Here is a 144179-nt window from a genome sequence, read left to right on the forward strand (position 1 = left end):
GGGTGTGGGAGCCATCATAATGACTGAGGGTCTGTGGGGTTTGTCATACTGAGTAGTGGGTGGGCTCTGGGGAGCTATGAGGGCAATCATACTAAGTGGAACACTGTGGGAGCCATTTTACTGGGTGGTGGACTGTCGGGGCTATCATATTGAATGTGGGACTGTCGAGGCCATCATAATGAGTGAAAGGATGTGGGGGCCGTCATAATGAGAGGGGAGGTGGTGGTGGGCCATTATGCTGAGTGGAGGAGCTGTGGGGGCTATCATACTAAGTGAGGGACTGTGGGAGCCATGATACGCAGTGGGGGACTGAAGGGGCCATCATACTGAGGAGACTGTGGGAGCTATCATACTAAGTGAGGGGGGACTGTCAGGACCGCCATATTGAATGGGAGACATCATACTGAGTGGTGGGCATCAAATTGAATGTGGGACAATGGAGGCCATCATAATGAGAGTAGGGATGTGGAGGCCATGATAATGAGTGTGGGGTTGTGGGGGCCATCATACTGAGTGGAGGACTGTGATGGCCATCATACTGAGTGAGTGGTTCTGGGAGTCATCATACTGAGTGGTGGGGGGGGTTGTTATATTTTGCTGGAGGCACTATGTAGTCATACTGTCCGTGTGGATGGACTGTGGGGTGAAATTGTATGTGTGGGGGTTCACTGTTGGGATATCATACTCTGTCTGTATAGATGATGGCATTTTTGGGAGCATCATACTCTATAATGGCCATGAAAGAGGTATCGTGGGTGACAACACTAAGGGGCTTCATTAAGGGCATAATTACTGTGTACATGCCACAATACATGGCACCCCACCTACTCTGCCGAATATTTTTTTTTGACGGAGAAGCAGTGGGCCCAATAAGAATTTTTGTTATGGGGAACCCGTGATTTGATTTGTGACAACAACCAATGTGGCAGCTGTAATGCCAACTGTATTTGTTGCTTCTGAGCCAGCATGTAAGCAGGTCTGTTTTTATGAATGACACTTTTCCCAAAAACTCCTCCCAACAAAAGGAGGGCATTGACAGACAGACAGAGATATGGCAGGCTTGAGCACAAAATGGTTTACTCAAAGTGAGACAGGTCAGTTAAACGGTTACAGCCTCAGTGCACAAATTGGATGGTTTCATGGTGGATAATGGCACAGAGCTTGGTTGTTACATTTCAATGCTTAGACACTAAAAGGTCACTTAAATAACAATACAGTGGTACTGAGCTTGTTGGCTATGGTAAACCACAGGAACAGTCTATTTTAGGAAATACAGCAGGCAGTTGCCACCAACAACGGATACATCCCAACAGCATGGGGATCAGGGCAGTAAGATGATATATTTTGCAGTTTATCACACTCAGATAAGCCCACTTTCTCTCTCTTGGACACGGACAGTGTCACTCTCTTGGGAATATTTTGTTGAAACACAAAACTGTGCCTTTCACTGTCTCAGGCCACACTAGAACCGCTTATGGTGACTGCAAGGTGGGCAGGCAGGTGTCGTCAACAGACAGAGATCAGTTATGAAGTTCTTATTTTCAATTGCCAAAAAAGACACAATTGTGGTCAGGGAGTTTCTTTGTCATCATGAACCGATCCCTAACCATTCACAACATCCATTTCAATAATAGCACTTTCTCCAGCAAGCTCAATGTACTCCGCAGTCCAGCTGGAGATATAGCCATTGTTACTGATCTGAAACCACTCCATCTAATCGCAGGGTCTCTGCCACTCAAATCAGGTTCAACTTCAACTTTATGACCTATTATTATGACAGGTCTCTCTAGATTCTAGAGAGTATCTAACCTGACAACACACCCAGCATGTGTGAAAATGGAAACCTTCCAGTTCTCAACCTCTGAAATATAGAGCAGATAAACTGTATCTGGCTAATATGTGTGAAATCTTGTTGGGACTAGAAGGAATTTTCAAAGAAGTCTCCATTTGGGTAACTTGCTAGCACCCCTGCTGGTAGCCATATGGAGCCTCCTCCAGTTTTCAGCAGGGATCTCACTTGTCATATTAGATTCCCACTGAGACATAAGTGGAAGTTTGGTGGAAAGAGAAGTACCATACCAACAGACGTAAATATAGTATAGGACGCATAGAGCTAACTACAATTTGGGAGCCTGCTCTGTAAATTTACTAAAAAAAACTAAACACCTATTTTTTTCTGAGTAATTCAAACAGAGGAGGCTTATAGGTAATGTTGCAGTACGCCATAGTCATTAACTTACCATCCAAAAAAAAATCCTTTTAGCACCAGGAATTTCTGAAATCACTACATAAAATGTTGCGAATGTAACTCAAAATGTACAGTAAGATTGAGAATGTAATTCATTGCTTTGAAACAACAATGATAGTGATCTATGGAGGACTAATCTAAATCTCACACTTCTCCAAAGGATCAGACTATAATAGGTAACGGAAGATACATCAGATAGTGGGTTATCTACAAGAGGTCCACAGAAGTGTAGCCCAGGACATGATAGAACAGGTTTCGTTCCATTGTTGCCCACTAAGGTGTCTGAGATCCCGCAGCAACATTAGCTAACTGTTTGAGCCCAACAGCCCTATGTTATTTCAAAATATTAGGTACTGAAAACCCTATAGTAGATTTATGAATGTACATAGTCGAGCAGGATATTCTCATCCAAATTGCGGGACTCAGTTGTCCTTTTTGGGAACCCGAATGGGGAGAGTGTGGGTGGAATAAAAATAATATTCTCAGTAGTGTGACCATTTTCATACAATGGATGCGACCCATCTGAGAGACACAAGGAAAATCCCATATTTTCAGATCCACTCCTAAGTGAAGTAAAGAGCGAGGGGGAATGGAGTTTATAATGAGCCATTAGGGAGGGAGCCAACTTGATCCCCAGATAATTTATAGTCAATCCAAATTTTATATTTAGAAGTTTGTTGTTATAGAACATGATTTCAGTTCATTTTATATTGACCTGAAGATCAGATAGCTGTACGAAATACACAAACTTTTAATGTGAAAGCAAGTAAAATGGTTTCCAGTTGTCTGTTGTACGGGCTAGAACCAAACGACGTAGTGGACTCTCCCATTATTAGTTCTGCATGGTTATAAATCCAACCTAAAATAAAATTGCAGCATACAAACCGAATGACTGTAGGTCACATTAGGCACCATGAGACTGGACACTAAATAATGGAGCATATCTTGACTGCAGTGGCAATGGTGCATATAAAATATTAGATACAAATTTTAAGTTATTTTTAACTTTTTAGAGTATTTTCATTCAGTCTATTGAGCCACTAGTAGGAAGGAATATGACAAGGACAAAACAGGTAATCTTACTGCATCAATCTCAGGAAGTGTCTGTTTACCACATACAAAACTTCTAACGGCAGGTAACGGCCACTACTATGTTATCTCCATACACAAGGAGCTGGTTATAGAAAGTAAAGCAGCTGCATGTGGAGTTTCCTTCCTTGCACAGTTTCCTAGAAGCAGCAGGTAAGCCATGTGTCACCGCTGCCGACATGTATTTCTCATTTTGTGGGCTGCTTCCTGCCCAGGCAAGGGCTTGTAGGTATATTTTAGAAGCTGTATTGAGTAGCCTAAAATAATATTATAATGATAGTGCAAAAATTGGCAACTCAGCTTTTCAAATATTTCCAGTGCCTTCAAAAGTTTCACTCCTATTAGAACTGACTTTCTGAAAAGCAACAGCTAATCTAGACCATTGTTGGTGGCAGTGGTGGTGAATCAACAGAAGGAGTGTTTCCTATAATAATAATAGTTTTATTTATATAGCGCCAACATATTCCACACCGCTTTACTTACATTATCATGGCTATCCCCATTGGGGCTCACAATCTACATTCCCTATCAGTATGTCTTTGGAGTGTGGGAGGAAACCGGAAGAAACCCACACAAACACAGGGAGAAGATACAAAATCCTTGCAGATGTTGTCCTTGGTGGGATTTGAACCCAGGAGCCCAGCGCTGCAAGGATGCAGTGCTAACCACCGAGCTGCCCTATGACTTTGCTGGGAATGCAGCTTTTTTCCCCATAGTGAACATGTCCACCCACCCACCACTAAAGGTCTACTTAAATGGTCACATGATTTTTAAGGCCCATATAGATCCTTTACCATGGTTGAATGTTGAGGGCCCTACATAATGTGTCCTTGATCTGAAGTAAAGTAAATAATTGTAATACATGGCCCAAAAGCAAAAAACATATGGTTTGACGTATTCAGCATTACTGCAGCAAAGCACCATCTACAATTACAATGGAAACATAGCTGTCACAGAGCGCTGATAGTTGATTGATGGTGCTCAAGCAACAAGATGAATCCAAGCAACAGTGAAGAATGCAGGTACTAACCAGAAAGTAAAATCCATTGTCTTTTTTCTGGGTAGAAAATTTAAAACAGCAATATCATTGTAGTTAAAAGACACTAGAAATGAGCAGATCGCTAAGCACAACCCTGGTCCACTGACCATGTCAGTGTTCTCTTTCCATGGACAGGAGCTGCACGAATTCTCTGAACTTCTGGGTTCCTCGGCTCTTGATTTGCCGGCCTGGCTTGACATCATCTGTGCGGCGCATGGCGCACGGTGACATTGCACATGTCTGGCTAATCACAAGCCTAGGCTAAGAGAATTGGAGCAACTCATGGTGCACGGCCATAGAATACTGACCTGGATCATAGACTGGAGCTGTGTGAAGCAATCTGCTCATAAAAGACACAAATGAATTTTTGGTAGTAGGATTGTAAGTTATCCTTTATCAATGTTGAAAGCCTACATACACACATCCCACAGACTGCGGCTGTACAGGCAATGGAGACGGGTGCTCACTGGAACTGATGAAGGTATGGCAAATATTGAGTTTGTTTGTGAGGCTTTAGATTTCATTCTCACCTATATTGCATTCTGGTTTGGTTACTATGGGTCCTTCAAAACTCCAATATCTCGATGGATACACTACTAGCTTGCACTTTTGCTAATCTTTATTTAGCTGTTTTTAAAGAAATTTCTGCCTGCTCTACTTCTAACCATTTCACACAGTATGTAAGAACTTACGGTACTTTGTTACGGGGATGACAAGTTTATAGTGTGGACGGGCACACAAAATCAATTTGAAGCATTTGTGAATTATTTAACCCCTTTACGACCTTTGACGTACATGTGTGTCAAAGATTGTATCCCTGACTTTGATGCGGGCTCACATGCCAAGCCCGCATATTTAATCAGCCATCAAGTGCCTTTAACAGCCATGGATTGAGCGGAGCTCTGGCTATTAACCTGTGAAATGACAGTGGCACTTAACGTGCGCCGGCAGGGGGCGCATCATTCCCTGCACCAATTAGCGCTCTCGTGACATGATCGCAGGGCGCTGATGGGTTGCCATGACAGCTGGAGTTTGCTGATGATTATGATCCTCCTGTGAAAGTCAGTGTTTGGCTTGCATTCATAGAAGATTGTGATTATCTCTATGCATAGCAGTGCTGATGCAATGTATAGCACATACAATCAAACGATCACAGCTTCATTTCTGCTATTAAATACAGTACAAAGTTTAAAAAAATGTAAAATATGAAAAAAAAACAAAACACAAGTTTAAATCACCCCCATTAAAAATTAAACAATTTAAAAAAACAAACAATAATGCACACATTTGGTATCACTGCGTTCGTAAAAGTTCAATGTGTCAAAATATACAATAAATTAATCCAATCGGTAAACAGCGTAACAAGAAAAAAACCAAAACATCAAAATTACCGTTTTTTGGCAGCCGCAACATTGCAATAAAATGCAATAAGAGGCCGAACAAAACATTGTATCTACCCCAAAATGGTATCAATAAAAATGACAGCTGAGGTGCTAAAAATAAGCCCTTACACAGCATCATATCCTGAAAATTGAAAGCGTTATGGGTTTTGGAAAATGGCAACACGTGCAAATTTTTTTTTTTTTTTTCTTCCAAATTTGTGAATTTGTTTTCACCACTTAAATAACAAAACTATATATGTTTGGTATCTGTGTAATTGTATTGACCTGGAGAATCGTATTGCAAGGTCAGTTTTACTGTTTAGTGAACATGGTAAATAAAAAAACCCACAAAACATTTGTGAAATTGCACTTTTTTTGCAATTTCAACTCACTTGGAATTTTTTCCCTGCATCACATGATAAAATGAATGGTGTCATTCAAAAGTACAACTCGTCCCACAAAAAACAAGCCCTCATATGGCTATGTGGAATGAAAAAACAATAAAGTTATGGCTCTTGGAAAAAGGGGAGGAAAAAACAAAATTGAAAAAACTACAAAAAATTGCCCGGTTTTGAAGGGATTAGAGGCTACCAACGACAAGAACATGGGTTTCAAATTTTGCTATGGCAATACTACATTTGATTTTTTGGTTGTCTTGGTTCATGTCGATGGCCAGGTTTTTCGAGACCAGTAATAATTTAGTCTATGGTAATCAATCAGAAACCTTAAAATCTATGTTTCTATATAGAGGTTACTTGGAAAATATAATAAATATGGCTTTGTTGCTAAATGTACACAGGAGGATGTAATGCAAGACACAGACATCAGCATAAAATTACAGAAAAAAAAATCACAAGCACATTTTTTCCTTTAAAATTAGTATCCAGATCTGAAAGAGATGGCAAAACGAACCCCTTTAATTACAAATAGACAATCACAATTTAAAAGATCTTTTGGCAAAAAATAAATTGACTGAATTGACCAATTGACTTAAAAAGTGTATACCCCAGTGTAACTTTTTGCGATTGACATTTAATAACTCCAGTTATACAAATGGAGTCACACATAAATTAAGACAATTCATTTAATGTGGAACACGCTTTGCCATTTACACAATTTTTTGCTTTTGTAGTTTTTACTATATTGGGAAAACCCTCATGTCTTTTGAATGTTTTACACCATCAGTCCATCAGTACAGGCATAGATGCTAAATCTTTTATAAGACACATGCAGGAGACCCATGTCAGGACTTGAGCATGTTCCACCACCACCACCACCACCACCACCACTACAAAGAGATGATACAAGCTCTTCAAAAAGAAGTCAGGTGGATACTAAAAACCAATTAATGTGTCCTATTTAATGACAAAATTATTTAAGCAGATTTTTATACCATCCTGCTATACTGTGTTTATTTTATTGCTGATTCCTTTTTTTATGTATTTCGTTACATATAAAATTGGGTATCGTTTTGGATTATATTAAAGCAGCATTCTCATGTTATGAAATTGGTATAGTTAGTTAGACAGCATTAATATAAGCAAGTTTGCAATTGACTTACTTTTTCTATCTGCTGTTGTTCTCCTGCTGTGAGAGCTTTTATCTTATGTGGTGTACAGCTTGATGTCAAGGAGATTGACCACCAAAGCCTGGCTCAGAGAGGGCAGTAGCTATATTCCAAGCTGAGACGTTAACTCTTGAGATACCAGCTCCAGCCCATTAATTTCTAAACAATAGTTAGCTTCTTACATATTCTCCCTCTCAGCTCCTGATCAAGCTGCTGTTATCAGTCCCACTAAATCCCCTTGACCCCACCATTGCCAGCTTCCAGAGAAGTTCTACTATTCACTGCTCTAAGTTTCTTGCACCATGCGCTTGGTCAAAGGCCCCTGTTATCTCTCTATGAAAATAGTGATAACATTGTAAACTTCAGAACATGTACTGACAGACCCTTAATGTGTCATAGTAGTATAAGCTCAGCAGTAGGATGAAGTTACTGAACCAGAACTCTCACTCGAGGCGGATTGCATTATATACTAGATGCACATCCTCTACCAATATCAAGAAATGGACTTTCAAAAGGTAGAACAAATATGAAGTAAAGACATACATACTCATTATTAACCTACTGTAAGCCATAATGTCACATCCAGTACCATAAAGTGACCCAAGCATGATAAGAAAAATATAAAACTCTACTTTCAACCAAATCTCAAAAACTATGGTCCAATATATGAGAGATATCAGGGCTATGAAATTTAGCATATTTTGTGAGTACCGTATATTTTTGAAACATTAGCAAATTTCCATAACTTTAGATTGTCTATTCTTAAGATGTCATCAATATCAGATAAGTAGGGGTCTGATATCCGGCACCTCCACCTATCAGCTGCTAGCAATTTACGGTGACAGGCAGATGTAATAGTTGAATAGAGGTGGGGCCTGGCACTGTTGGCTTGATAAATGGCTTCTGGGACACTTTGGAGAAACGACCGTACCACTGATTCGAGAGCCAAATCAATGTAACGCTGAGCTGTTAGTGTACCTGGAATGAATACTAGTGGAGTCCTGGCTACCATACATTATGCCACCCCACACCATAATCCCAGAATGGTGTGACGTTCCTTAGTGAAGGCCTTTTCATTGCATTGCTCAAGTAGTCTCTAGACTAATCTCTGGCTATCATTGTGTCCAAGACAAAAACAGCACTCATTTCTGAAGAGGATAGACCTCCATTGCGATCTTGCTCTGGACCACTATTTCTTTTAGAGCAGTGGTGTGAGGTCAGTGAAAAACCTGTAGCAGGATCTCTGACATTTGCCCAATGTTGTGCAAATGCCATCTGATGGTTTGTGTAGACAATGTTTGACCCCTTAGGATCGGTATGTGATGTCCAATTTCACGTGCAGTACAGAATAGATCAATCATGGAACCAGTAATACAGCTATTTCCCAAAAATGTCCGAGGAGCATTTTTTTACAACAAAACAATGCCATGCCACATGGTGTGCGTGCTACTGTGCGCAACTTGCATGGTCTAAACAAGCTACCATGGCCTGAGACATCTCTGGTCTCGTCTCCCATTGAGGAATCATTGTTTGGCAATTACAAAGGGAGCTGCCAGCAGAGGATCTAGATGGTTTGTCTGCCTAAATGCATTCAGCGTGGCAGAACATTCCACAACCATTAATAACCTCAGTGATAAGATTCGGTACATATAAGTGCACGTATTTCTGCGTGTTGCGCTCATACTCTATACTGAATAAATTGAGATGTCTTGAATTTTTATTTTTTCATCATTTCCATATTACAAACAGGTCTATAAATCCTGTAATTAACACAATTTCATGACTTTTCGCTTTGGAGCTGCATTTTTAGTATTGAGCAGTGCATTATTTCAGTATTGGGCCTCATTCATTGTATATGTTGTATCATATGCTTGGAAAACAAAACCAGGAAAATGTGCAAATGTCTCCATTACACTTTCTCCCAGTTTATGATCCACTCCTGGTTCTAGCTACAAATATGGATGGAAAAATACACAAATGTGAGTTTCATTGACTGGTAACCTTTAATGCTATAGCAAATCATTATTGCCCTGAAATTCAGGTGTTACTGGGGTGACAAGGAGCCCCCTTTCTCTATAAACTGGCTTCTAGGGAACATTAGGAATTGCTCTGATCTTGGCGATTTTATGAAACCAAGACGGTGTACTGCTGCTGACGTTGTGTGAACAGTGAGCAAAGCATTGACGCCGCTGCCATAAATTTATAGCAACTGAAGGGAGTGACACAATGGAGTCTCAAAACATTCACAAGTGGTCTTCCCTGCCCCCTAGTGTCAAAGTAGCAGATGACATCTAACTTCCTTCAGCCCGTTTTTTTGTTCAGTTTAAAACAAAAACTAGGGTAAAGTCATATAAATTGTCACTAAGCTGTTTAGATTTTGAGTCTTAAGACATGTTCTACTCATTTTTTGAACACTATCAAAGCTTGATGAAAGATTCAAGCTAAAAATCTTAAATAAAAATTTGGGAAATTTGTTTCACCAAACAATGGAAACCAAAATCAGCCAATGAAGGTTGGATTCCTAATCACCCCCAAAATCAAAGTAAACAATTGAAATCACAAATTGCTACAATTTGCCCAATTTCATCACTGCAATTCACAATGTGACTTAGTGGTGTGTATGGCCCCACATGCCTGTATGTATTCTTGACAGTATCCGGGATAATCCTGATGAAAGAACAGATGGTGTCCTGAGGGATCTCCTTCCACCTCAGATCAGAGAATCAGTGAGCTCCGGGACAATCTGCAGCACTGCTTAGCGGCAGATGCACCGATATGAGGTCCTAGACCACAGTCAATGGTGTCAACCTACGAGGTTGGGTATTTTCCTGGTCCGGAGAGAACCCAGGGCACACTGCACTAGAGTAAGGTCGGCCAATGGCAGAGGATTTTACCCCAATACATAACAGTCGGTACCATTGACCATCACAGAGGTTTGTGCAACCCTTGGCGGCCATATCTTCCCAGACATCACCGACCCACCACCAAACCTGTCCGGCTGGATGGAGTTAGAGATGTCACATCATCTCCAGACTAACACATCTGTCACACTGCTCCGTGTGAACCTGCTCTAATCTGAAGAGGATTAGGCACAAACGGTGGACATCAGCACTCCGCATCTGACAGCTCGGTAGGACATATGTATACCAGAAGCTCACTAAGTCAGTCATTTTATGTGGCTCTGGTTCTTCTCCTCCTCCTCACATAAAGAAGCAAATACCAGCCCTGCTGATGACACTGTACAGCTCTCCCCCATGCTTTTTCAGACTGTTCTGGTAGACGTGTGCCATTCTAGGGTAACTGGACTACCTGCGCAACCCGACTGGGCGGCAGGACCAACATCATGCTACCAATAGTGACAAGGACACCAGCAAAAATTAGATACTCTCCTTATCTATGTTGACTGATTAACAGTCTGTGGCTACCACCTACATAACCATTCCCCTTTTTTGGGGTGTCTTGATGTGACCTCTCCAGTGCACCTTTTTTAACTTTATTTGCAAAGCAGGTGAAAGAGACAAAGTCTTTAACCCCTTCACTACCTGGCGATTTACCGTTTATTTACTCCTCCCCTTCTTCCAGGAGCCATAACTTTTTTTTTCTGCCCACGAGGGTTTGTCTTCTTCCGGGACAAGTTGTACTTTTGAATGATTCTATTCATTTTACCACATAGTGTACTGGAAAACATATCAAGTGCGTTGAAAATACACAAAAAAAAAAAAAAAAAAAAAAAGTGCAATTCCACAATTGGATTCACTATATGGTAAAACTGACCCAGCAATAAGATTCTCCAGGTCAATATGAGTACGCAGATACCAAACATGTATAGTTTTTGAATTAGGTGGATAAAAAAAAAAAAAAAAGTTTACTGCTATTTTCCCAAGAGCCATAAGGTTTCCATTTTTTTGGGGGGGATCTGGGACTGGGTGAGGTCTTTTTTTTTTTTCAACCTGAGCTGATAATTTTTATTGATAACATTTGGGGGGTAGCAATGATCTTTTGATCGCCTCTTATTGCAATGTTGTGGCGGCCAAAAAAACCCATAATTCTGACATTGATTTCTTGTTACGCCATCTTCCGATCGGATTAATATATTTTGATTAATCACACATTTAATGTAGCGATATCGAGTGCATCTTTAATTGCTTTATTTTTAATGAGGCAAGAGAGTACCGTAATGACAGGAATGGGGGGGGGGGGCGCAACCCTTCTGTTGACCCGTGGCAGACATGACAACCCATCGGCGCCCCGCAAATTGCATGACAGGGATGCCGATGTGCGGGATTTGTTATGCGCTTCTGGCCGGTGAATGTTAAATCCCGCTGTCAGTGATTGACAGCAAGACTTAACTGGTTAACAGCCGCGGGCTTTTAGAAGCACTTGATAGCTGATTAAATTAGTCATCAAGTGCAGGGCTTAGATGTGGGCTTGGCCTGCGAGCCCACATCAGAGGCAGGGATGGTAAACCTGGGCTCAGATGGCCGTATTTCACGGTACAGATACGGACTGCAATGCCTTAACTGACCTATAATGTTCGGGGCAGGAGACCTGCGGACAGTTCCCTCAATTTGAGCAGGGTATATATTTGCAGAGACCGAGTGTCAGTAAAGTGAAAACCCTGTTACTAGTTGGCACTGGGAAATAAACCAATTAAGACGTCTGTTTTTCACAGATAAAACACGTATTCATAGTATAAGGTGCTATTCACACGCCAATGTTTGTGAATGTCATTGATGAAATACTGACCAAGACATTGAACGGTCTGTGCAATAAAGATCAGACAGCTAAATGAGGCCTAAAGATATAACTAGTCTTTATACTTAACACAGTGACCCTCTGTACCAAACTTTGCCCTTCCCAGTAGGCCTCCCTGATCGTAGCGCATCGCACCCTTCCTTAATTCTACTCCATTGTTATAGTTTGTGAAAAAAAAAAAAAAATTAGGACATTAGTTCCCAGTTGGTGGCTCAGTTTTGTTAATTTTCACATCAAATAATTCAGAACAGAGTCACATTGATTATTTTTATTGACTCCAGCATAGCTATGATGCATCGATGTTCGGCAGTGGCTGTACAAAAGGATTTGGATGATACAGAATTGTTGCTTTAAGGCACTAGAGAGTCCATAAGTGCTGAGAAAACCGCAGTGTGTAAAACAGAACGGTCATAATCATATAGTAAGCAAGAGACTATAAAAATATAGATCTGCAGTGCAGCCGGGAAAATTATCTGTATTTATAAAATCCTTCTCCAGTTTTCTTTCCCAATTTCTTCTCGGCAACCAGCTTATTGAGCAATTCACTGGGGGCAAAAAGGGGGTTTTCAGGTTCCATCTGGTACCAACCTGTGTTGTGGTGAAGAAAAATAAAACCACAGCATATTAATTCAAAATACAAATTTTCTGAAAATGCAGTATATGGAATTATTTTGCTTTTATGCCACCATCTTCCCTAGATGAAATAATTCAGAGAGCTTTATAATTGAAAGGAGTTGTCCAATCTTGTAATGTTAATGAGCCCAATCAAGTACATGAAGCAAACAGCTGAATTCATGATAGAGACCAAAGATTTACATTAAAGCACCCAATTATCAACTTTGCTTCTGTTAAACAGGGCAGAATACTACGTAACAAAGCCATTAGGATTCAAGAATACTCTGGATGGCTGCTGAACTAATACAATCAACCTGCAAAGTAAAAAACAAAGAAACAAAAACCCACACAAAAGAACTGAATACATGGAAGAGTCCCCCAAATATTAGAATATTTTGTAAATTAAAATGACTGGCCCTACCATCAATGATGTATTTACTAGTGTCAAGACCAACGTAATCCAGAAGTTCAAAAGGACCCAATGGGTAACCGGCCCCCAATTTCATTGCAAAATCGATATCTTCTTTAGATGCATGACCTAAAAACAAGAAAACATTTGGTTGGACTTAAAGTAATCAGGAGGGAGAAGCTCCTCCACCATCACATCTACATAGTCCATCAATAACTGCTGCCATCTCCTCTCAGTAATGTAACAATCTGTCCTTGCCGACTACACAATTAACTAGAGAACTGAGAATTATGGAAACAAATGAACAGTTCAGGAAGAGAAAGAAGCACGCTGACAGCCGAGCACAGCAGGAGCCGCACTGCAACTACAGCGTGCACGCTATTAGGGAGAATGAATGGTCACTGCTCCCCACGCACGCAGTGGGGAGAAGGAGTGGGTGCCAAGCATACCAGGATGAGGGGAGGGGGCCCATACATATTAGGATGGGGATGACAGCCACGAATAACAGGAAGGAGGGGGTCATATATTATATTACACACACACCAGGATGGGGTGGGGGGGGGGGGGGGAACATTACCCCTATACAGGGTCAGCAGTAGACCCCTCCCCATTAACAGGGCATCATGACCACATTTTTTTTTTTGCCTCTCCCCTTTCAATTTTCCTCCTCTAAAACCTAGGTACGTATTATAGTCCAAAAAACACAGTATTTCTCCACTGACCGCTGTATGGCGGCTTGTTTTTTTTTGTGGCACAAGATGGTTTTTTCAGCGATACCATTTGTATTTATATTTGTGTTTTATTACACTTTGTTGGTATGATGAAAAAGCATAGTTTTGCCACATTTATTAATTTTTTTTTTTTTTTAGACTATTTAGTGCTGATGCATCACAAATATTTAAACAGGTTGCAATGTAACAAAATAGGTAAACAGCCAAGGGGGAGAATACTTTTGCAAGCCACTGTATAATATATGTGCACTGCAGCCACCATGTGTGAGATCAGCCTGAAATTTGATAGCAAAGGCATGACCATAATCTTCACTAGAGAAGATGCCAATTAGTCTTCGATTCTGCCCTTACTCATCAACAAGTCCACTTTAAGGGGATGTCCACCGCTTTAAAATGAATCTGTCAGCAGGCTATTGACAAGTAATCTAAGGACTGCATAATGTAGCAGCTGAGACAGATTTCAGGGATGTGTAACTTATTAGGCTGTGTGCCATTTCCATACAATGAAGGATTATCACTGCCTGGACAGCAATGCACCTAAACCCTGGTCCAACCATGCACCCTCCACTGATAAGCAGCTCTCTGGCAAGAGACAATGTTCATAGAGCTGTGGTGTGGGCAGGGACAGCTTTCTGAGCTGTTACATCTAAACACAATTGTGGCACCCAGTAAACTAAGTGATACACCATTGGAATTTGGGTCTGTTGCTCTACATCATGCTGCTCTCAGATGAGGTAGCAAACACCTGTTGACAGATTCCCTTTAAGAGATTAAGGCTCACAAGGAGTTTGATGCTGCGTATTGTCGCTGTATCAAAAACCAGAGTCTTACAGTTCCATCACAGTAAATGGGATTCATATAAATCTCGGGTCCAGAAACACACACGTGTCCCCTGTTGGTCACCCCACACCCCCTGCCGGAAGAGGAAGCCATAAGTCCAATCAGAATCTGTGGGAGAACACAGTACGGAGTGGCGGCAGGGGCCCAGTAGATCTAGTTGATTTCTCCCCTCCCCCTCTTGTTTTTTGCACCACCCTGAGCCCATTAATACTCTTTCAAGTAGTGGTGAATCACTAGAGTGTCCTCAAGTTGCGCTTTGGATGTTGATAACCATTTGGATAGGTCTTTGGTCTGTTTCACCATTAATATGAGACGTACCGAGTCCAATTACATTTACTCTGTTCCTCAGCTGGATTAGGTGAACAATATCTCCCCAGGATGAAGAAACCCTTAATATCACAATGCAAAATTATGGGAAATTCTCCAGAAATATCAACTTTTCTATTCCATGAGACAATACTGTTCTCCTGCATTATTTTTCAGATATCTGGATGTAGACAGATTGCAGCCCAGTGACCTACCTCTTTCATAAAGACGCACAGATTCCATTAGATATGGTACCAGAAGGCGATTAACAATAAACCCAGGGGTGTCCTGAGAAAGAAGCAAGAATATTAAATCCCACAATGTCTGTCCGCCATCTCATCCTTCTCTGCCAGATTTCTAAAACTCAACATGGATAAAACAAGAGTTCATCATCTTTCCACCCTCTCATTCATATCCCCCATCTGACTTACCCATCAACGTCAATGGCTGTCCACTCTCCCCAGTCCCACAAGCTCGCTGCCTTGGGGTAACTCTGGACTCTGATCTTTCCTTCAAACCACATATCCAAGCCCTTTCCACTTCCTGCCGACTCCAACTCAAGAATATCTCCCGGATCCGTGCATTCCTCAGCAAAGACTCTGCAAAAACACTAGTGCATGCCCTCATCATCTCCCGCCTCGACTACTGCAACCTTCTGCTCTGTGGCCTCCCTTCCAACACTCTTGCACCCCAACAATCTATCCTAAACTCTGCTGCCCAACTAATCCACCTGTCCCCCGCTATTCCCCAGCCTCTCCTCTGTCAATCAGTTCACTGGCTCCCCACTGCCCAGAGACTCCAGTTCAAAACCCTAACCATGGCATACAAAGCCATCCACAACCTGTCTCCTCCATACATCTGTGACCTAGTCTCCCGGTACTTACTTGCATGCAACCTCCGATCCGCACAAGATCTCCTTCTCTACTCCCCTCTTATCTCCTCTTCCCACAATCGCATACAAGATTTCTCCCGTGCATCCCCCCTACCCCAGACTCTCGCCTACCATGGAAGCCTTCAAAAGAAACCTGAAGACCTACCTCTTCCGACAAGCCTACAACCTGCAGTAACCACCGCTCCACCACATTACTGCATGACCTCCTCTACCCCCACCTACTGCATCCTCACCCATCCCTTGTAGACTGAGCCCTCGCGGGCAGGGTCCTCACTCCTCCTGTACCAGTCGCTGACTCGTTTTGTTAAGACTATGTAAATGTTTTTGCTATGTATACCCCTATCACATGTAAAGCGCCATGGAATAAATGGCATAATAATAATAATAATAATAATAATAATAATATGTACCGTATTTTTTGGACCATAAGACACTTTTTTCCCCCCCAAATTTGGGAGGAAAATGGGGGGTGCGTCTTATGGTCCGAAAGTAACTTACCAGTGGTGGTGGAGTGGGATTGGCGGCGGCAGAGGTATCTGCCTGGGAGCCGGGGCCTCGCCTGGTACCAGGGCCGGTCTCTTGCTGTGAGCGGCTTCCGGTGCGCGCAGTCATCTTTCTGAAGCTGATCTACAGGAAAATGGCCACCGGAGCCAGCGCATGCGCTCTGCTACGCTGGCGGCCATTTTCCTGTATATCTCAGCTTCAGAGAGATGGCCGCGCGCACCGGAAGCCGCTCTGCCACACTACGCACAGCAAGACACCAGCCACCACTCACCCAGGTCCCCAGCCTCGGCCATCAGCACCAGGCGCCCAGCCCCAGGCACGGCTTCCTGAAGGACCTTGCCTCCCGTGTCCCCCGCTACACGGCCCTTCCAGGTAAGATACCTATTCAGACTATAAGATGGACCCCCATCTTGTCAAAAAAATATTTTTCCTATTTTCCACCCCAAAATTTGGGGTGCGTCTTATGGTCCGGTGCGTCTTCTAGTCCGAATATAATGACAGATTACCACAATCTGCAATAAATACCTGGAAAGAAAAAAAAAAAAAAAAAAAAAAAAAAAAAAAAAACCACACACACCTTATATGATAATCAGTATAATTTACCTGACATGACACCGGAGTCTTTCCAAGTGCTTTACTGAAGTCCATGAGGGAGTCAAAAGTAGTTTGGCTGGTCATTGGTGTCTTAATAACCTGCAAGAGAGGGCAAGAAGGAGAAGATGAAATGCCCTAGTAGAAACTTGTGGTGGAAGTCAGATTTTTTTTTAACATTTTAGTGGGCAACACTAGATTTATATTAAAAAAAAAAAAAAAAAAATCCCTTGCCTTCACAATGAAAGCTCACAGTGTACACCACCACTTTTATATTGTACCCAATACATTTAGAGCAAAGTTCTCACCTCCACCAGCTTCATCAGTGGTACTGGATTAAAGAAATGCAGCCCCCCGAACCGGTCCTGCCTAGATGTGGAGTTGGCCATGTCAGTGATTGGCAATGAAGACGTGTTGCTGGCAAATATGGTGTGTCTGCAAGAAATGGAGAGAGGTTAGGATATGTCAGACATAGTATTCATCCACCAGACACCGCTTATGTGCAGTATGACGGGTGATTGTAATTATAGACCACCCAACAAAATACAGTGTCCGTAAGAAAACAGGGATTGCAACTATAGGGAGTCCATTTTTTTTATTTTTTTTTTCACAGAACTCAATGGCCGCTAAAGAGACATTTTAATGCGGCATTATGGCCACAATTCAAGAATTTCCCATTGGATCTATGGGGTCTGACATAGCAGCTGAAAGAGGTGCCAAAATGCTGCCAGATTACAGCAGTCTGGAAATAATGAAAATAGACCGGACTACTATATCCAAAGCATCTACAAGGAATTGTGGTTATATTAGTGAAGAGCAACTATGGGAAATGTATTCCCTACATGCCATCAGTAACATGCAGGAGCAATTTAGGGCATATGCCATCTAAGTCAAGCAATCAATTCCTGTAGGTACGACTACATATAATAGGCAACATTAGAAATATGACAGCTGCCTAAAACTAAAAGGGAGGAAATGTAGAAGCAGCTTTCCTGTAAGGTAACTTACTGTACTGTGCAGGGCAAACGCTTAGGGTGCTTTCACATTGCATTGTGTCCCCCGTTGGGGCATACGTCCTAAATTCCCCACAAAATGGGGTCTGGATACATGCTCTGACGGAGGCCATAGACTGCAATGGTGACGGCAGAGTGAACGTGCGCTCTGCCATGCACTTTTCTCAGGAGTGCACGCCAACAGGAGGCGGACACTCCCGAAAAAAAAATACATACTGGAGAGGTCTATCTATATCTATATATCTCAGATGACAAAATAAAGACTGATGGGGTATGCTTCCTTACACCGCATCCGAAATCAGACTGTCTGCTTCCTGACCCAGAGCATTACGCTGCATAGAGGACCAGCGGCAGCAGGACATTACATTGACTCCTATGGATTTGAGTGGATCCACGTAATGCAATATTCGCGCCAGCAGACGCCTGTGGTATGCCGCTTCACTAGTGACCAACATAAGAATTGATGAAAGAGGAGCAACATCCTAATACATGGAGGAAAAGTAGTGTCATGTACTGTATTCGTGCTTTAGAGATACTATGTACCTGGTGTAAAAGGAATAATGGCAGAAAAGGATTAAATGACCATTTATTAAAATGTGCCCTACTCTGGAGCAAATTTGTCCAGCCTCTTGAATAATTCATTTTTCACTTCCAAGTTCTCAATTATGGCTTCCACCACCAGATCAGTGCTGTGCACCACGGCCGCCGCGTCTGTGCTGGTGCTGAAGTTCGAGAGGGTTTTCGTGATGAACTGTGAAGCAGCCTGAAAAGAAGAAGAGGTAAGGGGCGGGAAATATAAAGTTACACAAGCAAAGAACTGAATGTACGTAAGAGTGGATCTTCATTATGTACCAAACTCACTAGTTAGAGTGGGGCCTGTGCCAACCAAGTGCTGCCGAACACTGTACAGAATATTAGTCACCACTGTAGAGGGAGAGAACTTTATGGTCCATGGATGACTATGCTGTATACATGCTCTACTATAGATGGTTGACATAGCTAGATATCTATCTCCCTCTCTCTCTCTATTAACCCCTTCCTGCAAATAGAAGTAAATGTCCAGATTGCAAGTAGTTTACCATAATCCACCATACTTACATTCCAGGCGTAGTGGCCATGCCATCAGTAACAGCAACCGGCTGTAAGACACAGCCGAGATCCTGCTACGTGTGCTGGGACCGCTGGGACCACAGCTAGCTCTGATCGCAGCACTTTAACCCCCTAAGATGTTACGGTCAGGAGTGGCAATGATACATGTGAGCAGTTTGATAGAAGTAGATTGCTTCTTATGTCAGCGCACTTCTACCACCACAACAAAGTCATAGGGTGGCGAAGGTTGCTATAGCAACAAGGAGGCCCAACAATGGGGTCCATGTGTCATACATCAGATCCTATCAGATGTAGGGGTATGAGCCCACCTCTGTACTGTAAGGTAATGTACTGCACTACATTAATGCGGTGAAAGGATCACGTTTCAAGTTCTTTTGTGGGACAAGCTAATATAAACACCGCAAAAACGCCACATTTTGTGCGTAATACCATGAAACAATCATTTATCCCACAGTGAGTGCTGTATTCATTTACTTGCCTCATAAGTGAAAAACGAATATGCACTCCAAAAATCTGACTGCTAATAGCCAAGTCACAAAAAAAAAAACAAATGTTAATTTGTGCTTTACAGACTTTTCAGTACTATTACATAAAAAGCTTGAAGTGTTCGCCCTATAACCCCAAGGATTCCACCAATATTATCTTTTGAACTGTTATCAAAGTATGATAGAAATGATGTAGACAGGCGTTAGAACAGATTTGTATGGAGGTCCTGATGACCACCCTCTGTGCACAGTTTGCCTTGTCACCTTTATGTTACATCGCAGAATCCCCTCCTAGCAGACTTATCACAGAAATTTCAGCTGTCCTTTGATGTGGTCTGTGGTCATAAATTAGCCGAGAGAAGATCCGTTTTGGACTCAGACATTTTTACCACTCAGTGAAAGTCAAAAACCAATGGAGAATTGCATTTATTTTTCACCATTTCACTGCACTTAGAAGTTTTTACCTACATAATATGATAAAATGGATGGAGTCATGCAAAGATACAACTCATCAGGTAAGAAAATAAAAATGAAGGTCTTGGACTTTTAACCTGATGCTGTAAGAACAGGGCAGCAGAAATTCCTTAGGAATATGCGCTGTTCAATGAGATTTTTCTTGGAGCCTAAAGTCCATTTCTAGAGCCCTCATACTGCAGACGATAAATTAAGGTAGAATAAAATAGCAGCACGTCACCTCAGGCTTGTCCGCAAACATCTTCTTGGTGACTCTTTTCAAGCTGTCTTCAATACTTTTGGCAGATTTTCTCAAGATGTCATCAGTCTGGTCCACTAACACAACCGTGTGTCCGGTTGCTGCAGCCACCTGAAGCGGAAAAAAAAAAAAAGAGCCTCCAAGTATGAGCAAGTTTATCCTTACATATTGAGGGGCACAGTATTTATTGACTGTCTAATCACACACAATATTGTTAATTCAAAGCAAAAAAACGAATTGCATAAAAATATTTGAAAGTTTGTTTGACACTAAAACCAGTATGGATATATTATCTTATGCGTTTAGTTTGAAAATCCCATTGACGACCAACATTTCTAGTGGATTATCAGTGTCACCTCCCATCTTCTACCACCTTAAGTGGCATCCCCCCCCCCCCCAATGGAAATTCAGGGAGGACAAGGTTGACCTCAATTACACAATCAGTGGTGACTTTACACCAGAGTTGAAGTCTAGAAACAAAACAAGCAGGTAATCTACAGTATTGTCAAGGTCAGCACAGACCAAACTAAACATTAACCTGATCGTCAGATGAAGCCGCATCTGTGTGGAGCATGATAGGGCCTGCGCCTCACCTCCAGTACACTAGTCCTACTTATCTATATCTTGTATGAATCTGATAAGATGCAGGTCACCCACAGCACTGACGGAGAGTCATCATGAGTGGAATATACACTCTAACCTAAGTGAGAACCTATAGGCTGTGTGCCCACGATGCGTTTAAGCGTTTCCGCAGCGGCAAAAAACACTGCAGAAACGCATGGTAGAAGGTCTGCCATGTCCCCCAATGATAATCCACATGTGCTGTGTACATGCTGCGGAGATGATGGTACATCAAGAGAATGCCAAGAGTGTGCAAAGCAGTCATCAAAGCAAAAGGTGGCTACTTTGAAGAACCTAGAATGTAAGACATATTTTCAGTTGTTTCACACTTTTTTGTTAAGTATATAATTCAACATGTATTAATTCATAGTTTTGATGCCTTCAGTGTGAATGTACAATTTTCATAGTCATGAAAATACAGAAAAATCTTTAAATGAGAAGGTGTGTCCAAACTTTTGGTCAGTACTGTACGTACAGGGAACTTCTAAGTTAATCTCTCCCCAACATGTGAAGTACATGTATGGCAGGTTTCCTTTAAATGGAAAACACTGCCCCCCCCCCCATCCTGGTCATTGTCTCCTGCCGTTTCCAGCACTGCTCCAGTCCTCTCCCACCTTCATGTGACCGCACCTCTGACTTCACGGCTGACAGGGCACAATTAGTCACTTTAACACAAGTGTACGACAGCCATGTTCCGAGTAAGACTTACATTTAGAAAGTGACCTCCGGTCCACACAAGGGATGCTGGGTGAGCCGGCAGGTGACAAATGCAGTCACTTGATGGAAGAGCTGCGCAGGAAGTGGCAGAAGACAGCAACTGCTAAGTATCTGAATTCATTCACACAATTAGGATTGGTAACAGGGGTAAAGATAGATATCTATATATAAAAAAAAAAAAAAAAAAAAAAACCTGCGTGGTTCTTTAATGAGTACTGCAGTCTCAGGGTTCAACCCCTTTTTAACAAGTTTCTTCACCATTTAGTAGAGCATCACCAACTGTTACGACCTGCTGCAAATGTGATGCATAACCAGCCACCAGCTTCTGTGTCTTCCTGCGGAATCTTACCACTTTCCTCAGTAGTGATTTCCAGTTTACCAATATTCTTGGTTTTGCCTTCTACAAATATTTTCTCTGGAGTTCAAGTCAAGAAACTAATGGGCTCTTCAGGACTTTCTGACACCAGACCTTGGTGGACATTAACTTATGCTTGGGATAATTGTCCTGTTAAGGGAGGTCCACTGACACCCAAGCTTCAGCTTCATCATAGAAGATGATATTTTCTCCCAAGATTTCTTGATACTTAAATGAATCCATCTTACCATCCACATGCTGCAGATTTCCAGTGACAGCTGAAGCAAAGCAGCCCCAGAGCATCAACAAGACACCACCATGCTTCACTGTAGGCAGGGTGTTCTCTCACTATATTCATGATTGTACCTCCTTCAGACACCGGCTAGAAAAGTTCCAGTTACACCACTCCACAGAAGCCCAAAATTTTTGTGACTTATTAATGCATCTTGCGGTTCAGGCATGGAAATTTCAGCATTTAGTATTAAATCATCAACATCACTAGGACCATTATCCCCTTGGGCTGCTCAGATGAACTCCTCTCCCCGAACAGCCCCTCCTCCACAAATTTGAGCATGGGAAGGGGGGGGGGGGGTTGGAATGAAGAAATACACTCACATACGGATCAACTGTTATTTATTTATTTTTTTTTTTTTATTACTTTATTTTTTTAAACAGACATACTGCCATTATTAACCTAGGAATTGCATTTCACCATATACATTTTAAAAGGTTGTTGACGTATAGAAACAAAATGCCAGATGCTTAAGAGAAAAAAAGAAACCCACAAACCACAAGGACGAAGATATTCTGAGTTTCCTGGATAAAACTCAGACGATTTTGTATATGCTGACGTAAACTTAGGCTTATTCTGCAAGCGGAGACCTTGCTGCCACCAGGTTTTGATGAAGATCTTCTGACCCTTTGCCTCCTCAAACCCAGTGCTGGGGGGAGGATACCCTTCCATAGCAAGAAGAGGAAACCATTTCCTGTAAAGAGGTTGGTTGCCACTTTGCTGATGTCTGTTCATATCTCAACGGTGGGGATGCAGCACCCTTAAGTTCATGAACGCGGCGAGAACACAGCAGCTCCATCATTTTTATAGTGGCAGCGGCTGATACTGCAGATCCTCCTCCTATTCGCTATAGTTTGGATAGAGCTGCTGTGTCATGGCAGCATCTAAGAACCTTCAGCGGGCACAGGTAACAGATCGGCAGGGGTGCCAGGTGACACATCCCCACCAATGAGAAACTGATGGCCTACACTAAAATATATATTAGTGGCAAGATCTTTAAAGGGGGTGTCCGGTCAAAAGTGACAAGTCTGTAGACTTATGAATTCCCCCAGGGCACGCACTGAGTGCTGCGTGGATTCGCCGGTTTCAGACCCGGGACCGAAGGGTATGTACGTGTTATACATACCCCCGGCCAGTGGGTGCAGCCTCGCTCTCCATACACTTGTATTGAGCGAGGCCGTGACTCTAGTCAGACGCAACCACGTCAGTAGACGGGGCGCAGCCTTAGCGCAATACAAGTGTATGGAGCAAGGCTGCACCCACTGGCCGGGGGTATGCATAACTCATACATACACCGCCTGCACTGGGGGGGGGGATTCACAAGTCTGCAGTCACACAGAGTGATAACAGACTTATCGGTTTGGACCGGACAACCCCTTTAACTCTGAACTTACAAACTCCACATCTCTAGGAATATTCAATGCCTTTACCTCACAGCAAAGTCATCTTCGCCATACTATTAACATGCAATCAGGCATCACAGCGATCAGCCCCAGCCAGTCCAGGTATTAGATGTGTTTTATCTCAAGCACACCTGATAATACTGGAGCCTTCCCATGCCAACCTGCAGCGACCTGCCCGTAACACCCTGCGTACAAGGAGCACCTTACATCGCCAGTCACATGGCAGCAGGGCACAGTGTACTGCATGACTCACCTGCGCGATCCCGGCTCCCATCAGGCCTCCTCCGATCACGGTTACGTGCTTGATATTCAGCTTCTTGGCGGCGGCGCAGGAGGACATACATCTCGCTATGAGCTGCCGGCTGGCGGAAGCCATGTCTGCTCGGACTGCTGGGGGCTGAAGGACAGGCAGGATAATGACAGCCAGTGACGTCACCACAGGGCGCCGGGAGCAGAGGATATAGCAGAGAACCGTCATGTGACCAAACGGGGCGGGGCCAAGCACAGCTCTGACTAGACGTGAACTCGGAGCGACAGCTGTGGTGGGAAGTAATGAAGGGCTGAGACAGAACTAGCTAAGCAGTCTGTAAGGATGAAGAGAGGGCAGAGGGAGCAGTCTATAAGGATGAAGAGAGGGCAGAGGGAGCAGTCTGTAAGGATGAAGAGAGGGCAGAGGGAGCAGTCTATAAGGATGAAGAGAGGGCAGAGGGAGCAGTCTATAAGGATGAAGAGAGGGCAGAGGGAGCAGTCTGTAAGGATGAAGAGAGGGCAGAGGGAGCAGTCTGTAAGGATGAAGAGAGGGCAGAGGGAGCAGTCTATAAGGATGAAGAGAGGGCAGAGGGAGCAGTCTATAAGGATGAAGAGAGGGCAGAGGGAGCAGTCTGTAAGGATGAAGAGAGGGCAGATGGAGCAGTCTGTAAGGATGAGAGGGCAGAGGGAGCAGTCTGTGAGGATGAAGAGAGGGCAGAGGGAGCAGTCTGTAAGGATGAAGAGAGGGTAGAGGGAGCAGTCTGTAAGGATGAAGAGAGGGCAGAGGGAGCAGTCTGTAAGGATGAAGAGAGGGCAGAGGGAGCAGTCTGTAAGGATGAAGAGAGGGCAGAGGGAGCAGTCTGTCAGGATGAAAATGTAGCAGAGGGAGCAGTCTAAGGATGAAGAGAAGGCAGAGGGAGCAGTCTGTAAGGCTGAAGAGAGGGCAGAGAGAGCAGTCTATAAGGATGAAGAGAGAGCAGTCTGTAAGGATGAAGAGAGAGCAGTCTGTAAGGATGAAGAGAGAGCTGGGGGAGCAGTCTGTAAGGATGAAGAGGGAGCAGTCTGTAAGGATGAAGAGAGAGCAGTCTGTAAGGATGAAGAGAGGGCAGAGAGAGCAGTCTGTAAGGATGAAGAGAGAGCAGTCTGTAAGGATGAAGAGGGAGCAGTCTGTAAGGATGAAGAGAGAGCAGTCTGTAAGGATGAAGAGAGAGCAGGGGGAGCAGTCTGTAAGGATGAAGAGAGGGCAGAGAGACCCTTCTGTAAGGATGAAGAGGGGGCAGAGGGAGCAGTCTGTAAGGATGAAGAGAGGGCAGAGGGAGCAGTCTATAAGGATGAAGAGAGGGCAGAGGGAGCAGTCTGTAAGGATGAAGAGAGGGCAGAGGGAGCAGTCTGTAAGGATGAAGAGAGGGCAGAGGGAGCAGTCTATAAGGATGAAGAGAGGGCAGAGGGAGCAGTCTGTAAGGATGAAGAGAGGGCAGAGGGAGCAGTCTATAAGGATGAAGAGGGAGCAGTCTATAAGGATGAAGAGAGGGCAGAGGGAGCAGTCTATAAGGATGAAGAGAGGGCAGAGGGAGCAGTCTGTAAGGATGAAGAGGGGAGAGAGGGAGCAGTCTGTAAGGATGAAGAGAGGGCAGAGGGAGCAGTCTGTAAGGATGAAGAGAGGGCAGAGGGAGCAGTCTGTAAGGATGAAGAGAGGGCAGAGGGAGCAGTCTGTAAGGATGAAGAGAGGGCAGAGGGAGCAGTCTGTAAGGATGAAGAGAGGGCAGAGAGAGCAGTCTGTAAGGATGAAGAGGGAGCAGTCTGTAAGGATCAAGAGAGGGCAGAGGGAGCAGTCTGTCAGGATAAAAATGTAGCAGAGGGAGCAGTCTAAGGATGAAGAGAAGGCAGAGGGAGCAGTCTGTAAGGCTGAAGAGAGGGCAGAGAGAGCAGTCTATAAGGATGAAGAGAGAGCAGTCTGTAAGGATGAAGAGAGAGCAGTCTGTAAGGATGAAGAGAGAGCAGTCTGTAAGGATGAAGAGAGAGCTGGGGGAGCAGTCTGTAAGGATGAAGAGGGAGCAGTCTGTAAGGATGAAGAGAGGGCAGAGAGCAGTCTGTAAGGATGAAGAGGGAGCAGTCTGTAAGGATGAAGAGAGAGCAGTCTGTAAGGATGAAGAGAGAGCAGGGGGAGCAGTCTGTAAGGATGAAGAGAGGGCAGAGAGACCCTTCTGTAAGGATGAAGAGGGAGCAGTCTGTAAGGATGAAGAGAGGGCAGAGACAGCAGTCTAAGGATGAAGAGACAGCAGTCTGTAAGGATGAAGAGAGAGCAGTCTGTAAGGATGAAGAGAGGGCAGAGAGAGCAGTCTGTAAGGATGAAGAGAGAGCAGTCTGTAAGGATGAAGAGAGGGCAGAGGGAGCAGTTTGTAAGGATGAAGAGAGGGCAGCGGGAGCAGTCTATAAGGATGAAGATGTGGCAGAGGGAGCAGTTTAAGGATGAAGAGAGGGTAGCGGGATCAGTCTGTAAGGATGAAGAGGGGAGAGAGGGAGCAGTCTGTAAGGATGAAGAGGGGAGAGAGGGATCAGTCTGTAAGGATGAAGAGGGGAGAGAGGGAGCAGTCTATAAGGATGAAGAGAGGGTAGAGGGATCAGTCTGTAAGGATGAAGAGAGGGCAGAGGGAGCAGTCAATAAGGATAAAGAGAGGGCAGAGGGAGCAGTCTATAAGGATGAAGAGAGGGTAGAGGGATCAGTCTGTAAGGATGAAGAGGGGAGAGGGGGAGCAGTCTGTAAGGATGAAGAGGGGAGAGAGGTAGCAGTCTGTAAGTATGAAGAGGGAGCAGTCTGTAAGAATGAAGAGAGGACAGAGGGAGCAGTCTCTAAGGATGAAGAGAGAGCAGAGGGAGCAGTCTGTAAGGATGAAGAGAGGGTAGAGGGAGCAGTCTGTAAGGATGAAGAGGGGAGAGAGGCAGCAGTCTGTAAGGATGAAGGGAGCAGTCTGTAAGGATGAAGAGGGAGCAGTCAAAGGATGAAGAGAGAGCAGAGGGAGCAGTCTGTAAGGATGAAGAGGGAGCAGTCTGTAAGGATGAAGAGAGGGCAGAGGGAGCAGTCTATAAGGATGAAGAGAGGGCAGAGGGAGCAGTCTGTAAGGATGAAGAGAGGGCAGAGGGAGCAGTCTATAAGGATGAAGAGAGGGCAGAGGGAGCAGTCTGTAAGGATGAAGAGAGGGCAGAGGGAGCAGTCTATAAGGATGAAGAGGGAGCAGTCTATAAGGATGAAGAGAGGGCAGAGGGAGCAGTCTATAAGGATGAAGAGAGGGCAGAGGGAGCAGTCTGTAAGGATGAAGAGGGGAGAGAGGGAGCAGTCTGTAAGGATGAAGAGAGGGCAGAGGGAGCAGTCTGTAAGGATGAAGAGAGGGCAGAGGGAGCAGTCTGTAAGGATGAAGAGAGGGCAGAGGGAGCAGTCTGTAAGGATGAAGAGAGGGCAGAGGGAGCAGTCTGTAAGGATGAAGAGAGGGCAGAGGGAGCAGTCTGTAAGGATGAAGAGAGGGCAGAGAGAGCAGTCTGTAAGGATGAAGAGGGAGCAGTCTGTAAGGATCAAGAGAGGGCAGAGGGAGCAGTCTGTCAGGATAAAAATGTAGCAGAGGGAGCAGTCTAAGGATGAAGAGAAGGCAGAGGGAGCAGTCTGTAAGGCTGAAGAGAGGGCAGAGAGAGCAGTCTATAAGGATGAAGAGAGAGCAGTCTGTAAGGATGAAGAGAGAGCAGTCTGTAAGGATGAAGAGAGAGCTGGGGGAGCAGTCTGTAAGGATGAAGAGGGAGCAGTCTGTAAGGATGAAGAGAGAGCAGTCTGTAAGGATGAAGAGAGGGCAGAGAGCAGTCTGTAAGGATGAAGAGGGAGCAGTCTGTAAGGATGAAGAGAGAGCAGTCTGTAAGGATGAAGAGAGAGCAGGGGGAGCAGTCTGTAAGGATGAAGAGAGGGCAGAGAGACCCTTCTGTAAGGATGAAGAGGGGGCAGAGGGAGCAGTCTGTAAGGATGAAGAGAGTGCAGAGACAGCAGTCTAAGGATGAAGAGACAGCAGTCTGTAAGGATGAAGAGAGAGCAGTCTGTAAGGATGAAGAGAGGGCAGAGAGAGCAGTCTGTGAGGATGAAGAGAGAGCAGTCTGTAAGGATGAAGAGAGGGCAGAGGGAGCAGTTTGTAAGGATGAAGAGAGTGCAGCGGGAGCAGTCTATAAGGATGAAGATGTGGCAGAGGGAGCAGTTTAAGGATGAAGAGGGGAGAGAGGGATCAGTCTGTAAGGATGAAGAGGGGAGAGAGGGAGCAGTCTATAAGGATGAAGAGAGGGTAGAGGGATCAGTCTGTAAGGATGAAGAGAGGGCAGAGGGAGCAGTCTATAAGGATGAAGAGAGGGTAGAGGGATCAGTCTGTAAGGATGAAGAGGGGAGAGGGGGAGCAGTCTGTAAGGATGAAGAGGGAGCAGTCTGTAAGAATGAAGAGAGGACAGAGGGAGCAGTCTCTTAAGGATGAAGAGAGAGCAGAGGGAGCAGTCTCTAAGGATGAAGAGAGGGTAGAGGGATCAGTCTGTAAGGATAAAGAGAGGGCAGAGGGAGCAGTCTATAAGGATGAAGAGAGGGTAGAGGGATCAGTCTAAGGATGAAGAGGGGAGAGGGGGAGCAGTCTGTAAGGATGAAGAGGGAGCAGTCTGTAAGAATGAAGAGAGGACAGAGGGAGCAGTCTCTAAGGATGAAGAGAGAGCAGAGGGAGCAGTCTGTAAGGATGAAGAGAGGGTAGAGGGAGCAGTCTGTAAGGATGAAGAGGGGAGAGAGGCAGCAGTCTGTAAGGATGAAGGGAGCAGTCTGTAAGGATGAAGAGGGAGCAGTCAAAGGATGAAGAGAGAGCAGAGGGAGCAGTCTGTAAGGATGAAGAGGGAGCAGTCTGTAAGGATGAAGAGAGGGCAGAGGGAGCAGTCTATAAGGATCAAGAGAGGGCAGAGGGAGCAGTCTAAGGATCAAGAGAGGGCAGAGGGAGCAGTCTAAGGATCAAGAGAGGGCTGAGGGAGCAGTCTATAAGGATGAAGAGAGGGCAGAGGGAGCAGTCTGTAAGGATGAAGAGAAGGCAAAAGGAGCAGTCTAAGGATGAAGAGGGAGCAGTCTGTAATGATGAAGAGAGGGCAGAGAGCAGTCTGTAAGGATGAAGAGGGAGCAGTCTGTAAGGATGAAGAGAGAGCAGTCTAATGAAGAGAGAGCAGTCTAAGAATGAAGAGGGGAGAGAGGGAGCAGTCTGTAACGATGAAGAGGGAGCAGTCTGTAAGGATGAAGAGGGGGCAGAGGGAGCAGTCTAAGGATGAAGAGGGAGCAGTCTGTACGGATGAAGAGAGGGCAGAGGGAGCAGTCTGTAAGTATGAAGAGGGAGCAGTCTGTAAGGATGAAGAGAGGGCAGAGGGAGCAGTCTGTAAGGATGAAGAGAGGGCAGAGCGAGCAGTCTGTAAGGATGAAGAGAGGGCAGAGTGAGCAGTCTGTAAGGATGAAGAGAGGGCAGAGGGAGCAGTCTGTAAGGATGAAGAGAGGGCAGAGGGAGCAGTCTGTAAGGATGAAGAGAGGGCGGAGGGAGCAGTCTGTAAGGATGAAGAGAGGGCAGAGGGATCAGTCTGTAAGGATGAAGAGAGGGCAGAGGGAGCAGTCTAAGGATGAAGAGAGGGCAAAAGGAGCAGTCTGTAAGGATGAAGAGAGGGCAGAGGGAGCAGTCTGCAAGGATAAAGAGAGGGCGGAGGGAGCAGTCTGTAAGGATGAAGAGAGGGCAGAGGGAGCAGTTTGTAAGGATGACGAGAGGGCAGATTGAGCAGTCTGTCAGTATGAAGATGTGGCAGAGGGAGCTGTCTAAGGATGAAGAGAAGGCATAGAGAGCCGTCTGTAAGGATGAATAGAGGGCAGAGGGAGCAGTCTATAAGGATGAAGAGGGGGCTGAGGGAGCAGTCTGTAAGGATGAAGAGATGGCAGAGGGACCAGTCTTTAAGGATGAAGAGAGGGCAGAGGGAGCAGTATGTAAGGATCAAGAGAGGGCAGAGGGAGCAGTCTGTCAGGATGAAGATGTGGCAGAGGGAGCAGTCTAAGGATGAAGAGAAGGCAGAAGGAGCAGTCTGTAAGGATGAAGAGAAGGCAGAGAGAGCAGTCTGTAAGGATGAAGAGGGAGCAGTCTGTAAGGATCAAGAGAGGGCAGAGGGAGCAGTCTGTAAGGATCAAGAGAGGGCAGAGGGAGCAGTCTGTCAGGATGAAGATGTGGCAGAGGGAGCAGTCTAAGGATGAAGAGAAGGCAGAAGGAGCTGTCTGAAAGGATGAAGAGAGGGCAGAGAGCATTCTGTAAGGATGAAGAGAAGGCAGAGGGAGCAGTCTGTAATGATGAAGAGAGGGCAGAGAGAGCAGTCTAAGGATGAAGAGGGGGCAGAGGGAGCAGTCTGTTAGGATGAAGAGAGAGCAGTCTGTAATGATGAAGAGAGGGCAGAGAGCAGTCTGTAAGGATGAAGAGGGGGCAGAGGAGCAGTCTAAGGATGAAGAGGGAGCAGTCTAAGGATGAAGAGAGGGCAGAGAGAGCAGTCTGTAAGGATGAGGGGGCAGAGGGAGCAGTCTGTAAGGATGAAGAGGGAGCAATCTGTAATGATGAAGGGGGGCAGAGAGCAGTCTGTAAGGATGAAGTGGGCAGAAGGAGCATTCTGTAAGGATGAAGATGGGCAGAGGGAGCAGTCTGTAAGGATGAAGAGGTGAAGTCTGCATAGATGGGGATAGGGGAGAAGTCTAAGGATGAGGACGGGGCAGGAGGAGCAGTCTGTAAGGATGAGGGGGCAGAGGTAGCAGTCTGTAAGGATGAAGAGGGAGCAGTCTGTAAGGATAAAGAGGGAGCAATCTGTAATGATGAAGGGGGGCAGAGAGCAGTCTGTAAGGATGAAGTGGGCAGAAGGAGCATTCTGTAAGGATGAAGATGGGCAGAGGGAGCAGTCTAAGGATGAAGAGGCGAAGTCTGCATAGATGGGTTTAGGGGAGAAGTCTAAGGATGAGGACGGGGCAGGAGGAGCAGTCTGTAAGATTGAAGAGAGGGCCAAGTGAGCAGTCTGTAAGGGTAAATAAGGTGCACGGAGAGCAGTCTGTAAGGATGAAAATGGGGCAGAGAGCAGTCTGTAAGGATGAAGATTGGACAAAGAGCAGTCTGTAGGGATGAAGAGCGGACAGGGGGAGCAGTCTGTAAGGTAGAAGATGGTGCAGGGTAAGCAGATTGTAAAAATGAAGTTTTAGCAAGGAGAGCTATCTGATGAAGTTGGGGCATGGAGAGCAGTCTAAGGATGAAGGGGACAGAAGGAACAGTATATTAGGATGAAGACAGGGGGAGCAGTCTATAAGTATGAAGAGGTGACTAGGAGAGCAGTCTGTAGGGATGAAAAAGATTCAGGGGCACAGTCTGTAAGATTGAAGATGAGGCAGAGGGAGAAGTCTAAGGATCAAGATGGAGCAGTCTAAGGATAAAGAGAGGGCATGGGAATAAGTCTATAAGGATAACGATAGGGCAGGGGGAGCAGTCTAAGAATGAAGATGGGGAAGAGAGAGCAGTCTATAAACAGCGACCAACATATCATTAACCAAAAAAGACCGGGTTAGAGACCCGGATGACCGGGGCTAACCCAGAAAGCCTACTCAAATCATGTTAGGAACACAAGAACGACTAGGAGTACAAATGGCTTACAAAGAAGAAAATTGTTTATTAATCAATAATTTTACCAAATTTTAAATATCAGTATAAGAATAGGGGACAAAAAAGTGCAAAAGTGCCTATCCAAAGCCCCCAAGGTGTAATGCGTCCCATCCCTGTGTAGAAAAAATTCCTAGGGCCACCAAGGAGCCCACATAAATAGTCAGGGATGCAAATATAGAGTGCACCTATCAAGGTTACATTGCACTCACCACTATAGTAGTGACCTGAGCAAATAGGGGGACTCAACTTGCCATGTGGCAGAAAAGTATGTACTCACCACAGGGACAGGACCAAGCTGGATGGGAGCGCAAATAGGGGGGGCCGCAAGGTAGCAGACGCACCTCAACGCGCTTTTTGCTGTCACAAGGCAGCCTTCTCAAGAGGAAGTGTGCATTAGAGTTCGTAGGACCTTATTAAATACGTCCCATATTGATCATATGACCAAAGGATATCAGGGGTGAGCAAGCAGGACCTGCAGTGGCGCATGCGCGGCGGTGCCGACACCCCGCACGTGGATCTCGGCCGTCACACCCCCCAGCTTGGAGAGAGGAGGAAGAAACCACCTCCAGAAGGACATCCAGGAATTCCATGCGTTTGGGATGGTAAGTATATGTAAGTTTAATGCCCCACTTGTTAGAGTTGTGCTGCAGCATAAAATCCTCGAGCTCCCCCACCGTCCCCCGCCAAAAAAAAATCCTAGCTCCCTGAGGGTACGTGGCATAGACATCTTACATTTGGGCTCCCGTGGAGGGAATGGTAAACAGATTTTGGCCCAAAAAGAGGCCAGATGGATTTCAACCCTAGATACGGTGTCTCCGCGGGGCCTGAATGAGAGCCTGGTCTTCTCATCGTTCTTATAGTGGTGTAATGTTCTCCTGCTCCGCCCCTATACTTTTATTGGTTAGCAAAACGATTTCTGTGTTTTTAATTTCTTTTTTTGAATTGTTTTTAATTATATTGGTTTATTTCTTTCCTTTTTTTCATAGAGTTTGTGGGTCCGTCTTTACATCAACCTGGCACTCTTTTTTTTGTCCCCGGAAGGTCTCATGTGGGCTAGATTTATATGTTGGATTTTCCTATGCAGAGTTATTTTGGACTAAGATGTGGAAATTCTTATGGATTTTATAACTATACACAGCGGTGTAATTATGTGATACTGTGATATGATGCCATCTTCTATATGTGTGATCCCATTACACTTTTTGTGGGGGCAATGGTGGATACACATCAGGGACTAGAGATGAGGTGCAGTGACCGCTGCGCACATGCGCCCTGGCTTCCCGGTCCTGGGCATTGATCCTGCTGTCAGTATCCTCCTTGCGCTGACTCCAGGCACCTCGGTGCTTTGGATGATGCGCTGGGGTTGTGACGGCCAAGATCCATGTGCGGGGTGTCGGCATCGCCTCGCATGCGCCACTGCAGGTCCTGCTTGCTCACCCCTGATATCCTTTGGTCACATGATCTGGCCACATGACCAATATGGGTCGTATTTAATAAGGTCCTACGAACTCTAATGCACACTTCCTCCTGAGAAAGCTGCCTTGTGACAGCGAAACGCTCATCGAGGTGCGTCTGCTACCTTGCGGCCCCCCCTATTTGCGCTCCCATCCAGCCTGGTCCTGTCCCTGTGGTGAGTACATACTTTTCTGCCACATGGCAAATTGAGTCCCCCTCATATTTGCTCAGGTCACTACTATACACTGTGTGCAGAATTATTAGGCAAGTTGTATTTTAGAGGATTATTTTTATTATTGATCAACAACTATGTTCTCAATCAACCCAAAAGACTCATAAATATCCAAGCTTAATATTTTTGGAAGTTGGAGTGTTTTTTTTTTAGATTTGGCTATCTTAGGAGGATATCTGTTTGTGCAGGTAACTATTACTGTGCAGAATTATTAGGCAACTTAATAAAAACCAAATATAATCCCATCTCACTTGTTTAATTTCACCAGGTAAACCAATCAGTGCACAAAATTTAGAAATAAACATTTCTGACATGCAAAAACAAAAACCAAAAAAATTAGTGATCAATATAGACACCTTTCTTTATGATGACACTCAACAGCCTTCCATCCATAGATTCTGTCAGTTGCTTGATCTGTTTTCGATCAACATTGCGTGCAGCAGCCACCACAGCCTCCCAGACACTGTTCCAAGAGGTGTACTGTTTTCCCTCCCTGTAGATCTCACATTTTATGATGGAACACAGGTTCTCTATGGGGTTCAGATCAAGTGAACAAGGGGGCCATGTCATTATTTTTTCTTCTTTTAGACCTTTACTGGCCTGCCACGCTGTGGAGTAGTTGGTTGCATGTGATGGAGCATTATCCTGCATGAAAATCATGTTTTTCTTGAACGATACTGACTTCTTCCTGTACCACTGCTTGAAGAAGTTGTCTTCCAGAAACTGGCAGTAGGTCTGGGAGTTGAGCTTCACTCCATCCTCAACCTGAAAAGGTCCCACAAGTTCATCTTTGATGATACCAGCCCATACCAGTACCCCACCTCCACCTTGCTGGCGTCTGAGTCGGAGTGGAGCTCTCTGCCCTTTACAGATCCAGCCACTGACCCATCAAGAGTCACTCTCATTTCATCAGTCCATAAAACGTTTGAAAAATCAGTCTTAAGATATTTCTTGGCGCATTCTTGACGTTTTATCTTATGTTTCTTGTTCAAAGGTGGTCGTTTTTCAGCCTTCCTTACCTTGGCCATGTCCCTGAGTATCGCACACCTTGTGCTTTTTGATACTCCAGTAACGTTGCAGCTCTGAAATATGGCAAAACAGGTGGCGAATGGCATCTTAGCAGCTTCACGCTTGATTTTCCTCAATTCATGGGCAGTTATTTTGCGCCTTTTTTAGGCCAACACGCGTCTTGCGACCCTGTTGGCTATTTGCCATGAAATGTTTGATTGTTCGGTGGTCACGCTTCAAAAGTTTGGAAATTTCAAGACTGCTGCATCCCTCTGCAAGACAATTTTTGACTTTTCAGAGCCCATCAAATCTCTCTTATGACCCATTTTTCCAAAGGAAAGGAAGTTGCCTAATAATTAGGCACACCTTATATAGGGTGTTGATGTCATTAGTCAACACCCCTCCTCATTACAGAGATGCACATCACCAGATTTACTTAATTGGTAGTTGGCTCTCAAGCCTATGCAGCTTGGAGTAGGACAACATGTATAAAAAGTATCATGTGATCAAAATACTCATTTGCCTAATAATTCTGAACACAGTGTAGTGGTGATAGGTGCACTCTATATTTGCATCCCTGACTATTTATGTGGGCTCCTTGGTGGCCCTAGGGATTTTATCTACACTGGGATGGGACGCATTACACCTTGGGGGTTTTGGATAGGCACTTTTGCACTTTTTTGTCCCCTATTCTTATACTGATGATATTTAAAATTTGGTACTGTATACCTATTGATTAATAAACAATTTTCTTCTTTGTAAGCCATTTGTACTCCTAGTCGTTCTTGTGTTCCTAAAGAGAGAGCAGTCTGTAAGGATGAAAATGGGGCAGAGGGAGCGCTCTGTAACAATGAAGATGAGGCAGAGGGAGCAGTCTGTAAGGATGAAGAGGGAGCAGGAGGAGCAATTTTTAAGGAGGAGGCATGTGACGCAGTCTGTAAGGATGAAGAGGGGGCATGGGGAGTAATTTGTAAGGATGAAAATGCAGCAAAAGGAGCATTCTGTAAGGATGAAGATGGGGCAGAGAGAGCAGTCTGTAAGGGTGAAGTCGGGACAGGGAACGCAGTCTGTAAGGATGAAGAATGGGCAGGGAGAGCAATTTGTAAGGATGAATAGGAGGCATAGGGTCATTCTGCAAGGATGAATATAGGGCAGAAGGAGCAGTTTCTCGGATGAAGAGGGGGCAGGGGGAGCAGTTTGTAGAGATGGAGAGAAAGGGGGCACAGTCTGTAAGAATGAATATGGTGCAGGGTGAGCAGTCTGTAAGGTTAACGGTGGACAGTTTGTAAGTATAAAGAGGGGACATGGGGTAAAGCCTGTAAGGCAGGGGTCCCCAACCTGTGCCTCGTGGGCCTATTATGTGTTGCGGCTGTCTGCCAGCTAAGTGCATTAGTACCAGGTGTAGCAAACCACTATGAAAAGAAGGTTTTAAGACTTTTGCAAGTAGCCCTCCACAGAAGAGCTGATCTGAATGCATATATATATATATGCACATATATTGGCCTTGGTGGAGAAATAAATTAAGTAGTGATGGACAGTCTGGCTCTTTTTGGTTAGCTAGGTCCTTTGTCTCTGCTCACCAAATAGAGACTGCTCTTTTGTATCCCTAATAAATATTCACCAATAAGGTGAACAAATATTTAGTGTACAATCACCGCTGTCTGATGGGGTCAAATCCTCATTCACCTGCAGCCAGCCAATAAATGAGCTGTGTGAGTGGAGTTTTAGCTTCATAGTTTCGGTCGCATTGGCAGCCAGTCATTTTACCTCCATTGAGAACCATTCAGAAATTTCAAGTTGCTTTTACTGGGGTGCCCATCGTTCAGCTGCTAAATGGTAAGCTGGCTATAGGATAATACTGTAAGATAGAAGGAGTGATTGAAACTGGATGCGATTGTATGGTGGGAATGCTTGATGCGAAAATACCAAATGGAGATAAGGTGGGAACCCCTAGCAGTAAGTGTACTGCTTCGGTGTGATTTCTGAAGAAAGTTTTTGACTGTCATTACACTGATAATGGTGTCTCTGGGTGTCACTACTGTGGGGGAGAAGCACCTGGATGTCACTGCTCAGTGGGTCTCTGGATGTGGCGCCCCACCCTTTCAGAGTGGAATATGGCTCTCATTGTAAGAAAGGTTGGGGACCACTGCTATAAGGCATAGGAGAAACATTTCAGCCCTCATCATACATAATACTGTTAAGTACTATGGAACTGAATGAACTCAGTATGCTGCAATATGGCACTATTAGGCTACATTCACACTTATGTTTGGACATTCTATTTGTCGGGACTGGTTTTTAGGAAAATAGAAACAGACTTAGGGTGTGTGCTCACTGAGGGTTTTTTTGGGGAGCAATTCCACTCAGAAAACATCTGAAAAATCGCTCAAAAATCCTTTGTAAAACGCTTTCCTATTCATTTATGTTGTAAAACCAGTTTGCTGATCATTTCTTCAGTCTTTTCAGCATTTTTTCATTTTAAGGTTTTGAAAAGCACATGGTGGGGAAAAAAGAAACTGCATATCATGTCTGAAATGGCTCCAGATGGAATTCGCTCCAAACTAGGCACTGTCCAACCAAAAGGCTGCAAAAAAAGCTTTAAGAAAAAGCCTCTTCCAAAATGCTTCAAGAAGCCAAAAACTCCCCAAGGCCCCCTTCACACATCCATTTTGTATGTCCGTATGTGGTCTGTTTTTTTAAGGACTGAAAATACAGACATGCGCATTTGTATTCATTAGGTGTGCGCACATGTCAGGTTTTTCACACTGACCATGTGTCCGTGTGAAAAACCCGCAGACATGTCAGGTTTTTTTGCCAGACAAAATTCATGCTGCACACGTGCACACTGATGAGACACGGATGATATCCGTGTGTCATCAGAGTGACATTTAGCGGCGCCTGGGAAAAAGCTGTAGAGATTGCGTTGATCCCAGGCGCCGGCTGCTTAAGGCAGCTCTCATTGTCGGCTGCTCGTGCTGAGATCAGTGCGAGCAGGAGACGATGGGAGTTATATTTAGCACCTGTTGAGTACATCCTGTGTAAACTTAAAAATGAAATAAAATAAGTGCCGTGGGCTCCCGCAGATTACTCCTAACCAGCAGTGAGAAAGCCGCCTGATGGTGGCTGATATTACTAGCCAGGGAAAGGGGCCATTAGCCAAAGATGTTTCCTGGTTATTAATAACAGCCCACAGTTGTTTGCTTAGTGTTTACTGGCTAGTTAACAGAGGTACCTCAGAAACAAATTGATGTAGGGTCCCCCTATAAATTCTAACCATCAAAGGCTAAGGTGGACTGATATTAATAGCCATGGATACTGGCCCCCTCCAAGGCTAATCACAGCCCTCAGCGGCTCCAGAAATGGCGCATCAATAAGATGCGCCAAATCTGGCACTTAGCTTCGGCTCTTCCCACTTGCCCTGGTGCGGTGTCAAGTGAGGTTCATGTCAGCTTTGTATTGGCAGCTGACATGAAGCCCAGGGGTTAGTAATGGAGAGGCGTCTATAAGAAACCCCCATTACTAACCCCATAGTAAAATTTTGGAAATAAACACACAGCCTGAATACAATACTTTATTTGAAATAAAAGTCAACACCCTGTTTTACACATTTATTAAAAAATAACGTCGAGAGCTGCCTTCGGCAGCTGGCGCCTGGGATCAGCATGAACTGTACTGCATTTCCCAGGCGCCAGTACATGGATGTATCACACGAACATATGGATGTCACACATATGCCACACGGATGTCACATACGTACATACAGATCCGTGTCTGTTTTTACCATCACTGTATCATCAGTGTTTGGTCAGTGTGTCCATTTTTACCATTAGTGTCATCAGTGTTTGGTCCATGTGTCTGTTTTTACCATCAGTGTATGGGCCGTGTGTCTGTTTTTACCATCAGTGTGTGCTCCGTGTGTCCATTTTTACCATCAGTGTGTCATCAATGTTTGGTCCTGTATCTGTTTTCACCATCAGTGTGTCAACAGTGTTTGGTCCTGTATCTGTTTTCACCATCAGTGTGTCAACAGTGTTTGGTAAGTGTGTCCGTTTTTACCATTAGTGTGTCATCAGGCTCCCTCTTCCACCATTATATTCACCAGTATCTGCATCTTGTTCCTTGGGCCAGATAGGAAAGGGTCGGATATGGCCCATGGGCCGCAGTTTGCCCAGGTCTGACTTACGGTATGTTCACAAGCAGATAGCAGTTTTGTAGCAAAAAGTCCGGTATATACTTAAGAAAAAAACTAATTTACACTGTGTGAACAATTATTAGGCACTTTGCATTTTTGATATTATTGACCAACTACAGTTCTGCCAGTCAATCCAAAAGATTAATAAACCTGATATCTGAATATTTAATGCACCACTCCAGCAGTTTGTTTTTTTTTGCAGCTCTGGAGTGGTGTTAAAAATCTAAGTTTCCTGAATCTAGTTTTATACTTTCCAGCTGCCGTCTTCTGCTCTTCATGGCGCCGCTGTGGTCCCAATCCACCATCTTGTGACCACAACTTCTGACGACCGGAAGTCAGTGGTCATGGTCACAAGCTCTCAATGCAAGACCGAGAATTCTGAGTGCAAAATTATTAAGCCACTATTAGTGTTCAGAATTATGCTACAAAATGAAAATCCCACCTCGATTGTTTACTTTCACCTGTTAAAGTGAGAATAATAAACAACTTAAAATATCAGTGACCAATATAGCCACCCTTCTTTTCAATAACTGTCATAAGCCTTCCATCCATGGAGTCTGTGAATTTTTAATCTGTTGACAATCAACTTTTTGGGCAGCACCAACCACAGCCTCTTAGATACTTTTCCGAGAGGGTATACAGTTTTCCTTCACTGTAAATCTCCAATTTAAGAAGGACCCACAAGTTCTCAATTTAGGTCATGTGAGGAAGGGAATGTCAGAACTCAGGTGAGGAAGGAGTCCTGCATAAAAATCATGGTTTTCTTGAAAGATGTTGGCCTTTGGTCCAACTTGTTCATCTTTAATAATACCAGCCCATAGCAGTACCCCACCTCCACCTTGCTGGCGTCTGAGTCAAAGTGGAGGTCTGTACCTGTTACTGATCCTGCCACGGGTCCATTCATCTGGTCCGTCAAGAGTCACTCTCATCTCATCGGTCCATAAAACCTTTGAAAGATCTGTCTGCAGATGTTTCTTGGCCCAATCTTGACGTTTCCACTTCTGTGTCTTATTTAGTGATGGTCGGGTTTCAGCCTTCCTTATTTCGGCCATGTCTGTGAGCACTGAACACCTTGTACTTCTGGGCACTCCAAGGAGGCTGCAGTTCTGGAATATGGGTTCCTGGTCGCTTCACATTCGATTCTTCTCAAATCTTTGGCAGTCAATATGCGTCTTTATTTTTCAACACGGTTTTGTTACAATGTTGACTAGTTCCAACAAAATGTTTGATATTTCTGTGATCACACCTCAATATCGTAGCAATTTCTACAGTGCTGCATCCCTCTAAAAACTTGTAACAATTTGTGACTACCCAGTCAGTTATATCTCTATTTTGGCTCATTTTGCCTGAGGAAAACAAGCTGCCTAATAATTCTGCACAATTTGATAAAGGGTGTTGTATGCTTAGGCGACACTCTCCCTCATTACACATCACCTGATCTGCTTCATCCAATAAGTATTCAAGTTTATACAGTTTGGAGTTGGAAAATCTGCATAAAAATGATGATATGGTCAAAATACTGACTTGCCTAATAATTCTGCGCACAGTGTAGATGTATCTACCGGTATTTCCGTAGAGTGTCAACATACAGTAAATAATGCCGTTTTCTACTGATTGAAAGTCTTGCTGAAGACTGCACCCTGGAAAAGCGATGAATTGTAACCACCGTATCAAGGCGGTAAGCACAACGTGCAAGGGGAGCTGTGTACCGTGTACTTGTATGGGGGGCAACGAGAACACTTACAAAATCAGAACGCAAAGATTACCTCGAAGATTGCAGAATTTATAGTAACTGGACCTAAAAATTTTATCTTGACTTTGTTTTTTATTCATACCTTGTATAAAATGTTAAACGTCCTTTCCATAGGTTCTGCTACCTAAAGGGATTTTTCAATCCTTTCTAGGATATGCATTTAATTGCTGATTAGTTGGGGTCCATCCTCTGGTACTCCCACTGATCTTGAGAATGGAGGGAGCACAGCACTGCGCCCCATTTCTCCCTATACAACTGAGTGGCTTTCCACAACTGAGCAGGAAATAAGTGAATGGGATGTAGTGCTCTGTCCTCTTGTCTCCACTCTTAATTGTAGGGATCCCAGAGGTTGAAGCGCCACATTGATAAATAAATGATCAATGGGAATGCCCCTTTAATATTTTTCACGCCGAGCAGTGTGTGTATACGGTGGGGAGTCGTAGAATTATACTGCGGAGTATGCAGGAACGCCATTGTTGATCTCTATTGTGCAAATGTATGCCATATATTATAAGCAAATCCATAAATATTAGGGCGCCCCATCTAGCGATTAATTAATGGCCCTTCATTCAGACATATACAATAGGAAAATCTGATATAATTGCACAAGGGACTTGCTATAGCGAATAAAGTCATAAGGTCAATACACAAAATACTTTAGGAATATTTTATGTAGACATACAAACTCCCCACAATCTTTTCTTAGTTATTTTTATTTTCATTCGTGGTTATATTACAAAAAATGCCATTGTAAACGCAAATCAGCATTCATATACATGTATACATATTATGTGATGGCGGCAGGGCAATGCCAACAGAAGCAGATAACATTAGACAAGAAGCAATTTTGGTCATTTCTTTGCATTATATTTTATGAGCACAATTCTTCATATTATTTCTTTAGTAATTTACATTTTATTCCAGTTCTAACCATTGTCTAGCTTCCAGCTTCACGAGACATTGCTGCATTATAGGAGCATTTTTTACCAACTACTTCAGATGATTTGTCATTTTTCTATTATTCCGTTGGAACGATAGAGTCGCAGTCACCTAGGTTTATGTTAGAGCAGATTATAAGGGAAAACTCAGATTGTGTGTACTCTGCTCAATGGCATCAAAAGTGGACATTCATGCCTGAGGATTCTGCGAGATGCAGATACTTGCCGAGTTACTTAAAGGGAAGCATGATGTAGGAGCTCAGACCCTGACTCCAGTGATGTGTCACTTGTTGGGCTGCAGGCTGTCGCTTTGATACAATCACTGTTTTCTCTTACAGATCTAGCAGTGCTCAGAATGCTGAGCTCTGTATAACCCTGCCCTCACCACTCTGATTGGCAGTTTTATGTGTACACAGTATATTGACAGAGAGAGCTGTTAAACAGTGGTGGGAGTGGGGTTACAAAGAAAAAGTTCACCAGGAGGCATGTGACACCTAGTCCGGTTGTGATAATCTCCTGCTGATAAAACACTGATTTTATTGAAACAGCAACACACAGCCTATTAAGTGACAACACTGGAATCAGGGTATATGCCCCTACTCTCAAATTACATAGCAAAAACCTGCTGATTTCCTTTAATGCAGTACATGTGTATGCAACCTTTTACTGAAAACCCAACTGCGGATACTTTAGATAGAAGAACAAATAGAAAGCAGAAAAATCAGGGACACATTTCTGATATCAAAATGATTGGCAATGGTAAGGATGTTTATATTAGGAGATTGTACTGAGCGAGTATCAACCTAAGCTACCCATGTTATAAAAATACATATCTGCCATAGGATTGAAAAAACAGAAATATAACTATAGTTGTCAGAAAGACGCTAATACAATAAAGAACTTTGGTTACTATTACTGTCTTTTATTACGTACATTCCCTTTTCCCCATTCTACCATTTAGTTACATTTTCTTTTCTTTCTTTCTGGTACAGGACAAATACTTACCCGTTAATGATCAAGACTGTTTGGGATCTAATGACTAAAAGGTTTTTATTTGCATTTTTGCAGCCATAACTTTATTTTTTTCTTCATTGACTTGGGTGTATGAAACTATGTGGGAGAAAGGATTTTTGGTCTCTGTTGTGAGAATACATAAACATGTTTTTTTTGTATCAATGATTGGGCAAGCAATTTATTATAAATTATTGCATTTATTATTATTTTTTCTTACTACATTTTTGTATCCCTATTAGGGGATTATAACATTACATGTTTCTGAAAACTTAGTATACAAAAGTATGGCAATATAGTATATTTTCTAAACTGTGAGACCCGGGTTGCAGTTTAGGCCTTTTTCATGGGGAGAGGATGGTAATCTTTGCCCTATGAATCAAGAAAGAAAAAACATTGTTGTGTATAAATCAGTGTCTTCTGAATATAAAAAATTAGCTCATGGATCGGAGCTCATTTTCACAAATTTGTCTTTAAGTGTAAAAGGACCCTTAGTGCGCCTTTACAACAGGGTGAGTGTACAGAAAGTTCTGGAGTTCTTAGGGCTGACAGCACAGGGGTTTGCCAGTCTCTGATTGAAGGGTGATCAAGCCGATCAAATGGGTCAACGGTTCAGGATCAGAGGTATTTCCCATCCAGGCCATTGGAGCAATAGCCAAGCTGTCAATAGATATCCATGCATCCGTTCATTGTGGTGCAGGAAACCATGCAGCACTACTTTAGTAAAGTGCAGTAAAAACATGCTGCCGTAGGCCACTTCAGGACCTCTGTAGAAAGGCAAATGGTGGGCAGTAAGGCGTGGATTCATCTAAAGTGAGTCCTCATTCTCAATAAATGTATGAAAGTCTGAACTTGGACTTATGCTGCCATCTTATAAAAAAGATCACTGAAACAATTTAAGAATCTAGGCTCTTAATATTTTGAAGAGGACATTACAGTCACTAAGGAAAGTGCCGTGCAAACATTCAAGTGCTATGTTTTCGGCATGTTGCAGAAGACCTATAACGTTACGTGGCATCAATTATACACACTGTATACAAAGAGATGAGCTGTATACCAGCCAAGGAGAACACTGTCTGTACACCATACATACTATACGCTATATAAGCAAGGATGAAGCACTCCATTTCCACCACTTTGGGTTGTCCTGTGACTGCGGTTGAAATTTTTAAGACCAATCTTTTCAAAGGGAAAAAAAACAAACTTAGGATAATCGTGTTGATTACATATTGAGTTCAGCCATTCACAGATTCAGCTTCAGAAGTCATCTTTTAGCAATCTTGATATCAAATGGGTATGGAGCAAGGGTCAAGCCAAACCGTCCCTCCAGCATTGGTTGAAATGTCTCATTAGCAAATGAAAAACTGAAAGACTGCAGCAGGTTGACGAACATCAGGAATAGCTCCATCTTGGCCAACTGTTCACCCATACAAACCCGTCGACCTAAAAAGCACAAACAGAAAAGAAAATAAGATCAAACAAAAGAACAAACTATCACTGTACTTTCTCTTTAGCATATGGGTGCCATATAAAAGGTGAAGACAACTGCCTCTAAGACATAGAGGTCATCTTTAGCCCATACCTGAAACATCAAATGGCAATGGAAATGCAATATTTTCATACCATATATCTAATTAGGGGACACAATCGCTTCTGTGGGTTCAAGCCTTGGGAAACCACATGTAATATCACCCTGAATTATGGATGTATCAGTCATGTTTGGTGTGTCTAGGATGGTCAAAGTGTGCTCGGAAATATGGCAGTCATATTAATCCACTAACAGGTTCCTGTGGGAAAATATGACATAAGTTATGAGGTCTTTGCCACATCTTTCCATGTATACAATTAGCCATCCTCCTCTCCGCTGACCATGAGGAGTGATGGGGGTGGATGAGACCCTTTATAATAACTCATCTAGGGAAACTTATTGACAGATCCAGGAAAGACTACGTCAATTGTAGATCTGTCCTAATTTCTGCGGTGATCTTCTAGGAATCGCTCACAGATCTAATCTGTAAGGGCTTTCTTTATTCATCCCTTTTGTTTTACATTGTCTTTGCCTCGTGTACATGTCATTTTTTATTATTTTATCTTTTTGTCAGCACTGTACTTTTAAACCGCACTGTTAAATCTGAAATTTAATAAATTACTGCTCTAAGGCTATGTTCACGCGTTGCGTTTTTGCTGCGTTTTTTTCTGCAGGAAAAACCTGCTTCTCTTGGCAGTAAAGAAGCTGCTTACATAAAGCAGGTTTTGCTGTGTTTTTCAGAATCCCAAAGTCCAGCTTTGCTCCCACTACAGAAGCATGAACACTGCAAGATGTTAGGTCACCAATACAAGACATGTGTGAAACCACAAAACCATTCTGGGAAAAAAAGGGCAATTTGATCAAATTATTTAGTGGAAGAAGATTTTGTCTGAAAATATAGTGACTAATCTGAACAAAAAGAGTTCATGAAAAAATACACCTTTAGAAATGTAACAGCGAGAGGAGGTAATTGGTCAGGAGTAGTTTACCTAATACATTGGCAGAGCATTAAGATTGTAGGACACTTTACTTTCACACTTTGCTGAGCCCTTGAGTTGGTCAGGTAATGTTCAATTTCACACCTTGGTCAGTCAGTGTTTACTTTACACATATCACTCATTTAATTAAACTGTACTAATCCTAACTGCCATTCTCAGCTAACAAACACACAACCCTGAAGAGGTAAAGTATAGCCTGATTGTGTTACCTTGTGGATGCCAGAGTGCAAGAAGTGAACCAGTCAGGTGATTGGGAAAGCTGGGTGGCATGTGTGCTAGTGTATTATTCAGTGCTGGCGTCCCACTGTCCTAGTAAAACAGATGGCAACGTCAGCGAAAAGTGTATGGATGCAAGAACAGAGTGAGGGGTGCGCTTAGCTCATTGTCAGCCTATTATGATAGGTGAGTGAAAGAAGTGGAGCCCCCCTTTTTCATCACAGCAACGAGTGTGTGGTGTTCGTGACATTAGGTAAATGATATTCCAGACACAAAAACAAAAAAAAAAAATTCAACCAGCCCTTGCTAAGTACATTACAAGTGTATTCCAACAGAAGGAATTTGGAGGCAAACTATTAGCAGAGTGGGCCCCATCATTATATTTCCTCCAGTTTTTTAGGTGTGAATACCTCTCAATTGGTGACTTTATAATTTCAAAGTCATCAAACAATTTGCACCTTTTTTTGAGTTGTCTTTTGTCGTTTAATAAGCTTTCACTTTTTTATGTCAAAGTGGTTTTCCAGATATTTTAGACTGCTTTATCAAATGCAACTTTGAAAAATTCCAAAATTTGGCGTTGCTCTACTCCACTCCCCCCTTGTAATGATTTTCTGTACGACAGTTAAAAAAAGTAGCATCCTGCATGCCACTGTGTGTGGGCATCAATACTGTGTGTTCATATCAGGTAGAAGATACATGACGCAAAGCATGTAAAATTTATCCTGTTCTACCCCCGCTTTATCCCCTCTTGTACCTTAACTAAACAAGTTCTGATCTAGACAATCATACTTAAGCCCTTAAAGCAAAATTACAGTGGGGGAAAAAAGTATTTAGTCAGCCACCAATTGTGCACGTTCTCCCACTTAAAAAGATAAGAGAGGCCTGTAATTGACATCATAGGTGACATGGACCCGCAGAAGCTCTAGTTAGAGCGTGAAATAGCTGTCGTCCACCTCCTCCCCGCACTCCCTGCTTTCCATTCATTTTATCCTAATATGAAATAAAGGACTCTTATTTTTACATAAACGGTGAGTGTAGCTTTTCATCATCTCCGCTCTATTGGACATCATAGGTAGACCTCAACTATGAGAGACAAAATGAGAAAACAAATCCTGAAAATCACATTGTCTGATTTGGAAAGAAATTTTTTTCTAATTTTGGTGGAAAATAAGTATTTGGTCAATTACAAAAGTTCATCTCAATACTTTGTTATATATCCTCTGTTGGCAATGACAGGTCAAACGTTTTCTGTAAGTCTTCACAGGGTTGGCACACACTGTTGCTGGTATGTTGGCCCATTCCTCCATGCAGATTTCCTCTAGAGCAGTGATGTTTTGGCGCTGTCGCTGGGCAACACGGACTTTCAACTCCCTCCAAAGGTTTTCTATAGGGTTTAGATCTGGAGACTGGCTAGGCCACTCCAGGACCTTGAAATGCTTCTTACGAAGCCACTCCTTCGTTGCCCTGGCGGTGTGCTTGGGATCATTGTCATGCTGAAAGACCCAGCCATGTTTCATCTTAAATGCCCTTGCTGATGGAAGGAGGTTTGCACTCAAAATCTCACGATACATGGCCCTATTCATTCTTTCATGTACATGGATCAGTCTTCCTGGTCCCTTGGCAGAGAAACAGCCCCAAAGCATGATGTTGTCACCCCCATGCTTCACAGTAGGTATGGTGTTCTTTGGATGCAACTCAGCATTCTTTCTCCTCCAAACATGATGAGTTGTGTTTCATCTGACCATATGACATTTCTCCCAATACTCTTCTGGATCATCCAAATGCTCTCTAGCAAACTTCAGACGGGCCCGGACATGTAATGGCTTAAGCAGGGGGACACATCTGGCACTGCAAGATCTGAGTCCCTGGCGGCGTAGTGTGTTACTAATGGTAGCCTGTGTAACATTGGTCCCAGCTCTCTGCAGGTCATTCACTAGGCCCCCCCGTGTGGTTCTGGGATTTTTGCTCACCGTTATTGAGATCATTTTGACCACACGGGGTGAGATCTTGTGCGGAGCCCCAGATCAAGAGAGATTATCAGTGGTCTTGTATGTCTTCCATTTTCTAATTATTGCTCCCACAGTTGATTTCTTCACACCAAGTTGCTTGCCTATTGCAGATTCAGTCTTCCCAGCCTGGTGCAGGGCTACAATTTTGTTTCTGGTGTCCTTCGACAGCTCTTTGGTTTTCACCACAGTCTAGTTTGAAGTGGGACTGTTTGAGGTTGCGGACAGGTGTCTTTTATACTGATAACAAGTTCAAACAGGTGCCAGTACTACAGGTAATGAGTGGAGGACAGAGGAGCCTCTTGAAGAAACCTGCATCGTTTAATATGATGGTGAAGTGCCTCTAATCAGTGCAGAAGTATGTGGAATCAGACACCGCGATCTTCTGGCCCCTCTCTGTCGCGATAAAGCGGTGACAGTACCCCCCCCCCCCTCTAAGAGGGACCTGCGGAACCTCAGGCCCGGTCTATCAGGGTGTGCTGCTTGAAAAGTCGTCTTTTTATTATGGACAGCGTATCTGCAGAAAAAAAGGAAAAAGACAGATCCAACTCATCCAACCATTTAGTTTATGTATGTAAAAAAAAATGGACGCGTGAAACTGGCCTGAGATTGTTACACCTAGGTGGTTAAACGGAATCTGTCAACAGGGTTTTCCTACCTCATTTGAGAGCCGCATAATGTAGGAAAAGTGACCCTGAATCTAACGATGTATTACTTCGATTACTGGGTGGGGCAGCTGTGATACAATCAGAGTTAGGTTCTTATCACAGAAGGGGGTGGAGTTGGACTTGGAAGCCTGTGCCAGCTAGTCACAGCAATGTTAATCACAGGTGATTAAAGCTTCAGTTTAAGTAAACAACATCACACAGCCAGACATGCAACATATCATTGGATTCAGTGTTTTAACCCCAAAGTCATGCTGCCCTCAGATTTACATAGCAACAACCTGCTGACAGATTCCCTTTAAGCATTGGTAAGGGGCTCTCTGTTGCTCCTGACATGCTGGGATCACAGGGTGCTAATAGGTTCACATGGCGTCGTGGCCTAACAATGGCTCCCATATATGCCTCAATACTACCATCAGCTCTGACAGGGCTTAATAGATTGCCAGTCTACATTCTGCTGGCAAACATAAAGTGCTACAACACAAAAGTACTGCAGTGTATTATATCAAAGATCATGTCCTCGGGATCAAAGTTCCTTAGAAAAAGTGTATACAAATATTTAAAAAATATTACACAAAAAAATAAAAATAGACAACTTTGTTTTTAATTTTTCTCGTTAACAAAGTTATGGCGATTTTTTTTGCACAAAAGAAGAAAAGCAAAACTTATGTAAATTGTGAATGTCTTCAATTGTACTGACAAAGAGTAAAACTAACATGCATTGGAGCTTAAAATGTAAAAAAAAAAATTGTTGATTTTTTTAACCTAGCCTAGAAAGCGTTAATAAAAGATAAAGTGGATTATCCGGTTTGACAGGTGTTGTAGATCATGCATCACTGCAGGCAATTGCTAGACTCCGCAGTTATGCTGAGGTGAATGGCTCAAAACCACTGAGCCCAGTGACTGGCTGCAGCGGTCACATGCTGTAAAAGAGGCATAACCTCTGTAGCCATGATAAAAGTGAAGGCGCAGTACATAAGTAAAGCCAATTTTATGACTCTTGGAATACAGGAAAAAAATGGTCCTTAAAAGGAATCTGTCAGCAGGATTCTACTTAAAGGGAACCTGTTATGCGAAAACAACACTCTTAACCTGCAGATATGGGGTTAATCTGCAGATTAATAGCATTCTAAAGCTGCCCACAGAAACTGACAGCCCAGCTACCAAGAGGAAATTAACTTTATTCCTCCTGGCAGCCTCCAGCTTTCAGTCATAGGATTGGACTGTTGCGACTCCAGTCACCGCTCAGCACATAGTGAATGGTGGCTGAAACCATGCTGGCACTGACTGACAGCCGGCTCTGCACTAATGCACTGTAAATTTTTCGAAATTCGCATGTCAGATCAAAATTGGCAATGCAAGTCTATGGGTCCATGAAAAAAAAAAAATTGGACAGCACTCAGATGCCATACTAATTAAAGGGAACAAGTCACAAGAAAAATGCTATTAACCTGCAGATATTGGGTTAATCTACAGGTTAATGGCATTATTAACCTGCCCGGCGCCTGCACACAGCCAAATGCAGCAGGGAGAAAATGAACTTTATTCTCCCTGGCAGTATTCGGTTTCAGTCACCGCTCTGTGTATAGAGAGTGGCTGCTGTAACCATGCCCAAGACCCTGACTGACAGCCGGCCCTAATGCAGAGCCAGTGTCGGGGCACATTTACAGTGGCCGCTCTGTATTCTCAGAGCGATAACTGAACCCGCGTCGCCCCCATGACTGAAACCGAAAGCAGCCGGGGAGAATAAAGTGCGTCCCCCCCCCCCATAGTTTGGCTACGTGCAGGCGCCGGGCAGGTTAGTAATGCTATTACCTGTTTTTTTCTGGTGACAGGTTTCCTTTAAAATCGAACCAAACTTTGATGGTAAAAACTGACTCATTGGCCAAACTCTGATGACAAGCTCTTAAAAAAAACACTAATAAAACTCAGACCAATTTTTGTACAAGAAAATCATTGACGTGTCAGTGCTGTCTAAAACTGAGGCAGAAATAACGTCTTCCAATCTTGTAGCAATGGAGGTTTGAGAGAGACCTAGTGAGCTACGCTTTTCCCGTAACTCCAGCGTTTCAGACTCTGTGCAGCTCGCTGTGCTATGCATTTTTCATACCTGCAATTCATTTTCATGTGAGTGACATAAGCTCCACAACAGGAAGGCCTGCCACTTCTGCACCGGTATCTGTGCACTTACCCTACACAGTGTAGATCAGGAGCTTTTCACATCATGCACTGTAACATGGCCATAGGCTCACATTCTCCAGACGGAGGCCAAATGTGTGTTCTTTCTGCCTCCATTTATCCGGTATGCATAGTCATACGTTTGTTTTACTGTATAGGAAAGTGCCGCACATTGGGCTTTCCTATACAGAGGGCCACTGCAGGGGAACATATACTGTGCGGTGAACTTTACAGTGCTTCTGCATCCATCCTGAGATCAACAGTGTGCACAAAGGTAGTGTGGACTGAGCCTTACATATACAGGTCACTACAAATGATAAAGTGTTCTTACCAATTCCAAATGGAATAAAAGCTTCTTTCTTCAGGATCTGTCCATGTTCATCCAGAAATCTGCTGGGGTTGAAATCATTCGGTTTCTCCCATACCCTTGGATCCCTGTGTACTGCCCAGAGATTTGCCAAAACCACACTCCCCTTGGGAATAGTATACCCCTGGAAGACTGGGAAGAAAAATAAAACAAAGCAGATCATTATTTAACCTGCTCATACAAACAGTAAAGTGTCTTCAATCAGGCATCAGGGACATGATAGGGGTTTATACATTATTCTATGACCATCTGGTAAATCAGCAAAAATAACAGGTTAACCTGATATCAGTTATTAAAAAGTTTTAAAATAATTATTTCATTATTTTATAAAATGTCTGGTACTGCCCAAGTCTTTTTTTATTTTATCAAGGCCAAGCGTGGTGTTTGTAAGGAGTTGTCCAAGTAGCAGACTTCTTTAACAGTCTATGATGTACCCATACATCATGGAGTGTGTCAGTGTGCTTGTAACACATTCAGGGCAGATGCCTCATATGTCTATGTCAGTGAACAATAAAGTTATGGCTATTTGAAATAAAAGAGGGAAAAATGAAAATGCATAAACGAAAACTGGCTGTGTCTTTAAGGGGTTAAATACACAAAATAAATAATGGACTTAAAGATGGTGATATGTAATATAGACAAAGGAAATGACGCTCAGTGGTGTGTGTGGCCTCCCTACAATGCCTGGGCATATTCTTGATGAGGTTGCAGATGGTCTCCTGTGGGATCTCCTCCCAGACCTGGACTAAAGCATCCGCCAACTCCTGGACAGTCTGTGGTGCAACGTGACGTTGGTGGATGGAACGAGACATGATGTCCCAGATGTGCTCAATCTGATTCCGGTCTTGAGAACGGGCGGGTCAGTCTATAGCTTCAATGCCTTCATCTTGCAGGAACTGCTGATACACTTCAGTCACATGAGGCCTAGCATGGTCATGCATCAGAAGGAACCCGGGGCCAACCGCACCAGCATATGGTCTCACAAGGGGTCTGAGGATCTCATCCCAGTACTTTATGGCAGTAAGGGTATCTCTGGCGAGCACATGGAGGGCTGTGCGGCCCTCCAAAGAAATGCCACCCCACACCATTAGTGACCCACTGCCAAACCGGTCATGCAGAAGGATGTTGCAGGCAGCAGATCGCTCTCCATGGCGTCTCCAGACTCTGTCAGGTCTGTCACATGTGCTCAGTGTGAACCTGCTTTCATCTGTGAAGAGCACAGTGCACCAGTGGCGACTGTGCCAATCCCGGTATTCTGTGGCAAATGCCAAGCGTCCTGTATGGCATTGGGCTGTGAGCACAACACCTACATGTAGACATCGGGCCCTCATACCACTCTCATATAGTCTGTTTCTGACAGTTTGATCAGACACATGGATGTTAGTGGCCTGCTGGAGGTCATTTTGCAGGGCTCTAGCAGTGCTCCTCCTGTTCCTCCTTGCACAAAGGCGGAAGTAGCGGTCCTGCTCCTGGGTTGTTGCCCTCCTACGGCCCCCTCCACGTCTCCTGGTGTACTGGCCTGTCTCCTGGTATCTGCTCCATGGTCTGGACACTGTGCTGACAGACACAGCAAACCTTCTTTTGATTGACTGGGAGTTACATTGTGTGTTCCCTTTATTTTTTTGAGCAGTGTATATACACAGTATATCACAAAAGTGAGTACACCCCTCACATTTTTGTAAATATTTTATTATATCTTCTGGGACAACACTGAAGATATGACACTTCGATACAATGTAAAGTAGTCAGTGTACATCTTGCATAACAGTGTAAATTTGGTGTGGTCTAAATAACTCCACACACAGCCATTAATGTCTAAACCACAGGCAACAAATGTGAGTACACCCCTAAGTGAAAATAGCCAAATTGTGCCCAATTAGCTATTTTCCCTCCCCGGTGTCATGTGACTCATTAGTGTAAAGCCCCCGTCTCACATAGCGAGATCGCTGCTGTGTCACGGTTTTGGTGACGCAACAGCGACCTCACCAGCGATGTCGCTATGTGTGACACTTTGCAGCGATCAGGCCCCTGCTGTGATGTCGCTGATCGCTGCAGAATGTCCTGGACCTTTTTTTGGTCATTGCTCTCCCGCTGGTCAGCACACATCGCTGTGTGTGACCAGCGGGAGCAGCGATCAGGCTGGTAACTATGATAAACATCGGGTTACTAGGGGCACACGCGCACTTAGTAACCCGCTGTTTATCATGGTTACGAGCCTGCTAAAGTGAGCGGTAACCTCCCGCTCACCGTAGCAGAGTGGTAACCATGATAAACAACGGGTTACTAGGAGCGCGTGTGCCCCTAGTAACCCGATGTTTATCATGGTTACCAGCCTGCTCCTGCTTCAGCAGGCTGGTAACCAGGAGCAGGACATCGTGGAAAGATTCTTTCCACGATGTCGCTGCTCCCCTGATCGTTGGTGAGCCTGCCTGTTTGACAGCTCACCAGCGACCACATAGCGACGCAGCAACGATCCCTGACAGGTCGTATCGTTGTCAGGATCGTTGCAGCGTCGCTAAGTGTGACGGGGCCTTTACAAGGTTTCAGGTGTGAATGTGGAGAAGGTGATGTGGGGAAAGCAGAGGCTTCGCCCCATGAAAATAAAAAAAATGCAGCGTTTACCCTGCGTCTAATGCAGAACCATGGCCTAAGGGTGAACTCACAGACTTGCTGACTTTGTTGCACACAGTTCTATAACTGTCGCATTCATCTGATACGACCCAGTTCAGATAAATGGATTTTCAGTAGCAGAAGTCCCTGCAATAAAATCTGCGGTGCAGGAATCCGCCTTTAGTATTTGTGAAGTGAAACTACCTGGACAGCTGGACTAGCACGGAGATGAGGACAGTGATAATATGGCAGACAGGTAATCCACGTCATGTAAGGCTTAGCACACAATAGCACCTTCCTTCTGGACGCTGTTGCTTACCTGTACTTTCAGAAGCCATGTGTGGTACTGACAGGGGCACAACCACTGTCATTCTCTGCACCTCCATAATGGTGGCCTCTGTAAACGGCATCTGAATCTTGTCAGTCAGGGAAGGAGGTCGCTCGCGTCCTATCACAGAGTCAATTTCAGCTTGGACTTTCTCTATTAAATAGGAAAAGAACATTTAACAGAAAAAGAAAAAAAAAAAGAAGAGAAAGATTGTGTTTTCTTAGAAGAATAGACTACAGATTAAGCATGACGAGGGCGCTAAGTAGCTGCGTGTTCCCTATCCACATCTCCTGGATGTCAGCTCTGACCCAGTGGAGCTCATCACTAGAGATGAGCAAACCCAAACTTAAAAGTTCAGAGTTTGTACCAGACCCGTTAGTGTCTGGTGCTAAACAAAGAACACAGACTTCTCCTGGGAGTCCATTGCAATGTTCTGAGTTCTTGGGAGAGGAGAGAGAGAGAATAAGAGAGATAGAAAGAGAAAGAGAGAAAAAGAAAGAAAGAGACAGAGGGAGCGAGAGAGACACACAGAGAGAGAGAGAGCGCCAGAGAGCGAGAGAAAATGGGAGAGAGACAAAGAAGGGGGAGAGGGAAAGAGAGAGAGAGGGAAAAAGAGAGAATAAAGTTCGGGTCCGGTGCCAGAACTCAAAATTCCACGGGTCTGCTCATCACCAATCTTACATGGCCAGAAGCTGAGCAAAACCGCAGCATCTAAGGCACATGCACATGTTCAGTATTTCTAAGCCAAAACCAGGAGTGGTGATAAATACAGAAATGGTGACGTGTTTCTATTATACTTTTCCTTTGATTCTTGTCCTCATTTTGGCTTACAAATACTGATGTAAAATACTGACCAAATACTCAATGTGTGCACATGGCCCAATAGGTGCCGAAATACTGCAGAAAATCTGCAACATCAAAACTCACCAAATACTCATTGTGGGAACTAGAGATGAGCGTTGTTCTACTCGAACTGTTCGCCAATCTCAAATTCGAGCTGTTTTGGGCGGTGTTCGAGCCGTTCGGCGAACACGAACAATTTGAGAAAAATTCGGCTGTTCGAGGTTATGTTCGATAACTGTTCGTGCACCAAAATCATAACTGGATTTTTTCTCAGTAATGATGAAAATTAATGTTAATACGCAGTTTGAGTGTACAGCGGGGTGGGGGGAGGGGCAGGGGATGGATCTCTGCAGGAACAATGAAGATCTCCATTTTTTTTTCTCTTTCCCGCATTTGCAGTGGGGAGGTGCAATCTGTCAGCCTATCAGCAGCGCACACACGGAGCGAAGTGCTTTTTTTCACACAAGCAAGGGCATGTGTGATTGGCAGTGTATGTCACATGTCCTTGCCCTATAAGACCAAGCCATTTTCCCCGTCGCCACCATTTTCTCACTGCTGCAGCTGCGTGTTAGACGGCACCGCTGTTGCTGTGTGCGCTATACCTTGTTAATTTCAAGCCAATTTTCGCACAAATATACAGATAGCTTGGGAGTAGGGAATAGTTGTGATTGCAGTCCTTTTAAGGATTAGGTTACAGCATTTCCTACGACTTTTATCAGGCAGGTCTGTGCTCTTAAATAGATAGATTGTGGGAGTAAAGACTAATTGTAATTGGAGTCCTTTTCAGGACTAGGTTACATCAGTTCCTATCAGTTTTTGCCAGGCAGGTCTGTGCCAGTGCTGTGCAAGTTTTTTTCACAGCATTTGGCTGAATCTAGCAAAGCTAATCCTTTTTGGCCTATTGCAGAGTGTGTTAGTCAGTGGAGTAGCCTATCTGTGTTGCAAGATATACCACCTGTGTATAGAATACCAATTTTTTTACTGCACCTAGTGAAGTAAAATCTTTTGGGCATAGCATCATTCTATTAGTCCATCTATACTGACCTCCATCAGGTTGCAAATTAAAACTAATTTTTATCTGCATCTACAGTACCTCTGAAAAAATATTTGGGCTTCTAGCAGTGTGTGGGACTTGTTCTATTAGTCCATCTATACTGACCTCCATCAGGTTGCAAACTGAATATATTTTTTTCTGCATCTACCTCTGAAAAAATATTGGGCTTCTAGCTGTGTGTGGGTCTTGTTCTATTAATCCATCTATACTGACCTCCATCAGGTTGCAAACTGAATATATTTTTTTCTGCATCTACCTCTGAAAAAATATTTGGCCTTCTAGTAGTGTGTCGGACTTTCTCTATTAGTCCATCTATACTGACCTCCATCAGGTTGCAAACTGAATATATTTTTTTCTGCATCTACCTCTGAAAAGATATTTGGCCTTCTAGTAGTGTGTCGGACTTTCTCTATTAGTCCATCTATACTGACCTCCATCAGGTTGCAAATTAAAACTAATTTTTATCTGCATCTACAGTACCTCTGAAAAAATATTTGGGCTTCTAGCAGTGTGTGGGACTTGTTCTATTAGTCCATCTATACTGACCTCCATCAGGTTGCAAACTGAATATATTTTTTTCTGCATCTACCTCTGAAAAAATATTGGGCTTCTAGCTGTGTGTGGGTCTTGTTCTATTAATCCATCTATACTGACCTCCATCAGGTTGCAAACTGAATATATTTTTTTCTGCATCTACCTCTGAAAAAATATTTGGCCTTCTAGTAGTGTGTCGGACTTTCTCTATTAGTCCATCTATACTGACCTCCATCAGGTTGCAAATTCAAAATAATTTTTTTCTGCATCTAACCCAGCCAATAGTTTTGGCCTAATACCACAGTTTGGCCACTCAGCTCTGCTCGGTTACCATCCATTGTTTTTTTGTGCAAACAACTCCAGAGTTGTGAATTAGTTAACCACCAAAATGAGTGGAAAAAGGCCTGCTGCTGGTGGAAAGGGGAATAGGCGTGTTGGGAAGGGGAAAAAAGGTTGTGTCCGTGGGGTAGGTGTTAAAGCAACAGTAACATCTGCAGAAGAAAGACCATCTTCCAGCCAAACTAAAATGTCTACTTCTTTTAGCGGACAATGTGATAAGATCCCTTTCTTACGGCCACGCCAATCGCTACAAATTCCAGATGAGGCACAAAAACAGCAGGTGCTTCAACGGATATCAAGTGCTCCTTTAAGTGGGCTCTCCTCCACATCAACTTCAACATCACAAATACTCCAGTCCTCAAAGGTGTCACCCAAATCGCACTTGCTTCCTCACAGCTCCCAAATCTCCAGCTGCCCGTCTGAGTATGAGGTAGAACAGATGGTTGAGTCTGCAGAGCTGTTTACTCATACTATAGCCTGGGAATCAGAGGTCGACTCCAGCGCTTCTGTGAATCCAGACGAGGAAATGATCTGCACTGATGCCCAGAATCTTTATGAGTCGGATCCAGGACCAGACGCAGAAGGTTCTGACCATAATGTAGACCCTCATTCCCAAACTGTAACTCCTGTTGGTGGAGACAATGAGGAAGACGATGATAAGACTCAAATACCTGATTGGAGCGACAACTTTAGTTTTTTGTCAGGGCAGGAACAGGTTGGCTCTGAGGACGACGGGTGTGATAACGCACAGGGTGATGATGATGAGGTCGGAGATCCCACTTACTGTCAACCCACAGTCAGCCAAGAGATGAGGTCAGCAGAGGAGGTGGAGGAAGATGCTAGTGACGACGAGGTCAGGTTGCGCCTTCCTGGACAGAGACGTAGTACTGGAAGCACGTCAACAACTGCATCCTCAAACACAACTCTGCCTCTCACCACAAGTCGTGGTGGCTCTTCAGGTCGCATGGGTGCTAAGCCTTGCATAGCCTGGGCATTTTTTCAGATCGATAAAGATGACCCAACTCGTGTTATCTGTAACATTTGTCAGCAAAAGCTAAGTAGAGGCCAAAAAATACATAGTTTGAGTACTTCATGCATGAACCGGCACATGGACATGAAGCATAAGTTGCAGTGGGAAGCTCAGTATGCTACAATGCGGCCTAGCCGGCCGGGCCAACCACCGTCTGCCATATCTTGTGCATCCGCGGCCTCTTCATCCTCTGTGACTGGGGGGACAGCAGTCACACCTGTTTTGGGGCGCAGACCTGCCACCTCTTTACCCGCAACAGCCAGCGTGATTGGCAGGTCATCATTTTCTTTGGAGGTGGTAACACCAGCTGGTGTTGAGCGCTGTCCGACATCGATAGCACCACCTTTGGATCAAGGCAACCTAACATGTCCGCCTGCATCTTCCTCACAGACCGGCAGTTTGCCGGGGACACCCTTATCAACCCCGTCTAAGCACAATAGCCAGCCCTCGGTCCCTCAGATGTGGACAAGTAAAAGACCATTTCCTCCTAGCCATGAGAAAGCTAAGAGGTTGAATTTCACCATCTGCAAGCTCTTGGCTACAGAAATGCTGCCTTTCCGCCTGGTGGACACAGAGGATTTTCGAGACCTTATGTCCGTCGCAGTGCCCCAGTACCAGATGCCCAGTCGGCACTACTTCTCAAAGAAAGGTGTGCCTGCGCTCCACCAGCATGTCGCACACAACATCACCGCTTCTTTGAGAAACTCTGTGTGTGACAGGGTGCATTTCACCACAGACACTTGGACGAGTAGGCATGGACAGGGGCGTTACATGTCGCTGACTGGGCACTGGGTAACTATGGTGACAGCAGGACAAGGGGCTGCTGTCCAAGTCTTGCCGTCCCCACGAGTTGTGCGTCAATCCTCTTTATGTCAAAGTTCCTCCACTGCTTCTGCCTCCTCAACCTCCTCTCGGTCTTCCATCTGCACCCAAAGCCTGTCTGGTCATGCCACAAGCTTTCTAACTGCGCAGAAGGGATCCTGCACACCTCCTTACTATGCTGGCAGTAGGGCTCAACGTCATCAGGCGGTTTTTACATTGAAATGTCTGGGAAATGTGAGTCACACAGCTGAGGAGTTGTGGTCAGCTCTGGAGAACCAATTTCATGAATGGTTGTCTCCACTGGACCTGAAACCAGGGAAGGCCGTGTGCGACAATGCTGCAAACCTGGGTGCAGCCCTTCGCCGGGGCAATGTCACACACGTGCCTTGTATGGCTCACGTGTTGAACCTGGTTGTCCAGCAATTTTTAGCCCACTATCCCAGACTAGATGGCCTTCTGCAGAGGGCACGGTCGCTGTGTGCTCACTTCCGCCGTTCGCATCCCGCAGCTCAGCGACTTACATCTCTACAGAAGTCGTTGGGCCTGCCACTTCACCGGCTAAAATGCGATGTGCCTACCCGGTGGAATTCAACTCTGCACATGTTGCAGCGACTGTGGCAGCACCGACAAGCCCTGGTACAATACGTTCTGACGTATAGCCTGGGCCAACGAGATTCAGAGGTGGGGCAAATCACGCTGGAGGAGTGGTCTCAGATCAGGGACCTATGCACCCTTCTGCACAGTTTTGAAATGGCGACGAAGATGTTTAGTGCTGACGATGCCATTATCAGCATGACTATTCCGGTGATTTACATGCTGGAGCACATGTTAAACAGAATTCGGAGTCAGGTGGTGGCACAAGAGGAGGTGGAGGAAGTAGAGGAGGAGGAGTTGTATGCGGAAGGGCTAACATCTGCAAGGTCCAGAAGGTCGGCAGCACCAAGGCGGCAGGCATGTGAGGGTGGGGGAGATGGTTTTACCAGGGCGCATGGTAGCAGCCAAACTAGTGAGGAAGGTGCAGGAGCCCAGGAAGAAGTGGAGGACGAACTGATGGAAGACTCATCAGATGAGGGAGACCTTGATCACATTTCTGTTGTGCGAGGTTGGGGGGAGAGGACAGAGGAAGGAAGCATGATTGTTACCTCGCCACCAACACAACAGGGACTTGGTGCTCCTGGATGCGCAACACACATGAGTGCCTTCTTGCTGCACTACCTGCAACATGACCCTCGAATTGTGAGAATTAGAAATAATCCTGACTACTGGGTTGCCACACTGTTAGATCCCTGGTACAAAAGTAAATTTGCAGAAATTATTCCTGCCATAGAAAGGGATGCACGCATGCAGGAGTATCAGCAGAGACTGTTGCAGAATCTTACATGTGCTTTTCCACAAAATACCAGTGGTGCACGTAGTGAATCTCACAGTTCCAACTTGCCAACCGTGGGACCGTCAAGTGTTCAGCACTCAAACCGTAACAGAACCACAGTATCTGCTGGTAACATCAATTTTGCGGAATCATTTCACCACTTTTTTAGCCCATCCTTTGCAAGGCCACAGGAGACAAGAAGTCTGACACATAGTCAACGCCTAGAGACGATGGTACAGGAGTATCTCCAAGTAAACATTGAAGCCACGACTGTGTCACTGGACCCTTGCTCTTTTTGGGCTTCCAATCTGGATAAATGGCCGGAGCTAGCCACTTACGCCTTGGAGATCTTGTCATGCCCCGCAGCCAGCGTTCTGTCTGAACGTGTGTTCAGCGCTGCTGGTGGTGTGCTGACAGATAAGCGCACGCGGCTCTCCACTGATAATGTAGACAGACTCACGTTCATAAAGATGAACAAATCATGGATCCGAAACGACTTTTCTACCCCTGTGTCATCCTGGGGAGAGTAAAAGCTTGATGATTGGTTAAAATCACCCTACCAAACGTTTTAAGCTTTCAAATTACTAATCATGTTTATCTGTATCTTGACTGGAAAATAATTTGGGCTTTGTAGCAGTGTGCAGCACTGATCCTATTAGGCCATCTATAATAAGCTCCACCAGATTTAAAATTAAAAATAATTTTTAGCTGCATCTAGCCCGGAAAATAATTTTGGGGCTCCGAGATGCGCAAGACACATAAGTGCCTTCTTGCTGCACTACCTGCAGCATGACCCTCATATTGTCAGAATTCGAAGTAATCATGACTACTGGGTTGCCACACTCTTAGATCCCCCAAACTTTTCGATCAACCTTTTCATTTTAATAAAGACCAAAAAAATTGTCATTTTTGAAATTATAAGCATTAGCAGGTTATTAGAAACTGAAATCAAACAGTTTTCAACTCAAAACTTTATTCTAGGTGATGTTACATTTTCACATAGGACCCCTTGTTCGAAAGGAGCTTCTGAACTCTCTCGTCCATTGAATTTGTCAGGTTTTGGATGGTTTCTGCTTCAATTGTTTTGCATGAGGACAGAATACCCTCCCAGAGCTGTTGCTTAGATGTGAACTGCCTCCCGCCATCATAGACACTCCTTTTAATGATGCTCCAAAGGTTCTGAATGGGGTAGAGGTCAGGGGAGCATGGGGGTCACACCATAAGTTTGTCCCCTTTTATGCCCATATCAGCCAGAGATGCAGATGTTTTATGTGCAGCATGAGATGGTGCATTATCATGCAGAAAAATGATCTTGCTGTGAAATACACGGTTCTTCTTCTTGAACCATGGCAGGAAGTGCTGTTTGAGAAAATCCACATACATTATGGAGTTCATCTTTAGCGCCTTCAGGGATCCTAAAGGGGCCGACAATCTCTCTCCCCATGATTCCAGCCCAAAACATTACTCCACCTCCTCCTTGTTGGCGCTGTAGCCGTGTTTGCGTGGGGTGTCCATCAACCAGCCATCCTCCACTCCATCCATCTGGACCATCGAGCGCTGCACGGCACTCATCCGTGAACAAAACAGTTTTGAAATCAGTCTTCATGTAATGTTTGGCCCACTGGAGCCGTTTCTGCTTGTGTGAAGTGGATAGAGGAGGTCGACAGGATGGCGTATGCACAGCTGCAAACCTCTGAAGGACCCTGCATCTTGTTGTTCGGGGGACGTTGGAGGCACAAGCAGCTTCAAAAACTTGTCTGCTGCTATGACAAGGCTTTTTTGCCGCTGCTCTTTCAACCTGACGTAATTGCCTGTAGGAAAGAGTCCTCAATTTGCCCTTATCAGCACGCACACGTGTGTACTGTGAATCAGCTACATACTTCTTGATTGCCAAGACACTTCATCCTGATCATCGCACAATGTTGATTGTAGTCATGCCTTGACCTAAACACTCCACAATTTGTTGCTTCTCAGCAGCCGACACATCCTTTTTCTTTCCCATTTTGGCAGAAAATGTAGGCTGCTTAATAATGTGAGAGAGCCTTCTTAAGTAGTCTTGCCTTTCATTGGACACACCTGCCAAACTAATTAGCACTGGTGTCTGCAATTGCTTACAGTGATATAAAGAGCCCTGACACACATCACCATCAATGAGTTTAACTGACAAACAAATTCTTCCCTTATCACTCCTAAACACTTTTTGCATAATAATTTGGAACGCAGTGTACATGTGCTTTTCCACAAAACACCAGCGGTTCACGTAGTGAATCTTACAGTTCTAACTTGCCAACCGTGGTCTGTATGGAATTGTTCAATAAAGGGCCCAAAATTAAGATAACATAGATGGGAGAGGTCTCTATGAATAGGAATTCCTAAGTATTTGATACCCTGTGAGGGCCAGGCAAAGGGAAAGTTGGACTGGATGGAATCCTATATGGATTTGGGGAGGGAGACATCGAGGGCCTCAGACTTCGCTGCATTGATTTTAAAATTTTACCATGTAACAAAGTGATCTATTTCAGCCATAACAGCATGGATGGATATATGTGATTGAGTGATATATACTAGGACATCAGCAAATAGAGAGCACTTGTACTCGGTGCCTCCCACCTCAATCCACCTAATATTGGGGTTATGGCGAATTGATGAGAGCAGGTGCTCCGTCACTAGGATGTATAAGAGAGGGGACAGAGGACATCCCTGCCTTGTCCCATTGGTGATTGTGAAAGGTGATGAAAATGTTCTGACGCACCCCCTGGGCCTTGGGACACCCGGAGCCGGACCCTTTTTGGTGGATGCTGGTGGTTGTAGTCTTCGTGGCGGCGACCCGGTTCCGTGGCTCAGGGCGGTCAAACCAGTGGCGGAACTATTTATGTGGTTTTGATGTTTAAATGTCCGACTACGCCACCCGTGGATTGCGGTCAGAGTGAACCGCCGCTACAGGGCAGACCGCTGAGGCTGGTGTTGTGGGTGCAGCAGAGCGTAGCATAACTCCCCACGGGAGGAGTATAGCCTCAGGGCAGTGTATGCGGAGGATGGGGGTGATGGTGCAGGGCAGCAGCAGTAACGACACAGAGTCAGTGATGCAGTCCAGGGCCTTTACTCACAGTTCTTATTATCCAGACCACGTCTGCAGGTAACGGCTGCCCACGTCGTACTGTGCTCACCAGGTGAGGGGCTCAGACAACTCCCAGATAACTTTGGAGCACTTCACAGGACCCCCTTTGTGTGTCCTTTGTCTGGCCTTTCTTACCAACACTTCTGTCCGGCTGCCTCGGGCCTCCTCTTGGTAAACTTGGCGCCAGTTTCCCTGACCCTATGTGGTGCCTTCCTAGCGGGTGTAGCGAGGGGCTGCGCCACATAAAATGTCAGAGCCTCCGGTTTCTAGCTGAGGGTCGTTTCCTGCCTCCACTAGTTCGGGGACCGGTCTCCCCCTTTGGCCTGACCCCTCCACGCAGGTGGATTCGGGCGTGCGGTGGCGACTCGCCCGTCCGCACCCCTGGGATCCCTTCATTCCTCGTTCCTGGAGCCTTCTCCGCTCCTCTTCCTTCCTTCTCCCTCTTCCAGGCCTGGGCCTCTGTTACTAGGCCCGCCTCCGGAGCAGAGCTCATGCAGAGCCCCTGCTCCCTGCCACTTCTGCTCAGACTTCTCTGCACTGAACTAAGATGGTGCCCACCTTTTATACTCCCTTCTCAATGCACCCAGGAACTGCTTCCTCCCTGCTCCTGCACTACAGGGTTCCCCTTCCTCAGTGTTCCCTCCCCCCACTCCAGCCAGGGACAGGGACTGTCGTGCCCATCTCAGGGGCATATTGGTCGCCCTGCCCCACGGCAATGTGGTGTAATGCATGCAGGTGTCGGGTCCTGATCCACACTCCATCCTTACCGGAGAGTGAGATATCACACCTCTGGGTGAGGTGCAATACGTCTGTAGCAACCGAGCCCTCAGGGTGCTACAGTTCCATTTATCTTCAGCCTAGGTGACGTATTGCGATACAGGGCCGTGATTTTGGCTATAAAAGGGTCCCCTAGACCCCTACCCCAAGCTTTTTAAGAGAATCATATATGGCGTGCCAGGAGACTCTATGGAATGCTTTCTCAGCATCCAACGAGAGTATCTAATTACAAATTTTTAACTGCATCTAGCCCAGGAAATACTTTGTGCCTAGTAGCAGTGTCTGCTAGTCAGCGGATTATCCCGGCTGTTAAGCAAGCTACACCACCTGTAGTTTAGACACTTAATTTTTTCAAAGGAAATGCTGGGATACTCAGTGAAGAGCATCAGGAGGCACCCCAAGGCATAGGGGCTGGGACTGGCAGTAGGATGCCTTGCGGTGGACAGCCGAGCTCGATCCTTATAAAAGCTTTTTAACTGCAGCAGCTTTAGTGGACGCTACTGGAGCTGGAATTACGCGGCTGCTGGCATGAGACTTGCCCTCCAATAGATCCTTGTAAATGGATTTAAAGTGTATTCATTCAAATTAGAGAGACAATTTAAATTAAAAAGCTTAGAGCTGCCTCCACCACAGGGGGGCTCGCTCGACCCACCAGCGGACAGGCACCAGTATTGGGAGAGGGGGGCTGGCCATCAGGGTTCACCGCGGCTCTGGCACAAACCCGGCGACACGGAGGTGGCACGGGCAGGAGCGGACTGGCCGTGTCAGCTTCTCACTTTTTGGATTTTAGAAGGGCATGACATGCCTATATCTGTGTCTCCCCCTCTTTTTACTCCTCCACCTCTTTTATTTTCGCATGACTATATGTACTTGTCACTTTTCCATGTGTTAGTTATGTCTTCTGAGCAGTTTGTCAGCTTTTGGACACCTTTGAAGGTGTTTTCTATGTGTTTCTATGTGTTTTTGTTTGCCTGCCATTGGTTTTAACGGTGTTCGAAGGTGTTCGACGAACAGTTCGACGAACAGTTCGGCGAACACACGGGTGTTCGACGAACCGAACCGAACTCGAACACTACGGGGGTGGCTCAACACTAGTGGGAACATAACCTAAAAGGAGTTTTCCGGTTTATGTTAAAGAAGTTGTCCACTACTTTATACGAACCCCCCCAATGTATCCCCCCGGGGCCCAGAAGTGTAAATACCCTGCGGTGCCTTTTCTGTCTCTGAGCGGCGCTATCGATGGCCACTCAGAGGCATCACGTGACCCGTCACTGATGTCACATCAAGTGAGGCGTGACATCAGTGACGCGGTCCCCGCAGTGGATGCTGGGCTTTGGGTGGGGTTACCCCGTGCGTCACACCCAACGCACGTTTTCCCAGTGAATGAGGAGAAGGAGAGCACGCGGTGGATGCCGGGTGTAACCCCGCCCACAACCCAGCAGCCACTGGTGGAACGCGGAAGAAGGACCCTCGGCTGCAGCCTGGACTTGTCGTGACGTCAGCGGATGTCAGAGCCGGCTGCAGCCGGGGGTCATGTGAAGCCTGTGAGCGGCCAGTGATAGCGCCACTCACAGGCAGAAAAGGCGCCACAAGGTATTTAGAGAAACACTTATGGGCCCTGGGGGAATACAGTGGGGGATCATATAAAGTAGTGGACAACCCCTTTAAGAATTCTTAATCATTGTATAAAATTATCACATACTTGTAATATACTTTCTAAACTGTATGTTTGCTTTCATTATAATCACTTGCTTAACCCTTCAAAAGGACCATACCGTTTTTTTTTTTTAGTTTTATTTTTCCAAGAGAAATATATTTTTCTACTTTTCTGTCGACACGATCATATGAGGGATTGCTTTTTGTATAATGATATAATACACTGAAAAAAAATAGGAAAAAAATCCAAACGGGTGTGAAAAATAATGCGATGATGTCATATTTTTCTGAGTTTTGTTTTCACATTGTTCAATCTGCAGTAAAAATGGCCTGGCTATATGATTCTACAGGTCAGTACGATTATAGCAATACAAAACTTAAAGGGGTATTCCCATCTCCAAGATCCCATCCCAATACATAGTAGGTGTAATAATAATATTACCAAATACCTCCAATTAGAAATATAGTATAGTTCTTCTGATTCGCTATATCGCTTACCCTATGTACTGGGCATTGCAGTAGCCTAGGTATCCATGGTTATGACCACTCATACAGTGAGTTAGTTAGCAGTTAGAGACCGTAAGTATGGATACCTAAGCTACTCCAATGCTCTTCACATGGGGTAAGCAACATAGCTTATCTGAAGAACTACATTTCTAATTGGAGGTAACTGCTAATATAATTATTATTGCACCTACTACATAATGAAATGGGATCTTGGAGTTGAGAATACCCCTTTTTCTTCACTTGTTTTGCTGCCCAGAATTCGGTCTGGAGTTCGTGCACCGCATCTCTACAACTTTTCTGCATTTGGGGAGCTGATTTCCCCCCTACCACCTTCTAACTGGCATCATGTGTAAGTGTCCAGTCTAGTCAATGCTCTAGGAGCTACTAAACACATTGGTGGTCACACAAAGTACAATGTATCACACTGCAGTCCTCATCTAGCATTACCTCTGCATCTACAGCTCAGCAGAGAGCAGGACTAGTTATGTGCAGGGCTTCCATCCTCTGACTGTCAAGTCTATTAGAAAGTTGTAAAACTTTTCATTTCTGCAAATCCAAGTCACCCATTTGGAGCCCTGTCTAGTAAACACTAAAGATAAAATAGTTATACTTTGCTCTCCATAGAGTAAAAATTGGATTCTCTGTTCCCCGTTATCAGACCTGCTCCTAAGGTCACTGGTGAGGTAGTGACAGGGAAGTGTTGTGTACTTTGTGCTTATGTAAACTGTCAATGGATATTATCAGCTGGCACAGCCAGACTCTGACAGCAACATACTTTAATAAACAAGTGAACTCCTGATATACATAATGATTTACTCATTCAGCTGGATTTATTGATTACACTATCTATTTAGCTGGTAAATAGGCCAACCCATAATTCTGAAAATAATTCAAAATGGTATAAGAAAGGATGGATACAAGGGCATGCCTCCTATTAGGACAATGAGTTTGGTGAGATGAGTCAAATGCTTCTTGGGTGGGTGGGCAAGGGTGCACATTCCAGCTTCCCAATCATTTTACCTAGGAGTCTTTTGTCCTTTCTCTTTTATACTCTAATGTGTAACCCATGGCAACAGGATTAATAAAAATTAATCTGTCACTGCATTTATGTTGCCCAATTTGATAGCAGCATAAGGAATAGATAGATACATGTCTCTTGCTGGTTGTCTTGCTATAGTTTTGATAAAACACTGTTTTATCTGCTGCAGCTCTGCTAGTCCTCTCAATGAGGAGCTGTGTTGTCTTCATGTAGCCCCACTCCCTGAAGTTGATTGGCCATATTCTTCCTATACTGTGCAATCAGTGGCGTGGGTGGGGTTAGACAGAGCTTATGAATACAAAATAGAGGACTAGCAGAGCTGCAGCGGAAAAACCTATGTTTTATCAAAACTACAGAAAGAAGTCCAGTAAGTGCCAAGGTGCGGAAATAAAAGCCTATGTCAATACTTTATGCTGTTCTCAAATAAGAAAGCATAGACCGATTGTCAAATTCACTTTTAAAATCTGTGATGAAGTTTAATGCATAGTAGCTGCATACTTTACCTTGGACATTAGGATGAAGGCACATATACAAGAGAGACCAAAGAAGTGTGTTTGTAGTGGTATCTGTTCCTGCAATGAAGAGATCACCAATAATATAGAACAAGTACTCAGTGTCGAAGCTGCTCTCCAGTTGAGCTCTCTGCTCCTCATTTATATGAAGGAGGTACATGTCAATAAAGTCCCTGGGATTCTCAGGGTCCAGGGAAAGTTTATGCTCCGCTATGATCCGTTTTAGAAAGGCTGTGATGTCTATAACAATTTGCCTTAGCTCTCTGAATGGTCCAAATGGAAGATAGTACATCCAAGAGAAAACGTTGCTGAGGATGGCTTCACTGTTGACACTGATTTCTAGTCCGCGGGACATCATCGCCAGCATCATCTTGAACTCCTTATCCTCATAGTCAAAGCGTTTGCCAAAACTTATGGAACAGATGACATTGGAAACTGCATTATTGATGATCTGGAAGGGGCTAAAGCCTTCATTACCAAATTTTGACATTTCTGCCTTCACATATTTGAACTCTTCAATAATTATGGGTTCCAGGCTTAGCTTCCCAAGGCCAAAGTGCCTTAAAGTAGAATGGGAAAATCTTCTCTGCTGTCTCCATATAGGACCATATTTCGCAAAAACAATTCCTGAAAAACAGAATAACCTGTTGATTTCTTGCAAAAGTAAGTTAATGTACTACTACGTCAGAGGAACATTTCAGTTTATGTTTGCCTTAAACATTTCTTTTATAAAAGGGCATGACAAATATTTAGGTAAACCGTGAAATGAAATCCAAGTATCTGTTATTCAACTATCCTACCAGAGACATCTATTTCTACATAAGGGTATTACCATGTCCGGAACAACCCATGCTTAAAAACTAATCACATTATCTAACCCATACAGTGAACTCAGGCGAGAAAAAGCATTTTTAACATATGTTTTTTATCATTGAAAATTTTATCTCATCCCACAAAATACAAGTCCTTATATGACTGTGGGGATGAAAAAAAAAAGTTAGAGATCTAAGAACATGGAGCTGGAAAGCCAAATTACTTTTTGTAAAAAGTTGTGTCTCATGTTACATCCTTGACCAAATAAATCTTTTTTGGACACAGTGATGAGTGCTCCCTTTCTTCTTTATAAAATTCTGTGATACACTCGTTAAAATAATTACTACACTCCTAAATGAAATCCTTGATGTGTGTAGTTTCCAAATTAGGTCACTTTTGGAAGGTTACTGAACATCATAGGCTCTGTGAATATGACATGACTTCTGTAATCTATTACTGTCAAATATGCACTTCCAAAAATCAAATGGCGCGCCTTCTCCTTCGAGCCCTGTCACGTGTTGAAACAATATTTTCCAACCACTAATGGGGTATTGCTGGGTTCAGGAGAAATTGCATAACAAATTGTGGGTTCTATTTTCTCCTATTACCTCTTGTGAAAATGAAAAATTTGGGGCTAAAGTAACATTTTAGTAGGAAGAATGTAATTTTTCATGGCAGTATTAGGTTATGAAATTCTGTGAAGCACCAGTGGGTTCAGAATGCTCACCACATCCTAGATAAGGGGTGTCACTCATTGGGGTTTGTGTTGTTTTGGCACTTCAAGGGTTCTGCAAATGTGCCATGGTGTCTGCAATTTATTCCAGCAAAATTTAAGAGCCAAAAATCAAATGGCAATCCTTCCCTTTGTAGCCCTGCTGCGTGCTTACACAGTAGATCCTGACCACATATGGGATACCGCCAAGTTGTGCAACAAATTGTCAGGTTAATTTTCTCCTGTTACCCCTTGTAAAATTGAAAAAAATTTAGGTCTACAGCAACATATTAGTGAAAAATAATGTAATTCTATTATTTTTTTCATTTAACTATGAGTTAATTCCTATGAAAAGTTAACAGATTTCCTGACAACAGATTGTAATACTTTGAGTGGTGCAGTTTTTAAAATGGTATTACTTTTGAAAGGGAAGGGGGGGTTCGAAATATATAGGTCTCTAAGTCACGTCAAAAGTAAAAAAAAAATTGCTGAAAAACTTTTAACCCTTTTACAATACTAATATAATGAAAGGACATTTGAAAAATTATACCAATGTAAAGTAGACATTCATCATATTGTATGTTATTTATTAACCTTTTAGTGTGGTATGACTTTAAGGGAATACAAAACACAAAATTTTTAAAAATATGTCAACCATCAGATAGTTTAACCGCTTCCCGACCGCCCACTGTAGATAAACGTCCGCGCTGCCTGGGCTCTGTGCAGCGCGGACGTTTAAAAACGGTGGGTGGTCTCGCAGCGCTCAGGACCCCCAGGGTCCTGCAAGCGCTGTGGGAGCGGTGCAGAGCGATAGCTCTGAGAGGGAACATCATCGGGACCTGATTAGATCAGGTCCCAGTGATGTTAACCCTTTGCTGTCTTCTATATACCGCGATCTATAGTGATCGCGGCATATAGAAGACAGCAGGAGGAGAGGGGGTCGTCCACTTACCTCTCCGACGACCCCTGATTCCTTTCAGGACCTGACGTTGCTATGGCAGCTGGAGGTCACATGACCGCCTCCAGATCTGCCATATATGGTGTCCTGCCTGGCTCAGCCTGCAGCTAAGCCAGACAGGAGACTGACTGTGTGAAGATCTCATGTAATGTAATATATGTCTATTACATTACATGAGATCAGGGATCAGAAAAATAAAAATGAATGTGCCATACAGGGACTAAGTAAAAATGTAAAAAAAAGTAAAAAAAAAATGTTTTGAAACTGTTAAAAAAAAAATTAGAAAATAAATTAAAATAAATAAATAAAATATTAAACCGATAAATCCATATATTTTTGCAAAAATAAAAAAAGTACACATATTTGGTACTGCCGCGTCCGAAACAACCCGAGCTATAAAACTGTCACACTAATTAACTCCTTCTGTGCACACCGTAATAAAAATAAATAAAAAACGGAGCAAAAAACTATGCTTTTTCCTCATATCGCCAAACAAAAAGTGGAAACAAATGCGATCAAAAAGCAAAATGGAAATAAAAATGGTACCACTGAAAACGTCATCTTGTTCCGCAAAAAACAAGCCGCCATACAGCTCCATCAGCCGAAAAATAAAAAAGGTATACCTCTCAGAATAAAGCAATGCAAAAAAAATATTTTTTCTATAAAATTGTTTTGTGTAAAAGCGCCAAAACATAAAAAAATATACAGTAAGTGTAGTATCGCTGTAAACGTACTGACCCGAAGAATAACGCTGCCTGATCACTTTTACCACACGCAGAACGGCATAAAAAAAAAACTCAAAAAACAATTCCTGAATTGTTGGTTTTTGTTAATTTTACCTCCCAAAAAACGGAATAGAAAGCGATCAAAAAATTTCACGTACCCAAAAATGGTACCAATAAAAATGTCAACTCGTCCCGCAAAAAACAAGCCGTCACATGACTCTGTCGGCCGAAATATGGAAAAATTATAGCTCTCAAAATATGGCGATGCAAAAACTAGATTTTGCAAAAAAAAAGCGTCTCTTAGTGTGTGACAGCTGTCAGTCTTAAAAACCCGATATAAATCTGGTATCTCTGTAATCGCACCGACCCGAAGAATAAAGTAATCTAATCAGTTATATCACACGAGGAACGGCGTAAAAAAATAAATAAAACCAATTCTTCACCTGCTACTGATTTGTTTATTATGTCTCCCAAAGATCGCAGTAAGGCTCTGCTCACATTTATCCTGCGCTCTGCGCTGAGCACTTACACCAGAGTTTCTGTGTAAATCTCTGAAATATGTGATTCAGCCGGAACCCATGATGGGAGATTCCCTGTAATGAGGCAGATATAGGCCACTGTGGACGCCGTCTAGCCTGTGATCCCACAGTGTCATTTGTTTTAGGCGTGCATAAAAGTGCGGTTGGCCACAGTTTTGTGCACTTCTGAAAAAAAGGACACCGCTAAACAGAGGCCAGACGGAGTCCAGAGTAACTCTGCTGCCTCATTACAGTGAATGGATCCCGCAGGGGTTTCATCTGAATTATATCACTTGGAAATTTAGATGGAAACCCCGATGTAAGTGCTCAGCCTAGAGCGCCGGATAAATGTTACGTAAAATGTTCCCAATAAAAGCTTCAACTCATTCCTCAAAAAAAGCTAGTCCCCACTCAGGTCCATCATCTGTTAAAAATATAAGGGACTTCCAAGTTACTGGTAGCAGAAAGGCTCTGGAAAAGCAAAATGGCCCTTGCCCCCCAAAAGAAATTCAGAAAATTTTGTGCTCCCAAATCCAAATGCCTATTCTACAATAATTTGTTCTCCAATTGTCAAATAGCGCTCCGTCCCCCCCAGATCTCGCCGTATGGCTGAGCGGTACGATACAGCCACATATGGGGTATTGCCACTTTTAGAAGAAATTGTGTGACACATTTCGGCACCATTTTTACCCATTGCCCTGTGTGAAAATGTAAAATCTGAGGGTAAAACATTTTTTTGTGGTAAAAATATAATTATGCTTTTTTCACTGCCCAATGGTATAAATTTAAAAATTAAAAAATACTCACTACTTCCCTAGATGAATTCCTTGAGAGGTGTAGTTTACAAAATGGGGTCACTTGTGGGGGTTTTGGCATGTCAGCGACTCTTCAAATGTGACATGGTGTCTGCTGCCTATCCCAGCCAACATAGCGCTCCTTCCCTTCCAAACCCTGCCGTGCGCCCAAACAGTGGTTTTCCCCCACATATGGGGTATCGGCGTGTTCAGGAGAAATTGCACAACAAACTTCATGGTGCAATTTATCCTGTTACCCTTATGATAATGCAAAATTAAGGGATGAAAAACGTTTTTGTGGGAAAAATGTGAAAATTTTATTTTTACAGCTCAATATTATAAACTTCTGTGAAGCAGCTGGGGGTGCAAGGTGCTCACCACACATCTAGATATGTTCCCTAAGGGGTCTAGTTTCCAAAATGGTGTCACTTGTGGGGGGTTTCCACTGTTTAGGAACATCAGGGGCTCTCCAAATGCAACATGGCGTCCGCTAATTATTCAGACAAATTTTACATTCAAAAAGTGAAATGGCGCTCCTTCCCTTCCAAACCCTGCAGTGCGCCCAAGCAGTGGTTTTTCCTCACATATGGGGTATCAGCGCGCTCAAGAGAAATTGCACAAAAAATTTTGGGGTCCATTTTTTTCTGTTACCCCTGTGAAAATAAAAAAAATTGGGTCTAAAGTAACATTTTTGTGAAAAAAGTTAAATGTTAATTTTTTTCTTCCACATTCCAAAAATTCCTGTGAAGCACCTGAAGGGTTAATAAAGTTCTTGAATGTGGTTTTGAGCACCTTGAGGGGTGCAGTTTTTAGAATGGTGTCACTTTTGGGTATTTTCTGTCATAAAGACCCCTCAAAGTGACTTCAAATATGTGGTCCCTAAAAAAATGTTTTTGTAAATTTTGTTGGAAAAATGAGAAATCGCTGGTCAACTTTTAACCCTTATAGCTCCCTAACAAAAAAAAATTTTGGTTCCAAAATTGTGCTTATGTAAAGTAGACATGTGGGAAATGTTATTTATTAACTATTTTGTGTGACATATCTCTCTCTGAAAATTCAAAGTTTGAAAATTGCAAAATTTTCAAAATTTTCACCAAATTTCTGATTTTTTCACAAATAAACGCAAGTGATATCAAAGAAATTTTACCACTATCATGAAGTACAATATGTCACGAAAAAACAATCTCAGAATCAGGGGAATCCGTTGAAGCGTTCCAGAGTAATTACCTCATAAATTGACAGTGGTCAGAATTGAAAAAATTGGCCCGGTCACGAAGGCAAAAACAGGCTCTGGTGCGAAGTGGTTAATAAACATAAAACTTGACTTAAATTTACCATTAACATAAAGAGCAATGTTTCACAAAAAAAAAAAAAAAAAAAAAAAAATCGCAGACTCACTCGGATATTCCAAAGTTATTACCACAAAACGTGTCTGTGTGTAAATAAAAGCTTATTAATTCCTCTGCAACCACAATTTATTTTTTACTAGCATTTACAATAATTAAAAAAATCATCTTTGCAATTAGAAATAAATAATAAGATCTGCTTTTCCATTTCTTATATTCAGCTACAATACAGACCTGTGTGTTTCCGTAGTTATAGACTATAAACTTGACCCTGCAGCCTTAGGCAATGTGCATGACATCTTATAGACACTGGCACACTCCCATAGTTTTTGAAGCAGAAGATGCCACAGATAAAACGCCGGCGGTGTTTCACTGATGCATCTCTCACGTCTCGTCATTTTTGTGGTGGCTTTGCTGCCTGAAGAATGGTCAAGTCACTTCTTTTACCCACACTACGGCTTTATTGAATGCTTTTTAAGGCATTATCCACCTGAAAAAGATGCTGTGTGCACATACCCTTACAGGGAGTTTCCAGCTCTTTACTAAATCTTCCTCTTCTACAGCAATACACACTTTTTGTAGTGTACAATTGGAGGTGGTGACTGCCTCAGTATTAGGCTTCGCATTTTTTCTCTTCATTCTAAGGGCATGGGTAGCGGTGGCTCAGTGGTTAGCACTGCAAGGAGTTTGTATGTTCTCCCTGTGTTTGTGTGGTTTTCCTCCCGGTTCTCTGGTTTCCTCCCACACTCCAAAGACATACTGATAGGGAATGTAGATTGTGAGCCCCAATGGGGACAGTGATGATGATGTCTCTAAAGCTCTGGGGGATTAATAGTGCTGTATAAGTGAATAAAATAAATAAATGTGTACATGGCATCTTTAAGACGCCTGCAGAACCGCCGAGTTTTTCAAGGCGAAAATCACTGGAGGTCATTTTTCTGAAGTGTCATTTCATGTTGTTCTTACATTGCTGTGCAGGCCGTTCATTTTTTGCAATGGTTTTGCAGCACTTTTCAGGTGAATACTAGGTAAAAATCAACCTGAATAAGATGTAGAGTGCACATATGTTAAGGTTGAATTTTAATTAGAGCTGGATCCTTAGTGCCCTTTAATTTATCCCTTTAATTCATAACCGAACAGCACACCCGTTGGTTGAAGAGCAATGTGATTTAATACATGTGAGGAATGCTGGAAAAACAGGCATTCTTCACATGTACTAAATCTGTCAAACAGTCTCAAATCATGTTCACAAAACTTAAAGAAATGTCAGTGGCTGGATGAAAGATGCAAGAGTCTGTCTGGATTCCAGAAACTCACTCAGCTTTTATGCACACACACTGATTACAAGCAAACAGGTCACAGGTGAGAATGTTACCTTTAGTAGCCATTCAAACCCATTTGTGTCACATTCTGTGCATGTTATCAGGTCAAAATCACCAGGGTATGTGAACTTTTGATCAGGGTCATTTGGATGTTTTTGGTTGTCCTTAAGATTTAAAAAGAGAAAACACAGTAGTTTGACAATAAATGGCTTCACCCAACCAATAACCATGAGCGGAGAAAAAGTTTTTTTGTTGTCATTCATATTCTCTGAAACAAGGCCAAGAAAGGAACAATTCTACCAGGGTATGTAAACTTTTGAGCACAACTGTATATTCTATCTAACAGTAATACAGATTAAAGGGGTTGTATGGTCTTCTATTAAAAATCACGATGGGACTTCAGACTTCTGATTCTTTACAGCGGGTGCGGACCGTACGCTGTCAGGATTTTCCAGAGCGGCAGTCATTTGTCCACAGGTATGTAATTTTCATACCTGCAGTTACGTGTTGACTAGAGGTGCTTGGTCTCGCTCCATACAAGTGACTAGAGTGAGGTCAGGGCACATCTACTCTGAATGTGTCCGGATGTATGCAAATTACATATTTGCAATCATGTGACGGCCCGCTTTCGCCAGCAATACCAAAGAATCCTGACAGTGTGCAGTGCAAACGTTGTAAGGATTCAAAATTCTGTATTGACATATTCAATGTTTGGAAACATCTTAGTGTATAATGTGCTGCTGTATTGTTGGGATTGTGTGTGTTTACACAGATACACACACACACACACACACATATACATAAATAAATTGACGACTGAGTGTTACCAAGTGGAGAAGTAACTGAGGAGCACATCTCATTGCCAATTTATTCATACATTTCAGGAGGAATAACACAAGAACGGCACAAAGTAGAGCATATAAGTAAATATGCTATAGATTTTTCATTCCATAGAGAATACAAGTATTGAATATCACAGGCACATCAGCAGGAGAGCGGATGGGTCCTTTGTAAATTCTTCTGCTGTTCTTCATTCCCTATTTTTAGTCACGAATCCTTTTAATACATGTGTTCGTGTTTTGGAAAAGGACAGTTCAGTTCTGAAGGGCAAACTTCATGAAAAACAAGAATGAGATTGTATCCAGTATCGGGGTCATCTAATCTACTTGATAACAAACTCTTCCATTGCAGCAATTCCATTGGACGGTATTCCAGCAGCCTGGACTTTGCCAGGAAATGGCTGAGAAAAACAACTGTAAAAAATACAGGAGGATATGACAGCAAAAAAGAGGAATTGCAACTGCCAACAAAGCAGAGTCACAAGTTTAGCAACATAACTAGAGATGAGCCGACCAGTGCATGTTCACATTCGGTCGAACTGTAGTTCAAAGTTCGTTCAGGCACCATAACTTGGCCCCAAACCTGAATCCCTTAGAAGCCAAAAGGGGACCCGAATTTTTGTGCTGTAAAATGGTCGTAGTAAGGGCTAAGGGGCTGAAAAAGGAAACAAAATGGGGGTAAGAGCAGGACAACTACCCTGCAAACAAATGTAGATAGGGAAATGACTTAAAATAACATAGAATAAAAAAATGAAAAACAACAATCTTGAACCAGGAGGCTGAGGTCCAAGTGGAGGGGGTTGAGGTGGACGTGACAATGTAGGTGGAAGAGGCGGAGGAGAAGGTGGCCTTCACTCTAGGTCTAGGACCTCATCACCCACCGCATCATCCTCCACATACTCCTCACCACTGCTCTCCTTGCCGGTCTGCACACTGCAGAAAGACGCAACAGTTGGCTCCTGTGTTTCATCATCAGGATCAGAGATGTGCTGCGGTGGTCCACTGACCGCGGGTACTGGCCCTGCCACATACTCATCATCAAACTGAACAAGACAGGGCATCAGTGGACTCAGTCTCTTCCACTTGTGGGGCAGGGTCAGGTGGATGGCCCGCGGAACCCCAGCCACGGAGTCATTTCAGCAGTGGACCAGGTGGAAAACAATGCGAAGGAACTGGAGGCACTCTCAGACGTCCAATCTAAGGCTGTGTGCCCACGTAGCGTTTTCCAAGCGTTTATGCTGCGGAATTTCCGCAGCGGAAACGCTTGTAAAACGCTAGGTAATCCGCACCCCATGGTCCCCAAGGGGATTCCGCATGTTCTATGCACATGCTGCGGATTTTTCCGCAGCGTTTATGCTGCGTACAAAAATCCGCACCATGTCATTTAATTTTGCGGAAGTGCAGCGGAACTCCCGCCATTGACTTGCATTGAGACGCATAGAAACCGCGACTGTACATTTTTACAAGCAGCTTCTATGCGTCTCTATGTGCGGATGGTACCCAGTTCTGGAGGAGAGGAGACTCTCATCCAGACCTGGGTACCATTTATACTCACCTGTCCGGCGTCTTCTCTCTGAATGCCACCAGCTGTTTGCATGGATTTATACAGTGTGACCTAGTTGTCAAGCACTTTCCAAGTGATGCTATCGCCTGGAAAGTGCTTGTCAATCTGCATGCGGAAACGCATGTGAACCCGCATGTGGATCCGCATGTATTCTGCAGGAAAAACGCATGCACAATCTGCATGCGTTTTTTTCTGCCAGGGAGATGCAGAAATGCTGCAGAAATTTTCTGCTTCATTTCTGCATCGTGGGCACATAGCCTTAAACCGCCTCAACATGTTCTGGAAATTGCGTAGAATGTCCTGAGCCTGCATGCACTAGAGAAAGGTGTTTCATTTGGGAGCATAGCAGGCACAGAATGACCACGGCCTCTCCCTGCAGCAGCTACACCACCAGCAGCAACACGGCCACATCCCCCATTTGATGCTCTCCTGCACCAGGCTGTATTAGGCCACTCTGCACCAGGCTGTATTAGGTCTCTGTGCACCCGGCTGTATTATGGGTACTCTGCACCAGGCTGTATTAGGTCACTGTGCACCCGGCTGTATTATGGGTACTGTGCACCCGGCTGTATTAGGTCACTGTGCACCCGGCTGTATTATGGGTACTCTGCACCCGGCTGTATTATGGTATTATGGGTACTCTGCACCCGGCTGTATTAGGCCACTGTGCACCCGGCTGTATTAAGATACTCTGCAACCGGCTGTATTACGAGTACTCTGCACCAGGCTGTATTACGAGTACTCTGCACCAGGCTGTATTAAGAGTACTCTGCACCAGGCTGTATTAAGAGTACTCTGCACCAGGCTGTATTACGAGTACTCTGCACCAGGCTGTATTACGGGTACTCTGCACCAGGCTGTATTACGGGTACTCTGCACCAGGCTGTATTACGGGTACTCTGCACCAGGCTGTATTACGGGTACTCTGCACCAGGCTGTATTACGGGTACTCTGCACCAGGCTGTATTACGGGTACTCTGCACCTATTAAGGGTACTCTGCACCAGGCTGTATTAGATCAATGTGCACCAGGCTTTGTTAGGTCACTGTGCACCCGGCTGTATTAGGTCACTGTGCGCCGGGCTGTATTAGGATACTCTGCACAAGGCTGTATTAGGGGTACTCTGCACCAGGCTGTATTACGGGTACTGTGCACCAGGCTGTATAAAGATACTCTGCACCTATTAAGGGTACTCTGCACCAGGCTGTATTAGATCAATGTGCACCAGGCTTTGTTAGGTCACTGTGCACCCGGCTGTATTAGGCCACTGTGCACCAGGCTGTATTAGGCCACTGTGCACCAGGCTGTATTACGAGTACTCTGCACCAGGCTGTATTACGAGTACTCTGCACCAGGCTGTATTACGAGTACTCTGCACCAGGCTGTATTACGAGTACTCTGCACCAGGCTGTATTACGAGTACTCTGCACCAGGCTGTATTACGAGTACTCTGCACCAGGCTGTATTACGAGTACTCTGCACCAGGCTGTATTACGAGTACTCTGCACCAGGCTGTATTACGAGTACTCTGCACCAGGATGTATTACGGGTACTCTGCACCAGGCTGTATTACAAGTACTCTGCACCAGGCTGTATTACGGGTACTCTGCACCAGGCTGTATTACGGGTACTCTGCACCAGGATGTATTACGGGTACTCTGCACCAGGCTGTATTACGGGTACTCTGCACCAGGCTGTATTACGGGTACTCTGCACCAGGCTGTATTACGGGTACTCTGCACCAGGCTGTATTACGGGTACTCTGCACCAGGCTGTATTACGGGTACTCTGCACCTATTAAGGGTACTCTGCACCAGGCTGTATTAGATCAATGTGCACCAGGCTTTGTTAGGTCACTGTGCACCCGGCTGTATTAGGTCACTGTGCGCCGGGCTGTATTAGGATACTCTGCACAAGGCTGTATTAGGGGTACTCTGCACCAGGCTGTATTACGGGTACTGTGCACCAGGCTGTATAAAGATACTCTGCACCTATTAAGGGTACTCTGCACCAGGCTGTATTAGATCAATGTGCACCAGGCTTTGTTAGGTCACTGTGCACCCGGCTGTATTAGGTCACTGTGCACCAGGCTGTATTAGGCCACTGTGCACCAGGCTGTATTAGGCCACTGTGCACCAGGCTGTATTACGAGTACTCTGCACCAGGCTGTATTACGAGTACTCTGCACCAGGCTGTATTACGAGTACTCTGCACCAGGCTGTATTACGAGTACTCTGCACCAGGCTGTATTACGAGTACTCTGCACCAGGCTGTATTACGAGTACTCTGCACCAGGCTGTATTACGAGTACTCTGCACCAGGCTGTATTACGAGTACTCTGCACCAGGCTGTATTACGAGTACTCTGCACCAGGCTGTATTACGAGTACTCTGCACCAGGCTGTATTACGAGTACTCTGCACCAGGCTGTATTACGAGTACTCTGCACCAGGATGTATTACGGGTACTCTGCACCAGGCTGTATTACAAGTACTCTGCACCAGGCTGTATTACGAGTACTCTGCACCAGGCTGTATTACGGGTACTCTGCACCAGGCTGTATTACGGGTACTCTGCACCAGGCTGTATTACGGGTACTCTGCACCAGGCTGTATTACGGGTACTCTGCACCAGGCTGTATTACGGGTACTCTGCACCAGGCTGTATTACGGGTACTCTGCACCAGGCTGTATTAGATCAATGTGCACCAGGCTTTGTTAGGTCACTGTGCACCCGGCTGTATTAGGTCACTGTGCGCCCGACTGTATTAGGATACTCTGCACCCGGCTGTATTAAGATACTCTGCACCAGGCTGTATTAGGTCACTGAGACCCAGGCTGTATTAGGTCACTGTGCACCAGGCTGTATTACGGGTACTCTGCACCAGGCTATATTACGCGGACTCTGCACCAGGCTGTATTACGCGGACTCTGCACCTATTACAGGTACTCTGCACCAGGCTGTATTACAGGTACTCTGCACCAGGCTGTATTACGAGGACTCTGCACCAGGCTGTATTAGATCAATGTGCACCAGGCTGCATTAGGTCACTGTGCACCAGGCTGTATTTGGTCACTGTGCACCAGGCTTATTAAGGGTACTCTGCACCAGGCTGTATTAGATCAATGTGCACCAGGCTTATTACGGGTACTCTGCACCAGGCTCTATTACGGGTACTGCGCACCAGGCAGTATTACAGGTACTGCGCACCAGGCAGTATTACGGGTACTGCGTACCAGGCAGTATTACGGGTACTGCGCACCAGGCAGTATTACGGGTACTGCGCACCAGGCTGTATTACGGGTACTGCGCACCAGGCTGTATTACGGGTACTGCGCACCAGGCGGTATTACGGGTACTGCGCACCAGGCGGTATTACGGGTACTGCGCACCAGGCTGTATTACGAGTACTCTGCACCAGGCTGTATTACGAGTACTCTGCACCAGGCTGTATTATGAGTACTCTGCACCAGGCTGTATTACAGGTACTCTGCACCAGACTTTATTAGGTCAATCTGCATCATGGCTCCAGAAGTGCCCTCAGCCTAAATGGCTGTGCGGCAGCCTTTTAAACAAATTTTATTCAGCGTCCGAACCAGAACAGTACAACGGAATTCCGGAAAAAAAAATCAGTGTTCGGAGTTCGGCACCAGACGCCAGGTGTCCGGTACAAACCCCGAACATCACAGTTCGGGTTCGCTCATCTCTAAACATGATCAAACACATCTAAGACTCTGTTCACATCACGGCTGAACCTCTTCTTATTATTCCCCGGAAAAACCTGAATACCCATACGTCTGATGGAAATTTGCAAAATATCCCACTGTATAGGCATATAGTGGGATACATCACCAAAGTCCTTCATTGTATATGATATTAAAAAAATGCACAACTACAGTGGCTTGCGAAAGTATTCACCCCCTTGGCATTATTGTGTGTTTGCTAGGTTTGCATTAGTTCATGTAAAGAACATGCCTACAACTGTGAACATTTGGTTTTCTTCTCTTGTGAAGCAAACAACAAATAGGATTAAATAACTGAAAATTTCAGTGTGGATAACTATTCACCCATCTAAAGTCAGTACTTTCTAGAGCCTCCTTTTGTGGCAATTACAGGTGCAAGCTTTCCACTGAGATTTTTGCCCATTCCTCAAGGCAAAACTGCTCCAGCTCTTACAAGTTAGATGGCTTCCTCTGGTGAACAGCAATCTTCAAGTTTAACCACAGATTCTCAATTGGATTAAGGTTTCGGTTCTGACTAGGCCACTCCAAAACATTATCACGCTTCCCCTTAAACCACTCAAGTGCTGCTTTAGCAATATGCTTTGCGTCATTGTCTTGTTGGAATGTGAAACTCCATCCCAGTCTCAAATCACTGACAGACTGAAAATGTTTTTGCTCAAGAATATCCCTGTATTTTACACCAACCATCTTCCTCTCGACTCGGACCATTTTACCTGTCCCTGCTGCCAAAAAACATTACCACAGCAAGATGCTGCCACTACCATGTTTCACTGTGGGGATGGAGTTCTTGGGTTGATGAGTTGTGTTGGTTTGGCACCAGACATAGCATTTGCCTCGATGGCCAAAAAGTTAAATTTCGTCTTATCTGACCACAGCACCTTCCTCCATATATTTGTGGAGTCTCCCACGTCTTTTGGCAAACTCAAAAACGAGTCTTACAATTTTTGAAAGTAAAGGCTTTTTCTGCCCACTCTAGGCCACCTCTATGGAGTGTACGGCTTATTATTGAGGTAGTATGAACAGATACTCCCGTCTCTGATTGGGAACGCTGTAGATCCTTTACCTTTAGTCTCTGCTGCCTCTCTGATTAATGCCCTCCTTGCCCGGGTTGAGAGTTTTGGTTGGTGGCCCTCTCTTGGCAGGTTTGTTGTGGTACCATGTTCTTTCCATTTGATGACGCACCGGGGAATCATCAGAGATTGGGTTTGTTTTTTTTTTTGTTTTTTATAACCCAACCCGGACTTGTACTTCTCAACAACTGTGTCCCTGACTTGTTTTCTAGATCTCCTTGGTGTTTGGTTAGTGGTGCCTCTTGCTTAATGGTGTTGCAACCTCTGTGGCCTTTCAGATAGAATATGTACAGTACAGACCAAAAGTTTGGACACACCTTCTCATTTAAAGATTTTTCTGTATTTTCATGACTATGAAAATTGTACATTCACACTGAATGCACTATGAATTAATACATGTTGAATTATATACTTAACAAAAAAGTGTGAAACAACTGAAAATATGTCTTATATTCTAGGTTCTTCAAAGTAGCCACCTTTTGCTTTGATGACTGCTTTGCACACTCTTGGCATTCTCTTGATGAGCTTCAAGAGGTAGTCACCGGAAATGGTTTTCACTTCACAGGTGTGCCCTGTCAGGTTTAATTAGTGGGATTTCTTGCCTTATAAATGAGGTTGGGACCATCAATTGTGTTGTGCAGAAGTCTGGTGGATACACAGCTGATAGTCCTACTGCATAGACTGTTAGAATTTGTATTATGGAAATAAAAAAGCAGATAAGTAAAGAAAAATGAGTGGCCATCATTACTTTAATAAATGAAGGTCAGTCAGTCCGAAAAATTGGCCAAACTTTGAAAGTGTCCCCAAGTGCAGTTGCAAAAACCATCAAGCGCTACAAAGAAACTGGCTCACATGAGGACAGCCCCAGGAAAGGAAGACCAAGAGTCACCTCTGCTTCTGAGGATAAGTTTATTCGAGTCACCAGCCTCAGAGATCGCAGGTTAACAGCAGCTCAGATTATAGACCAGGTCAATGCCACACAGAGTTCTAGCAGCAGACACATCTCTTCAACAACTGTTAAGAGGAGACTTTGTGCAGCAGGCCTTCATGGTAAAATAGCTGCTAGGAAACCACTGCTAAGGACAGGCAACAAGCAGAAGAGACTTGTTTGGGCTAAAGAACACAAGGAATGGACATTAGACCAGTGGAAATCTGTGCTTTGGTCTGATGAGTCCAAATTTGAGATCTTTGGTTCCAACCACCGTGTCTTTGTGCAACGCAGAAAAGGTGAACGGATGGACTCTACATGCCTGGTTCCCACCGTGAAGCATGGAGGAGGGGGTGTGATGGTGTGGGAGTGCTTTGCTGGTGACACTGTTGGACATTTATTCAAAATTGAAGGCATACTGAACCAGCATGGCTACCACAGCATCTTGCAGCGGCATGCTATTCCATCCGGTTTGCATTTAGTTGGACCATCATTTATTTTTCAACAGGACAATGACCCCAAACACACCTCCAGGCTGTGTAAAGGCTATTAGACCGACAAGGAGAGTGATGGGGTGCTACGCCAGATGACCTGGCCTCCACAGTCACCAGACCTGAACCCAATTGAGATGGTTTGGGGTGAGCTGGACCGCAGAGTGAAGGCAAAAGAGCCAACAAGTGCTAAGCATCTCTGGGAACTCCTTCAAGATTGTTGGAAGACCATTTCCGGTGACTACCTCTTGAAGCTCATCAAGAGAATGCCAAGAGTATGCAAAGCAGTCATGAAAGCAAAAGGTGGCTACTTTGAAGAACCTAGAATATAAGACATATTTTCAGTTGTTTCACACTTTTTTGTTAAGTATATAATTCCACATATGTTAATTCATAGTTTTGATGCCTTCAGTGTGAATGTACAATTTTCATAGTCATGAAAATACAGAAAAATCTTTAAATGAGGTGTGTCCAAACTTTTGGTCAGTACTGTATATACTGACAGACCATGTGACACTTAGATAAAACATCAGCTTATTAAATAACAAACAGTACATCACATACATTTAAAAAGGTTAAAAATTACATAAAAAACAGAAATGGATGTCACACTGTCCGTTTTTTTGCGGATGCAGGGTCCGCAAAATGTCCCACACAGATGACATCCGTGTGTCATTCGTGTGTCACGTACCGGTGCCTGAGAATCAGTGTACAGTTAGCGCTGTTCCCAAGCGCCGGGTGCTGAACACTGCCCTCATCATGGTTCCCTGCCAGCGCTGCAATCAGCACCAGCAGGGACAATGATGAGGGTAGTAGTAGTCTGCTCCTTAAGTGTCCCTGTGTAAAAATAAGAGTAAATTAATAAAATCCTTATACTCACCTGTCCGGAGATGTCCACCGCTGTAATCCTCTGACCGCTGACACAGAGGAGCCAGGGAGAATGAGCTGCTGCGGAGCAGCACTCAGTGAGTGACAGGACACCACTCCTTAGCACAGCTGGAGCGGCTCATTCTCGCAGACTCCTCGGCGTCAGCAGTCAGAAGATTACAGAGGGGAACATCTCCAGACAGGTGTGTATATGGATTTTATTATTGTATTCTTATTTTTACAGGTGGGGACACTGCGGGAGCAGACTACTACTACCCTCATCATTGTCTCCTCTGGAGCTGATCGCATGAGGAGGGCAGCATTCAGCACCGGCGCTTGGGAACAGCGCTAAATATAGAGCTGATTCCCAGGCGCAGATCCATGTGATCCTGATGCGGCACACTGTTGCCACACATGTGACACACACGGACACACGGGACACGGATATCTCAGGTACCGTTTTTTCCAGTACCAGAAATATATGGATGTGTGAAACAGGCCTAAGTGTCATAATCATTTTTCTTCTATGGGGACTGCAGCTGATTTGCAGCTAGTGACCCATGTAATTACCCTTTATCTGCATTGTTGTTTAGAGGAGCTGTCTGTCAGAACTTTATGACATGACTGTTGTTAGTAAATATTTTTATTCCCCATAATATAACAATTCTGGAGCTTCTTTTCTTTTACCTTCAAGTTTTGCCATTTTTCTGTTATTCCTCTTAAAAATATACGAATGAATTAGTCACTGGTCATTAACAGTTGTGGGGGGTCCCTACACAGCTCAACACTGTCCAATCAGTACTGATCATGTAAGACTGTAGGGTGAAGGGGAATGGTAACACCTAATTGTCCACTCATTCAAAAAATTTATAGTAGGAATAACACAAGAACGGAACACAAAATTCTAAGACACCATATTTCAGGGTTATAGAAAATACAAGTCCTCACTAAAACAGATCCACTTTCAAGTCTAATCATTTCATAAGTTCATATATGATAGATATTTTTATATAGATATATTCTAGAGGCTGCAAAGCGCTGCTGATCGGTGGGGTCCGGTGCTGAGAATTGTACCGACCTCTCAAAACACCACTCTGAAGTTTGCAACAGCAAAAAGAAGCGATTGATACATTTTCAGAGTATGTCTGTAAGGGACTGTGTACACGTTGTAGGTTTTGTTCCTTTTTATTGCGTTTTTTTCTGCACATATTTGTCACAAAACCTGTAGGGTTTTCTGATGCCAGAAAAGTGAATGATAAACGTTGCTTATTTTTCACTTACAGCGCTGGTGCAGATTTAAATCTGCAGCATGTCAATTCCTTTAGAGTTTTTGCTCCAGATTTCACCTGTACTAGTGAGTGAGGAAAAATATGCAACAAAAACGCATGTAAGAAAAAAAAAAAAAAAGCATAAAAAAAAAGGGGCAAAAAAAAGTATCTTTTACACTGTGTTTTTCCTGCCAAGAGATTCAAAAATGGTGCTTAAATTTCTGCACCAAATACTTAACGTACCCTAAGGCCATTGGTATTTGTAAGTCAAAACCAGGAGTTGAAGAATCAGAAAAAAAGTATAAGGGCAGGGTCGCACCAGCGTATACATCGGATGAGTGCTATGTGATGTTTTATCAGATAGCACTCAGACCAATGTTATTCAATGGGGTACTGCTTATGACAGATGATTTTTTTTCACAGACAGCTGTGCTGTGATTTTAACTTTTAGGGTATGTGCACACGATGTAGAAATGCTCAGGATTTTTTCCTGAGCGTTTCTGCATCTCTCTGGCAGGAAAAAACACATGCGGATTGTACATGCGGTTTCCTGCCAGGGACATGCGGATGTGAAGCGTTCTTCACTTTCATTTCCGCATGCGGGTTGACAAGCGCTTCCCAAGCGATTTTAGCATCACTTGGAAAGTGCTTGTCAACTTTACACTATATAAATCCATGCAGCCGGCATGGATTTATATAGTGTGTGAATGTCAAAAAATAAAAAATAAATATATACTTTACCCTCTGATGGCCCCCGGTGTCCTGCTTCGCTCGGTCCCGGCTGCCGGCAGTGAAGACTTTAGTACCTTCCGACGTCAGCGTCACGTGACCCGTCACATGACTCTGACGTCAGCGAAGGTCCTTCTTCATTTAACCCCGAAGTGCCGGGAACCAAGCAGGAGCGCTGCACGGGCCGTCAGAAGGTGAGAATATATATATTTTTTATTTTATTCTTTTTTTTTTTGAATGGTACCTGGGTCTGGATGAGAGTCCTCTCATCCACACCCGGGTACCATCCGCATGAAAAGCGCATCAACATATACAGTGATGCGGATTCCATGCGGTCTAATGCAAGTCAATGGCGGCAAAAGAGCAGCGTTTCCGCAAAATTAATTGACATGCTGTGGATTTTTGAGCGCAGCGTTTACGCTGTGGAAAAATCCGCATCATGGGCACAGCACATGCGGATTTCAATTGGGGAACATTGCTGCCCTTCTACCATGCGTTTTTAATGCGTTTACGCAACTGCAAAAACGCCGCGGAAACGCATGAAAAACGCATCGTGTGAACTCAGCCTTAGATAGGATGCCACTCACCCATATAGGCTATGTGCCCACGTAGCGTTTTACAAGCGTTTTTGATGCGGAATTTCCGCAGCGGAAACGCTTGTAAAATGCTTGGTAACCCGCACCCCATGATCCCCAATGGGTTTCCGCAACTTCTATGCACATGCTGCGGATTTTTCCGCAGCGTTTATGCCGCGTTCAAAAATCCGCAGCATGTCATTTAATTTTGCGTTTCCGCAAGCGGAATTGCCTTTGTCCAATGCATAAAAAACGCAAGGCAATTCCGCATGTGGAAAACGCGTGATAAACGCGCGAAAAATGCGCGATAAACGCGTGCGGAATTCCGCATGCGTTTTTCCGGGAGAGGACTTGCATTTATGCAGCAGAAATTTTCTGCTTCATAAATGCAACGTGGGCACATAGCCTTACAGTAATTCTACGGATGAGGGGAAAACATCAGACTGCACTCGGATGACAGTCCGTCTGATTTCCACGGACTCATAGAATGGAGAAGATGGAGAAATTTTGTTCTCCATCTTCTCCTCAGTGTTCTATGGTTCTCTCAACCAAGAGAATCGGATCATATTATGCGGACACTCGGATCAAATTCAGATCAGAGTGTAATTGGCATAATCGGCAGATTTGAGAATCTACAGTCGTCTGATCGTAGCCTATCAGAGCGAGAGGTAGCCTTGTGTTTTCATTGGCTGTAAGGCTAAGTGCCCACGATGCAGAAACGCTCCGGATTTTTCCTGAGCGTTTCTGCATCTCCGTGGCACAAAAAACGCATGCGGATTGTACATGTGTTTTTCTTGCCAGGGACAAGCGTAAGTGAAACATTTTGAACATGCGATTTCGCATTCATGTTGTCAAGCGCTTTCCAAAGCGATTTTAACATCACTTGGAAAGTGCTTGACAACTTGGTCACACAATATAAACCCATGCAACCGGCATGGATTTTACAGTTATATGAAAAAGTTTGGGCACCCCTATTAATCTTAAGCTTATTGTTTTATAAAAATTGGTGTTTTTGCAACAGCTATTTCAGTTTGATATATGTAATAACTGTTGGACACAGTAATGTTTCTGCCTTGAAATGAGGTTTATTGTACTAACAGAAAATGTGCAATCTGCAATCAAACAAAATTTGACAGGTGCATAAGTATGGGCACCTCACCAGAAAAGTGACATTAATATTTAGTAGATCCTCCTTTTGCAAAAATAACAGCCTCTAGTCACTTCCTGTAGCTTTTAATGAGTTCTTGGATCCTGGATGAAGGTATTTTTGACCATTCCTCTTTACAAAACAATTCCAGTTCAGTTAAGTTTGATGGTCGCCGAGCATGGACAGCCCTCTTCAAATGATCCCACAGATGTTCAATGATATTCAGGTCTGGGGACTGGGATGGCCATTCCAGAACATTGTAATTGTTCCTCTGCATGAATGCCTGAGTAGATTTGGAGCTGTGTTTTGGATCATTGTCTTGCTGAAAGATCCATCCCCTGCGTAACTTCAACTTTATCACTGATTCTTGAACATTATTTTCAAGAATCTGCTGATACTGAGTGGAATCCATGCGTCCCTCAACTTTAACAAGATTCCCGGTGCCGGCATTGGCCACACAGCCCCAAAGCATGATGGAACCTCCACCAAATTTTACTGTGGGTAGCAAGTGTTTTTCTTGGAATGCTGTGTTTTTTTGCCACCATGCATAACGCCTTTTTGTATGACCAAACAACTCAATCTTCGTTTCATCAGTCCACAGGACCTTCTTCCAAAAAGAAATTGGCTTCTCCAAATGTGCTTTTGCATACCTCAGCCGACTCTGTTTGTGGCAAGCTTGCAGAAACGGCTTCTTTTGCATCACTCTCCCATACAGCTTCTCCTTGTGCAAAGTGCGTTGTATAGTTGACCGATGCACAGTGACACCATCTGCAGCAAGTTGATGCTGCAGCTCTCTGGAGGTGGTCTGAGGATTGTCCTTGACTGATCTCACCATTCTTCTTCTCTGCCTTTCTGATGTTTTTCTTGGCCTGCCACTTCTGGCCTTAACAAGAACTGTCCCTGTGTTCTTCCATTTCCTTACTATGTTCCTCACAGTGGAAACTGACAGGTTAAATCTCTGAGACAGCTTTTTGTATCCTTCCCCTGAACAACTATGTTGAATAATCTTTGTTTTCAGATCATTTGACAGTTGTTTTGAGGAGCCCATGATGCCACTCTTCAGAGGAGATTCAAACAGGAGAACAACTTGCAAGTGGCCACTTTAAGTAGCTTTTCTCATGATTGCATACACCTGGCTATGAAGTTCAAAGCTCAATGAGGTTACAAAACCAAAAAAAGTGCTTTAGTAAGTCAGTAAAAAGTAGGTAGGAGTATTTAAAACAAGAAAATGATAAGGGTGCCCATACTTATGCACCTGTCAAATTTTGTTTGAATGCAGATTATACATTTTCTGTTAGTACAATAAACCTCATTTCAAGGCAGAAACATTACTGTGTCCAACAGTTATTACATATATCAAACTGAAATAGCTGTTGCAAAAACACCAATTTTTATAAAACATTAAGCTTAAGATTAATAGGGGTGCCCAAACTTTTTCATATAACTGTATATAGTGTGACCAAGTTAGTTAAAAAAAAAAGAATGAAAATGGTAAAAAAAAAACAAAAAAAAACCATTATACTCACCTTCCAATGGCTCCCGGTCTCCTTATCCGATGCGTCCGGTCTTCCCGGTGTCTTGCGGTTGTGTAAAATGACCTGCCATGACGTCATTTAGTCATGTGACGGGTCACGCGACCGCCGACGTCAGCGGTCACATGACTAAATGACATCATGGCAGGTTCTTTTAGACCATCGCGAGCTGCCGGGAAGACCGGACGCATCACTATGGAGACCGGGGGTCATCAGAAGGTGAGTATAATGTATATTTTTTATTTTAATTCTTTTTTTTTTACAGGTACTATGGTACTCGGGTCTGGAGGAGAGTCTCCTCTTCTCCAGACCCGGGTACCATCCGCACATTGAATCACTTAACATCCGCATTTGTATGTGTAGTGATGCGGATATTAAGCGTTCCAATGCAAGTCAATGGCGGCGAAAACGCTGCGATTACGCAAAATAATTGGTAGTGCTGCGGATTTTTCCGCAGCGGAAATTTCCACAGTATATGCTCAGGACATGCGGATTATCATTGGGGAACATGGCAGACCATCTACCAAGCGTTTAAGCGTTTCTGAAGTGGAATTGCCACTGCGGAAATGCTTAAAAAACGCATAGTGGGCACACAGCCTTAGCCATAATCATCAACATTAACAGAAATAAACACGTGAAATAGATCACTCTGTAATGACTCAATATAATATAGGAGTTTCACATTTTGGATTGAAGAACTGAAATAAATTAACTTTTTGGTGATATTCTAATTTTGTGAGATGCTCCTGTATATGGTTGAGGTAGAACAGCCAGTGGCTGGTACATGCTGCCTGTGGATCAAGCAGCAAGTGTCAGCTGTCAGGTTCCCTTTAATGATGCAGGTAAACTTTCCTTTCTATGCATTTTTCCTTCCTCTTCTTCCAAGAGGTATGCCTTTTTTAATTTTTCTATCTGAAAACTGTACATATAGAGTATGTAAAGGATGATAAATACAAATACAGGTAATATCAAAAGTCAAAAAGCCAGTGACACCTCTTTCTGATGGTCATTCCTGTATGTAAGGCTGTATCACCCATATAGGTACCGCACTGACTGCCACTAATCGCATCCCGCCAAGTACTTCAGCTATACCCTGCATAGTGAGGTCAGGCAGTGGTCAACGACTGAGGGCTGCATTCAGGATAGAGGTCACTTTATTGCACACAGCAATGCAGAATTCCTTTTTTTGGGGGGGGAGATGGGGAAACCTTTAAATGCTAGACAATGTATATGCTGAACTGAAAAATGTAGTTAGACTGCAATATTCAACAATTCCATTTTTCCCCTTAGGATGGGATATAAAGCATGAAAGCACAAATGCACCAGTATGTCCAGCAGTTTTGCTGTGCCTATTAACTAACCATGTATTGGACCATTTCTCTACTACAGCGACATCCCTACTGACCACTGGAATGAAATGCTGCAGACTGGGGCTTCACTCCATTACCTTGCTTTTGGTGAGTTTTAGATGTTGCAGATTTTCTGGAGCCATTATGTAATTAGCTTACTTGCGTTTTTTCATTGCATTTTTGACATGTCATATAAATAAAGCCGCTTTGTTTTTGATACTTTCTGGTATTCGGTTTCGACAAAACCTTATTGATATAGTCACGTGTCGATTACATGTGCAGAGGAAACTCACAAAAAAAAAAATGCATGTGCGTTTTTACCTTTGGATCTTCCACATCTAATGCAAGTCTATGGGGTAAGTCTGTCCCATAGATAAAAGTCAGCGTACCGGCTAGAGAAACTGACATACAAGTCAATTTACACTGAGTAAAAAAGAAGTGGGAATGAGATTTCTATACATCCCATCCACTTTGTTGGAACTGCTAGGCTACGTTCCCACAATGAGCTTTTGATGTTGCAGATTTTTTTTTGCACCCATTAAATAAAATAGGTTACTTGCATTTTTTCAATAATACGCAGTGTAAAAAAACTCACTAAAAACTCATTGTGAGCTCACAACCTTAGTACTGCAGTGGCCACCTTCCAAACACTATTACCCTGCAAATTATCCTAATATCTGCAGGTTAATATCAGTATCCAACCTGACGAGTTCCCCTTTAAGTTCCCACGATAAGTTATTGGCGAGTTTCACTGCTTAAAAAAACGGAGCATCTCTGGTCGCATTCACACAGTCAGTATTTTATATCATTATTTGTAAGCCAAAATCAGGAGTGGAACAATCAGAGGAAAAGTATTAGGCCATGTTCACACTTAGCGTTTTTTCAGCGTTTTTTCATGCAAATTTTCATCTGCGTTTTACAGTACCAGCAAAGTCCATGATATTTCAGAAATCTCATGCACACACATTGTTTTTTGCGTCACCAGTATTTTGTGCTTTGCATGTTTTTTTTTTGCACAATAGAGCATGTCACTTCTTTCCGCGTTTGTTCAGCGTTTTTCACCCATTGAAAGTAAAGGGTGGTGACAAAACGCCTAGTGTGAACATAGCCATCAGGTTTTGCTGCGTTTTTAGTGATAAAAAGCAAGTACAGCAGTATGTAAAACAAATTATATTTGTGATTTTACCATCTTGTCTTGGTCATCTGAGATGGCAGTTTAGATTAGTACAGTTTAATTAAATTAGTGATGTGTGCAAAGGAAGCATTGGCTGACTACGTATTGTTCAATCTCACACCTTGGTCGGCCAATGTTTACTTTGTACTCATTACTAATTTGATTAAGCACTAATTTGATTAAACTGTACTAATCCTAATTGTGGCTGACCAAGGTGTGAAACTGAACAATGCCTAAGCATCTCAATGATTGACCAAAGTGTGAAAATAAGTACAGTAAATGCACTGCCATTGGTGACCTGTGTTCATGCTTCTGTGGTAGAAGCAAAGCTGAACTCTGAGATCCTGAAAAACACATCGAAATCGGTATTTTTGCCGCAGCTTATTTCCTGCCAAGAGATCAGATTTTGCTGCAGAAAAAAAAAAACTGAAAAAACGCCTAGTGTGAACATATCCTTATAGAAACACATGCACCACTTCTGCATTTCTTACCCACTCCTGATTTTGGCTTACACATACTGATATAAAATACTGACCAAATAGTGAATGTGTGAACACGGCTTTACAGTTCCAGCAAAGTGGACGGTATTTATAGAAATCTCATGCCCACTTCTTTCTTCTTTTTTTTTTTTTTTTAAATACTCAGCATAAACTAACCTCCAGTGCGTTTTTAAAATTCACAAGTCAATTTCCTGGGTACACTGAGTTTTGAGTGGATTTTCCCCATAGACTTGCATTAGATGCAGAAAATCCACATGTAAAGAATGCACAAAAAACGCATGTAATCCACATCACAGTATCAGTAAAGTTTTGTCAAAGCCAAATAACAAGAAGTATCAAAAATGCAGCTTTATTTAAAACATGACATACTAAAGACAGACAACAAAAAATGCAGAGTCAAAAATGGGATAACAACACATGCAAAAAACACAAGTACCGTAACTTAAAGGGAATGTGTCAGCCCCCTGGGCGATATCAGACCTCTACTATGGCCGTACAGCGTATAGAAAAGTAAATCTGTACATACCTGTATGTCCCATAGTAGAGGTCTGATTGAAGAGAAAAGCGCTTTAATCAATTCTATTTTCCACAGGCTTGGCTTCCAGGGGACACCAAGCAATCCCTGCCTATGTGCTTATTATTCCCCCAAATCCCCGCCTATATGCTTATCATATTCCCCCCCCTCCCCTGTTCTCAGCGCTGCAGGTTTCTATTGCGCAGGTGCCGGAAAGTGACAAACCTGTGGAAAATAGAATTGATTAAAGCGCTTTTCTCTTCAATCAGACCTCTACTATGGGCCATACAGGTATGTACAGATTTACTTTTCTATACGCTGTAAGCCCATAGTAGAGGTCTGATATCGCCCAGGGGGCTGACACATTCCCTTTAATAGGTGCATAAAATCTACAACATCAAAAACTCACCAAATATTCATCATAGGAACGTAGCCTAAGGCTGTGTGCCCACGATGCGTTTTTCAAGCGTTTACGCTGCGGAATTTCCTTGACTTGCATTAGAACGCGCCAATTCTGCAAGACTGCATCTGTACTTGCGTAATTGGCGCATTCTAATGTGCGGATGGTACCCAGGTGTGGAGGACAGGAGACTCTCCTCCGGACCCAGGTACCATTAAAAGCTGTAAAAAAAAGAATAAAATAAAAAATAAAGATTATATTCACCTTCCGACGGCCCCCGGACTCCTTCTCTGTGCTTGCCGGCAGATCGCGCAGGACTGAAGGACCTGCGCTGACGTCATAGTCATGTGACGGCAGGTCTTTCAGTACAGCGTACCGCGATCTGCCGGCAGCCAGCAGAGGAGCGCAGCAAGACTGCAGGGGGCATCGGAGGGTAAGTATAGGTTTATTTTTTATTTTTTAACCATTCTCTCGGGTCACACTATATAAATCTATGCCGTTTGCATGGATTTATATAGTGTGACCTAGTTGTCAAGCACTTTCCAAGTGATGCTAAAATCGCTTGTCAACCCGCATGCGGAAATGCATGTGAAGAACGCTTGACTTCCTCATGTCCCTGGCAGGAAAAACGCATGTACAATCCGCATGTACAATCCGCATGCGTTTTTCTGCCAGGGAGATGCAGAAACGCTCAGGAAAAATCCGGAGCATTTCTGCATCGTGGGCACATAGCCTAAAGCAGCTGAACTCTCCTGAAAAGAAAAGGATCAGCCATTGAATTTTCAAAGACCTCAACATTTTCTCTATTGACATCACTAGGTGGGGAGAGTCGTGAGACCCCCATACACATCAGATGGTTGGCTGGGCTTGTTGAAATCGCAAGTTTTGGTTAACTATCTACTTCTTATGGGGTCTTTGACAGATCATGTGACCTTACATATCAATTAGCTCTGGATGTTCTGTCACTTTTCTAAGGGTCTAGAAAACAGAGACCGCTGCTAGAGGGACAGAATGCTGCACTGGGGGTGGAATATCTCATATGGATTGCAGGATTCCGGGTGATCGATTAATCGTCGAACCCAACTCGCTTCACAGACATTCTATTGGTTTAGTATGACAACTGACAATCATCTCTTTTTTATACAATAGAAATTATTGCAGACAGAACATAAAATGTGGAAGATAAGAACTGATTCACAGTCACTTACTTTGTAAGATTGGTCTATTTGAGTGTAAGACCACGGCCCCACTATCAGTATTTGGTCAGTATTCGGTCAGTATTTTTTCTCAGGTGTAGGAGCCAAAACCAGGAGTGGGAGATAAATGCAGAATTGGTGACTTGTTTCTATTCTACCTTTTCTTAGATTGTTTCCTCTCCTGGTTTTGGCTCCCACTCCAGAGAAAAAATACTGACCGAATACTGAAAGTGGGGCCGTGGCCTATAAGTCAGTTTACCCTGCACGGTGTTAAACCACCGATAGCGATTAATAGCTTGTTTACAAAGGCCGACCTGGCTTCAGATGCGCACAAAGAGGTCAGTAATAGATGACCTAGTGCACATACTGCCAAAGTCCTATTTACACAGGACAATGTGCTGCCATGAGCGACGATATTATGTGAAGCACAAATGATCATTGCACCCGACGAACAAGCGTTTAATGGCGATCAGCAGCATGTTTACACTGAAGGATTATCGGGAACAAGAGCACCACTCCAGCAATTTTATTTTATTTTTTTCAGCGCAGGAGTGGCGCTTTCAATGTAAGCCCCCTGGCCCCGGTCATATACTCGCCCTCCAGCGTCTTCATAGTTTTTTCGGTTCCGCGACGCCATCTTGTAAGCGCAGCTTGACTGACTGGAAGTCAGACGTTACATCACACGCTCTCAATGCAAGTCTATGACAGCCAGAACGAGACCAGAATGAAGCTCTTAGACTTGTATTGAAAAGTGACCAACGCACCGCTCCATGAAACACTGGAACACGGACAAGTCACTTTTCACCAGAGACCGACAGGAGCGACTCTGGAAAACAATGAAGGCGGTGGCAGGAAAGTGTGAGATAGGGGGCAGGGAAATTACATTTAAAGCACCACTCCAGTGGTGCAATAAAAAAAAACACTGGAGTGGTGCTTTAAGGACTCTCAGTGCCAATAATCATGCAGTGTAAAGGGACCTTGAATGGAACCTGACAGCTGATACATGCTGCCTGTGGATATGGCAGCATGTATCAGGCACTGGCATGTCTCAGCCAGGTATGTTTGACAATGAAACGTTGCGGCGTTTCAGAGAAAAATACACTTTAAGAGGCACTGGATATCAAGCTGCATGGGAAACATCTCTACCTGCATGCGTACATAGGGAGCAACAGACCTGGATAAAATCATACAGCCTGAACCACAGGCAGAATGGATCAGCTGTCAGGTTCACTTTAAGCTAAACTGTTCTTCTTAAATGTCTCCTAGTACATTAAGTAATTGGAGCTGCGGTAAGATACGGAAGAATCGTTAGAAAGGAGAAATGGCAGAAGGATTACTCAGAAACAAAAGACTAGAAGTGAAACACGCCCAACAAAATATGTCTGGTCTGTTCATAAACTTCACATAGAACGCCGATACCACACTGAAGATCATGGAAAACCTGATAACAATCCGCACCCCATACATGTAAATAGGGCTTACACAGTCTCAGTCGCACGATACACATACAGGGTGGTCCAAAAGTAGGTGGACAGAAAGTGTAAAAAGGTTATGAAGGTTATGGAATAGTCACAGGAGATAAGTATCTCAAAATTCTAATGAATCAAGTTGTTCCCCAGTTACAGCAACAGCCTAATTCAAATGACCTTTATTTCCAACAAGATGGGGCCCCTCCACATTATTCAAGAGTAGTCCGCGAGTATCTTGATGAAACATTTCCTAATAAATGGATTGGCCGAAGAGGCCCACTTGATTGGCCGGCACGTTCACCAGACTTGACCCCAATGGATTTTTTCTTTTGGGGAGTACTCAAGGACAAAGTTTATAGTCGAAAACCAAAAAGTGTAAGTGATTTGAAAAATTACATAAGAGATGCATTTCAAGAAATTAATACCCAAAGAGATTTGCGCAAAAAAGTTTGTTGAAGCGTAAGAGGCAGACTTCAAGGCTGTGCAAATTGTAATGGAAAACAGTTTGAGCACCAGCGTTGATAAAATGTAAGGGCTTTTGTATTATTGTTCAGAATAAAATGTAATTGTCAATGTTATGCTTGTGTTAGTAAATATAATTTTATATATAAATCAAAATAAATGTTATTATTTTCTGTCCACCTACTTTTGGATCACCCTGTATGTTAAAAGGAATTTGACAGCAGGTTTTTGATATTTATTCTGAAAGCAGCATGATGTAGGGACAGAGACCCTCATTTCAGTGATGTATTACTTACTGGTCTGTTTATTGCTGTTTAAATAAAATCTGTGTTTTATCAGCAGGAGATTATCACTAGAGGAGTAGGTGTCTCATGCTATGTAGTCCTGCCCTGTATAACCAGGGCTGTGGAGTCGGTAAGCCAAACCTCCGACTTCACAATTTCCATGACACCGACTCCGACTCCCTCATCCATGGCTCATGTTTAAGTGATGAATTTACTGTAGCACAGATTCATCTCAGCTAAAAGTCTAGACCCTTAGATCAGGAATAGGACATTTCATAACTTTCCCAAATTCTTATGAAAAAATATTTCCCACAAACCGCATTGAACTACTGTACCCAAATTATTATATATTTTAGAAGTCGGAGTCGATCCATTTTATACCCGACTCTACCAGAATGGGCTCCAACTCCACAGCCCTGTGTATAACCCCCAAAACTGATTTACAGCTTTCTGTCAGTGTCAATGTACACTCAAAGCTGCCAATCAATTAGTAAACCTGCTGCATGTAGGCCTCCATATTCATCAGATGTTTCCCCACCACGAATTGTCTGTTTTCTGCCTATGCACAGTGTACACAGAAAATTGCTAATCAATCAGTGGTACAATACAGAGGTCAGCGTTCAGAGAAATGCCAGATCTGCAGAAGACAAAACACTGCTTTTATCAAAACTGCAGGAAGCAGACCAGTAAGTGACAAATCCCTGGAATCAGGGTCTCTGCCCCTAGATCATGCTGCCCTCAGATTACATACCAAAAACCTGTTGACAGATTCCATTTAGGGTCCATTGACAGAACCCTAGTTCTGCAGCCAGGTCAATAAACGGTGACCATATTGCCACCTACTTGCTGTCATCGCTGGCTCTTCTTTTGATTATTTGGATTGTTGTCATGTGTGTGTCACACCAGTATGATAGCAGGCCAGCCGGGCAAATCAAAACAGGAGCTGGAGATGGCAAGTAAGCGGGGTACTGAAGGGCTCCCATCCGGGGATTGCAAAATACTGGACTAGCTGATAGACCGGGGTCCTGTGAATTGATTCTCCCATCTACTCTCCCCATACACACTGATGTCACCCGGACCTGCCACCATAGTATCAGCCATCCATCTCATGAATACAGGGGCCTTGTGACTCTTCTTTCCCCAACAGATGTTCTCAACAGAAAGAAGCGGTGTGTAGTACTCTAAGGGTAAGTTCCCACGATGAGGAGACCCTGCGGTCCCGACGCTGCAGAACATCCCCACCACTCCCGCCCTCATTATGCAAATGAGCGGACAAGCATTTATTTTCTTCACATGCAGACTTTCCTCATAGAGGTCAGGTCTATGGGGAAAGTCCACAGGCGTACCCACAAGAGAGATTGACATGCTGCATGTCCGTGTCTGCGGGTGATCCACAGGTGCCGAGAGACGACCAGTGAACACGGGATTTCTATGCTGTAACATCTGGACGCTGCGGGATTGACGCTGCATAAACAAGCAGCAAATCCTGATCGTGGGAACGCACCCTAAACGCCCCAAAATTCCTGAGGACACTGCAACAGTGGGGACTTTGGAGAAGCAGTTCTGCTATATAAACAGTAAAGCAATATACAGTATATTGCAGGCACACCACCGTGACAGTGCGGACACTGATCAGCGCACAGAACTACTACTGCGTGGTGCAGAGTTACTGATCAAAAACTAAAGGACGAGTCCAGCAATATCACTGCTATCTTTAGGGCATTTTTAAATGACAATTACATTATATAAGGTCCCATTCACACGTCTGTATAATACCAGCACAGGAGAAAAAAACAGTACCGGTGCCATCAGTGTTTTTCCGGTATGGCAAAAGAAAATTACAAGACTTTTCCGCAGTGGTTGATGCCTTTTAATGTCTAACTGAAAAGATGGTAATAAACAGCAAACTTTCCAGACTACTCAGGTCTCTTCATCAGGCATAGTAAGTACTAATAAGTACATGTGCATCTCACTAAATTAGAATACCATCAAAATGTTAATTTATTTCAGTTCTTCAATACAAAAAGTGAACCTCATATAGTATATAGAGTCATTACAGAGTGATCTATTTCAAGTGTTTATTTCTGTTAATGTTGATGATTATGGCTTACAGCCAATGAAAACACAAAAGTCATTATCTCAGTAAATTAGAATACTTTATAACAGCTTGAAAAATGATTTTAAAATCTGAAATGTATGTTCAGTAAATGCCCTCAATACTTGGTCGGGGCTCCTTTTGCATCAATTACTGCATCAATATTGGCGTGGCATGGAGGCGATCAGCCTGTGGCACTGCTGAGGTGTTATGGAAGCCCAGGTTGCTTTGATAGCAGCCTTCAGCTCGTCTGCATTGTTGGGTCTGGTGTCTCTCATCTTCCTCTTGACTTTACCCCATAGATTCTCTATAGGGTTAAGGTCAGGCGAGTTTTCTGGCCAATCAAGCAACATACTGTTGTGTGTAAACCAGGTATTGGTACATTTGGCAGTGTGGACAGGTGCCAAGTCCTGCTGGAGAATGAAATTTCCATCTCCAAAAAGCTTGTCGGCAGAGGGAAGCAGGAAGTGCTCTAAAATTTCCTGGTAGACGGCTGCGCTGACTTTGGTCTTGATAAAACACAGTGGACCTACACCAGCAGATGACATGGCTCCCCAAACCATCACTGATTGTGGAAACTTCACACTAGACCTCAAGCAGCTTGGATTGTGGCCTCTCCACTCTTCCTCCAGACTCTGGGACCTTGATTTCCAAATGAAATGCAAAATTTACTTTCATGTGAAAACAACACCTTGCACCACTGAGCAACAGTCCAGGTCTTTTTCTCCTTGGCCCAGGTAAGATGCTTCTGTCGTTGTCTATTGGTCATGAGTAGCTTGGCACAAGGAATGTGACACTTGTAGTCCATGTCCTGGATACATCTGTGTGTGGCGGCTCTTGAAGCAATGACTCCAGCAGCAGTCCACTCCTTGTGAATCTCCCCCAAATTTTTGAATGGCCTTTTCTTAACAATTTTTCTACCACACTTTTTCCTTCCACTCAACTTTCCATTAATATGCTTGGATACAGCACTCTGTGAACAGCCAGCTTCTTAATAAATTACCTTTTGTGGTTTACCCTCCTTGTACCAGGGCTGTGGAGTCGGTAAGCCAAACCTCTGACTCCTCAATTTCCATGACACTGACTCCACGACTCCCTCATACATGGCTCATGTTTAAGTGATAAATTTACTGTAGCACAGATTCATCTCAGCTAAAAGTCTAGACCCTTAGATCAGGAATAGGACAGACATTTATAGGACATTTCATAACTGTCCCAAATTCTTATGAAAAAATATTCCCTACAAACTGCATTGAACTACTGTACCCAATTTATTATATATTTTAGGAGTTGGAGTCGGTCCATTTTATACCGACTCCGAATCCACCAAAATGGACACTGACTGACTCCACAGCCCTGCCTTGTGGAGTGTGGCAATGACTGCCTTCTGGACATCTGTCAAGTCAGTAGTCTTCCCCATGATTGTGGAGCCTACTGAAACAGACTAAGGGACCTTTTTAAACACTTTGGAAGCCTTAGCAGGTGTTTTTTGTTAATTATTCTAATTTACTGAGATAATGACTTTTGTGTTTTCATTGTCTGTAAACAATAATCATCAACATTAATAGAAATAAACACTTGAAATAGATCACTCTGTAATGACTCTATATAATATATGAGTTTCACTTTTTGTATTGAAGAACTGAAATAAATTAACTTTTTGATGATATTCTAATTTAGTGAGAAGCACTATAGAACATGAACCTATTATAGTCTATATATCCGAAAAAAGAGAAATCATTGTCATGTCCATTTTTGATCTAGGGATCGGTGAAACTCACTGACAGGACACATTGCCACCCACGTGACGTTCATTATTAACATTGCAATGAATGGGAGAAGCTTTACAATTATTTCTATTTTTTTGTATAAAATCACTGATGGTAAAAAAAAGACACACTGACCCAAAACACTGCTGTCAATCAGATGCATGTGAAAAAATGGAATAATAGCTTAAATGAGATCAAGTCCCAGCACTGAGGCAGGTTTGACAGATCTGTGTTTGGTGTATGGACCATGATGAGCGCAGCGGGCACGGGTCTCCTGACCTGGACTCCATAACATCAAAGGCTTCATGGAAAAATGGATGTGTAAAACTGGCGTAAGGCTGAGTTTACATCTGGGTGTGGGAATTCCACTTGTTTTGCTGTAGGAATAACTGAAATTCATGTGCAATACAGGTCGGCACATAGCTGATGTAAATGGCAGCAGAGCCCCACTGATCGCTGTGTGTTATTAGGACGCAGCATCAACAACTTTTTCTTTTGTTCTAAAAATTGACATAACAGACCCCAGAGACACCATAATGACCAGTGCCCGAAATATCAAAACGCTAATGTGAACATGGCCTTATCTGTCACCAAGAAACAGTGGGCCTCTGAGGACACTATGACATGAGAAGATGCCTGGGTACACATGGAGGAATGCTCTGCACAGACTCTGCAGACTGATCCTGGCAGTGCCCTGATGTTTGTGGTGACTGGATGACCCTCTGCCCACCTACCTTTCCTCTTGGTGATGATGGTGACCAGGGGCACACTGGGCCGGTCGGAGAACACCTCGGAGTGGTTCACCATGGCATCTTTCACGGTGTCGAAGTCATTGAGGATAACGATGAGGCGGTTGCCGATGTAGATGCCATAGATCTTGCCATATAGCTTGGCCATATTACTGAGCACGATATGGGGGTACAGGAAGGCGCCCCGCCGGGTGGCTCCTGCAGGGGCCCGACTCAGCCTATTGCCGTCTAGGCCGAACTGCATCAGCTGCAGCAGCCACCCGGGCACCAGCATGAAGCCGAAATTGCCCAGGAAGGGGAGAGGGGTAGGACCGGGCGGGGAGCTCCCGGTGATGATCTGGTAGTAGGCCCATAGGGAGCTCATCAGCCAGTACAGCGCCAGGAACAGCACGGTGTAGACCAGCAGCGCCCGCAGGGACACGTCCTCCCCCAGGGGCAGCCAGGCGGCTACATACTCCATCCACACAGCGCTGCCCAACATCCTGCCGCACCGGCAGTGCTAATGGCCTCTGTCACCGTGAGAAACAGCTGCACGAATGACCGCTGTCACCGTCCGCACAGGCTGCGGTAATGGCTGTTGTCACCGTTCGCACAGGCTGCGGTAATGAATGTTGTCACCGTCCGCACAAGCTGCGGTAATAGCTGCTACCAGTCAACGTCTGCACCTCGCACTTATACTGCCCTGCTCCCTGCGAATGTTGCCAAACACCACGACCTTCGCTGATTGGCTGTTCGCTACCACTCCCCCACATTATGCCACACCCACCACTACACACTGCCCTCCCTACAGCATATTCAGGGCTGGCAGGAGGGAGGATCTATAGTTAATGGAGCCTGCTGTGTGCCACCCTCACACTGGGCACATAATATATCCTATATTACAGTGGTGGTATTGTATGGAGCCTGCTGTGTGCCACTCTCACCCTGGGCACATATGTCCTGTATTACAATGGTGGCATTGTATGGAGCCTGCTGTATGCCACCCTCACCCTGGGCACATATGTCCTGTATTACAATGGTGGCATTGTATGGAGCCTGCTGTGTGCCACTCTCACCCTGGGCACATATGTCCTGTATTACAATGGTGGCATTGTATGGAGCCTGCTGTGTGCCACTCTCACCCTGGGCACATATGTCCTGTATTACAGTGGTGGCATAGTATGGAGCCTGCTGTGTGCCACCCTCACTCTGGGAACATAATATGTCCTGTATTACAGGGGTGGCATTGCATGGAGCCTGCTGTGTGCCACCCTCACCCTGGGAACATAATATGTCCTGTATTTCAGTGTGTAAAATGCATTACAGTGGTGGCATTGTATGGAGTCTGCTGTGTGCCACCCTCACACTGGGCACATAATATCTCCTGTATTACAGTGGTGGCATTGTATGGAGCCTGCTGTGTGCCACCCTCACCCTGGGCACATAATATGTCCAGTATTACATTGGTGGCATTGTATGGAACCTGCTGTGTGCCATTGTCACCCTGGGCACATAATATGTCCTGTATTACAGTAATGGCATTGTATGAAACCTGCTGCGTGCCATCTTCACCCTGGGCACATAATATGTCCTGTGTTACAGTGGTAGTAGCATTGTATAGATCCAGCATATGCCACCCTCACCCTGGGCACATATTCCTGTATTACAGTGGTGGTAGCATTGTATGGAGCATGCGTGTGCCACCCTCACCCTGGGCACATATGTCCTTTATTACAGTGGTGGTAGCATTGTATGGAGCTTGCTGTGTGACACCCTCACCATGGACACATAATATGTGCTGTACTACAGTTGTGGTAGCATTGTATGGAGCCTGCATGTGCCACCCTCACTCTGGGCACATAATATGTCCTGTATTACAGTGGTGGCATTGTATGTAGCCTGCTGTGTTCCACTCTCACCCTGGGCACATAATATGTCCTGAATTACATTGGTGACATTGTATGGAACCTGCTTTGTGCTACTGTCACCCTGGGCACATAATATGTCCTGTATTACAGTAATGGCTTTGTATGGAACCTGCTGTGTGCAACCTTCACCCTGGGCACATAATATGTCCTGTATTACGTTGGTGGCATTGTATGGAGCTTGTTGTGTGCCACCCTCACCCTGGGCACATAATATGTCCTGTATTACAGTGGTGGCATTGTATGGAGCCTGCTGTGTGCCACCCTCATCCTTGGGCACATAATGTGTCCTGTATTACAGTGGTGGTAGCATTGTATGGAGCCTGCGTGTGCCACCCTCACCCTGGGCACATATGTCCTGTATTACAGTGGTGGTAGCATTGTATGGAGCTTGCTGTGTGACACCCTCACCCTGGACACATAATATGTGCTGTACTACAGTGATGTTAGCATTGTATGGAGCCTGCGCGTGCCACCCTCACTCTGGGCACATAATATGTCCTGTTTTACAGTGGTGGCCTTGTATGGAGCCTGCTGTGTGCCACCCTCACCCTGGGCACATAATATGTCCTGTATTACAGTGGTGGTAGCATTGTATGGAGCCTGCGTGTGCCACCCTCACCCTGGGCTCATATGTCCTGTATTACAGTGGTGATAGCATTGTATGGAGCCTGCTGTGTGCCACCCTCACACTGAGCACATAATATGTCCTGTATTACAGTGGTGGCATTGTATGGAACCTGCTTTGTGCCACCCTCACCCTGGGCACATAATATGTCCTGTATTACAGTGGTGGCATTGTATGGAACCTGCTGTGTGCCACCCTCACCCTGGGCACATAATATGTCCTGTATTACAGTGGTGGCATTGTATGGAACGTGCTGTTTGCCACTGTCACCCTGGGCACATAATATGTCCTGTATTACAGTGGTGGCATTGAATGGAACCTGCTGTGTGCCACTGTCACCCTGGGCACATAATATGTCCTGTATTACAGTAATGGCATTGAATGGAACCTGCTGCGTGCCACCTTCACCCTGGGCACATAATATGTCCTGTATTACATTGGTGGCATTGTATGGAGCCTGCTGTGTGCCACCCTCACCCTGGGCACATAATATGTCCTGTATTACAGTGGTGGCATTGTATGGAGCCTGCTGTGTGCCACCCTCACCCTGGGCACATAACATGTCCTCTATTACAGTGGTGGCATTGTATGGAGCTTGCTGTGTGCCACCCTCACCCTGGGCACGTAATATGTCCTGTATTACAGTGGTAGTAGCATTGTATGGATCCTGCGTATGCCACCCTCACCCTGGGCACATATGTCCTGTATTACAGTGGTGGTAGCATTGTATGGAGCCTGCTGTATGCCACCCTCACTCTGGGCACATAATATGTCCTGTATTACAGTGGTGGCATTGTGTGGAGCCTGCTGTGTGCCATGCTTATCCTGGGCACATAATATGTCCTGTATTATAGTGGTGGCATTGTATGGAGCCTGCTGTGTGCCTCCCTTACCTTGGGCACATAATATGTCCTGTATTACAGTGGCGGCATTGTATGGAGCCTGCTGTGTGCCACTGTCACCCTGGTCACATAACATGTCCTTTATTACAGTGGTGGCATTGTATGGAGCCTGCTGTGTGCCACCCTCACCCTCGGCACCTAATATGTCCTGTATTACAGCGGTTGCATTTTATGGAGCCTGCTGTGTGCCACTCTCACCCTGGGCACCTAATATGTCCTGTATTACAGTGGTGGCATTGTATGAAGACTGCTGTGTGCCACCCTCACCCTGGGCACATAATATGTCCTGTATTACTGTGGTGGCATTATATGGAGCCTGCTGTGTGCCACCGTCACCCTGGGCACATAATATGTTCTGTATTACAGCGGTGGCATTGTTTGGAGTCTTTTGTGTGCCACCCTCACCCTGGGCACATAATATGTTCTGTATTACAGTGGTGGCATTGTATGGAGCCTGCTGTGTGCCACCCTCACCCTTGGCACATATGTCCTGTATTACAGTGGTGGCATTGGATGGAGCCTGCTGTGTGCCACTGTCACCCTGGGCACAAAATATGTCCTGTATTACAGTGGTGGCATTGTATGGAACCTGCTGTTTGCCACTGTCACACTGGGCACATAATATGTCCTCTATTACCGTGGTGGCATTGTATGGAACCTGCTGTGTGCCACTGTCACCCTGGGCACATAATATGTCCTGTATTGCCGTAATCGCATTGTATGGAACCTGCTGCGTGCCACCTTCACCCTGGGCACATAATATGTCCTGTATTACATTGGTGGCATTGTATGGAGCCTGCTGTGTGCCACCCTCACCCTGGGCACATAATGTGTCCTGTATTACAATGGTGGCATTGTATGGAGTCTGCTGTGTGCCACCCTCACCCTGGGCACATAATATGTCCTGTATTACAGTGGTGGCATTGTATGGAGCTTGCTGTCTGCTACCCTCACCCTGGGCACATAATATGTCCTGTATTACAGTGGTAGTAGCATTGTATGGATCCTGCGCATGCCACCCTCACACTGGGCACATATCTCCTGTATTACAGTGGTGGTAGCATTGTAAGGAGCCTGCTGTGTGCCGCCCTCACTCTGGGCACATAATATGTCCTGTATTACAGTGGTGGCATTGTATGGAGCCTGCTGTGTGCCACCCTTACCCTTGGCACATATGTCCTGTATTACAGTGGTGGCATTGGATGGAGCCTGCTGTGTGCCATTGTCACCCTGGGCACATAATATGTCCTGTATTACATTGGTGCCATTTTATGGAGCCTGCTGTGTGCCACCCTCACCTTGGGCACATAATATGTCCTGTATTACAATGGTGGCATTGTATGGAGTCTGCTGTGTGCCACCCTCACCCTGGGCACATAATATGTCCTGTATTACAGTGGTGGCATTGTATGGAGCTTGCTGTGTGCTACCCTCACCCTGGGCACATAATATGTCCTGTATTACATTGTTGGGATTGTATGGAGCCTGCTGTGTGCCACCCTCACCCTGGGCATATAATATGTCCTGTATTACAATGGAGGCATTGTATGGAGCCTGCTGTGTGCCACCCTCACCCTGGGCACATAATATGTCCTGTATTACAGTGGTGACATTGTATGGAGCTTGCTGTGTGCTACCCTCACCCTGGGCACATAATATGTCCTGTATTACAGTGGTAGTAGCATTGTATGGATCCTGCGCATGCCACCCTCACCCTGGGCACATATCTCCTGTATTACAGTGGTGGTAGCATTGTAAGGAGCCTGCTGTGTGCCACCCTCACTCTGGGCACATAATATGTCCTGTATTACAGTGGTGGCATTGTATGGAGCCTGCAGTGTGCCACTGTCACCCTGGGCACATAACATGTCCTGTATTACAGTGGTGGCATTGTATGGAGCCTGCAGTGTGCCACCCTCACCCTCGGCACCTAATATGTCCTGTATTACAGCGGTTGCATTGTATGGAGCCTGCTGTGTGCCACTCTCACCCTGGGCACCTAATATGTCCTGTATTACAGTGGTGGCATTGTATGAAGACTGCTGTGTGCCACCCTCACCCTGGGGACATAATATGTCATGTATTACAGTGGGGGCTTTCTATGGAGCCTATTGTGTGCCACCGTCACTTTGGGCACATAATATGCCCTGTATTACAGCGGTGGCATTGTTTTGAGCCTTTTGTGTGCCACCCTCACCCTGGGCACATAATATGTTCTGTATTACAGTGGTGGCATTGGATGGAGCCTGCTGTGTGCCACCCTCACCCTGGGCACATAATATGTCCTGTATTACAGTGGTGGCATTGGATGAACCCTGCTGTGTGCCACTGTCACCCTGGGCACATAATATGTCCTGTATTACAGTGGTGGCATTGGATGGAACCTGCTGTGTGCCGCCCTCACCCTGGGCACATAATGTGTCCTGTATTACAGTGGTGGCATTGGATGGAACCTGCTGTTTGCCACTGTCACAGTGGGCATATAATATGTCCTCTATTACCGTGGTGGCATTGTATGGAACCTGCTGTGTGCCACTGTCACCCTGGGCACATAATATGTCCTGTATTACAGTAATGGCATTGTATGGAACCTGCTGCGTGCCACCTTCACCCTGGGCACATAATATGTCCTGTATTACAGTGGTGGCATTGTATGGAGCTTGCTGTGTGCTACCCTCACCCTGGGCACATAATATGTCCTGTATTACAATGGTAGTAGCATTGTATGGATCCTGTGCATGCCACCCTCACCCTGGGCACATATCTCCTGTATTACATTGGTGGTAGCATTGTAAGGAGCCTGCTGTGTGCCACCCTCATTCTGGGCACATAATATGTCCTGTATTACAGTGGTGGCATTGTATGGAGCCTGCAGTGTGCCACTGTCACCCTGGGCACATAACATGTCCTGTATTACAGTGGTGGCATTGTATGGAGCCTGCAGTGTGCCACCCTCACCCTCGGCACCTAATATGTCCTGTATTACAGCGGTTGCATTGTATGGAACCTACTGTGTGCCACTCTCACCCTGGGCACCTAATATGTCCTGTTTTACAGTGGTGGCATTGTATGAAGACTGCTGTGTGCCACCCTCACCCTGGGGACATAATATGTCCTGTATTACAGTGGGGGCTTTCTATGGAGCCTGCTGTGTGCCACCATCACTTTGGGCATATAATATGTCCTGTATTACATTGGTGGCATTGTATGGAACCTGCTGTGTGCCACCCTCACCCTGGGCATAAATGTCCTGTATTACAGTGGTGGCATTGTATGGAGCCTGCTGTGTGCCAACCTCAAAGTGGACAATAATGTCCTGTATTACATTGGTGGCATTGTATGGAGCCTGTTGTGTGCCACCCTCACCCTGGGCACATAATATGTCCTGTATTTCAGTGGTGGCATTGTATGAAGCCTGCTTTTTGCCACACTTACCCTTGGCACATATGTCCTGTATTACAGTGGTGGTATTGTATGGAGCCTGCTGTGTGCCACCCTCACCTTGGGCACATAATATGTCCTGTATTACAGTAGTGGCATTGTATTGAGCCTGCTGTGTGCCTCCCTTACCCTTGGCACATAATATGTTCTGTATCACAGCGGTGTCATTGTTTGGAGCCTGCTGTGTGCCACCCTCACCCTGGGCACATAAAATGTCCTGTATTACAGTGGTGGCATTGTATGGAGCCTGCTGTTTGCCATCCTCACACTGGGCACATAATATGTCCTGTATTACAGTGGTGGAATTGCATGGAGCCTGCTGTGTTCCTCCCTCACCCTGGGCACATAATATGTCCTGTATTACAGTGGTGGCATTATATGGAGCCTGCTGTGTGCCACCCTCACCCTGGGCACATAATATCTCCTGTATTACAGTGGTTGCATTGTACAGAGCCTGCTGTGTGCCACCCTCACCTTGGGCACATAATATGTTCTGTATTACAGTGGTGGCATTGTATGGAGCCTGCTGTGTGGCACCCTCACCCTGGGCACATAATATGTCCTTTATTACAGTGGTTGGATTATATGGAACCTGCTCTGTGCTGCCCTCATCATGGGCTCCTAATATCTTGTATCACAGTGGTGGCATTGTATGGAGCCTTTTGTGTGCCACCCTCACCCTGGGCACATAATATGTCCTGCATTACAGTGGTGGCATTGTATGGAGCCTGCTGTTTGCCACCCTTACCCTTGGCACATCTGTCCTGTATTTCAATGGTGGCATTGTATGGAGCCTGCTGTGTGCCACCCTCACCCAGGGGACATAATATCTCCTGTATTACAGTGGTGGCATTGTTTGGAGCCTGCTGTGTGCCACCCTCACTCTGGGCACATAATATGTCCTGCATCACAGTGGTGGCATTGTATGGAGCCTGCTGTGTGCCACCCTCACCCTGGGCACATAATATGTCCTGTATTATAGTGGTGGCATTGTATGGAGCCTGCCGTGTGCCAGCCTTACCCTTGGCACATATGTCCTGTATTACAGTGGTAGCATTGTATGGAGCCTGCTGTGTGCCACCCTCACCCTGGGCACATATATCCTGCATTACAGAGGTTGCTTTGTATGGAGCCTGCTGTGTGCCACCCTCACCCTGGGCACATAATATGTCCTGTATTACAATGGTGGCTTTGTATGGAGCCTGCTGTGTGCCACCCTCACCCTGGGCACATAATATGTCCTGTATTACAGTGGTTACATTGTATGGAGCCTACTGTGTGCCACCCTCACCCTGGGCATATAATATCTTGTATCTCAGTGGTGGCCTTGAATGGAGCCTGCTGTGTGTCACCCTCACCCTGGGCACATAATATGTCCTTTATTACATTTGTAGCATTGTGTGGAGCTTGCTGTGTGCCACCATCATCCTGGGCACATAAAATGTCCTGTATTACAGTGTTGGCATTGTATGGAGCCTGCTGTGTGCCACCCTCACCCTCGGCACATAATATATCCTATATTACAGTGGTGGTATTGTATGGAGCCTGCTGTGTGCCACCCTCACTGTAGGCACATAATATGTCCTGTATTACAGTGGTGGCATGGTATGGAGCCTGCTGTGTGCCACCCTCACCCTGGGCACATAATATCTCCTGTATTACAGTGGTGGCATTGTATGGAGCCTGCTGTGTGCCACCCTCACCCTGGGCACATAATATGTCCTGTATTACAGTGGTTGCATTGTAGGGAGCCTGCTGTGTGCCACCCTCACCCTGGGCACTTAATATCCTGTATCACAGTGGTGGCATTGTATGGAGACTGCTGTGTGCCACCCTCACCCTGGGCACATAATATGTCCTGTATTACAGTGGTGGCATTTTATGGAGCTTGCTGTGTGCCACCATCATCCTGGGCACATAATATGTCATGTATTACAGTATTACAGTGGTGGCATTGCATGGAGCCTGCTGTTTTGCCACCCTCACCCTGGGCACATAATATGTCATGTATTACAGTGGTGGTAGCATTATATGGAGCCTGCTGTGTGCCACCATCACTCTGGGCACATAATATGTCCTGTATTACAGTGGTGGCATTGTCTGGAGCCTGCTGTGTGCCACCCTCACCCTGGGAACATAATATGTCCTGCATTTCAGTGTGTAAAATGCATTACAGTGGTGGCATTGTATGGAGCCTGCTGTGTGCCTCCCTCACCCTGGGCACATAATATGTTCCTGTATTACAGTGGTGGCATTGTATGGAGCCTGCTGTGTGCCACCCTCACCGTGGGCACATATTATGCCTGTATTACTGTGGTGGCATTGTATGGAGCCTGCTGTGTGCAACCCTCACCCTGGGCACATAATATGTCCTGTATTACAGTGGTGGCATTGTATGGAGCCTACTGTGTGCCACCCTCACCCTGGGCACATAATATGTCCTGTATTACAGTGGTGACATTGTATGGAGCCTGCTGTGTGCCACCCTCACCCTGGGCACATAATATGTCCTGTATTACAGTGGTTGCATTGTAGGGAGCCTGCTGTGTGCCACCCTCACCCTGGGCACATAATATCCTGTATCACAGTGGTGGCATTGTATGGAGACTGCTGTGTGCCACCCTCACCCTGGGCACATAATATGTCCTGTATTACGGTGTTGGCATTTTATGGAGCTTGCTGTGTGCCACCATCATCCTGGGCACATAATATGTCATGTATTACAGTATTACAGTGGTGGCATTGCATGGAGCCTGTTGTTTTGCCACCCTCACCCTGGGCACATAATATGTCCTGTATTACAGTGGTGGCATTGTATAGAGCCTGCTGTGTGCCACCCTCACCCTGGGCACATAATATGTCCTGTATTACAGTGGTGGCATTGTATGGAGCCTGCTGTGTGCCACCCCCACCCTGGGCACATAATATGTCATGTATTACAGTGGTGGTAGCATTATATGGAGCCTGCTGTGTGCCACCATCACTCTGGGCACATAATATGTCCTGTATTACAGTGGTGGCATTGTCTGGAGCCTGCTGTGTGCCACCCTCACCCTGGGAACATAATATGTCCTGTATTTCAGTGTGTAAAATGCATTACAGTGGTGGCATTGTATGGAGCCTGCTGTGTGCCACCCTCACCCTGGGCACATAATATGTTCCTGTATTACAGTGGTGGCATTGTATGGAGCCTGCTGTGTGCCACCCTCACCATGGGCACATAATATCCCTGTATTACTGTGGTGGCATTGTATGGAGCCTGCTGTGTGCCACCCTCACCCTGGGCACATAATATGTCCTGTATTACAGTGGTGGCATTGCATGGAGCCTGCTGTGTGCCACCCTCACCCTGGGCACATAATATGTCCTGTATTACGGTGGTTGCATTGTATGGAGCCTACTGTGTGCCACCCTCACCCTGTGCACATAATATCCTGTATCACAGTGGTGGCATTGGATGGAGCCTGCTGTGTGCCACCATCATCCTGGGCACATAAAATGTCCTGTATTACAGTGTTGGCATTGTATGGAGCCTGCTGTGTGCCACCCTCACCCTGGGCACATAATATATCCTATATTACAGTGGTGGTATTGTATGGAGCCTGCTGTGTGCCACTCTCACCCTGGGCACATATGTCCTGTATTACAATGGTGGCATTGTATGGAGCCTGCTGTGTGCCACCCTCACCCTGGGCACATAATATGTCTAGTATTACAGTGGTGGCATAGTATGGAGCCTGCTGTGTGCCACCCTCACTCTGGGAACATAATATGTCCTGTATTACAGGGGTGGCATTGCATGGAGCCTGCTGTGTGCCACCCTCACCCTGGGAACATAATATGTCCTGTATTTCAGTGTGTAAAATGCATTACAGTGGTGGCATTGTATGGAGTCTGCTGTGTGCCACCCTCACACTGGGCACATAATATCTCCTGTATTACAGTGGTGGCATTGTATGGAGCCTGCTGTGTGCCATCCTCATCCTGGGAACATAATATGTCCTGTATTACAGTGGTGGCATTGTATGGAGCCTGCTGTGTGCCACCCTCACCCTGGGCACATAATATGTCCAGTATTACATTGGTGGCATTGTATGGAACCTGCTGTGTGCCACTGTCACCCTGGGCACATAATATGTCCTGTATTACAGTAATGGCATTGTATGAAACCTGCTGCGTGCCATCTTCACCCTGGGCACATAATATGTCCTGTGTTACGCTGGTGGCATTGTATGGAGCCTGCTGTGTGCCACCCTCACCCTGGGCACATAATATGTCCTGTATTACAGTGGTGGCATTGTATGGAGCCTGCTGTGTGCCACCCTCACCCTGGGCACATAATATGTCCTGTATTACAGTGGTGGCATTGTATGGAGCTTGCTGTGTGCCACCCTCACCCTGGACACATAATATGTCCTGTATTACAGTGGTAGTAGCATTGTATAGATCCTGCATATGCCACCCTCACCCTGGGCACATATTCCTGTATTACAGTGGTGGTAGCATTGTATGGAGCATGCGTATGCCACCCTGGGCACATATGTCCTTTATTACAGTGGTGGTAGCATTGTATGGAGCTTGCTGTGTGACACCCTCACCATGGACACATAATATGTGCTGTACTACAGTTGTGGTAGCATTGTATGGAGCCTGCATGTGCCACCCTCACTCTGGGCACATAATATGTCCTGTATTACAGTGGTGGCATTGTATGGAGTCTGCTGTGTTCCACTCTCACCCTGGGCACATAATATGTCCTGAATTACATTGGTGACATTGTATGGAACCTGCTTTGTGCTACTGTCACCCTGGGCACATAATATGTCCTGTATTACAGTAATGGCTTTGTATGGAACCTGCTGTGTGCAACCTTCACCCTGGGCACATAATATGTCCTGTATTACGTTGGTGGCATTGTATGGAGCTTGTTGTGTGCCACCCTCACCCTGGGCACATAATATGTCCTGTATTACAGTGGTGGCATTGTATGGAGCCTGCTGTGTGCCACCCTCATCCTTGGGCACATAATGTGTCCTGTATTACAGTGGTGGTAGCATTGTATGGAGCCTGCGTGTGCCACCCTCACCCTGGGCACATATGTCCTGTATTACAGTGGTGGTAGCATTGTATGGAGCTTGCTGTGTGACACCCTCACTCTGGGCACATAATATCTCCAGTATTATAGTGGTTGCATTGTATGGAGCCTGCTGTGTGCCACTCTCACCCTGGGCACATATGTCCTGTATTACAGTGGTGGCATTGTATGGAGCCTGCTGTGTGCCACCCTCACCCTGGGCACATAATATGTCTAGTATTACAGTGGTGGCATTGTATGGAGCCTGCTGTGTGCCACCCTCACCCTGGGCACATAATATGTCCTGTATTACCGTGGTGGCATTGTATGGAGCCTGCTGTGTGCCACCCTCACCCTGGGCACACAATATGTCCTGTATTACAGTGGTGGCTTTGTATGGAGCCTGCTGTGTGCCACCCTCACCCTGGGCACATATGTCCTGTATTACAGTGGTGGCATTGTATGGAGCTTGCTGTGTACCACCCTCACCCTGGGCACATAATATGTCCTGTATTACAGTGGTAGCATTGTATGGAGCCTGCTGTGTGCCACCCTCACCCTGGGCACATATGTCCTGTATTACAGTGGTGGCATTGTATGGAGCTTTCTGTGTGCTACCCTCACCCTGCGCACATAATATGTCCTGTATTACAGTGGTAGCATTGTATGGAGCCTGCTGTGTGCCACCCTCACCCTGGATACATAATATGCCCTGTATTACAGTGGTGTCATTGTATGGAGCCTGCTGTGTGCCACCCTCACCCTGGGCACATAATATGTCCTCTATTACAGTGGTTGCATTGTATGGAGCCTACTGTGTGCCACCCTCACCCTGGGCACATAATATCTTGTATCACAGTGGTGGCATTGAATGGAGCCTGTTGTGTGTCACCCTCACCGTGGGCACATAATATGTCCTGTGTTATATTGGTGGCATTGTATGGAGCTTGCTGTGTGCCACCATCATACTGGGCACATAAAATGTCCTGTATTACAGTGTTGGCATTTTATGGAGCCTGCTGTGTGCCACCCTCACCCTGAGCACATAATATATCCTATATTACAGTGGTGGTATTGTATGGAGCCTGCTGTGTGCCACCCTCACTATAGGCACATAATATCTCCAGTATTATAGTGGTGGCATTGTATGGACCCCGCCCGCGAGGGCTCACAATCTACAAGGGATGGGTGAGAATACAGTAGGTGAGGGTGGAGCTTGTCGTGAAACGGTATTTGTGGAGTGGTGGTTACTGCAGGTTGTAGGCTTGTTGGAAGATGTGGGTCTTCAGGCTCCTTTTGAAGGTTTTCATGGTCGACGAGAGTCTGATGTGTTGGGGTAGAGAGTTCCAGAGTAGGGGGGAAGCACGGGAGAAATCTTGTATGCGATTGTGGGAGGAGGAGATAAGAGAGGAGTAGAGAAGGAGATCTTGTGAGGATCGGAGGTTGCGTGCGGGTATGTAACGGGAGACTAGGTCAGAGATATATGGAGGAGACAGATTGTGGATGGCTTTGTATGCCAGGGTTAGGGTTTTAAACTGGAGTCTTTGAGCAATGGGGAGCCAGTGAAGAGATTGACAGAGAGGAGAGGCCAGGGAATAGCGGGGGGACAGATGGATTAGTTGGGCAGCAGAGTTTAGGATAGATTGGAGGGGTGCAAGAGTGGTTTAAGGGAGGCCACAGAGCAGGAGGTTGCAATAGTGGAGGCGGGAGATGATGAGGGCATGATCTAGTGTTTTTGCAGATTCAGGGTTGAGGAATGTGCGGATCCGGGAGATATTATTGAGTTGGAGTCGGCAGGAAGTGGAAAGGGCTTGGATATGTGGTTTGAAGGAGAGATCAGAGTCCAGTGTTACTCCAAGGCAGAGAGCTTGAAGGACTGGGGAGAGTGGACAGCCATTGACATTGATAGATAGGTCAGTTGGAGGGGGTGAGTGGGATGGCGGAAAGATGATGAATTCTGTTTTGTCCATGTTGAGTTTTAGAAATCTAGCAGAGAAGAAGGATGAGATAGCAGACAGACATTGTGGGATTTTGACATAATATGTCCTGTATTACAGTGGTGGCATTGTATGGAGCCTGCTGTGTGCCACCCTCACCCTGGACACATAATATGTGCTGTACTACAGTGGTGGCATTGTATGGAGCCTGCTGTGTGCCACCCTCAACCTGGGCACATAATATGTGCTGTACTACAGTGGTGGCATTGTATGGAGCCTGCTGTGTGCCACCCTCAACCTGGGCACATAATATGTCCTGTATTACAGTGTTGGTAGCATTGTATGGAGCCTGCGTGTGCCACCCTCACCCTGGGCACATATTTCCTGTATTACAGTGGTGGTAGCATTGTATAAAGCTTGCTGTGTGACACCCTCACCCTGGACACTTAATATGTGCTGTACTACAGTGGTGGTAGCATTGTATGGAGCCTGCGTGTGCCACCCTCAACCTGGGCACATAATATGTACTGTTTTACAGTGGTGGCATTGTATGGATCCTGCTGTGTGCCACCCTCACCCTGGGCACATAATATGTCCTGTATTACAGTGGTGGTAGCATTGCATGGAGCCTGCGTGTGCCACCCTCACCCTGGGCACATATGTCCTGTATTACAGTGGTGGCATTGTATGGAACCTGCTTTGTGCCACCCTCACCCTGGGCACATAATATGTCCTGTATTACAGTGGTGGCATTGTATGGAAACTGCTGTTTGCCACTGTCACCATGGGCATATAATATGTCCTGAATTACAGTGGTGGCATAGTATGGAGCCTGCTGTGTGCCACTGTCACCCTGGGCACATAATATGTCCTGTATTACAGTAATGGCATTGTATGGAACCTGCTGCGTGCCACCTTCACCCTGGGTACATAATATGTCCTGTATTATGTTGGTGGCATTGTATGGAACCTGCTGTGTGCCACCCTCACCCTGGGCACATAATATGTCCTGTATTACAGTGGTGGCATTGTATGGAGCCTGCTGTGTGCCACCCTCACCCTGGGCACATAATATGTCCTGTATTACAGTGGTGGCATTGTATGGAGCTTGCTGTGTGCCACCCTCACCCTGGACACATAATATGTCCTGTGTTACAGTGGTAGTAGCATTGTATGGATCCTGCTTATGCCACCCTCACCCTGGGCACATATGTCCTGTATTACAGTGGTGGTAGCATTGTATGGAGCCTGCTCTGTGCCGCCCTCACTCTGGGCACATAATATGTCCTGTATTACAGTGGTGGCATTGTATGGAGCCTGCTGTGTGCCACCCTCACCCTGGGAACATAATATGTCCTGTATTTCAGTGTGTAAAATGCATTACAGTGGTGGCATTGTATGGAGTCTGCTGTGTGCCACCCTCATACTGGGAACATAATATCTCCTGTATTACAGTTGTGGCATTGTATGGAGCCTGCTGTTTGCCACCCTCACCCTGGGCACATAATATGTCCTGTATTACAGTGGTGGTAGCATTGTATGGAGCCTGCTGTGTACCACCCTCACACTGGGCACATAACATCTCCTGTATTACAGTGGTAGCATTGTATGGAGCCTGCTGTGTGCCGCCCTCACCCTGGGCACATAATATGTCCTGTATTACAGTGGTAGCATTGAATGGAGCCTGCTGTGTGCCACCCTCACCGTGGGCCCATATTATGCCTGTATTACAGTGGTGGCATTGTATGGAGCCTGCTGTGTGCCACCTTCACCCTGGGCACATAATATGTCTTGTATTACAGTGGTGGCATTGTATGGAGTTTGCTGTGTGCCACCTTCACCCTGGGCACATAATATGTCCTGTATTACAGTAGCGGCATTGAATGGAGCCTGCTGTGTGCCACCTTCACTCAGGGCACATAATATGTCCTGTATTACAGTGGTGGCATGGTATGGAGCCTGCTGTGTGCCACCCTCACCCTGGGCACATAATATCTCCTGTATTACAGTGGTGGCATTGTATGGAGCCTGCTGTGTGCCACCCTCACCCTGGGCACATAATATGTCCTGTATTACAGTGGTTGCATTGTAGGGAGCCTGCTGTGTGCCACCCTCACCCTGGGCACATAATATCCTGTATCACAGTGGTGGCATTGTATGGAGACTGCTGTGTGCCACCCTCACCCTGGGCACATAATATGTCCAGTATTACAGTGGTGGCATTTTATGGAGCTTGCTGTGTGCCACCATCATCCTGGGCACATAATATGTCATGTATTACAGTATTACAGTGGTGGCATTGCATGGAGCCTGCTGTTTTGCCACCCTCACCCTGGGCACATAATATGTCCTGTATTACAGTGGTGGTAGCATTATATGGAGCCTGCTGTGTGCCACCATCACTCTGGGCACATAATATGTCCTGTATTACAGTGGTGGCATTGTCTGGAGCCTGCTGTGTGCCACCCTCACCCTGGGAACATAATATGTCCTGTATTTCAGTGTGTAAAATACATTACAGTGGTGGCATTGTATGGAGCCTGCTGTGTGCCACCCTCACCCATGGCACATAATATGTTCCTGTATTACAGTGGTGGCATTGTATGGAGCCTGCTGTGTGCCACCCTCACCGTGGGCACATAATATGCCTGTATTACTGTGGTGGCATTGTATGGAGCCTGCTGTGTGCAACCCTCACCCTGGGCACATAATATGTCCTGTATTACAGTGGTGGCATTGTATGGAGCCTACTGTGTGCCACCCTCACCCTGGGCACATAATATGTCCTGTATTACAGTGGTGACATTGTATGGAGCCTGCTGTGTGCCACCCTCACCCTGGGCACATAATATGTCCTGTATTACAGTGGTTGCATTGTAGGGAGCCTGCTGTGTGCCACCCTCACCCTGGGCACATAATATCCTGTATCACAGTGGTGGCATTGTATGGAGACTGCTGTGTGCCACCCTCACCCTGGGCACATAATATGTCCTGTATTACGGTGTTGGCATTTTATGGAGCTTGCTGTGTGCCACCATCATCCTGGGCACATAATATGTCATGTATTACAGTATTGCAGTGGTGGCATTGCATGGAGCCTGCTGTTTTGCCACCCTCACCCTGGGCACATAATATCTCCTGTTTTACAGTGGTGGCATTGTATAGAGCCTGCTGTGTGCCACCCTCACCCTGGGCACATAATATGTCCTGTATTACAGTGGTGGCATTGTATGGAGCCTGCTTTGTGCCACCCTCACCCTGGGCACATAATATGTCCTGTATTACAGTGGTGGTAGCATTATATGGAGCCTGCTGTGTGCCACCGTCACTCTGGGCACATAATATGTCCTGTATTACAGTGGTGGCATTGTCTGGAGCCTGCTGTGTGCCACCCTCACCCTGGGAACATAATATGTCCTGTATTTCAGTGTGTAAAATGCATTACAGTGGTGGCATTGTATGGAGCCTGCTGTGTGCCACCCTCACCCTGGGCACATAATATGTTCCTGTATTACAGTGGTGGCATTGTATGGAGCCTGCTGTGTGCCACACTCACCATGGGCACATAATATGCCTGTATTACTGTGGTGGCATTGTATGGAGCCTGCTGTGTGCCACCCTCACCCTGGGCACATAATATGTCCTGTATTACAGTGGTGGCATTGCATGGAGCCTGCTGTGTGCAACCCTCACCCTGGGAACATAATATGTCCTGTATTACAGTGGTGGCATTGTATGGAGCCTACTGTGTGCCACCCTCACCCTGGGCACATAATATGTCCTGTATTACAGTGGTGGCATTGTATGGAGCCTGCTGTGTGCCACCCTCACCCTGGGCACATAATATGTCCTGTATTACAGTGGTGACATTGTGTGGAGCCTGCTGTGTGCCACCCTCTCCCTGGGCACATAATATGTCTTGTATTACAGTGGTGGCATTTTATGGAGTTTGCTGTTTGCCACCCTCACCCTGGGTACATAATATGTCTTGTATTACAGCGGTGGCATTGTATGGAGCCTACAGAGTTCCACCGTCACCCTGGGCACATAATATGTCCTGAATCACAGCGGTGTCATTGTTTGGAGCCTGCTGTTTGCTACCCTCACCCTGGGCACATAATATGTCCTGTATTACAGTGGTGGCATTGTATGTAGCCTGCTGTGTGTCACCCTCACCCTGGGCACATAATATGTCCTGTATTACAGTGGTGGCATTGTATGGAGCCTGCTGTGTGCCATCCTCATACTGGGCACATAATATGTCCTGTATTACAGTGGTGTCATTGTATGGAGCCTGCTGTGTGCCAACCTCCCCCTGGGCACATAATATCTCATGTATTACAGTGGTGGCATTGTATGGAGCCTGCTTTGTGCCACCCTCTGCCTGGACACATAATATGTCCTGTATTACAGTGGTGGCATTGTATGGAGCCTGCTGTGTGCCACCCTGACCCTGGGCACATAATATGTCCTGTATTACAGTGGTGGCATTGTATGGAGCCTGCTGTGTGCCAGCCTGACCCTTGTCACATAATATGTCCTGTATTACAGTGGTGGCATTGTATGGAGCCTGCTGTGTGCCACCCTCACCCTGGGCACACAATATGTCCTGTATTACAGTGGTGGCATTGTATGGAGCCTGCTGTGTGCCACCCTCACCATGGGCACATAATATGTCCTGTATTACAGTGGTTGCATTGTAGGGAGCCTGCTGTGTGCCACCCTCACCCTGGGCACATAATATGTCCTGTATTACAGTGTTGGGATTGTATGGAGCCTGCTGTGTGCCACCTTCTCCCTGGGCACATAATATGCCCTGTATTACATTGGTGCCATTGTATGGAGTCTGCTGTGTGCCACCCTCACCCTGGGCACATAATATATCTTGTATTACATTGGTGGCATTGTATGGAACCTGCTGTGTGCCACCCTCACCCTGGGCATATATGTCCTTTATTACAGTGGTGGCATTATATGGAGCCTGCTGTGTGCCAACCTCAAAGTGGGCAATAATGTCCTTTATTACATTGGTGGCATTGTATGGAGCCTGTTGTGTGCCACCCTCACCCTGGGCACATAATATGTCCTGTATTTCAGTGGTGGCATTGTATGAAGCCTGTTTTTTGCCACACTTACCCTTGGCACATATCTCCTGTATTACAGTGGTGGTATTGTATGGAGCCTGCTGTGTGCCACCCTCACCTTGGGCACATAATATGTCCTGTATTACAGTAGTGGCATTGTATTGAGCCTGCTGTGTGCCTCCCTTACCCTTGGCACATAATATGTTCTGTATCACAGCGGTGTCATTGTTTGGAGCCTGCTGTGTGCCACCGTCACCCTGGGCACATAAAATGTCCTGTATTACAGTGGTGGCATTGTATGGAGCCTGCTGTTTGCCATCCTTACACTGGGCACATAATATGTCCTGTATTACAGTGGTGGAATTGTATGGAGACTGCTGTGTGCCTCCCTCACCCTGGGCACATAATATGTCCTGTATTACAGTGGTGGTATTATATGGAGCCTGCTGTGTGCCACCCTCACCCTGGGCACATAATATCTCCTGTATTACAGTGGTTGCATTGTACAGAGCCTGCTGTGTGCCACCCTCACCTTGGGCACATAATATGTTCTGTATTACAGTGGTGGCATTGTATGGAGCCTGCTGTGTGGCACCCTCACCCTGGGCACATAATATGTCCTTTTTTACAGTGGTTGCATTATATGAAACCTGCTCTGTGCTGCCCTCATCCTGGGCACCTAATATCCTGTATCACAGTGGTGGCATTGTATGGAGCCTTTTGTGTGCCACCCTCACCCTGGGCACATAATATGTCCTGCATTACAGTGGTGGCATTGTATGGAGCCTGCTGTTTGCCACCCTTACCCTTGGCACATCTGTCCTGTATTACAATGGGGGCATTGTATGGAGCCTGCTGTGTGCCACCCTCACGCTGGGGACATAATATCTCCTGTATTACAGTGGTGGCATTGTTTGGAGCCTGCTGTGTGCCACCCTCACTCTGGGCACATAATATGTCCTGCAACACAGTGGTGGCATTGTATGGAGCCTTCTGTGTGCCACCCTCACCCTGGGCACATAATATGTCCTGTATTACAGTGGTGGCATTTTATGGAGCCTGCTGTGTGCCACCCTCACCCTGGGCACATAATATGTCCTGTATTATAGTGGTGGCATTGTATGGAGCCTGCCGTGTGCCAGCCTTACCCTTGGCACATATGTCCTGTATTACAGTGGTAGCATTGTATGGAGCCTGCTGTGCCACCCTCACCCTGGGCACATATATCCTGCATTACAGAGGTTGCTTTGTATGGAGCCTGCTGTGTGCCACCCTCACCCTGGGCACATAATATGTCCTGTATTACAATGGTGGCTTTGTATGGAGCCTGCTGTGTGCCACCCTCACCCTGGGCACATAATATGTCCTGTATTACAGTGGTTACATTGTATGGAGCCTACTGTGTGCCACCCTCACCCTGGGCATATAATATCTTGTATCTCAGTGGTGGCATTGAATGGAGCCTGCTGTGTGTCACCCTCACCCTGGGCACATAATATGTCCTGTATTACATTTGTGGCATTGTGTGGAGCTTGCTGTGTGCCACCATCATCCTGGGCACATAAAATGTCCTGTATTACAGTGTTGGCATTGTATGGAGCCTGCTGTGTGCCACCCTCACCCTCAGTACATAATATATCCTATATTACAGTGGTGGTATTGTATGGAGCCTGCTGTGTGCCACCCTCACTGTAGGCACATAATATCTCCAGTATTATAGTGGTTGCATTGTATGGAGCCTGCTGTGTGCCACTCTCACCCTGGGCACATATGTCCTGTATTACAGTGGTGGCATTGTATGGAGCGTGCTGTGTGCCACCCTCACCCTGGGCACATAATATGTCTAGTATTACAGTGGTGGCATTGTATGGAGCCTGCTGTGTTCCACCCTCACCCTGGGCACATAATATGTCCTGTATTACCGTGGTGACATTGTATGGAGCCTGCTGTGTGCCACCCTCACGCTGGGCACACAATATGTCCTGTATTACAGTGGTGGCTTTGTATGGAGCCTGCTGTGTGCCACCCTCACCCTGGGCACATATGTCCTGTATTACAGTGGTGGCATTGTATGGAGCTTGCTGTGTACCACTCTCACCCTGGGCACATAATATGCCCTGTATTACATTGGTGGCATTGTATGGAGTCTGCAGTGTGCCACCCTCACCCTGGGCACATAATATGTCTTGTATTACATTGGTGGCATTGTATGGAACCTGCTGTGTGCCACCCTCACCCTGGGCATATATGTCCTGTATTACAGTGGTGGCATTGTATGGAGCCTGCTGTGTGCCAACCTCAAAGTGGACAATAATGTCCTGTATTACATTGGTGGCATTGTATGGAGCCTGTTGTGTGCCACCCTCACCCTGGGCACATAATATGTCCTGTATTTCAGTGGTGGCATTGTATGAAGCCTGCTTTTTGCCACACTTACCCTTGGCACATATGTCCTGTATTACAGTGGTGGTATTGTATGGAGCCTGCTGTGTGCCACCCTCACCTTGGGCACATAATATGTCCTGTATTACAGTAGTGGCATTGTATTGAGCCTGCTGTGTGCCTCCCTTACCCTTGGCACATAATATGTTCTGTATCACAGCGGTGTCATTGTTTGGAGCCTGCTGTGTGCCACCCTCACCCTGGGCACATAAAATGTCCTGTATTACAGTGGTGGCATTGTATGGAGCCTGCTGTTTGCCATCCTCACACTGGGCACATAATATGTCCTGTATTACAGTGGTGGAATTGCATGGAGCCTGCTGTGTTCCTCCCTCACCCTGGGCACATAATATGTCCTGTATTACAGTGGTGGCATTATATGGAGCCTGCTGTGTGCCACCCTCACCCTGGGCACATAATATCTCCTGTATTACAGTGGTTGCATTGTACAGAGCCTGCTGTGTGCCACCCTCACCTTGGGCACATAATATGTTCTGTATTACAGTGGTGGCATTGTATGGAGCCTGCTGTGTGGCACCCTCACCCTGGGCACATAATATGTCCTTTATTACAGTGGTTGGATTATATGGAACCTGCTCTGTGCTGCCCTCATCATGGGCTCCTAATATCTTGTATCACAGTGGTGGCATTGTATGGAGCCTTTTGTGTGCCACCCTCACCCTGGGCACATAATATGTCCTGCATTACAGTGGTGGCATTGTATGGAGCCTGCTGTTTGCCACCCTTACCCTTGGCACATCTGTCCTGTATTTCAATGGTGGCATTGTATGGAGCCTGCTGTGTGCCACCCTCACCCAGGGGACATAATATCTCCTGTATTACAGTGGTGGCATTGTTTGGAGCCTGCTGTGTGCCACCCTCACTCTGGGCACATAATATGTCCTGCATCACAGTGGTGGCATTGTATGGAGCCTGCTGTGTGCCACCCTCACCCTGGGCACATAATATGTCCTGTATTATAGTGGTGGCATTGTATGGAGCCTGCCGTGTGCCAGCCTTACCCTTGGCACATATGTCCTGTATTACAGTGGTAGCATTGTATGGAGCCTGCTGTGTGCCACCCTCACCCTGGGCACATATATCCTGCATTACAGAGGTTGCTTTGTATGGAGCCTGCTGTGTGCCACCCTCACCCTGGGCACATAATATGTCCTGTATTACAATGGTGGCTTTGTATGGAGCCTGCTGTGTGCCACCCTCACCCTGGGCACATAATATGTCCTGTATTACAGTGGTTACATTGTATGGAGCCTACTGTGTGCCACCCTCACCCTGGGCATATAATATCTTGTATCTCAGTGGTGGCCTTGAATGGAGCCTGCTGTGTGTCACCCTCACCCTGGGCACATAATATGTCCTTTATTACATTTGTAGCATTGTGTGGAGCTTGCTGTGTGCCACCATCATCCTGGGCACATAAAATGTCCTGTATTACAGTGTTGGCATTGTATGGAGCCTGCTGTGTGCCACCCTCACCCTCGGCACATAATATATCCTATATTACAGTGGTGGTATTGTATGGAGCCTGCTGTGTGCCACCCTCACTGTAGGCACATAATATCTCCAGTATTATAGTGGTTGCATTGTATGGAGCCTGCTGTGTGCCACTCTCACCCTGGGCACATATGTCCTGTATTACAGTGGTGGCATTGTATGGAGCCTGCTGTGTGCCACCCTCACCCTGGGCACATAATATGTCTAGTATTACAGTGGTGGCATTGTATGGAGCCTGCTGTGTGCCACCCTCACCCTGGGCACATAATATGTCCTGTATTACCGTGGTGGCATTGTATGGAGCCTGCTGTGTGCCACCCTCACCCTGGGCACACAATATGTCCTGTATTACAGTGGTGGCTTTGTATGGAGCCTGCTGTGTGCCACCCTCACCCTGGGCACATATGTCCTGTATTACAGTGGTGGCATTGTATGGAGCTTGCTGTGTACCACCCTCACCCTGGGCACATAATATGTCCTGTATTACAGTGGTAGCATTGTATGGAGCCTGCTGTGTGCCACCCTCACCCTGGGCACATATGTCCTGTATTACAGTGGTGGCATTGTATGGAGCTTTCTGTGTGCTACCCTCACCCTGCGCACATAATATGTCCTGTATTACAGTGGTAGCATTGTATGGAGCCTGCTGTGTGCCACCCTCACCCTGGATACATAATATGCCCTGTATTACAGTGGTGTCATTGTATGGAGCCTGCTGTGTGCCACCCTCACCCTGGGCACATAATATGTCCTCTATTACAGTGGTTGCATTGTATGGAGCCTACTGTGTGCCACCCTCACCCTGGGCACATAATATCTTGTATCACAGTGGTGGCATTGAATGGAGCCTGTTGTGTGTCACCCTCACCGTGGGCACATAATATGTCCTGTGTTATATTGGTGGCATTGTATGGAGCTTGCTGTGTGCCACCATCATACTGGGCACATAAAATGTCCTGTATTACAGTGTTGGCATTTTATGGAGCCTGCTGTGTGCCACCCTCACCCTGAGCACATAATATATCCTATATTACAGTGGTGGTATTGTATGGAGCCTGCTGTGTGCCACCCTCACTATAGGCACATAATATCTCCAGTATTATAGTGGTGGCATTGTATGGAGCCTGCTGTGTGCCACTCTCACCCTGGGCACATATGTCCTGTATTACAGTGGTGGCATTGTATGGAGCCTGCTGTGTGCCACCCTCACCATGGGCACATAATATGTCCTGTATTACAGTGGTGGCATTGTATGGAGCCTGCTGTGTGCCACCGTCACCCTGGGCACATAATATGTCTTGTATTACAGTGGTGGCATTGTATGGAGCTTGCTGTTTGCCACCCTCACCCTGGGTACATAATATATCTTGTGTTACAGCGGTGGCATTGTATGGAGCCTACTGTGTGCCACCGTCACCCTGGGAACATAATATGTCCTGAATCACAGCGGTGTCATTGTTTGGAGCCTGCTGTTTGCTACCCTCACCCTGGGCACATAATATGTCCTGTATTACAGTGGTGGCATTGTATGTAGCCTGCTGTGTGCCACCCTCAACCTGGGCACATAATATGTCCTGTATTACAGTGGTGGCATTGTATGGAGCCTGCTGTGTGCCACCCTCACCCTGGACACATAATATGTCCTGTATTACAGTGGTGGCATTGTATGGAACCTGCTGTGTGCCACCCTGACCCTGGGCACATAATATGTCCTGTATTACAGTGGTAGCATTGTATGGAGCCTGCTGTGTGCCACCCTCACCCTGAGCACATAATATGTCCTGTATTACAGTGGTGGCATTGTATGGAGCCTGCTGCGTGCCACCCTCACCCTGGGCACACAATATGTCCTGTATTACAGTGGTGGCATTGTATGGAGCCTGCTGTGTGCCACCCTCACCCTGGGCACATAATATGTCCTGTATTACAGTGGTTGCATTGTAGGGAGCCTGCTGTGTGCCACCCTCACCCTGGGCACATAATATGTCCTGTATTACCGTGGTGGCATTGTATGGAGCCTGCTGTGTGCCACCTTCTCCCTGGGCACATAATAAGCCCTCTAATACATTGGTGGCATTGTATGGAACCTGCTGTGTGCCACCATTACCCTGGGTACATAATATGTCCTGTATTACAGTGGTGGCATTGTATGGAGTCTGCTGTGTGCCACCCTCACCCTGGGCATATATTTCCTGTATTACAGTGGTGGCTTTGTATGGAGCCAGCTGTGTGCCAACCTCAAAGAGGGCAATAATGTCCTGTATTACAGTGGTGGCATTGTATGGAGCCTGCTGTGTGCCACCCTCACCCTGGGCACATAATATGTCCTGTATTACAGTGGTGGCATTGTATGGAGCCTGCTGTGTGCCACCCTCACCCTGGGCACATAATATGTCCTGTATTACAGTGGTGGTAGCATTGTATGGAGCCTACATGTGCCACCCTCACCCTGGGCTCATATGTCCTGTATTACAGTGGTGGTAGCATTGTATGGAGCCTGCTGTGTGCCACCCTCACCCTGGGCACCTAATATGTCCTGTATTACAGTGGTAGCATTGTATGGAGCCTGCTGTGTGACATCCTCATCTTGGGCACATAATATGTCCTGTATTACAGTGGTGACATTGTATGGAGCCTGCTGTGTGCCACCCTCACCCTGGGCACATAATATGTCCTGTATTACAGTGGTGGCATTTTATGGAACCTGCTGCTTGCCACCTTCACCCTGGGCACATAATATGTCCTGTATTACTTTGTTGGCTTTGTATGGAGCCTGCTGTGTGCCACCCTCACCCTGGGCACATAATATGTCCTGTATTACAGTGGTGGCATTGTATGGAGCCTCCTGTGTGCCACCCTCACCCTGGGCACATAATATGTTCTGTATTACAGTGGTGGCATTGTATGGAGCCTGCTGTGTGCCACCCTCTCCCTGGGCACTTTATTATTATTATTATTTATTATTATAGCGACATTTATTCCATGGCGCTTTACATGTGAAAAGGGGTTTACATTGCAAAAACAAGTACAATAATCTTGAACACAATGTGACAGCGACTGGTACAGGAGGAATGAGGACCCCGCCCGCGAGGGCTCACAATCTACAAGGGATGGGTGAGAATACAGTAGGTGAGGGTGGAGCTTGTCGTGAAACGGTATTTGTGGAGTGGTGGTTACTGCAGGTTGTAGGCTTGTTGGAAGAGGTGGGTCTTCAGGCTCCTTTTGAAGGTTTTCATGGTCGACGAGAGTCTGATGTGTTGGGGTAGAGAGTTCCAGAGTAGGGGGGAAGCACGGGAGAAATCTTGTATGCGATTGTGGGAGGAGGAGATAAGAGAGGAGTAGAGAAGGAGATCTTGTGAGGATCGGAGGTTGCGTGCGGGTATGTAACGGGAGACTAGGTCAGAGATATATGGAGGAGACAGATTGTGGATGGCTTTGTATGCCAGGGTTAGGGTTTTAAACTGGAGTCTTTAAGCAATGGGGAGCCAGTGAAGAGATTGACAGAGAGGAGAGGCCGGGGAATAGCGGGGTGACAGATGGATTAGTTGGGCAGCAGAGATTAGGATAGATTGGAGGGGTGCAAGAGTGGTAGAAGGGAGGCCACAGAGCAGGAGGTTGCAGTAGTCGAGGCGGGAGATGATGAGGGCATGCTCTAGTGTTTTTGCAGATTCAGGGTTGAGGAATGTGCGGATCCGGGAGATATTGAGTTGGAGTCGGCAGGAAGTGAAAAGGGCTTGGATATGTGGTTTGAAGGAGAGATCAGAGTCCAGGGTTACTCCAAGGCAGCGAGCTTGAAGGACTGGGGAGAGTGGACAGCCATTGACATTGATAGATAGGTCAGTTGGAGGGGGTGAGTGGGTTGGCGGAAAGATGATGAATTCTGTTTTGTCCATGTTGAGTTTTAGAAATCTAGCAGAGAAGAAGGATGAGATAGCAGACAGACATTGTGGGATTTTGACATAATATGTCCTGTATTACAGTGGTGGCATTGTATGGAGCCTGCTGTGTGCCACCCTCACCCTGGGCACATAATATGTCCTGTATTACAGTGGTGGCATTGTATGGAGCCTGCTGTGTGCCACCCTCACCCTGGGCACATAATATGTTCTGTATTACAGTGGTGGCATTGTATGGAGCCTGCTGTGTGCCACCCTCTCCCTGGGCACTTTATTATTATTATTATTATAGCGACATTTATTCCATGGCGCTTTACATGTGAAAAGGGGTTTACATAGCAAAAACAAGTACAATAATCTTGAACACAATGTGACAGCGACTGGTACAGGAGGAACGAGGACCCCGCCCGCGAGGGCTCACAATCTACAAGGGATGGGTGAGAATACAGTAGGTGAGGGTGGAGCTTGTCGTGAAACGGTATTTGTGGAGTGGTGGTTACTGCAGGTTGTAGGCTTGTTGGAAGATGTGGGTCTTCAGGCTCCTTTTGAAGGTTTTCATGGTCGACGAGAGTCTGATGTGTTGGGGTAGAGAGTTCCAGAGTAGGGGGGAAGCACGGGAGAAATCTTGTATGCGATTGTGGGAGGAGGAGATAAGAGAGGAGTAGAGAAGGAGATCTTGTGAGGATCGGAGGTTGCGTGCGGGTATGTAACGGGAGACTAGGTCAGAGATATATGGAGGAGACAGATTGTGGATGGCTTTGTATGCCAGGGTTAGGGTTTTAAACTGGAGTCTTTGAGCAATGGGGAGCCAGTGAAGAGATTGACAGAGAGGAGAGGCCAGGGAATAGCGGGGGGACAGATGGATTAGTTGGGCAGCAGAGTTTAGGATAGATTGGAGGGGTGCAAGAGTGGTTTAAGGGAGGCCACAGAGCAGGAGGTTGCAATAGTGGAGGCGGGAGATGATGAGGGCATGATCTAGTGTTTTTGCAGATTCAGGGTTGAGGAATGTGCGGATCCGGGAGATATTATTGAGTTGGAGTCGGCAGGAAGTGGAAAGGGCTTGGATATGTGGTTTGAAGGAGAGATCAGAGTCCAGTGTTACTCCAAGGCAGAGAGCTTGAAGGACTGGGGAGAGTGGACAGCCATTGACATTGATAGATAGGTCAGTTGGAGGGGGTGAGTGGGATGGCGGAAAGATGATGAATTCTGTTTTGTCCATGTTGAGTTTTAGAAATCTAGCAGAGAAGAAGGATGAGATAGCAGACAGACATTGTGGGATTTTGACATAATATGTCCTGTATTACAGTGGTGGCATTGTATGGAGCCTGCTGTGTGCCACCCTCACCCTGGACACATAATATGTGCTGTACTACAGTGGTGGCATTGTATGGAGCCTGCTGTGTGCCACCCTCAACCTGGGCACATAATATGTGCTGTACTACAGTGGTGGCATTGTATGGAGCCTGCTGTGTGCCACCCTCAACCTGGGCACATAATATGTCCTGTATTACAGTGTTGGTAGCATTGTATGGAGCCTGCGTGTGCCACCCTCACCCTGGGCACATATTTCCTGTATTACAGTGGTGGTAGCATTGTATAAAGCTTGCTGTGTGACACCCTCACCCTGGACACTTAATATGTGCTGTACTACAGTGGTGGTAGCATTGTATGGAGCCTGCGTGTGCCACCCTCAACCTGGGCACATAATATGTACTGTTTTACAGTGGTGGCATTGTATGGATCCTGCTGTGTGCCACCCTCACCCTGGGCACATAATATGTCCTGTATTACAGTGGTGGTAGCATTGCATGGAGCCTGCGTGTGCCACCCTCACCCTGGGCACATATGTCCTGTATTACAGTGGTGGTAGCATTGTATGGAGCCTGCTGTGTGCCACCCTCACCCTAGGCACATAATATGTCCTGTATTACAGTGGTGGCATTGTATGGAACCTGCTGTGTGCCACCCTCACCCTGGGCACATAATATGTCCTGTATTACAGTGGTGGCATTGTATGGAACGTGCTGTTTGCCACTGTCACCCTGGGCACATAATATGTCCTGTATTACAGTGGTGGCATTGAATGGAACCTGCTGTGTGCCACTGTCACCCTGGGCACATAATATGTCCTGTATTACAGTAATGGCATTGAATGGAACCTGCTGCGTGCCACCTTCACCCTGGGCACATAATATGTCCTGTATTACATTGGTGGCATTGTATGGAGCCTGCTGTGTGCCACCCTCACCCTGGGCACATAATATGTCCTGTATTACAGTGGTGGCATTGTATGGAGCCTGCTGTGTGCCACCCTCACCCTGGGCACATAACATGTCCTCTATTACAGTGGTGGCATTGTATGGAGCTTGCTGTGTGCCACCCTCACCCTGGGCACGTAATATGTCCTGTATTACAGTGGTAGTAGCATTGTATGGATCCTGCGTATGCCACCCTCACCCTGGGCACATATGTCCTGTATTACAGTGGTGGTAGCATTGTATGGAGCCTGCTGTATGCCACCCTCACTCTGGGCACATAATATGTCCTGTATTACAGTGGTGGCATTGTGTGGAGCCTGCTGTGTGCCATGCTTATCCTGGGCACATAATATGTCCTGTATTATAGTGGTGGCATTGTATGGAGCCTGCTGTGTGCCTCCCTTACCTTGGGCACATAATATGTCCTGTATTACAGTGGCGGCATTGTATGGAGCCTGCTGTGTGCCACTGTCACCCTGGTCACATAACATGTCCTTTATTACAGTGGTGGCATTGTATGGAGCCTGCTGTGTGCCACCCTCACCCTCGGCACCTAATATGTCCTGTATTACAGCGGTTGCATTTTATGGAGCCTGCTGTGTGCCACTCTCACCCTGGGCACCTAATATGTCCTGTATTACAGTGGTGGCATTGTATGAAGACTGCTGTGTGCCACCCTCACCCTGGGCACATAATATGTCCTGTATTACTGTGGTGGCATTATATGGAGCCTGCTGTGTGCCACCGTCACCCTGGGCACATAATATGTTCTGTATTACAGCGGTGGCATTGTTTGGAGTCTTTTGTGTGCCACCCTCACCCTGGGCACATAATATGTTCTGTATTACAGTGGTGGCATTGTATGGAGCCTGCTGTGTGCCACCCTCACCCTTGGCACATATGTCCTGTATTACAGTGGTGGCATTGGATGGAGCCTGCTGTGTGCCACTGTCACCCTGGGCACAAAATATGTCCTGTATTACAGTGGTGGCATTGTATGGAACCTGCTGTTTGCCACTGTCACACTGGGCACATAATATGTCCTCTATTACCGTGGTGGCATTGTATGGAACCTGCTGTGTGCCACTGTCACCCTGGGCACATAATATGTCCTGTATTGCCGTAATCGCATTGTATGGAACCTGCTGCGTGCCACCTTCACCCTGGGCACATAATATGTCCTGTATTACATTGGTGGCATTGTATGGAGCCTGCTGTGTGCCACCCTCACCCTGGGCACATAATGTGTCCTGTATTACAATGGTGGCATTGTATGGAGTCTGCTGTGTGCCACCCTCACCCTGGGCACATAATATGTCCTGTATTACAGTGGTGGCATTGTATGGAGCTTGCTGTCTGCTACCCTCACCCTGGGCACATAATATGTCCTGTATTACAGTGGTAGTAGCATTGTATGGATCCTGCGCATGCCACCCTCACACTGGGCACATATCTCCTGTATTACAGTGGTGGTAGCATTGTAAGGAGCCTGCTGTGTGCCGCCCTCACTCTGGGCACATAATATGTCCTGTATTACAGTGGTGGCATTGTATGGAGCCTGCTGTGTGCCACCCTTACCCTTGGCACATATGTCCTGTATTACAGTGGTGGCATTGGATGGAGCCTGCTGTGTGCCATTGTCACCCTGGGCACATAATATGTCCTGTATTACATTGGTGCCATTTTATGGAGCCTGCTGTGTGCCACCCTCACCTTGGGCACATAATATGTCCTGTATTACAATGGTGGCATTGTATGGAGTCTGCTGTGTGCCACCCTCACCCTGGGCACATAATATGTCCTGTATTACAGTGGTGGCATTGTATGGAGCTTGCTGTGTGCTACCCTCACCCTGGGCACATAATATGTCCTGTATTACATTGTTGGGATTGTATGGAGCCTGCTGTGTGCCACCCTCACCCTGGGCATATAATATGTCCTGTATTACAATGGAGGCATTGTATGGAGCCTGCTGTGTGCCACCCTCACCCTGGGCGCATAATATGTCCTGTATTACAGTGGTGACATTGTATGGAGCTTGCTGTGTGCTACCCTCACCCTGGGCACATAATATGTCCTGTATTACAGTGGTAGTAGCATTGTATGGATCCTGCGCATGCCACCCTCACCCTGGGCACATATCTCCTGTATTACAGTGGTGGTAGCATTGTAAGGAGCCTGCTGTGTGCCACCCTCACTCTGGGCACATAATATGTCCTGTATTACAGTGGTGGCATTGTATGGAGCCTGCAGTGTGCCACTGTCACCCTGGGCACATAACATGTCCTGTATTACAGTGGTGGCATTGTATGGAGCCTGCAGTGTGCCACCCTCACCCTCGGCACCTAATATGTCCTGTATTACAGCGGTTGCATTGTATGGAGCCTGCTGTGTGCCACTCTCACCCTGGGCACCTAATATGTCCTGTATTACAGTGGTGGCATTGTATGAAGACTGCTGTGTGCCACCCTCACCCTGGGGACATAATATGTCATGTATTACAGTGGGGGCTTTCTATGGAGCCTATTGTGTGCCACCGTCACTTTGGGCACATAATATGCCCTGTATTACAGCGGTGGCATTGTTTTGAGCCTTTTGTGTGCCACCCTCACCCTGGGCACATAATATGTTCTGTATTACAGTGGTGGCATTGGATGGAGCCTGCTGTGTGCCACCCTCACCCTGGGCACATAATATGTCCTGTATTACAGTGGTGGCATTGGATGAACCCTGCTGTGTGCCACTGTCACCCTGGGCACATAATATGTCCTGTATTACAGTGGTGGCATTGGATGGAACCTGCTGTGTGCCGCCCTCACCCTGGGCACATAATGTGTCCTGTATTACAGTGGTGGCATTGGATGGAACCTGCTGTTTGCCACTGTCACAGTGGGCATATAATATGTCCTCTATTACCGTGGTGGCATTGTATGGAACCTGCTGTGTGCCACTGTCACCCTGGGCACATAATATGTCCTGTATTACAGTAATGGCATTGTATGGAACCTGCTGCGTGCCACCTTCACCCTGGGCACATAATATGTCCTGTATTACAGTGGTGGCATTGTATGGAGCTTGCTGTGTGCTACCCTCACCCTGGGCACATAATATGTCCTGTATTACAATGGTAGTAGCATTGTATGGATCCTGTGCATGCCACCCTCACCCTGGGCACATATCTCCTGTATTACATTGGTGGTAGCATTGTAAGGAGCCTGCTGTGTGCCACCCTCATTCTGGGCACATAATATGTCCTGTATTACAGTGGTGGCATTGTATGGAGCCTGCAGTGTGCCACTGTCACCCTGGGCACATAACATGTCCTGTATTACAGTGGTGGCATTGTATGGAGCCTGCAGTGTGCCACCCTCACCCTCGGCACCTAATATGTCCTGTATTACAGCGGTTGCATTGTATGGAACCTACTGTGTGCCACTCTCACCCTGGGCACCTAATATGTCCTGTTTTACAGTGGTGGCATTGTATGAAGACTGCTGTGTGCCACCCTCACCCTGGGGACATAATATGTCCTGTATTACAGTGGGGGCTTTCTATGGAGCCTGCTGTGTGCCACCATCACTTTGGGCATATAATATGTCCTGTATTACAGTGGTGGCATTGTTTTGAGCCTTTTGTGTGCCACCCTCACCCTGGGCACATAATATGTTCTGTATTACATTGGTGGCATTGTATGAAGCCTGCTGTGTGCCACCCTCACCCTGGGCACATAATATATCCTGTATTACAGTGGTGGCATTGGATGAACCCTGCTGTGTGCCACTGTCACCCTGGGCACATACTATGTCCTGTATTACAGTGGTGGCATTGTATGGAGCCTGCTGTGTGCCACCCTCATCCTGGGCACATAATATGTCCTGTATTACAGTGGTGGCATTGTATGGAGCCTGCTGTGTGCCACCCTCACCCTGGGCACACAATATCTCCTGTATTACAGTGGTGGCATTGTATGGAGCCTGCTGTGTTCCATCCTCACCCTGGGCACATAATATGTCCTGTATTACAGTGGTGGCATTGTATGGAACCTACTGTGTGCCACCATCTCCCTGTGCTCATAATATGTCCTGTATTACAGCGTTTGCATTGTATGGAACCTACTGTGTGCCACCGTCACCCTGTGCACATAATATGTCCTGTATAACAGTGGTGGCATTGTATGGAGCCTGCTGTATGCCACCCTCACCCTGGGCATATAATATGTCCTGTATTACAGTGTTGGCATTGTATGGAGCCTGCCGTGTGCCACCCTCACCCTGGGCACATAATATGTCCTGTATTACAGTGGTGGCTTTGTATGAAGTTTGCTGTGTGCCACCCTCACCCTGGGCACATAATATGTCCTGTATTACAGTGGTAGCATTGTATGGAGCCTGCTATATGCTACCCTCACCCTGTGCACTTAATATGTTCTGTATTGCAGTGGTGGCATTGTTTGGAGCCTGCTGTGTGCCACCCTCACCCTGGGCACATAATATGTCCTGTATTACATTCGTGGCATTGTATGGAGCTTGCTGTGTACTACCCTCACCCTGGGCACATAATATGTCCTGTATTACAGTGGTAGTAGCATTGTATGGATCCTGCGCATGCCACCCTCACCCTGGGCACATAATATGTCCTGTATTACAGTGGTAGTAGCATTGTATGGATCCTGCGCATGCCACCCTCACCCTGGGCACATATCTCCTGTATTACAATGGTGGTAGCATTGTAAGGAGCCTGCTGTGTGCCACCCTCACTCTGGGCACATAATATGTCCTGTATTACAGTGGTGGCATTGTATGGAGCCTGCTGTGTGCCACTCTCACCCTGGGCACCTAATATGTCCTGTTTTACAGTGGTGGCATTGTATGAAGACTGCTGTGTGCCACCCTCACCCTGGGGACATAATATGTCCTGTATTACAGTGGGGGCTTTCTATGGAGCCTGCTGTGTGCCACCATCACTTTGGGCACTTAATATGTCCTGTATTACAGCGGTGGCATTGTTTTGAGCCTTTTGTGTGCCACCCTCACCCTGGGCACATAATATGTTCTGTATTACAGTGGTGGCATTGTATGAAGCCTGCCGTGTGCCACCCTCATCCTGGGCACATAATATGTCCTGTATTACAGTGGTGGCATTGGATGAACCCTGCTGTGTGCCACTATCACCCTGGGCACATAATATGTCCTGTATTACAGTGGTGGCATTGGATGGAACCTGCTGTGTGCCGCCCTCACCCTGGGCACATAATATGTCCTGTATTACAGTGGTGGCATTGTATGGAGCCTGCTGTGTGCCACCCTCATCCTGGGCACATAATATGTCCTGTATTACAGTGGTGGCATTGTATGGAGCCTGCTGTGTGCTACCCTCACCCTGGGCACACAATATGTCCTGTATTACAGTGGTGGCATTGTATGGAGCCTGCTGTGTGCCATCCTCACCCTGGGCACATAATATGTCCTGTATTACAGTGGTGGCATTGTATGAAACCTACTGTGTGCCACCATCTCCCTGTGCTCATAATATGTCCTGTATTACAGCGGTTGCATTGTATGGATCCTGCTGTGTGCCACCGTCACCCTGTGCACATAATATGTCCTGTATAACAGTGGTGGCATTGTATGGAGCCTGCTGTATGCCACCCTCACCCTGGGCATATAATATGTCCTTTATTACAGTGTTGGCATTGTATGGAGCCTGCTGTGTGCCACCCTCACCCTGGGCACATAATATGTCCTGTATTACAGTGGTGGCATTGTATGGAGTTTGCTGTGTGCCACCCTCACCCTGGGCACATAATATGTCCTGTATTACAGTGGTAGCATTGTATGGAGCCTGCTATGTGCTACCCTCACCCTGTGCACGTAATATGTTCTGTATTGCAGTGGTGGCATTGTTTGGAGCCTGCTGTGTGCCACCCTCACCCTGGGTACATAATATGTCCTGTATTACAGTCGTTGCATTGTATGGAGCCTGCTGTGTGCCAGCCTCACCCTGGGCACATAATATGTCCTGTATTACAGTGGTGGTAGCATTGTAAGGAGCCTGCGTGTGCCACCCTCACCCTGGGCACATATGTTCTGTATTACAGTGTTGGCATTGTATGGAGCCTGCTGTGTGCCACCCTCACCCTGGTCACATAATAAGTCCAGTATTAAAGTTGTGACATTGTATGGAGCCTGCTGTGTGCCACCCTCACCCTGGGCACATAATATGTCCTGTATTACAGTGGTGGCATTGTATGGAACCTGCTGTGTGCAACCCTCACCCTGGGCACATAATATCTCCTGTATTACCGCGGTGGCATTGTATGGAGCCTGCTGTTTGCCACCCTCACCCTGGGCACATAATATCTCCTGTATTACAGTGGTGGCATTGTATGGAGCCTGCTGTGTGCCACCCTCACCCTGGGTACATAATACAGTGGTGGCCATCCTTACTGATAATGCATACTTTCGGATTTTCATGACTTGAGGGCAGTACTGTGTACGGGTCTTTCTCCCACTGGTCATCCAACTTATGGAGCCGCCTCTTCCTCTTCAAGACCTGCTCTCCAGGTCCCAGGGGAACAGCGGGAGCATGCTGGTTATAAGTCCTCTCTTGCCTTTCTCTTGCTTGAGACAGACTTCTCTCAACGCTCTCCTGCACTTTCCGGTACTGCTGCTGCCGTTCTGTATCCCAGTCTGCCTCTGGCGAGGTGTCCTCGGGTGTCAGGACTCCCATATCCAGGTCAATAGGCCGCTTATCAGGTCTTGCTCTCATTAGAGGTGCAGTTGGTGGAATTTACTGGGATGTGGTTATATAAGTCCACCAGATCAGGCAGTTTTTCAGGCCACAGACTGCGTTCTTCCAGGGGCAACGTTTTCAGCAAGTCTATCACCACCTGGTTCATCTTCTCGCACAATCCGTTGGTTTGGGGGTGATAGGGCGTTGTCCTAATCTTCTTGCAGCCATAGAGGTTGCAGAACTCCTGGAAGACCTCCGCTTCGAAGGCTGGACCTTGGTCAGTCAACACTTGCTCCGGATACCCGTGTGGATGGCAGAAGTGCTGCTGGAAGGCTCTAGCTGCTGTTTGAGCTGTTAAGTCCTTGACAGGGACCACCACCAGGAACCGGGAGTAGTGGTCTATGATGGTGAGGGCGTAGACGTACCCGGACCTACTTGGAGCCAGCTTCACATGGTCCAGGGCTACCAGTTCTAGTGGCTTCTTGGTGATGATGGGCTGCAGAGGAGTCTTCTGGCTGGCACGGTCCTTCCTTCTCAGGTTGCACAGGCCGCAGTCTCTGCGCCATCTCTCAATGGCCCCTCTCATGCCTACCCAGAAGAACCGTTCACGCAACAGGAACTCCAGCTTCTTCCATCCAAAGTGTCCTGCTCCGTCGTGGTATGCCTCCAGGACCATAGCCGCGTCTCGTCTCGGGACCACTACCTGCCAGGTCAGTTCATGTGTCCAGGAGTTGACAATTCTCCGGTACAGCTTCCCTTTGTAGAGAAACAGTTTACTCTTCTCCTTCCACCGCTGTTTGGTCTCTTCCGGAGCGTCTGAGTCAAGGCGGGCATCAGCCTGTGTCAGCATCTCTTTTACCAGGCGGACGGCTGGGTCACTGTCTTGCGTCTCCGCCCAGCTGTAGTGGGGTAAGGGATTGAACGTGGCAGAGTGCTTGTCCCTTACACAGTGGGAACACTGGGTAACCCCATGATGGTGGAACGCAGGGAGTTCAATCTCTTCCAGTTCTTCTGGATCTTCCCCTCCGTCCGGCAAGTTCGGCATCCTGGACAGGGCGTCTGCGTTGGCATTTGTGCGTCCCGCCCGGTATTTGATGGTAAACTCAAAGTTGGACAGCCGGGCTATCCATCTTTGCTCCAGGGCACCAAGTCTTGCAGTGTCCAGGTGTGTCAACGGGTTGTTGTCCGTGTACACAGTGAACTTGGCAGAGGCAAGGTAATGTTTGAAATGTTCCGTCACTGCCCACACCACTGCCAGGAACTCTAGCTTAAAGGAGCTATAATTCTCAGGGTTTCTCTCTGTGGGCCGTAGTTTTCGGCTGGCGTAAGCAATTACCCGCTCTCTGCCCTGCTGGATCTGGCATAGTACAGCTCCCAGCCCCACGTTACTGGCGTCTGTGTGGAGGATGAAAGGCTGGCCGTAATCAGGGTAAGCCAGGATATCATCCCCCGTGAGGGCCATCTTCAGCTGGTGGAAAGATTCCTCTTCCAGCTTGTCCCACCTGAAGGGCGGCTTCTGATTCTTGGTCTTTGACTGACCCAACAGGAGGTTTTGCATAGGGGCTGCCATTTTGGTGAACCCGGGGATGAATCTTCGGTAGTAGCCTACCAACCCGAGGAACTGCCGCACTTCCTTTATGCTGGAGGGTCTTGGCCAGTCCTTAATCACTGTGATCTTATCAGGGTCTGGAGCTACTCCGTCAGCACTCACCACGTGTCCCAGGTACTGTACCTTTGGTTTCAGTAGATGACACTTGGAGGGTTTCACCTTTAGGCCATTGCCTGCCAGGACGTCAAACACCTCTGCCAGGTGTTTCAGATGGTCCTCATATGTTTAGGAATACACGATGACATCGTCCAGGTATAGCAGGACCGTCTCGAAATTCCTGTGCCCCAGGCAGCACTCTATCAACCGCTGGAAGGTTCCTGGTGCGTTGCAGAGCCCGAACGGCATACAGTTGAATTCGCTGAGACCCATCGGGGTGGTGAACGCGGTCTTCTCCTTGTCTGCCTCTGCTACAGGAAAATGCCAGTACCCGCTAGTAAGATCCAAAGTGGAGAAGAAGTTAGCAGACTTTAATGCAGCTAAAGATTCCTCTATCCTAGGTAACGGGTACGCATCTTTGTGTGTGATATGGTTGACCTTTCTGTAATCTACACACATTCTCATGGTGCCATCTTTCTTTTTCACAAGAACTAGTGGAGCTGCCCAGGGGCTACAACTGTCCCTGATTACCCCAGCCTCCTTCATTTCTCGCAACATTCCCTTGGCATTCTGATAGTGTGCAGGGGGTACAGGTCGGTATCTTTTCTTTATGGGTGGATGATCTCCTGTGGGGATGTGGTGTTCTACCCCCTTTACTTGCCCAAAGTCTAGCGGGTGTTTACTAAAGACTCTTTCGTACTCCTGCACCACCCGGTAGACTCCCTGTTTTTGGTGTGAGGGAGTGGAGTCGGTGCCCACATGCAGCTTCTGACACCAGTCCTCCATTTGTTTCTTGGAGCCGTTACCCTCCTCTGGTTGAGATGGAGGCAAGGGTTCCACGGCCTTTACAGAGTTTTGGTTAACGGTGAACAATTTGGCCAGAGTGGCATACCGGGGCAAGTATACTTCTCTTTCCCCAATATTTAGGATGCGGACGGGTACCCTCCCATGGTGTACATCGACCACCCCCCATGCTGTCAAAATGGTGGGCCTACTGTCTGAGTAGACGGGTTCTACCATGGCTTGGTAGTCCCTTCCTCTTAACCCGATTGCAGCCCGGCACCAGATCATCATCTCACTTTTTGGGGGCATGGCGATAGGGAACGGGTCGCTCATCCTAACACTACCAATCTCACCACCGAACAGTTCTACCTGTTGCCTTTTCATCAGGGCTCTGATCTCTTTTTGTAGGACACGCTGCTGGTTGGAGCTGGCGTTCATCGCAACCTGCTGTAAAATGACAATTATCTCTGCAAGACAATTTTCAATAACATTAGTACCCAAGGTTATCTTAGGGTGGCTTTCACGACGGTCAATGTCCACAATAATCAGTCCTTGCGCTGGCAGTTCAACTTTACCAATTTTGATGGTCACCTCCTTGAATCCCACCTGCGGTACGGGCTGACCATTGCTTGCGATGATGCTCAGATCGTCATCTGGGTAGCGGGTAATATCTGAGTCATTCCTGTACCGCTTAAAAAGCACATAGGGGATGGTGGTTACCTGTGACCCGGTGTCCAGTAGTGCACTCATAGGAATGCCATACAGCACCACAGGCAAGACCGGTCGTCTCCCTACTTACTTATCACGCCAGCTCGATGGGCCTGATGGTCTTATGCCTGGGGGTCGGCCCTCTGCCCCAGGTTGGGCCCGTTTAAATGACAGTACTTTGTCATATGTCCTGGTTGGTTGCAGCGGCGGCAGATGGGTTGTCCGTCCTGGTCATAGCGGTCGCTGGGCCTTCCTCTGGACGATGGGATCCTCCTCCATCGGCTCCAAGGAACGTCCTCTGGACTGGAAGCCAGCTGGATCTTTCCTGGGGGGGACACCTGTAAAGACTGCACAGTTCTGGTTAGCGCGGCAACGCTTTTGGTCAGCTCTTGGACCTGATGGTGCATGTCTGCAGCCGGGGTTTTGTCCAAAGCCTGTGCATCAGCTCCCACAGGCTCTGCAGACAAGGGCGCCGCCTCCTGGTGATAGGTGATAGCAGGGCGCCTGTGGGTTACAGCGCCACCTGGTGCCGGTTCTCGGAGCATCCAGATGGCCCTGTCTTTAAACTGCGCAAAGTCCAAATCAGGGTTCTGCAAGGTCATTACATGCAACTGGGTTCGGTGGGCGCTGGACTGTAGGCCCTCGATGAACTGTTCTTTCAATAGCTTATCCTCATTCCGCACGCTGTCAGGGTCTGCCTGTTTAATGGCTCTCAGGGCATCCTGCAAATTCAAAGCATAGTCCCGTATACTGTCTTGTGCCCTCTGTTTGCATTCATAAAATCTTAGTTTGATCTCTGCTGCGGTGCGGGTATCAAAAGTGTCCTTTAGATGGGCCAGTATTTCCTTTACAGTCCCCTTTTCCCTGGCTGACCAGGACTTCACTTCTCTTGGCTGCTCCTATTAACTGGCCTGTCAGGATGCTCACTTTTTGTTCCTCGGACAGGGGGTATACTTTGAATAAACTATACAGTCTTTCTTTCAAGTCGCTCAGGGTATGCGACTCCCCTGAGTACTGGGGTAACCATGCCGCTCCGGGGATATACGGCATCGTGAACGGCATCACTGCGGCAGCAGCCGCGCTGGCGGTGGGAGCTCCCTCCATTCCTGGTGTCTTCCTCCCCCCTAGTTTACCGTGGCCTACCTTCCGTTGCTTCTTCTCCGTAGGCCGCAGCTCCGCAGGCGATCGTCGGGGTCGAGGACCTTGCGTCGCGCGCTGGTGACGTCGGCGTCCGCTGGGCTCCTTCCAGGAACTTGCGCAGCGTCAGTACGTAAGGCGGGGCTTCAGCTCTCGCGCGCTTTTGGCATCCATGCCCCTCTTCTTCCCGCGCGGTGTCCCAAAAATGGCGGGAAAATGGCTGCGGATGGCGGGAAAACGGCTGCGGATAGCGGGAAACTTCACCACGGTAAGTATCACAGTCTTTCTTCAGGCACGCACTACCCGGTGGTTGCGGGCACGAAATCCTGCCGACTACGCCAAAGTTGACGCGTCCCCTGGGCCGTGTGTGGGGGAATACCCGGAGTCGGGTCTCTGTGTAATGCTCGGGGTTGTAGTCTCCGTGGCAGCGACCCGGTCCCGTGGCTCAGGGTGGTCAAACCAGTGGCGGATCTGTTTACTTACTCTGTTTTTAATGTTGAAATGTCCGACTACGCCACCCGTGGATTGCGGTCACTGAGATCCGCAGCTGTGGGGCAAACCACTGAGGCTGATGTTGTGTGCGCAGCAGAGGATAGTATAACTCTCCACGGGAGGAGTATAGCCTCAGGGCAGCGTGTGTAGATGGTGAGGGTTGTGGTGAATGGGCGCAGCAGAAACGACTCAGAGTCCGTGCAGTGCAGTTCAGGGTCTTTACTGTTGGTAATGAAGAAGGCCCTGCCGGGAGTACTGGCTAACATTAGAGGCCTGGTCAGTCTGTGAGCGAACAAGAGTCCCCCTGGCCAGGTGGAGGTGTAGGCCTTCCCTTCTGACTAGTGTTGAGCATTCCGATACTGTAATATCGGGTATCGGCCGATATTCGCGGTATCGGAATTCCGATACTTAATTCCGATACTTTTACAATATCGGATACCGGAATCGGAAGTTCCCATAATGCCTGCGCTCTGCAGTGTCTGTGAAGGATGACAAGTTGGATGGCAGCGCGATCCAGCCTGTCATCAGAATGCCATCCCAGCGGGGGAGAATTCTCCTGATTGTTTAAAAGCCGGCGGGCGGTATAAAGCCGCCGGCTTTTAAACAATCACACAGCCCCATACTGCTTCCCCGCAGCCTCCCACCCCGATCCTCCGCTCCCCTCGCCACCTCCCATCCCGATCGTAAGTTAGGACCGGGCGGGGAGCGCAGCTCCAAGGAGCGGGGAGTGAAGGACCCGGGCGGGGAAGCCGGCAGTGAAAAGACTTCACCGCCGGCTTTCCCGTTCTGTGCTGCGCTTTCCCGCCGGTTATTTCAAATGAACAGCTGAGGTATCAGGTGATGCCGATCAGCTGTTCATTTGAAGTCGCCGCGTTGCCCTCAGAGGGTTCATGTGAGTTCATGCTTGACTGCATGAACTCACATGAACTTTCCCACGGCCGCACAGGTCAGCCTCACCTCCCAGACCCGTCATGATTAGTGTGTGTGCGGGGTGTGTGTGCGGGTGTGTGTGCGATGTGTGCGGGGTGTGTGCGCGATGTTTGTGCGGGTGTGCGCGGTGTCTGTGCGATGTGTGCGGGGTGTGTGTGCGCGATGTTTGTGCGGGTGTGCGCGGTGTCTGTGCGATGTGTGCGGGTGTGTGCGGTGTGTGTGCGTGCAGGCAGACATAGGCCGATGTGACACTACTACTCCCATCGGCCTATGTCTGTCCCCCGTCCACTCCTGCCAGCAGGATCAGCTCGATGGGAGCAGTAGTTCCCATCAGACTGATCCTGCTATTTAAATTGCCCTACTGTGTCCCCAATAAATGTTAAATACATGTCATTGGTGGCCAGTGGTTACCTAAAAGAAATTAGTTCATACATTACCTGTCCCCGCCGATCGCCACCTAAAATAAAGTAAAAAATAAAAAACTACACCTATACTCACCAAGACACCTAATTCCCCGAAGCCATCGATCTCCTGTAATAAAATATAAAATAATAAACCACAACCTTATCCTTACTCCTCCGTAGCAGTCCACGAGTGTCCCACGAAGATCTCCAGTTCAGAGCAGCCACATAGAATGTGACCGCTCTGAACCGCTGCCGCCGCTAGAATGACGGGGCCGTAAGGGTTCACCGGAGTTCAAGCAGCGCTGCTCCGGTTAGCTCCTTTACGGCCCTGCTGTATCGTGAGAAATTCCCACGGTACAGCAGTGCCGTAAAGGAGGTCTCCGGAGCTGCGCTGCCTGAATGCACTCCGGTGACCTCAGTCAGTGGCTCCCGCTGCCGGGAGCGGACGTGTTCCCGGCAGCGTGAGCTTACAGCAGCCATGCACAGCTGTCACCATCTCCAGATGTGACAGCTGTGCATGGGAGATCAGCGCAGGAACGTGGACAGGTAACTATTATTTTTAATAAACTAAGAATTAAATAAAATTGTGTGTTTTATTTCAAATAAATTATTTTTTTCTGGGTGTAGTGTGTTTTTTCTTTTTAACACTTTGTAGGTTAGTAATGGGGGTGTCTTATAGACGCCCATCATTACTAACCTGGGCTTCATGGCAGCTGGCGCTGACATGAACCCCATCACTATTACCCCCTGCCACCGCACCAGGGCAGCGTGGAAGAACGAGGCTAAGTGCCAGAGTTGGCGCATCCTATGGATGCGCCATTTCTGGGGCGGCTGACGACTGGTGTTTCTAGCCTGGGAGGGGGCCAATATTCATGGCACCCTTCCTGGGCTATTAATATCAGCCCCCAGCTGTCTGCCTAGCCTTTGCTAGCTATTAAAATAGGGGGGACCCCACGTCATTTTTTTTGGGGGGGTCCCCCATTTTAATAGCTAGTAAAGGCTAGGTATTCAGCTGGGGGCTGATATTAGTAGCCTGGGAAGCTCCGTGGGTTTTACCCCCTTCCCAGGCTTCAAACATCTGCCCCAGCCGTCTGCTTAACCTCCGCTAGAGACTAAAATTATGGGGGATCCCACGCCATTTTTTTTTTAAATAAATCCATTATTTTAACACTAAATGACATTTGAGGAGTTAATAAAGATGAAGTCCCTAAATTATTATTTATTTTTTAATTAATTTTTCCCAAAACTTTTGACGTGGGCTTCGCCATATTTTTGTATGCCAGCCAGGTACAGCATCCAGCTTCTATGAACGCGCCATTTTCCGGGGCGGCTGCGGACTGCAATTTTCAGCGGGGGGCAGAAAGCTTGGGCCTCCCTGCGCTGCAGATTCCATCCCCCAGCTGCCTAGTTGTACCTGGCTGGACACAAAAATAGGGAGAAGCGCCACGTTTTTTTTTTTTTAATTATTTCATGAAATTCATGGAATAATTAAGAAAAAAAGGGCTTCCCTATATTGTTGTGTCCAACCAGGTACAAATAGGCAGCTGGTGGTTGGGGGCAGCCCGTTCCTGCCTGCTGTACCTGGCTGGA

The 144179-nt window shown here is 45.8% G+C and overlaps 2 protein-coding genes across 2 annotated transcripts; both read right to left on the reverse strand.

Moving 5' to 3' along the window:
* Positions 1–12333: 12333 nt before the first annotated feature.
* On the reverse strand, positions 12334–24169 carry HADH (hydroxyacyl-CoA dehydrogenase). The gene is made up of 8 exons (XM_073641093.1): positions 23930–24169; positions 20271–20399; positions 18587–18744; positions 17277–17403; positions 16981–17070; positions 15197–15269; positions 13117–13233; positions 12334–12668 (listed from the first exon to the last, which is right to left on the reverse strand). The coding sequence occupies exons 1-8, from the start codon at positions 24152–24154 to the stop codon at positions 12550–12552; spliced, it is 1038 nt and encodes a 345-aa protein (XP_073497194.1). The 5' UTR covers positions 24155–24169; the 3' UTR covers positions 12334–12549.
* Positions 24170–40968: 16799 nt separating this feature from the next.
* On the reverse strand, positions 40969–101343 carry CYP2U1 (cytochrome P450 family 2 subfamily U member 1). The gene is made up of 5 exons (XM_073641106.1): positions 100603–101343; positions 66708–67343; positions 53108–53269; positions 50143–50310; positions 40969–43663 (listed from the first exon to the last, which is right to left on the reverse strand). The coding sequence occupies exons 1-5, from the start codon at positions 101096–101098 to the stop codon at positions 43485–43487; spliced, it is 1641 nt and encodes a 546-aa protein (XP_073497207.1). The 5' UTR covers positions 101099–101343; the 3' UTR covers positions 40969–43484.
* Between the last annotated feature and the right edge of the window lie 42836 nt (positions 101344–144179).

The sequence above is a fragment of the Phyllobates terribilis genome, unplaced genomic scaffold, assembly GCF_046119375.1.
Source record: "Phyllobates terribilis strain yellow unplaced genomic scaffold, ASM4611937v1 Scaffold_1__5_contigs__length_1240528914, whole genome shotgun sequence".
In the NCBI taxonomy this organism is placed as follows: domain Eukaryota; kingdom Metazoa; phylum Chordata; class Amphibia; order Anura; family Dendrobatidae; genus Phyllobates; species Phyllobates terribilis.

What these genes read in the sequence shown, in the direction of transcription:
- HADH (XM_073641093.1), bottom strand. Translation starts at nt 24,154, where the DNA reads ATGACGGTTCTCTGCTATATCCTCTGCTCCCGGCGCCCTGTGGTGACG. An exon ending in AGACTCCGGTGTCATGTCAG is followed by an intron (nt 15,270 to 16,980) that starts GTAAATTATACT and finishes CTTCTTTCTCAG; the next exon opens with GACACCCCTGGGTTTATTGT. An exon ending in TAGTAAATACATCATTGATG is followed by an intron (nt 12,669 to 13,116) that starts GTAGGGCCAGTC and finishes ACCACAACACAG; the next exon opens with GTTGGTACCAGATGGAACCT.
- CYP2U1 (XM_073641106.1), bottom strand. Translation starts at nt 101,098, where the DNA reads ATGTTGGGCAGCGCTGTGTGGATGGAGTATGTAGCCGCCTGGCTGCCC. An exon ending in CATCATCACCAAGAGGAAAG is followed by an intron (nt 67,344 to 100,602) that starts GTAGGTGGGCAG and finishes TCTGTTTTTCAG; the next exon opens with GAATTGTTTTTGCGAAATAT. An exon ending in TTTTATTCCATTTGGAATTG is followed by an intron (nt 43,664 to 50,142) that starts GTAAGAACACTT and finishes TGTGCTTTTTAG; the next exon opens with GTCGACGGGTTTGTATGGGT.